Raw genomic sequence first — 144,179 nt, 5'->3', positions numbered from 1 at the left:
ACAGTGTTTACACTGCAGTTTACAGACACTGTCACACCGCGTACTGACAGTGTTTACACTGCAGTTTACAGACACTGTCACACCGCGTACTGACAGTGTTTACACTGCAGTTTACAGACACTGTCACACCGCGTACTGACAGTGTTTACACTGCAGTTTACAGACACTGTCACACCGCGTACTGACAGTGTTTACACTGCAGTTTACAGACACTGTCACACCGCGTACTGACAGTGTTTACACTGCAGTTTACAGACACTGTCACACCGCGTACTGACAGTGTTTACACTGCAGTTTACAGACACTGTCACACCGCGTACTGACAGTGTTTACACTGCAGTTTACAGACACTGTCACACCGCGTACTGACAGTGTTTACACTGCAGTTTACAGACACTGTCACACCGCGTACTGACAGTGTTTACACTGCAGTTTACAGACACTGTCACACCGCGTACTGACAGTGTTTACACTGCAGTTTACAGACACTGTCACACCGCGTACTGACAGTGTTTACACTGCAGTTTACAGACACTGTCACACCGCGTACTGACAGTGTTTACACTGCAGTTTACAGACACTGTCACACCGCGTACTGACAGTGTTTACACTGCAGTTTACAGACACTGTCACACCGCGTACTGACAGTGTTTACACTGCAGTTTACAGACACTGTCACACCGCGTACTGACAGTGTTTACACTGCAGTTTACAGACACTGTCACACCGCGTACTGACAGTGTTTACACTGCAGTTTACAGACACTGTCACACCGCGTACTGACAGTGTTTACACTGCAGTTTACAGACACTGTCACACCGCGTACTGACAGTGTTTACACTGCAGTTTACAGACACTGTCACACCGCGTACTGACAGTGTTTACACTGCAGTTTACAGACACTGTCACACCGCGTACTGACAGTGTTTACACTGCAGTTTACAGACACTGTCACACCGCGTACTGACAGTGTTTACACTGCAGTTTACAGACACTGTCACACCGCGTACTGACAGTGTTTACACTGCAGTTTACAGACACTGTCACACCGCGTACTGACAGTGTTTACACTGCAGTTTACAGACACTGTCACACCGCGTACTGACAGTGTTTACACTGCAGTTTACAGACACTGTCACACCGCGTACTGACAGTGTTTACACTGCAGTTTACAGACACTGTCACACCGCGTACTGACAGTGTTTACACTGCAGTTTACAGACACTGTCACACCGCGTACTGACAGTGTTTACACTGCAGTTTACAGACACTGTCACACCGCGTACTGACAGTGTTTACACTGCAGTTTACAGACACTGTCACACCGCGTACTGACAGTGTTTACACTGCAGTTTACAGACACTGTCACACCGCGTACTGACAGTGTTTACACTGCAGTTTACAGACACTGTCACACCGCGTACTGACAGTGTTTACACTGCAGTTTACAGACACTGTCACACCGCGTACTGACAGTGTTTACACTGCAGTTTACAGACACTGTCACACCGCGTACTGACAGTGTTTACACTGCAGTTTACAGACACTGTCACACCGCGTACTGACAGTGTTTACACTGCAGTTTACAGACACTGTCACACCGCGTACTGACAGTGTTTACACTGCAGTTTACAGACACTGTCACACCGCGTACTGACAGTGTTTACACTGCAGTTTACAGACACTGTCACACCGCGTACTGACAGTGTTTACACTGCAGTTTACAGACACTGTCACACCGCGTACTGACAGTGTTTACACTGCAGTTTACAGACACTGTCACACCGCGTACTGACAGTGTTTACACTGCAGTTTACAGACACTGTCACACCGCGTACTGACAGTGTTTACACTGCAGTTTACAGACACTGTCACACCGCGTACTGACAGTGTTTACACTGCAGTTTACAGACACTGTCACACCGCGTACTGACAGTGTTTACACTGCAGTTTACAGACACTGTCACACCGCGTACTGACAGTGTTTACACTGCAGTTTACAGACACTGTCACACCGCGTACTGACAGTGTTTACACTGCAGTTTACAGACACTGTCACACCGCGTACTGACAGTGTTTACACTGCAGTTTACAGACACTGTCACACCGCGTACTGACAGTGTTTACACTGCAGTTTACAGACACTGTCACACCGCGTACTGACAGTGTTTACACTGCAGTTTACAGACACTGTCACACCGCGTACTGACAGTGTTTACACTGCAGTTTACAGACACTGTCACACCGCGTACTGACAGTGTTTACACTGCAGTTTACAGACACTGTCACACCGCGTACTGACAGTGTTTACACTGCAGTTTACAGACACTGTCACACCGCGTACTGACAGTGTTTACACTGCAGTTTACAGACACTGTCACACCGCGTACTGACAGTGTTTACACTGCAGTTTACAGACACTGTCACACCGCGTACTGACAGTGTTTACACTGCAGTTTACAGACACTGTCACACCGCGTACTGACAGTGTTTACACTGCAGTTTACAGACACTGTCACACCGCGTACTGACAGTGTTTACACTGCAGTTTACAGACACTGTCACACCGCGTACTGACAGTGTTTACACTGCAGTTTACAGACACTGTCACACCGCGTACTGACAGTGTTTACACTGCAGTTTACAGACACTGTCACACCGCGTACTGACAGTGTTTACACTGCAGTTTACAGACACTGTCACACCGCGTACTGACAGTGTTTACACTGCAGTTTACAGACACTGTCACACCGCGTACTGACAGTGTTTACACTGCAGTTTACAGACACTGTCACACCGCGTACTGACAGTGTTTACACTGCAGTTTACAGACACTGTCACACCGCGTACTGACAGTGTTTACACTGCAGTTTACAGACACTGTCACACCGCGTACTGACAGTGTTTACACTGCAGTTTACAGACACTGTCACACCGCGTACTGACAGTGTTTACACTGCAGTTTACAGACACTGTCACACCGCGTACTGACAGTGTTTACACTGCAGTTTACAGACACTGTCACACCGCGTACTGACAGTGTTTACACTGCAGTTTACAGACACTGTCACACCGCGTACTGACAGTGTTTACACTGCAGTTTACAGACACTGTCACACCGCGTACTGACAGTGTTTACACTGCAGTTTACAGACACTGTCACACCGCGTACTGACAGTGTTTACACTGCAGTTTACAGACACTGTCACACCGCGTACTGACAGTGTTTACACTGCAGTTTACAGACACTGTCACACCGCGTACTGACAGTGTTTACACTGCAGTTTACAGACACTGTCACACCGCGTACTGACAGTGTTTACACTGCAGTTTACAGACACTGTCACACCGCGTACTGACAGTGTTTACACTGCAGTTTACAGACACTGTCACACCGCGTACTGACAGTGTTTACACTGCAGTTTACAGACACTGTCACACCGCGTACTGACAGTGTTTACACTGCAGTTTACAGACACTGTCACACCGCGTACTGACAGTGTTTACACTGCAGTTTACAGACACTGTCACACCGCGTACTGACAGTGTTTACACTGCAGTTTACAGACACTGTCACACCGCGTACTGACAGTGTTTACACTGCAGTTTACAGACACTGTCACACCGCGTACTGACAGTGTTTACACTGCAGTTTACAGACACTGTCACACCGCGTACTGACAGTGTTTACACTGCAGTTTACAGACACTGTCACACCGCGTACTGACAGTGTTTACACTGCAGTTTACAGACACTGTCACACCGCGTACTGACAGTGTTTACACTGCAGTTTACAGACACTGTCACACCGCGTACTGACAGTGTTTACACTGCAGTTTACAGACACTGTCACACCGCGTACTGACAGTGTTTACACTGCAGTTTACAGACACTGTCACACCGCGTACTGACAGTGTTTACACTGCAGTTTACAGACACTGTCACACCGCGTACTGACAGTGTTTACACTGCAGTTTACAGACACTGTCACACCGCGTACTGACAGTGTTTACACTGCAGTTTACAGACACTGTCACACCGCGTACTGACAGTGTTTACACTGCAGTTTACAGACACTGTCACACCGCGTACTGACAGTGTTTACACTGCAGTTTACAGACACTGTCACACCGCGTACTGACAGTGTTTACACTGCAGTTTACAGACACTGTCACACCGCGTACTGACAGTGTTTACACTGCAGTTTACAGACACTGTCACACCGCGTACTGACAGTGTTTACACTGCAGTTTACAGACACTGTCACACCGCGTACTGACAGTGTTTACACTGCAGTTTACAGACACTGTCACACCGCGTACTGACAGTGTTTACACTGCAGTTTACAGACACTGTCACACCGCGTACTGACAGTGTTTACACTGCAGTTTACAGACACTGTCACACCGCGTACTGACAGTGTTTACACTGCAGTTTACAGACACTGTCACACCGCGTACTGACAGTGTTTACACTGCAGTTTACAGACACTGTCACACCGCGTACTGACAGTGTTTACACTGCAGTTTACAGACACTGTCACACCGCGTACTGACAGTGTTTACACTGCAGTTTACAGACACTGTCACACCGCGTACTGACAGTGTTTACACTGCAGTTTACAGACACTGTCACACCGCGTACTGACAGTGTTTACACTGCAGTTTACAGACACTGTCACACCGCGTACTGACAGTGTTTACACTGCAGTTTACAGACACTGTCACACCGCGTACTGACAGTGTTTACACTGCAGTTTACAGACACTGTCACACCGCGTACTGACAGTGTTTACACTGCAGTTTACAGACACTGTCACACCGCGTACTGACAGTGTTTACACTGCAGTTTACAGACACTGTCACACCGCGTACTGACAGTGTTTACACTGCAGTTTACAGACACTGTCACACCGCGTACTGACAGTGTTTACACTGCAGTTTACAGACACTGTCACACCGCGTACTGACAGTGTTTACACTGCAGTTTACAGACACTGTCACACCGCGTACTGACAGTGTTTACACTGCAGTTTACAGACACTGTCACACCGCGTACTGACAGTGTTTACACTGCAGTTTACAGACACTGTCACACCGCGTACTGACAGTGTTTACACTGCAGTTTACAGACACTGTCACACCGCGTACTGACAGTGTTTACACTGCAGTTTACAGACACTGTCACACCGCGTACTGACAGTGTTTACACTGCAGTTTACAGACACTGTCACACCGCGTACTGACAGTGTTTACACTGCAGTTTACAGACACTGTCACACCGCGTACTGACAGTGTTTACACTGCAGTTTACAGACACTGTCACACCGCGTACTGACAGTGTTTACACTGCAGTTTACAGACACTGTCACACCGCGTACTGACAGTGTTTACACTGCAGTTTACAGACACTGTCACACCGCGTACTGACAGTGTTTACACTGCAGTTTACAGACACTGTCACACCGCGTACTGACAGTGTTTACACTGCAGTTTACAGACACTGTCACACCGCGTACTGACAGTGTTTACACTGCAGTTTACAGACACTGTCACACCGCGTACTGACAGTGTTTACACTGCAGTTTACAGACACTGTCACACCGCGTACTGACAGTGTTTACACTGCAGTTTACAGACACTGTCACACCGCGTACTGACAGTGTTTACACTGCAGTTTACAGACACTGTCACACCGCGTACTGACAGTGTTTACACTGCAGTTTACAGACACTGTCACACCGCGTACTGACAGTGTTTACACTGCAGTTTACAGACACTGTCACACCGCGTACTGACAGTGTTTACACTGCAGTTTACAGACACTGTCACACCGCGTACTGACAGTGTTTACACTGCAGTTTACAGACACTGTCACACCGCGTACTGACAGTGTTTACACTGCAGTTTACAGACACTGTCACACCGCGTACTGACAGTGTTTACACTGCAGTTTACAGACACTGTCACACCGCGTACTGACAGTGTTTACACTGCAGTTTACAGACACTGTCACACCGCGTACTGACAGTGTTTACACTGCAGTTTACAGACACTGTCACACCGCGTACTGACAGTGTTTACACTGCAGTTTACAGACACTGTCACACCGCGTACTGACAGTGTTTACACTGCAGTTTACAGACACTGTCACACCGCGTACTGACAGTGTTTACACTGCAGTTTACAGACACTGTCACACCGCGTACTGACAGTGTTTACACTGCAGTTTACAGACACTGTCACACCGCGTACTGACAGTGTTTACACTGCAGTTTACAGACACTGTCACACCGCGTACTGACAGTGTTTACACTGCAGTTTACAGACACTGTCACACCGCGTACTGACAGTGTTTACACTGCAGTTTACAGACACTGTCACACCGCGTACTGACAGTGTTTACACTGCAGTTTACAGACACTGTCACACCGCGTACTGACAGTGTTTACACTGCAGTTTACAGACACTGTCACACCGCGTACTGACAGTGTTTACACTGCAGTTTACAGACACTGTCACACCGCGTACTGACAGTGTTTACACTGCAGTTTACAGACACTGTCACACCGCGTACTGACAGTGTTTACACTGCAGTTTACAGACACTGTCACACCGCGTACTGACAGTGTTTACACTGCAGTTTACAGACACTGTCACACCGCGTACTGACAGTGTTTACACTGCAGTTTACAGACACTGTCACACCGCGTACTGACAGTGTTTACACTGCAGTTTACAGACACTGTCACACCGCGTACTGACAGTGTTTACACTGCAGTTTACAGACACTGTCACACCGCGTACTGACAGTGTTTACACTGCAGTTTACAGACACTGTCACACCGCGTACTGACAGTGTTTACACTGCAGTTTACAGACACTGTCACACCGCGTACTGACAGTGTTTACACTGCAGTTTACAGACACTGTCACACCGCGTACTGACAGTGTTTACACTGCAGTTTACAGACACTGTCACACCGCGTACTGACAGTGTTTACACTGCAGTTTACAGACACTGTCACACCGCGTACTGACAGTGTTTACACTGCAGTTTACAGACACTGTCACACCGCGTACTGACAGTGTTTACACTGCAGTTTACAGACACTGTCACACCGCGTACTGACAGTGTTTACACTGCAGTTTACAGACACTGTCACACCGCGTACTGACAGTGTTTACACTGCAGTTTACAGACACTGTCACACCGCGTACTGACAGTGTTTACACTGCAGTTTACAGACACTGTCACACCGCGTACTGACAGTGTTTACACTGCAGTTTACAGACACTGTCACACCGCGTACTGACAGTGTTTACACTGCAGTTTACAGACACTGTCACACCGCGTACTGACAGTGTTTACACTGCAGTTTACAGACACTGTCACACCGCGTACTGACAGTGTTTACACTGCAGTTTACAGACACTGTCACACCGCGTACTGACAGTGTTTACACTGCAGTTTACAGACACTGTCACACCGCGTACTGACAGTGTTTACACTGCAGTTTACAGACACTGTCACACCGCGTACTGACAGTGTTTACACTGCAGTTTACAGACACTGTCACACCGCGTACTGACAGTGTTTACACTGCAGTTTACAGACACTGTCACACCGCGTACTGACAGTGTTTACACTGCAGTTTACAGACACTGTCACACCGCGTACTGACAGTGTTTACACTGCAGTTTACAGACACTGTCACACCGCGTACTGACAGTGTTTACACTGCAGTTTACAGACACTGTCACACCGCGTACTGACAGTGTTTACACTGCAGTTTACAGACACTGTCACACCGCGTACTGACAGTGTTTACACTGCAGTTTACAGACACTGTCACACCGCGTACTGACAGTGTTTACACTGCAGTTTACAGACACTGTCACACCGCGTACTGACAGTGTTTACACTGCAGTTTACAGACACTGTCACACCGCGTACTGACAGTGTTTACACTGCAGTTTACAGACACTGTCACACCGCGTACTGACAGTGTTTACACTGCAGTTTACAGACACTGTCACACCGCGTACTGACAGTGTTTACACTGCAGTTTACAGACACTGTCACACCGCGTACTGACAGTGTTTACACTGCAGTTTACAGACACTGTCACACCGCGTACTGACAGTGTTTACACTGCAGTTTACAGACACTGTCACACCGCGTACTGACAGTGTTTACACTGCAGTTTACAGACACTGTCACACCGCGTACTGACAGTGTTTACACTGCAGTTTACAGACACTGTCACACCGCGTACTGACAGTGTTTACACTGCAGTTTACAGACACTGTCACACCGCGTACTGACAGTGTTTACACTGCAGTTTACAGACACTGTCACACCGCGTACTGACAGTGTTTACACTGCAGTTTACAGACACTGTCACACCGCGTACTGACAGTGTTTACACTGCAGTTTACAGACACTGTCACACCGCGTACTGACAGTGTTTACACTGCAGTTTACAGACACTGTCACACCGCGTACTGACAGTGTTTACACTGCAGTTTACAGACACTGTCACACCGCGTACTGACAGTGTTTACACTGCAGTTTACAGACACTGTCACACCGCGTACTGACAGTGTTTACACTGCAGTTTACAGACACTGTCACACCGCGTACTGACAGTGTTTACACTGCAGTTTACAGACACTGTCACACCGCGTACTGACAGTGTTTACACTGCAGTTTACAGACACTGTCACACCGCGTACTGACAGTGTTTACACTGCAGTTTACAGACACTGTCACACCGCGTACTGACAGTGTTTACACTGCAGTTTACAGACACTGTCACACCGCGTACTGACAGTGTTTACACTGCAGTTTACAGACACTGTCACACCGCGTACTGACAGTGTTTACACTGCAGTTTACAGACACTGTCACACCGCGTACTGACAGTGTTTACACTGCAGTTTACAGACACTGTCACACCGCGTACTGACAGTGTTTACACTGCAGTTTACAGACACTGTCACACCGCGTACTGACAGTGTTTACACTGCAGTTTACAGACACTGTCACACCGCGTACTGACAGTGTTTACACTGCAGTTTACAGACACTGTCACACCGCGTACTGACAGTGTTTACACTGCAGTTTACAGACACTGTCACACCGCGTACTGACAGTGTTTACACTGCAGTTTACAGACACTGTCACACCGCGTACTGACAGTGTTTACACTGCAGTTTACAGACACTGTCACACCGCGTACTGACAGTGTTTACACTGCAGTTTACAGACACTGTCACACCGCGTACTGACAGTGTTTACACTGCAGTTTACAGACACTGTCACACCGCGTACTGACAGTGTTTACACTGCAGTTTACAGACACTGTCACACCGCGTACTGACAGTGTTTACACTGCAGTTTACAGACACTGTCACACCGCGTACTGACAGTGTTTACACTGCAGTTTACAGACACTGTCACACCGCGTACTGACAGTGTTTACACTGCAGTTTACAGACACTGTCACACCGCGTACTGACAGTGTTTACACTGCAGTTTACAGACACTGTCACACCGCGTACTGACAGTGTTTACACTGCAGTTTACAGACACTGTCACACCGCGTACTGACAGTGTTTACACTGCAGTTTACAGACACTGTCACACCGCGTACTGACAGTGTTTACACTGCAGTTTACAGACACTGTCACACCGCGTACTGACAGTGTTTACACTGCAGTTTACAGACACTGTCACACCGCGTACTGACAGTGTTTACACTGCAGTTTACAGACACTGTCACACCGCGTACTGACAGTGTTTACACTGCAGTTTACAGACACTGTCACACCGCGTACTGACAGTGTTTACACTGCAGTTTACAGACACTGTCACACCGCGTACTGACAGTGTTTACACTGCAGTTTACAGACACTGTCACACCGCGTACTGACAGTGTTTACACTGCAGTTTACAGACACTGTCACACCGCGTACTGACAGTGTTTACACTGCAGTTTACAGACACTGTCACACCGCGTACTGACAGTGTTTACACTGCAGTTTACAGACACTGTCACACCGCGTACTGACAGTGTTTACACTGCAGTTTACAGACACTGTCACACCGCGTACTGACAGTGTTTACACTGCAGTTTACAGACACTGTCACACCGCGTACTGACAGTGTTTACACTGCAGTTTACAGACACTGTCACACCGCGTACTGACAGTGTTTACACTGCAGTTTACAGACACTGTCACACCGCGTACTGACAGTGTTTACACTGCAGTTTACAGACACTGTCACACCGCGTACTGACAGTGTTTACACTGCAGTTTACAGACACTGTCACACCGCGTACTGACAGTGTTTACACTGCAGTTTACAGACACTGTCACACCGCGTACTGACAGTGTTTACACTGCAGTTTACAGACACTGTCACACCGCGTACTGACAGTGTTTACACTGCAGTTTACAGACACTGTCACACCGCGTACTGACAGTGTTTACACTGCAGTTTACAGACACTGTCACACCGCGTACTGACAGTGTTTACACTGCAGTTTACAGACACTGTCACACCGCGTACTGACAGTGTTTACACTGCAGTTTACAGACACTGTCACACCGCGTACTGACAGTGTTTACACTGCAGTTTACAGACACTGTCACACCGCGTACTGACAGTGTTTACACTGCAGTTTACAGACACTGTCACACCGCGTACTGACAGTGTTTACACTGCAGTTTACAGACACTGTCACACCGCGTACTGACAGTGTTTACACTGCAGTTTACAGACACTGTCACACCGCGTACTGACAGTGTTTACACTGCAGTTTACAGACACTGTCACACCGCGTACTGACAGTGTTTACACTGCAGTTTACAGACACTGTCACACCGCGTACTGACAGTGTTTACACTGCAGTTTACAGACACTGTCACACCGCGTACTGACAGTGTTTACACTGCAGTTTACAGACACTGTCACACCGCGTACTGACAGTGTTTACACTGCAGTTTACAGACACTGTCACACCGCGTACTGACAGTGTTTACACTGCAGTTTACAGACACTGTCACACCGCGTACTGACAGTGTTTACACTGCAGTTTACAGACACTGTCACACCGCGTACTGACAGTGTTTACACTGCAGTTTACAGACACTGTCACACCGCGTACTGACAGTGTTTACACTGCAGTTTACAGACACTGTCACACCGCGTACTGACAGTGTTTACACTGCAGTTTACAGACACTGTCACACCGCGTACTGACAGTGTTTACACTGCAGTTTACAGACACTGTCACACCGCGTACTGACAGTGTTTACACTGCAGTTTACAGACACTGTCACACCGCGTACTGACAGTGTTTACACTGCAGTTTACAGACACTGTCACACCGCGTACTGACAGTGTTTACACTGCAGTTTACAGACACTGTCACACCGCGTACTGACAGTGTTTACACTGCAGTTTACAGACACTGTCACACCGCGTACTGACAGTGTTTACACTGCAGTTTACAGACACTGTCACACCGCGTACTGACAGTGTTTACACTGCAGTTTACAGACACTGTCACACCGCGTACTGACAGTGTTTACACTGCAGTTTACAGACACTGTCACACCGCGTACTGACAGTGTTTACACTGCAGTTTACAGACACTGTCACACCGCGTACTGACAGTGTTTACACTGCAGTTTACAGACACTGTCACACCGCGTACTGACAGTGTTTACACTGCAGTTTACAGACACTGTCACACCGCGTACTGACAGTGTTTACACTGCAGTTTACAGACACTGTCACACCGCGTACTGACAGTGTTTACACTGCAGTTTACAGACACTGTCACACCGCGTACTGACAGTGTTTACACTGCAGTTTACAGACACTGTCACACCGCGTACTGACAGTGTTTACACTGCAGTTTACAGACACTGTCACACCGCGTACTGACAGTGTTTACACTGCAGTTTACAGACACTGTCACACCGCGTACTGACAGTGTTTACACTGCAGTTTACAGACACTGTCACACCGCGTACTGACAGTGTTTACACTGCAGTTTACAGACACTGTCACACCGCGTACTGACAGTGTTTACACTGCAGTTTACAGACACTGTCACACCGCGTACTGACAGTGTTTACACTGCAGTTTACAGACACTGTCACACCGCGTACTGACAGTGTTTACACTGCAGTTTACAGACACTGTCACACCGCGTACTGACAGTGTTTACACTGCAGTTTACAGACACTGTCACACCGCGTACTGACAGTGTTTACACTGCAGTTTACAGACACTGTCACACCGCGTACTGACAGTGTTTACACTGCAGTTTACAGACACTGTCACACCGCGTACTGACAGTGTTTACACTGCAGTTTACAGACACTGTCACACCGCGTACTGACAGTGTTTACACTGCAGTTTACAGACACTGTCACACCGCGTACTGACAGTGTTTACACTGCAGTTTACAGACACTGTCACACCGCGTACTGACAGTGTTTACACTGCAGTTTACAGACACTGTCACACCGCGTACTGACAGTGTTTACACTGCAGTTTACAGACACTGTCACACCGCGTACTGACAGTGTTTACACTGCAGTTTACAGACACTGTCACACCGCGTACTGACAGTGTTTACACTGCAGTTTACAGACACTGTCACACCGCGTACTGACAGTGTTTACACTGCAGTTTACAGACACTGTCACACCGCGTACTGACAGTGTTTACACTGCAGTTTACAGACACTGTCACACCGCGTACTGACAGTGTTTACACTGCAGTTTACAGACACTGTCACACCGCGTACTGACAGTGTTTACACTGCAGTTTACAGACACTGTCACACCGCGTACTGACAGTGTTTACACTGCAGTTTACAGACACTGTCACACCGCGTACTGACAGTGTTTACACTGCAGTTTACAGACACTGTCACACCGCGTACTGACAGTGTTTACACTGCAGTTTACAGACACTGTCACACCGCGTACTGACAGTGTTTACACTGCAGTTTACAGACACTGTCACACCGCGTACTGACAGTGTTTACACTGCAGTTTACAGACACTGTCACACCGCGTACTGACAGTGTTTACACTGCAGTTTACAGACACTGTCACACCGCGTACTGACAGTGTTTACACTGCAGTTTACAGACACTGTCACACCGCGTACTGACAGTGTTTACACTGCAGTTTACAGACACTGTCACACCGCGTACTGACAGTGTTTACACTGCAGTTTACAGACACTGTCACACCGCGTACTGACAGTGTTTACACTGCAGTTTACAGACACTGTCACACCGCGTACTGACAGTGTTTACACTGCAGTTTACAGACACTGTCACACCGCGTACTGACAGTGTTTACACTGCAGTTTACAGACACTGTCACACCGCGTACTGACAGTGTTTACACTGCAGTTTACAGACACTGTCACACCGCGTACTGACAGTGTTTACACTGCAGTTTACAGACACTGTCACACCGCGTACTGACAGTGTTTACACTGCAGTTTACAGACACTGTCACACCGCGTACTGACAGTGTTTACACTGCAGTTTACAGACACTGTCACACCGCGTACTGACAGTGTTTACACTGCAGTTTACAGACACTGTCACACCGCGTACTGACAGTGTTTACACTGCAGTTTACAGACACTGTCACACCGCGTACTGACAGTGTTTACACTGCAGTTTACAGACACTGTCACACCGCGTACTGACAGTGTTTACACTGCAGTTTACAGACACTGTCACACCGCGTACTGACAGTGTTTACACTGCAGTTTACAGACACTGTCACACCGCGTACTGACAGTGTTTACACTGCAGTTTACAGACACTGTCACACCGCGTACTGACAGTGTTTACACTGCAGTTTACAGACACTGTCACACCGCGTACTGACAGTGTTTACACTGCAGTTTACAGACACTGTCACACCGCGTACTGACAGTGTTTACACTGCAGTTTACAGACACTGTCACACCGCGTACTGACAGTGTTTACACTGCAGTTTACAGACACTGTCACACCGCGTACTGACAGTGTTTACACTGCAGTTTACAGACACTGTCACACCGCGTACTGACAGTGTTTACACTGCAGTTTACAGACACTGTCACACCGCGTACTGACAGTGTTTACACTGCAGTTTACAGACACTGTCACACCGCGTACTGACAGTGTTTACACTGCAGTTTACAGACACTGTCACACCGCGTACTGACAGTGTTTACACTGCAGTTTACAGACACTGTCACACCGCGTACTGACAGTGTTTACACTGCAGTTTACAGACACTGTCACACCGCGTACTGACAGTGTTTACACTGCAGTTTACAGACACTGTCACACCGCGTACTGACAGTGTTTACACTGCAGTTTACAGACACTGTCACACCGCGTACTGACAGTGTTTACACTGCAGTTTACAGACACTGTCACACCGCGTACTGACAGTGTTTACACTGCAGTTTACAGACACTGTCACACCGCGTACTGACAGTGTTTACACTGCAGTTTACAGACACTGTCACACCGCGTACTGACAGTGTTTACACTGCAGTTTACAGACACTGTCACACCGCGTACTGACAGTGTTTACACTGCAGTTTACAGACACTGTCACACCGCGTACTGACAGTGTTTACACTGCAGTTTACAGACACTGTCACACCGCGTACTGACAGTGTTTACACTGCAGTTTACAGACACTGTCACACCGCGTACTGACAGTGTTTACACTGCAGTTTACAGACACTGTCACACCGCGTACTGACAGTGTTTACACTGCAGTTTACAGACACTGTCACACCGCGTACTGACAGTGTTTACACTGCAGTTTACAGACACTGTCACACCGCGTACTGACAGTGTTTACACTGCAGTTTACAGACACTGTCACACCGCGTACTGACAGTGTTTACACTGCAGTTTACAGACACTGTCACACCGCGTACTGACAGTGTTTACACTGCAGTTTACAGACACTGTCACACCGCGTACTGACAGTGTTTACACTGCAGTTTACAGACACTGTCACACCGCGTACTGACAGTGTTTACACTGCAGTTTACAGACACTGTCACACCGCGTACTGACAGTGTTTACACTGCAGTTTACAGACACTGTCACACCGCGTACTGACAGTGTTTACACTGCAGTTTACAGACACTGTCACACCGCGTACTGACAGTGTTTACACTGCAGTTTACAGACACTGTCACACCGCGTACTGACAGTGTTTACACTGCAGTTTACAGACACTGTCACACCGCGTACTGACAGTGTTTACACTGCAGTTTACAGACACTGTCACACCGCGTACTGACAGTGTTTACACTGCAGTTTACAGACACTGTCACACCGCGTACTGACAGTGTTTACACTGCAGTTTACAGACACTGTCACACCGCGTACTGACAGTGTTTACACTGCAGTTTACAGACACTGTCACACCGCGTACTGACAGTGTTTACACTGCAGTTTACAGACACTGTCACACCGCGTACTGACAGTGTTTACACTGCAGTTTACAGACACTGTCACACCGCGTACTGACAGTGTTTACACTGCAGTTTACAGACACTGTCACACCGCGTACTGACAGTGTTTACACTGCAGTTTACAGACACTGTCACACCGCGTACTGACAGTGTTTACACTGCAGTTTACAGACACTGTCACACCGCGTACTGACAGTGTTTACACTGCAGTTTACAGACACTGTCACACCGCGTACTGACAGTGTTTACACTGCAGTTTACAGACACTGTCACACCGCGTACTGACAGTGTTTACACTGCAGTTTACAGACACTGTCACACCGCGTACTGACAGTGTTTACACTGCAGTTTACAGACACTGTCACACCGCGTACTGACAGTGTTTACACTGCAGTTTACAGACACTGTCACACCGCGTACTGACAGTGTTTACACTGCAGTTTACAGACACTGTCACACCGCGTACTGACAGTGTTTACACTGCAGTTTACAGACACTGTCACACCGCGTACTGACAGTGTTTACACTGCAGTTTACAGACACTGTCACACCGCGTACTGACAGTGTTTACACTGCAGTTTACAGACACTGTCACACCGCGTACTGACAGTGTTTACACTGCAGTTTACAGACACTGTCACACCGCGTACTGACAGTGTTTACACTGCAGTTTACAGACACTGTCACACCGCGTACTGACAGTGTTTACACTGCAGTTTACAGACACTGTCACACCGCGTACTGACAGTGTTTACACTGCAGTTTACAGACACTGTCACACCGCGTACTGACAGTGTTTACACTGCAGTTTACAGACACTGTCACACCGCGTACTGACAGTGTTTACACTGCAGTTTACAGACACTGTCACACCGCGTACTGACAGTGTTTACACTGCAGTTTACAGACACTGTCACACCGCGTACTGACAGTGTTTACACTGCAGTTTACAGACACTGTCACACCGCGTACTGACAGTGTTTACACTGCAGTTTACAGACACTGTCACACCGCGTACTGACAGTGTTTACACTGCAGTTTACAGACACTGTCACACCGCGTACTGACAGTGTTTACACTGCAGTTTACAGACACTGTCACACCGCGTACTGACAGTGTTTACACTGCAGTTTACAGACACTGTCACACCGCGTACTGACAGTGTTTACACTGCAGTTTACAGACACTGTCACACCGCGTACTGACAGTGTTTACACTGCAGTTTACAGACACTGTCACACCGCGTACTGACAGTGTTTACACTGCAGTTTACAGACACTGTCACACCGCGTACTGACAGTGTTTACACTGCAGTTTACAGACACTGTCACACCGCGTACTGACAGTGTTTACACTGCAGTTTACAGACACTGTCACACCGCGTACTGACAGTGTTTACACTGCAGTTTACAGACACTGTCACACCGCGTACTGACAGTGTTTACACTGCAGTTTACAGACACTGTCACACCGCGTACTGACAGTGTTTACACTGCAGTTTACAGACACTGTCACACCGCGTACTGACAGTGTTTACACTGCAGTTTACAGACACTGTCACACCGCGTACTGACAGTGTTTACACTGCAGTTTACAGACACTGTCACACCGCGTACTGACAGTGTTTACACTGCAGTTTACAGACACTGTCACACCGCGTACTGACAGTGTTTACACTGCAGTTTACAGACACTGTCACACCGCGTACTGACAGTGTTTACACTGCAGTTTACAGACACTGTCACACCGCGTACTGACAGTGTTTACACTGCAGTTTACAGACACTGTCACACCGCGTACTGACAGTGTTTACACTGCAGTTTACAGACACTGTCACACCGCGTACTGACAGTGTTTACACTGCAGTTTACAGACACTGTCACACCGCGTACTGACAGTGTTTACACTGCAGTTTACAGACACTGTCACACCGCGTACTGACAGTGTTTACACTGCAGTTTACAGACACTGTCACACCGCGTACTGACAGTGTTTACACTGCAGTTTACAGACACTGTCACACCGCGTACTGACAGTGTTTACACTGCAGTTTACAGACACTGTCACACCGCGTACTGACAGTGTTTACACTGCAGTTTACAGACACTGTCACACCGCGTACTGACAGTGTTTACACTGCAGTTTACAGACACTGTCACACCGCGTACTGACAGTGTTTACACTGCAGTTTACAGACACTGTCACACCGCGTACTGACAGTGTTTACACTGCAGTTTACAGACACTGTCACACCGCGTACTGACAGTGTTTACACTGCAGTTTACAGACACTGTCACACCGCGTACTGACAGTGTTTACACTGCAGTTTACAGACACTGTCACACCGCGTACTGACAGTGTTTACACTGCAGTTTACAGACACTGTCACACCGCGTACTGACAGTGTTTACACTGCAGTTTACAGACACTGTCACACCGCGTACTGACAGTGTTTACACTGCAGTTTACAGACACTGTCACACCGCGTACTGACAGTGTTTACACTGCAGTTTACAGACACTGTCACACCGCGTACTGACAGTGTTTACACTGCAGTTTACAGACACTGTCACACCGCGTACTGACAGTGTTTACACTGCAGTTTACAGACACTGTCACACCGCGTACTGACAGTGTTTACACTGCAGTTTACAGACACTGTCACACCGCGTACTGACAGTGTTTACACTGCAGTTTACAGACACTGTCACACCGCGTACTGACAGTGTTTACACTGCAGTTTACAGACACTGTCACACCGCGTACTGACAGTGTTTACACTGCAGTTTACAGACACTGTCACACCGCGTACTGACAGTGTTTACACTGCAGTTTACAGACACTGTCACACCGCGTACTGACAGTGTTTACACTGCAGTTTACAGACACTGTCACACCGCGTACTGACAGTGTTTACACTGCAGTTTACAGACACTGTCACACCGCGTACTGACAGTGTTTACACTGCAGTTTACAGACACTGTCACACCGCGTACTGACAGTGTTTACACTGCAGTTTACAGACACTGTCACACCGCGTACTGACAGTGTTTACACTGCAGTTTACAGACACTGTCACACCGCGTACTGACAGTGTTTACACTGCAGTTTACAGACACTGTCACACCGCGTACTGACAGTGTTTACACTGCAGTTTACAGACACTGTCACACCGCGTACTGACAGTGTTTACACTGCAGTTTACAGACACTGTCACACCGCGTACTGACAGTGTTTACACTGCAGTTTACAGACACTGTCACACCGCGTACTGACAGTGTTTACACTGCAGTTTACAGACACTGTCACACCGCGTACTGACAGTGTTTACACTGCAGTTTACAGACACTGTCACACCGCGTACTGACAGTGTTTACACTGCAGTTTACAGACACTGTCACACCGCGTACTGACAGTGTTTACACTGCAGTTTACAGACACTGTCACACCGCGTACTGACAGTGTTTACACTGCAGTTTACAGACACTGTCACACCGCGTACTGACAGTGTTTACACTGCAGTTTACAGACACTGTCACACCGCGTACTGACAGTGTTTACACTGCAGTTTACAGACACTGTCACACCGCGTACTGACAGTGTTTACACTGCAGTTTACAGACACTGTCACACCGCGTACTGACAGTGTTTACACTGCAGTTTACAGACACTGTCACACCGCGTACTGACAGTGTTTACACTGCAGTTTACAGACACTGTCACACCGCGTACTGACAGTGTTTACACTGCAGTTTACAGACACTGTCACACCGCGTACTGACAGTGTTTACACTGCAGTTTACAGACACTGTCACACCGCGTACTGACAGTGTTTACACTGCAGTTTACAGACACTGTCACACCGCGTACTGACAGTGTTTACACTGCAGTTTACAGACACTGTCACACCGCGTACTGACAGTGTTTACACTGCAGTTTACAGACACTGTCACACCGCGTACTGACAGTGTTTACACTGCAGTTTACAGACACTGTCACACCGCGTACTGACAGTGTTTACACTGCAGTTTACAGACACTGTCACACCGCGTACTGACAGTGTTTACACTGCAGTTTACAGACACTGTCACACCGCGTACTGACAGTGTTTACACTGCAGTTTACAGACACTGTCACACCGCGTACTGACAGTGTTTACACTGCAGTTTACAGACACTGTCACACCGCGTACTGACAGTGTTTACACTGCAGTTTACAGACACTGTCACACCGCGTACTGACAGTGTTTACACTGCAGTTTACAGACACTGTCACACCGCGTACTGACAGTGTTTACACTGCAGTTTACAGACACTGTCACACCGCGTACTGACAGTGTTTACACTGCAGTTTACAGACACTGTCACACCGCGTACTGACAGTGTTTACACTGCAGTTTACAGACACTGTCACACCGCGTACTGACAGTGTTTACACTGCAGTTTACAGACACTGTCACACCGCGTACTGACAGTGTTTACACTGCAGTTTACAGACACTGTCACACCGCGTACTGACAGTGTTTACACTGCAGTTTACAGACACTGTCACACCGCGTACTGACAGTGTTTACACTGCAGTTTACAGACACTGTCACACCGCGTACTGACAGTGTTTACACTGCAGTTTACAGACACTGTCACACCGCGTACTGACAGTGTTTACACTGCAGTTTACAGACACTGTCACACCGCGTACTGACAGTGTTTACACTGCAGTTTACAGACACTGTCACACCGCGTACTGACAGTGTTTACACTGCAGTTTACAGACACTGTCACACCGCGTACTGACAGTGTTTACACTGCAGTTTACAGACACTGTCACACCGCGTACTGACAGTGTTTACACTGCAGTTTACAGACACTGTCACACCGCGTACTGACAGTGTTTACACTGCAGTTTACAGACACTGTCACACCGCGTACTGACAGTGTTTACACTGCAGTTTACAGACACTGTCACACCGCGTACTGACAGTGTTTACACTGCAGTTTACAGACACTGTCACACCGCGTACTGACAGTGTTTACACTGCAGTTTACAGACACTGTCACACCGCGTACTGACAGTGTTTACACTGCAGTTTACAGACACTGTCACACCGCGTACTGACAGTGTTTACACTGCAGTTTACAGACACTGTCACACCGCGTACTGACAGTGTTTACACTGCAGTTTACAGACACTGTCACACCGCGTACTGACAGTGTTTACACTGCAGTTTACAGACACTGTCACACCGCGTACTGACAGTGTTTACACTGCAGTTTACAGACACTGTCACACCGCGTACTGACAGTGTTTACACTGCAGTTTACAGACACTGTCACACCGCGTACTGACAGTGTTTACACTGCAGTTTACAGACACTGTCACACCGCGTACTGACAGTGTTTACACTGCAGTTTACAGACACTGTCACACCGCGTACTGACAGTGTTTACACTGCAGTTTACAGACACTGTCACACCGCGTACTGACAGTGTTTACACTGCAGTTTACAGACACTGTCACACCGCGTACTGACAGTGTTTACACTGCAGTTTACAGACACTGTCACACCGCGTACTGACAGTGTTTACACTGCAGTTTACAGACACTGTCACACCGCGTACTGACAGTGTTTACACTGCAGTTTACAGACACTGTCACACCGCGTACTGACAGTGTTTACACTGCAGTTTACAGACACTGTCACACCGCGTACTGACAGTGTTTACACTGCAGTTTACAGACACTGTCACACCGCGTACTGACAGTGTTTACACTGCAGTTTACAGACACTGTCACACCGCGTACTGACAGTGTTTACACTGCAGTTTACAGACACTGTCACACCGCGTACTGACAGTGTTTACACTGCAGTTTACAGACACTGTCACACCGCGTACTGACAGTGTTTACACTGCAGTTTACAGACACTGTCACACCGCGTACTGACAGTGTTTACACTGCAGTTTACAGACACTGTCACACCGCGTACTGACAGTGTTTACACTGCAGTTTACAGACACTGTCACACCGCGTACTGACAGTGTTTACACTGCAGTTTACAGACACTGTCACACCGCGTACTGACAGTGTTTACACTGCAGTTTACAGACACTGTCACACCGCGTACTGACAGTGTTTACACTGCAGTTTACAGACACTGTCACACCGCGTACTGACAGTGTTTACACTGCAGTTTACAGACACTGTCACACCGCGTACTGACAGTGTTTACACTGCAGTTTACAGACACTGTCACACCGCGTACTGACAGTGTTTACACTGCAGTTTACAGACACTGTCACACCGCGTACTGACAGTGTTTACACTGCAGTTTACAGACACTGTCACACCGCGTACTGACAGTGTTTACACTGCAGTTTACAGACACTGTCACACCGCGTACTGACAGTGTTTACACTGCAGTTTACAGACACTGTCACACCGCGTACTGACAGTGTTTACACTGCAGTTTACAGACACTGTCACACCGCGTACTGACAGTGTTTACACTGCAGTTTACAGACACTGTCACACCGCGTACTGACAGTGTTTACACTGCAGTTTACAGACACTGTCACACCGCGTACTGACAGTGTTTACACTGCAGTTTACAGACACTGTCACACCGCGTACTGACAGTGTTTACACTGCAGTTTACAGACACTGTCACACCGCGTACTGACAGTGTTTACACTGCAGTTTACAGACACTGTCACACCGCGTACTGACAGTGTTTACACTGCAGTTTACAGACACTGTCACACCGCGTACTGACAGTGTTTACACTGCAGTTTACAGACACTGTCACACCGCGTACTGACAGTGTTTACACTGCAGTTTACAGACACTGTCACACCGCGTACTGACAGTGTTTACACTGCAGTTTACAGACACTGTCACACCGCGTACTGACAGTGTTTACACTGCAGTTTACAGACACTGTCACACCGCGTACTGACAGTGTTTACACTGCAGTTTACAGACACTGTCACACCGCGTACTGACAGTGTTTACACTGCAGTTTACAGACACTGTCACACCGCGTACTGACAGTGTTTACACTGCAGTTTACAGACACTGTCACACCGCGTACTGACAGTGTTTACACTGCAGTTTACAGACACTGTCACACCGCGTACTGACAGTGTTTACACTGCAGTTTACAGACACTGTCACACCGCGTACTGACAGTGTTTACACTGCAGTTTACAGACACTGTCACACCGCGTACTGACAGTGTTTACACTGCAGTTTACAGACACTGTCACACCGCGTACTGACAGTGTTTACACTGCAGTTTACAGACACTGTCACACCGCGTACTGACAGTGTTTACACTGCAGTTTACAGACACTGTCACACCGCGTACTGACAGTGTTTACACTGCAGTTTACAGACACTGTCACACCGCGTACTGACAGTGTTTACACTGCAGTTTACAGACACTGTCACACCGCGTACTGACAGTGTTTACACTGCAGTTTACAGACACTGTCACACCGCGTACTGACAGTGTTTACACTGCAGTTTACAGACACTGTCACACCGCGTACTGACAGTGTTTACACTGCAGTTTACAGACACTGTCACACCGCGTACTGACAGTGTTTACACTGCAGTTTACAGACACTGTCACACCGCGTACTGACAGTGTTTACACTGCAGTTTACAGACACTGTCACACCGCGTACTGACAGTGTTTACACTGCAGTTTACAGACACTGTCACACCGCGTACTGACAGTGTTTACACTGCAGTTTACAGACACTGTCACACCGCGTACTGACAGTGTTTACACTGCAGTTTACAGACACTGTCACACCGCGTACTGACAGTGTTTACACTGCAGTTTACAGACACTGTCACACCGCGTACTGACAGTGTTTACACTGCAGTTTACAGACACTGTCACACCGCGTACTGACAGTGTTTACACTGCAGTTTACAGACACTGTCACACCGCGTACTGACAGTGTTTACACTGCAGTTTACAGACACTGTCACACCGCGTACTGACAGTGTTTACACTGCAGTTTACAGACACTGTCACACCGCGTACTGACAGTGTTTACACTGCAGTTTACAGACACTGTCACACCGCGTACTGACAGTGTTTACACTGCAGTTTACAGACACTGTCACACCGCGTACTGACAGTGTTTACACTGCAGTTTACAGACACTGTCACACCGCGTACTGACAGTGTTTACACTGCAGTTTACAGACACTGTCACACCGCGTACTGACAGTGTTTACACTGCAGTTTACAGACACTGTCACACCGCGTACTGACAGTGTTTACACTGCAGTTTACAGACACTGTCACACCGCGTACTGACAGTGTTTACACTGCAGTTTACAGACACTGTCACACCGCGTACTGACAGTGTTTACACTGCAGTTTACAGACACTGTCACACCGCGTACTGACAGTGTTTACACTGCAGTTTACAGACACTGTCACACCGCGTACTGACAGTGTTTACACTGCAGTTTACAGACACTGTCACACCGCGTACTGACAGTGTTTACACTGCAGTTTACAGACACTGTCACACCGCGTACTGACAGTGTTTACACTGCAGTTTACAGACACTGTCACACCGCGTACTGACAGTGTTTACACTGCAGTTTACAGACACTGTCACACCGCGTACTGACAGTGTTTACACTGCAGTTTACAGACACTGTCACACCGCGTACTGACAGTGTTTACACTGCAGTTTACAGACACTGTCACACCGCGTACTGACAGTGTTTACACTGCAGTTTACAGACACTGTCACACCGCGTACTGACAGTGTTTACACTGCAGTTTACAGACACTGTCACACCGCGTACTGACAGTGTTTACACTGCAGTTTACAGACACTGTCACACCGCGTACTGACAGTGTTTACACTGCAGTTTACAGACACTGTCACACCGCGTACTGACAGTGTTTACACTGCAGTTTACAGACACTGTCACACCGCGTACTGACAGTGTTTACACTGCAGTTTACAGACACTGTCACACCGCGTACTGACAGTGTTTACACTGCAGTTTACAGACACTGTCACACCGCGTACTGACAGTGTTTACACTGCAGTTTACAGACACTGTCACACCGCGTACTGACAGTGTTTACACTGCAGTTTACAGACACTGTCACACCGCGTACTGACAGTGTTTACACTGCAGTTTACAGACACTGTCACACCGCGTACTGACAGTGTTTACACTGCAGTTTACAGACACTGTCACACCGCGTACTGACAGTGTTTACACTGCAGTTTACAGACACTGTCACACCGCGTACTGACAGTGTTTACACTGCAGTTTACAGACACTGTCACACCGCGTACTGACAGTGTTTACACTGCAGTTTACAGACACTGTCACACCGCGTACTGACAGTGTTTACACTGCAGTTTACAGACACTGTCACACCGCGTACTGACAGTGTTTACACTGCAGTTTACAGACACTGTCACACCGCGTACTGACAGTGTTTACACTGCAGTTTACAGACACTGTCACACCGCGTACTGACAGTGTTTACACTGCAGTTTACAGACACTGTCACACCGCGTACTGACAGTGTTTACACTGCAGTTTACAGACACTGTCACACCGCGTACTGACAGTGTTTACACTGCAGTTTACAGACACTGTCACACCGCGTACTGACAGTGTTTACACTGCAGTTTACAGACACTGTCACACCGCGTACTGACAGTGTTTACACTGCAGTTTACAGACACTGTCACACCGCGTACTGACAGTGTTTACACTGCAGTTTACAGACACTGTCACACCGCGTACTGACAGTGTTTACACTGCAGTTTACAGACACTGTCACACCGCGTACTGACAGTGTTTACACTGCAGTTTACAGACACTGTCACACCGCGTACTGACAGTGTTTACACTGCAGTTTACAGACACTGTCACACCGCGTACTGACAGTGTTTACACTGCAGTTTACAGACACTGTCACACCGCGTACTGACAGTGTTTACACTGCAGTTTACAGACACTGTCACACCGCGTACTGACAGTGTTTACACTGCAGTTTACAGACACTGTCACACCGCGTACTGACAGTGTTTACACTGCAGTTTACAGACACTGTCACACCGCGTACTGACAGTGTTTACACTGCAGTTTACAGACACTGTCACACCGCGTACTGACAGTGTTTACACTGCAGTTTACAGACACTGTCACACCGCGTACTGACAGTGTTTACACTGCAGTTTACAGACACTGTCACACCGCGTACTGACAGTGTTTACACTGCAGTTTACAGACACTGTCACACCGCGTACTGACAGTGTTTACACTGCAGTTTACAGACACTGTCACACCGCGTACTGACAGTGTTTACACTGCAGTTTACAGACACTGTCACACCGCGTACTGACAGTGTTTACACTGCAGTTTACAGACACTGTCACACCGCGTACTGACAGTGTTTACACTGCAGTTTACAGACACTGTCACACCGCGTACTGACAGTGTTTACACTGCAGTTTACAGACACTGTCACACCGCGTACTGACAGTGTTTACACTGCAGTTTACAGACACTGTCACACCGCGTACTGACAGTGTTTACACTGCAGTTTACAGACACTGTCACACCGCGTACTGACAGTGTTTACACTGCAGTTTACAGACACTGTCACACCGCGTACTGACAGTGTTTACACTGCAGTTTACAGACACTGTCACACCGCGTACTGACAGTGTTTACACTGCAGTTTACAGACACTGTCACACCGCGTACTGACAGTGTTTACACTGCAGTTTACAGACACTGTCACACCGCGTACTGACAGTGTTTACACTGCAGTTTACAGACACTGTCACACCGCGTACTGACAGTGTTTACACTGCAGTTTACAGACACTGTCACACCGCGTACTGACAGTGTTTACACTGCAGTTTACAGACACTGTCACACCGCGTACTGACAGTGTTTACACTGCAGTTTACAGACACTGTCACACCGCGTACTGACAGTGTTTACACTGCAGTTTACAGACACTGTCACACCGCGTACTGACAGTGTTTACACTGCAGTTTACAGACACTGTCACACCGCGTACTGACAGTGTTTACACTGCAGTTTACAGACACTGTCACACCGCGTACTGACAGTGTTTACACTGCAGTTTACAGACACTGTCACACCGCGTACTGACAGTGTTTACACTGCAGTTTACAGACACTGTCACACCGCGTACTGACAGTGTTTACACTGCAGTTTACAGACACTGTCACACCGCGTACTGACAGTGTTTACACTGCAGTTTACAGACACTGTCACACCGCGTACTGACAGTGTTTACACTGCAGTTTACAGACACTGTCACACCGCGTACTGACAGTGTTTACACTGCAGTTTACAGACACTGTCACACCGCGTACTGACAGTGTTTACACTGCAGTTTACAGACACTGTCACACCGCGTACTGACAGTGTTTACACTGCAGTTTACAGACACTGTCACACCGCGTACTGACAGTGTTTACACTGCAGTTTACAGACACTGTCACACCGCGTACTGACAGTGTTTACACTGCAGTTTACAGACACTGTCACACCGCGTACTGACAGTGTTTACACTGCAGTTTACAGACACTGTCACACCGCGTACTGACAGTGTTTACACTGCAGTTTACAGACACTGTCACACCGCGTACTGACAGTGTTTACACTGCAGTTTACAGACACTGTCACACCGCGTACTGACAGTGTTTACACTGCAGTTTACAGACACTGTCACACCGCGTACTGACAGTGTTTACACTGCAGTTTACAGACACTGTCACACCGCGTACTGACAGTGTTTACACTGCAGTTTACAGACACTGTCACACCGCGTACTGACAGTGTTTACACTGCAGTTTACAGACACTGTCACACCGCGTACTGACAGTGTTTACACTGCAGTTTACAGACACTGTCACACCGCGTACTGACAGTGTTTACACTGCAGTTTACAGACACTGTCACACCGCGTACTGACAGTGTTTACACTGCAGTTTACAGACACTGTCACACCGCGTACTGACAGTGTTTACACTGCAGTTTACAGACACTGTCACACCGCGTACTGACAGTGTTTACACTGCAGTTTACAGACACTGTCACACCGCGTACTGACAGTGTTTACACTGCAGTTTACAGACACTGTCACACCGCGTACTGACAGTGTTTACACTGCAGTTTACAGACACTGTCACACCGCGTACTGACAGTGTTTACACTGCAGTTTACAGACACTGTCACACCGCGTACTGACAGTGTTTACACTGCAGTTTACAGACACTGTCACACCGCGTACTGACAGTGTTTACACTGCAGTTTACAGACACTGTCACACCGCGTACTGACAGTGTTTACACTGCAGTTTACAGACACTGTCACACCGCGTACTGACAGTGTTTACACTGCAGTTTACAGACACTGTCACACCGCGTACTGACAGTGTTTACACTGCAGTTTACAGACACTGTCACACCGCGTACTGACAGTGTTTACACTGCAGTTTACAGACACTGTCACACCGCGTACTGACAGTGTTTACACTGCAGTTTACAGACACTGTCACACCGCGTACTGACAGTGTTTACACTGCAGTTTACAGACACTGTCACACCGCGTACTGACAGTGTTTACACTGCAGTTTACAGACACTGTCACACCGCGTACTGACAGTGTTTACACTGCAGTTTACAGACACTGTCACACCGCGTACTGACAGTGTTTACACTGCAGTTTACAGACACTGTCACACCGCGTACTGACAGTGTTTACACTGCAGTTTACAGACACTGTCACACCGCGTACTGACAGTGTTTACACTGCAGTTTACAGACACTGTCACACCGCGTACTGACAGTGTTTACACTGCAGTTTACAGACACTGTCACACCGCGTACTGACAGTGTTTACACTGCAGTTTACAGACACTGTCACACCGCGTACTGACAGTGTTTACACTGCAGTTTACAGACACTGTCACACCGCGTACTGACAGTGTTTACACTGCAGTTTACAGACACTGTCACACCGCGTACTGACAGTGTTTACACTGCAGTTTACAGACACTGTCACACCGCGTACTGACAGTGTTTACACTGCAGTTTACAGACACTGTCACACCGCGTACTGACAGTGTTTACACTGCAGTTTACAGACACTGTCACACCGCGTACTGACAGTGTTTACACTGCAGTTTACAGACACTGTCACACCGCGTACTGACAGTGTTTACACTGCAGTTTACAGACACTGTCACACCGCGTACTGACAGTGTTTACACTGCAGTTTACAGACACTGTCACACCGCGTACTGACAGTGTTTACACTGCAGTTTACAGACACTGTCACACCGCGTACTGACAGTGTTTACACTGCAGTTTACAGACACTGTCACACCGCGTACTGACAGTGTTTACACTGCAGTTTACAGACACTGTCACACCGCGTACTGACAGTGTTTACACTGCAGTTTACAGACACTGTCACACCGCGTACTGACAGTGTTTACACTGCAGTTTACAGACACTGTCACACCGCGTACTGACAGTGTTTACACTGCAGTTTACAGACACTGTCACACCGCGTACTGACAGTGTTTACACTGCAGTTTACAGACACTGTCACACCGCGTACTGACAGTGTTTACACTGCAGTTTACAGACACTGTCACACCGCGTACTGACAGTGTTTACACTGCAGTTTACAGACACTGTCACACCGCGTACTGACAGTGTTTACACTGCAGTTTACAGACACTGTCACACCGCGTACTGACAGTGTTTACACTGCAGTTTACAGACACTGTCACACCGCGTACTGACAGTGTTTACACTGCAGTTTACAGACACTGTCACACCGCGTACTGACAGTGTTTACACTGCAGTTTACAGACACTGTCACACCGCGTACTGACAGTGTTTACACTGCAGTTTACAGACACTGTCACACCGCGTACTGACAGTGTTTACACTGCAGTTTACAGACACTGTCACACCGCGTACTGACAGTGTTTACACTGCAGTTTACAGACACTGTCACACCGCGTACTGACAGTGTTTACACTGCAGTTTACAGACACTGTCACACCGCGTACTGACAGTGTTTACACTGCAGTTTACAGACACTGTCACACCGCGTACTGACAGTGTTTACACTGCAGTTTACAGACACTGTCACACCGCGTACTGACAGTGTTTACACTGCAGTTTACAGACACTGTCACACCGCGTACTGACAGTGTTTACACTGCAGTTTACAGACACTGTCACACCGCGTACTGACAGTGTTTACACTGCAGTTTACAGACACTGTCACACCGCGTACTGACAGTGTTTACACTGCAGTTTACAGACACTGTCACACCGCGTACTGACAGTGTTTACACTGCAGTTTACAGACACTGTCACACCGCGTACTGACAGTGTTTACACTGCAGTTTACAGACACTGTCACACCGCGTACTGACAGTGTTTACACTGCAGTTTACAGACACTGTCACACCGCGTACTGACAGTGTTTACACTGCAGTTTACAGACACTGTCACACCGCGTACTGACAGTGTTTACACTGCAGTTTACAGACACTGTCACACCGCGTACTGACAGTGTTTACACTGCAGTTTACAGACACTGTCACACCGCGTACTGACAGTGTTTACACTGCAGTTTACAGACACTGTCACACCGCGTACTGACAGTGTTTACACTGCAGTTTACAGACACTGTCACACCGCGTACTGACAGTGTTTACACTGCAGTTTACAGACACTGTCACACCGCGTACTGACAGTGTTTACACTGCAGTTTACAGACACTGTCACACCGCGTACTGACAGTGTTTACACTGCAGTTTACAGACACTGTCACACCGCGTACTGACAGTGTTTACACTGCAGTTTACAGACACTGTCACACCGCGTACTGACAGTGTTTACACTGCAGTTTACAGACACTGTCACACCGCGTACTGACAGTGTTTACACTGCAGTTTACAGACACTGTCACACCGCGTACTGACAGTGTTTACACTGCAGTTTACAGACACTGTCACACCGCGTACTGACAGTGTTTACACTGCAGTTTACAGACACTGTCACACCGCGTACTGACAGTGTTTACACTGCAGTTTACAGACACTGTCACACCGCGTACTGACAGTGTTTACACTGCAGTTTACAGACACTGTCACACCGCGTACTGACAGTGTTTACACTGCAGTTTACAGACACTGTCACACCGCGTACTGACAGTGTTTACACTGCAGTTTACAGACACTGTCACACCGCGTACTGACAGTGTTTACACTGCAGTTTACAGACACTGTCACACCGCGTACTGACAGTGTTTACACTGCAGTTTACAGACACTGTCACACCGCGTACTGACAGTGTTTACACTGCAGTTTACAGACACTGTCACACCGCGTACTGACAGTGTTTACACTGCAGTTTACAGACACTGTCACACCGCGTACTGACAGTGTTTACACTGCAGTTTACAGACACTGTCACACCGCGTACTGACAGTGTTTACACTGCAGTTTACAGACACTGTCACACCGCGTACTGACAGTGTTTACACTGCAGTTTACAGACACTGTCACACCGCGTACTGACAGTGTTTACACTGCAGTTTACAGACACTGTCACACCGCGTACTGACAGTGTTTACACTGCAGTTTACAGACACTGTCACACCGCGTACTGACAGTGTTTACACTGCAGTTTACAGACACTGTCACACCGCGTACTGACAGTGTTTACACTGCAGTTTACAGACACTGTCACACCGCGTACTGACAGTGTTTACACTGCAGTTTACAGACACTGTCACACCGCGTACTGACAGTGTTTACACTGCAGTTTACAGACACTGTCACACCGCGTACTGACAGTGTTTACACTGCAGTTTACAGACACTGTCACACCGCGTACTGACAGTGTTTACACTGCAGTTTACAGACACTGTCACACCGCGTACTGACAGTGTTTACACTGCAGTTTACAGACACTGTCACACCGCGTACTGACAGTGTTTACACTGCAGTTTACAGACACTGTCACACCGCGTACTGACAGTGTTTACACTGCAGTTTACAGACACTGTCACACCGCGTACTGACAGTGTTTACACTGCAGTTTACAGACACTGTCACACCGCGTACTGACAGTGTTTACACTGCAGTTTACAGACACTGTCACACCGCGTACTGACAGTGTTTACACTGCAGTTTACAGACACTGTCACACCGCGTACTGACAGTGTTTACACTGCAGTTTACAGACACTGTCACACCGCGTACTGACAGTGTTTACACTGCAGTTTACAGACACTGTCACACCGCGTACTGACAGTGTTTACACTGCAGTTTACAGACACTGTCACACCGCGTACTGACAGTGTTTACACTGCAGTTTACAGACACTGTCACACCGCGTACTGACAGTGTTTACACTGCAGTTTACAGACACTGTCACACCGCGTACTGACAGTGTTTACACTGCAGTTTACAGACACTGTCACACCGCGTACTGACAGTGTTTACACTGCAGTTTACAGACACTGTCACACCGCGTACTGACAGTGTTTACACTGCAGTTTACAGACACTGTCACACCGCGTACTGACAGTGTTTACACTGCAGTTTACAGACACTGTCACACCGCGTACTGACAGTGTTTACACTGCAGTTTACAGACACTGTCACACCGCGTACTGACAGTGTTTACACTGCAGTTTACAGACACTGTCACACCGCGTACTGACAGTGTTTACACTGCAGTTTACAGACACTGTCACACCGCGTACTGACAGTGTTTACACTGCAGTTTACAGACACTGTCACACCGCGTACTGACAGTGTTTACACTGCAGTTTACAGACACTGTCACACCGCGTACTGACAGTGTTTACACTGCAGTTTACAGACACTGTCACACCGCGTACTGACAGTGTTTACACTGCAGTTTACAGACACTGTCACACCGCGTACTGACAGTGTTTACACTGCAGTTTACAGACACTGTCACACCGCGTACTGACAGTGTTTACACTGCAGTTTACAGACACTGTCACACCGCGTACTGACAGTGTTTACACTGCAGTTTACAGACACTGTCACACCGCGTACTGACAGTGTTTACACTGCAGTTTACAGACACTGTCACACCGCGTACTGACAGTGTTTACACTGCAGTTTACAGACACTGTCACACCGCGTACTGACAGTGTTTACACTGCAGTTTACAGACACTGTCACACCGCGTACTGACAGTGTTTACACTGCAGTTTACAGACACTGTCACACCGCGTACTGACAGTGTTTACACTGCAGTTTACAGACACTGTCACACCGCGTACTGACAGTGTTTACACTGCAGTTTACAGACACTGTCACACCGCGTACTGACAGTGTTTACACTGCAGTTTACAGACACTGTCACACCGCGTACTGACAGTGTTTACACTGCAGTTTACAGACACTGTCACACCGCGTACTGACAGTGTTTACACTGCAGTTTACAGACACTGTCACACCGCGTACTGACAGTGTTTACACTGCAGTTTACAGACACTGTCACACCGCGTACTGACAGTGTTTACACTGCAGTTTACAGACACTGTCACACCGCGTACTGACAGTGTTTACACTGCAGTTTACAGACACTGTCACACCGCGTACTGACAGTGTTTACACTGCAGTTTACAGACACTGTCACACCGCGTACTGACAGTGTTTACACTGCAGTTTACAGACACTGTCACACCGCGTACTGACAGTGTTTACACTGCAGTTTACAGACACTGTCACACCGCGTACTGACAGTGTTTACACTGCAGTTTACAGACACTGTCACACCGCGTACTGACAGTGTTTACACTGCAGTTTACAGACACTGTCACACCGCGTACTGACAGTGTTTACACTGCAGTTTACAGACACTGTCACACCGCGTACTGACAGTGTTTACACTGCAGTTTACAGACACTGTCACACCGCGTACTGACAGTGTTTACACTGCAGTTTACAGACACTGTCACACCGCGTACTGACAGTGTTTACACTGCAGTTTACAGACACTGTCACACCGCGTACTGACAGTGTTTACACTGCAGTTTACAGACACTGTCACACCGCGTACTGACAGTGTTTACACTGCAGTTTACAGACACTGTCACACCGCGTACTGACAGTGTTTACACTGCAGTTTACAGACACTGTCACACCGCGTACTGACAGTGTTTACACTGCAGTTTACAGACACTGTCACACCGCGTACTGACAGTGTTTACACTGCAGTTTACAGACACTGTCACACCGCGTACTGACAGTGTTTACACTGCAGTTTACAGACACTGTCACACCGCGTACTGACAGTGTTTACACTGCAGTTTACAGACACTGTCACACCGCGTACTGACAGTGTTTACACTGCAGTTTACAGACACTGTCACACCGCGTACTGACAGTGTTTACACTGCAGTTTACAGACACTGTCACACCGCGTACTGACAGTGTTTACACTGCAGTTTACAGACACTGTCACACCGCGTACTGACAGTGTTTACACTGCAGTTTACAGACACTGTCACACCGCGTACTGACAGTGTTTACACTGCAGTTTACAGACACTGTCACACCGCGTACTGACAGTGTTTACACTGCAGTTTACAGACACTGTCACACCGCGTACTGACAGTGTTTACACTGCAGTTTACAGACACTGTCACACCGCGTACTGACAGTGTTTACACTGCAGTTTACAGACACTGTCACACCGCGTACTGACAGTGTTTACACTGCAGTTTACAGACACTGTCACACCGCGTACTGACAGTGTTTACACTGCAGTTTACAGACACTGTCACACCGCGTACTGACAGTGTTTACACTGCAGTTTACAGACACTGTCACACCGCGTACTGACAGTGTTTACACTGCAGTTTACAGACACTGTCACACCGCGTACTGACAGTGTTTACACTGCAGTTTACAGACACTGTCACACCGCGTACTGACAGTGTTTACACTGCAGTTTACAGACACTGTCACACCGCGTACTGACAGTGTTTACACTGCAGTTTACAGACACTGTCACACCGCGTACTGACAGTGTTTACACTGCAGTTTACAGACACTGTCACACCGCGTACTGACAGTGTTTACACTGCAGTTTACAGACACTGTCACACCGCGTACTGACAGTGTTTACACTGCAGTTTACAGACACTGTCACACCGCGTACTGACAGTGTTTACACTGCAGTTTACAGACACTGTCACACCGCGTACTGACAGTGTTTACACTGCAGTTTACAGACACTGTCACACCGCGTACTGACAGTGTTTACACTGCAGTTTACAGACACTGTCACACCGCGTACTGACAGTGTTTACACTGCAGTTTACAGACACTGTCACACCGCGTACTGACAGTGTTTACACTGCAGTTTACAGACACTGTCACACCGCGTACTGACAGTGTTTACACTGCAGTTTACAGACACTGTCACACCGCGTACTGACAGTGTTTACACTGCAGTTTACAGACACTGTCACACCGCGTACTGACAGTGTTTACACTGCAGTTTACAGACACTGTCACACCGCGTACTGACAGTGTTTACACTGCAGTTTACAGACACTGTCACACCGCGTACTGACAGTGTTTACACTGCAGTTTACAGACACTGTCACACCGCGTACTGACAGTGTTTACACTGCAGTTTACAGACACTGTCACACCGCGTACTGACAGTGTTTACACTGCAGTTTACAGACACTGTCACACCGCGTACTGACAGTGTTTACACTGCAGTTTACAGACACTGTCACACCGCGTACTGACAGTGTTTACACTGCAGTTTACAGACACTGTCACACCGCGTACTGACAGTGTTTACACTGCAGTTTACAGACACTGTCACACCGCGTACTGACAGTGTTTACACTGCAGTTTACAGACACTGTCACACCGCGTACTGACAGTGTTTACACTGCAGTTTACAGACACTGTCACACCGCGTACTGACAGTGTTTACACTGCAGTTTACAGACACTGTCACACCGCGTACTGACAGTGTTTACACTGCAGTTTACAGACACTGTCACACCGCGTACTGACAGTGTTTACACTGCAGTTTACAGACACTGTCACACCGCGTACTGACAGTGTTTACACTGCAGTTTACAGACACTGTCACACCGCGTACTGACAGTGTTTACACTGCAGTTTACAGACACTGTCACACCGCGTACTGACAGTGTTTACACTGCAGTTTACAGACACTGTCACACCGCGTACTGACAGTGTTTACACTGCAGTTTACAGACACTGTCACACCGCGTACTGACAGTGTTTACACTGCAGTTTACAGACACTGTCACACCGCGTACTGACAGTGTTTACACTGCAGTTTACAGACACTGTCACACCGCGTACTGACAGTGTTTACACTGCAGTTTACAGACACTGTCACACCGCGTACTGACAGTGTTTACACTGCAGTTTACAGACACTGTCACACCGCGTACTGACAGTGTTTACACTGCAGTTTACAGACACTGTCACACCGCGTACTGACAGTGTTTACACTGCAGTTTACAGACACTGTCACACCGCGTACTGACAGTGTTTACACTGCAGTTTACAGACACTGTCACACCGCGTACTGACAGTGTTTACACTGCAGTTTACAGACACTGTCACACCGCGTACTGACAGTGTTTACACTGCAGTTTACAGACACTGTCACACCGCGTACTGACAGTGTTTACACTGCAGTTTACAGACACTGTCACACCGCGTACTGACAGTGTTTACACTGCAGTTTACAGACACTGTCACACCGCGTACTGACAGTGTTTACACTGCAGTTTACAGACACTGTCACACCGCGTACTGACAGTGTTTACACTGCAGTTTACAGACACTGTCACACCGCGTACTGACAGTGTTTACACTGCAGTTTACAGACACTGTCACACCGCGTACTGACAGTGTTTACACTGCAGTTTACAGACACTGTCACACCGCGTACTGACAGTGTTTACACTGCAGTTTACAGACACTGTCACACCGCGTACTGACAGTGTTTACACTGCAGTTTACAGACACTGTCACACCGCGTACTGACAGTGTTTACACTGCAGTTTACAGACACTGTCACACCGCGTACTGACAGTGTTTACACTGCAGTTTACAGACACTGTCACACCGCGTACTGACAGTGTTTACACTGCAGTTTACAGACACTGTCACACCGCGTACTGACAGTGTTTACACTGCAGTTTACAGACACTGTCACACCGCGTACTGACAGTGTTTACACTGCAGTTTACAGACACTGTCACACCGCGTACTGACAGTGTTTACACTGCAGTTTACAGACACTGTCACACCGCGTACTGACAGTGTTTACACTGCAGTTTACAGACACTGTCACACCGCGTACTGACAGTGTTTACACTGCAGTTTACAGACACTGTCACACCGCGTACTGACAGTGTTTACACTGCAGTTTACAGACACTGTCACACCGCGTACTGACAGTGTTTACACTGCAGTTTACAGACACTGTCACACCGCGTACTGACAGTGTTTACACTGCAGTTTACAGACACTGTCACACCGCGTACTGACAGTGTTTACACTGCAGTTTACAGACACTGTCACACCGCGTACTGACAGTGTTTACACTGCAGTTTACAGACACTGTCACACCGCGTACTGACAGTGTTTACACTGCAGTTTACAGACACTGTCACACCGCGTACTGACAGTGTTTACACTGCAGTTTACAGACACTGTCACACCGCGTACTGACAGTGTTTACACTGCAGTTTACAGACACTGTCACACCGCGTACTGACAGTGTTTACACTGCAGTTTACAGACACTGTCACACCGCGTACTGACAGTGTTTACACTGCAGTTTACAGACACTGTCACACCGCGTACTGACAGTGTTTACACTGCAGTTTACAGACACTGTCACACCGCGTACTGACAGTGTTTACACTGCAGTTTACAGACACTGTCACACCGCGTACTGACAGTGTTTACACTGCAGTTTACAGACACTGTCACACCGCGTACTGACAGTGTTTACACTGCAGTTTACAGACACTGTCACACCGCGTACTGACAGTGTTTACACTGCAGTTTACAGACACTGTCACACCGCGTACTGACAGTGTTTACACTGCAGTTTACAGACACTGTCACACCGCGTACTGACAGTGTTTACACTGCAGTTTACAGACACTGTCACACCGCGTACTGACAGTGTTTACACTGCAGTTTACAGACACTGTCACACCGCGTACTGACAGTGTTTACACTGCAGTTTACAGACACTGTCACACCGCGTACTGACAGTGTTTACACTGCAGTTTACAGACACTGTCACACCGCGTACTGACAGTGTTTACACTGCAGTTTACAGACACTGTCACACCGCGTACTGACAGTGTTTACACTGCAGTTTACAGACACTGTCACACCGCGTACTGACAGTGTTTACACTGCAGTTTACAGACACTGTCACACCGCGTACTGACAGTGTTTACACTGCAGTTTACAGACACTGTCACACCGCGTACTGACAGTGTTTACACTGCAGTTTACAGACACTGTCACACCGCGTACTGACAGTGTTTACACTGCAGTTTACAGACACTGTCACACCGCGTACTGACAGTGTTTACACTGCAGTTTACAGACACTGTCACACCGCGTACTGACAGTGTTTACACTGCAGTTTACAGACACTGTCACACCGCGTACTGACAGTGTTTACACTGCAGTTTACAGACACTGTCACACCGCGTACTGACAGTGTTTACACTGCAGTTTACAGACACTGTCACACCGCGTACTGACAGTGTTTACACTGCAGTTTACAGACACTGTCACACCGCGTACTGACAGTGTTTACACTGCAGTTTACAGACACTGTCACACCGCGTACTGACAGTGTTTACACTGCAGTTTACAGACACTGTCACACCGCGTACTGACAGTGTTTACACTGCAGTTTACAGACACTGTCACACCGCGTACTGACAGTGTTTACACTGCAGTTTACAGACACTGTCACACCGCGTACTGACAGTGTTTACACTGCAGTTTACAGACACTGTCACACCGCGTACTGACAGTGTTTACACTGCAGTTTACAGACACTGTCACACCGCGTACTGACAGTGTTTACACTGCAGTTTACAGACACTGTCACACCGCGTACTGACAGTGTTTACACTGCAGTTTACAGACACTGTCACACCGCGTACTGACAGTGTTTACACTGCAGTTTACAGACACTGTCACACCGCGTACTGACAGTGTTTACACTGCAGTTTACAGACACTGTCACACCGCGTACTGACAGTGTTTACACTGCAGTTTACAGACACTGTCACACCGCGTACTGACAGTGTTTACACTGCAGTTTACAGACACTGTCACACCGCGTACTGACAGTGTTTACACTGCAGTTTACAGACACTGTCACACCGCGTACTGACAGTGTTTACACTGCAGTTTACAGACACTGTCACACCGCGTACTGACAGTGTTTACACTGCAGTTTACAGACACTGTCACACCGCGTACTGACAGTGTTTACACTGCAGTTTACAGACACTGTCACACCGCGTACTGACAGTGTTTACACTGCAGTTTACAGACACTGTCACACCGCGTACTGACAGTGTTTACACTGCAGTTTACAGACACTGTCACACCGCGTACTGACAGTGTTTACACTGCAGTTTACAGACACTGTCACACCGCGTACTGACAGTGTTTACACTGCAGTTTACAGACACTGTCACACCGCGTACTGACAGTGTTTACACTGCAGTTTACAGACACTGTCACACCGCGTACTGACAGTGTTTACACTGCAGTTTACAGACACTGTCACACCGCGTACTGACAGTGTTTACACTGCAGTTTACAGACACTGTCACACCGCGTACTGACAGTGTTTACACTGCAGTTTACAGACACTGTCACACCGCGTACTGACAGTGTTTACACTGCAGTTTACAGACACTGTCACACCGCGTACTGACAGTGTTTACACTGCAGTTTACAGACACTGTCACACCGCGTACTGACAGTGTTTACACTGCAGTTTACAGACACTGTCACACCGCGTACTGACAGTGTTTACACTGCAGTTTACAGACACTGTCACACCGCGTACTGACAGTGTTTACACTGCAGTTTACAGACACTGTCACACCGCGTACTGACAGTGTTTACACTGCAGTTTACAGACACTGTCACACCGCGTACTGACAGTGTTTACACTGCAGTTTACAGACACTGTCACACCGCGTACTGACAGTGTTTACACTGCAGTTTACAGACACTGTCACACCGCGTACTGACAGTGTTTACACTGCAGTTTACAGACACTGTCACACCGCGTACTGACAGTGTTTACACTGCAGTTTACAGACACTGTCACACCGCGTACTGACAGTGTTTACACTGCAGTTTACAGACACTGTCACACCGCGTACTGACAGTGTTTACACTGCAGTTTACAGACACTGTCACACCGCGTACTGACAGTGTTTACACTGCAGTTTACAGACACTGTCACACCGCGTACTGACAGTGTTTACACTGCAGTTTACAGACACTGTCACACCGCGTACTGACAGTGTTTACACTGCAGTTTACAGACACTGTCACACCGCGTACTGACAGTGTTTACACTGCAGTTTACAGACACTGTCACACCGCGTACTGACAGTGTTTACACTGCAGTTTACAGACACTGTCACACCGCGTACTGACAGTGTTTACACTGCAGTTTACAGACACTGTCACACCGCGTACTGACAGTGTTTACACTGCAGTTTACAGACACTGTCACACCGCGTACTGACAGTGTTTACACTGCAGTTTACAGACACTGTCACACCGCGTACTGACAGTGTTTACACTGCAGTTTACAGACACTGTCACACCGCGTACTGACAGTGTTTACACTGCAGTTTACAGACACTGTCACACCGCGTACTGACAGTGTTTACACTGCAGTTTACAGACACTGTCACACCGCGTACTGACAGTGTTTACACTGCAGTTTACAGACACTGTCACACCGCGTACTGACAGTGTTTACACTGCAGTTTACAGACACTGTCACACCGCGTACTGACAGTGTTTACACTGCAGTTTACAGACACTGTCACACCGCGTACTGACAGTGTTTACACTGCAGTTTACAGACACTGTCACACCGCGTACTGACAGTGTTTACACTGCAGTTTACAGACACTGTCACACCGCGTACTGACAGTGTTTACACTGCAGTTTACAGACACTGTCACACCGCGTACTGACAGTGTTTACACTGCAGTTTACAGACACTGTCACACCGCGTACTGACAGTGTTTACACTGCAGTTTACAGACACTGTCACACCGCGTACTGACAGTGTTTACACTGCAGTTTACAGACACTGTCACACCGCGTACTGACAGTGTTTACACTGCAGTTTACAGACACTGTCACACCGCGTACTGACAGTGTTTACACTGCAGTTTACAGACACTGTCACACCGCGTACTGACAGTGTTTACACTGCAGTTTACAGACACTGTCACACCGCGTACTGACAGTGTTTACACTGCAGTTTACAGACACTGTCACACCGCGTACTGACAGTGTTTACACTGCAGTTTACAGACACTGTCACACCGCGTACTGACAGTGTTTACACTGCAGTTTACAGACACTGTCACACCGCGTACTGACAGTGTTTACACTGCAGTTTACAGACACTGTCACACCGCGTACTGACAGTGTTTACACTGCAGTTTACAGACACTGTCACACCGCGTACTGACAGTGTTTACACTGCAGTTTACAGACACTGTCACACCGCGTACTGACAGTGTTTACACTGCAGTTTACAGACACTGTCACACCGCGTACTGACAGTGTTTACACTGCAGTTTACAGACACTGTCACACCGCGTACTGACAGTGTTTACACTGCAGTTTACAGACACTGTCACACCGCGTACTGACAGTGTTTACACTGCAGTTTACAGACACTGTCACACCGCGTACTGACAGTGTTTACACTGCAGTTTACAGACACTGTCACACCGCGTACTGACAGTGTTTACACTGCAGTTTACAGACACTGTCACACCGCGTACTGACAGTGTTTACACTGCAGTTTACAGACACTGTCACACCGCGTACTGACAGTGTTTACACTGCAGTTTACAGACACTGTCACACCGCGTACTGACAGTGTTTACACTGCAGTTTACAGACACTGTCACACCGCGTACTGACAGTGTTTACACTGCAGTTTACAGACACTGTCACACCGCGTACTGACAGTGTTTACACTGCAGTTTACAGACACTGTCACACCGCGTACTGACAGTGTTTACACTGCAGTTTACAGACACTGTCACACCGCGTACTGACAGTGTTTACACTGCAGTTTACAGACACTGTCACACCGCGTACTGACAGTGTTTACACTGCAGTTTACAGACACTGTCACACCGCGTACTGACAGTGTTTACACTGCAGTTTACAGACACTGTCACACCGCGTACTGACAGTGTTTACACTGCAGTTTACAGACACTGTCACACCGCGTACTGACAGTGTTTACACTGCAGTTTACAGACACTGTCACACCGCGTACTGACAGTGTTTACACTGCAGTTTACAGACACTGTCACACCGCGTACTGACAGTGTTTACACTGCAGTTTACAGACACTGTCACACCGCGTACTGACAGTGTTTACACTGCAGTTTACAGACACTGTCACACCGCGTACTGACAGTGTTTACACTGCAGTTTACAGACACTGTCACACCGCGTACTGACAGTGTTTACACTGCAGTTTACAGACACTGTCACACCGCGTACTGACAGTGTTTACACTGCAGTTTACAGACACTGTCACACCGCGTACTGACAGTGTTTACACTGCAGTTTACAGACACTGTCACACCGCGTACTGACAGTGTTTACACTGCAGTTTACAGACACTGTCACACCGCGTACTGACAGTGTTTACACTGCAGTTTACAGACACTGTCACACCGCGTACTGACAGTGTTTACACTGCAGTTTACAGACACTGTCACACCGCGTACTGACAGTGTTTACACTGCAGTTTACAGACACTGTCACACCGCGTACTGACAGTGTTTACACTGCAGTTTACAGACACTGTCACACCGCGTACTGACAGTGTTTACACTGCAGTTTACAGACACTGTCACACCGCGTACTGACAGTGTTTACACTGCAGTTTACAGACACTGTCACACCGCGTACTGACAGTGTTTACACTGCAGTTTACAGACACTGTCACACCGCGTACTGACAGTGTTTACACTGCAGTTTACAGACACTGTCACACCGCGTACTGACAGTGTTTACACTGCAGTTTACAGACACTGTCACACCGCGTACTGACAGTGTTTACACTGCAGTTTACAGACACTGTCACACCGCGTACTGACAGTGTTTACACTGCAGTTTACAGACACTGTCACACCGCGTACTGACAGTGTTTACACTGCAGTTTACAGACACTGTCACACCGCGTACTGACAGTGTTTACACTGCAGTTTACAGACACTGTCACACCGCGTACTGACAGTGTTTACACTGCAGTTTACAGACACTGTCACACCGCGTACTGACAGTGTTTACACTGCAGTTTACAGACACTGTCACACCGCGTACTGACAGTGTTTACACTGCAGTTTACAGACACTGTCACACCGCGTACTGACAGTGTTTACACTGCAGTTTACAGACACTGTCACACCGCGTACTGACAGTGTTTACACTGCAGTTTACAGACACTGTCACACCGCGTACTGACAGTGTTTACACTGCAGTTTACAGACACTGTCACACCGCGTACTGACAGTGTTTACACTGCAGTTTACAGACACTGTCACACCGCGTACTGACAGTGTTTACACTGCAGTTTACAGACACTGTCACACCGCGTACTGACAGTGTTTACACTGCAGTTTACAGACACTGTCACACCGCGTACTGACAGTGTTTACACTGCAGTTTACAGACACTGTCACACCGCGTACTGACAGTGTTTACACTGCAGTTTACAGACACTGTCACACCGCGTACTGACAGTGTTTACACTGCAGTTTACAGACACTGTCACACCGCGTACTGACAGTGTTTACACTGCAGTTTACAGACACTGTCACACCGCGTACTGACAGTGTTTACACTGCAGTTTACAGACACTGTCACACCGCGTACTGACAGTGTTTACACTGCAGTTTACAGACACTGTCACACCGCGTACTGACAGTGTTTACACTGCAGTTTACAGACACTGTCACACCGCGTACTGACAGTGTTTACACTGCAGTTTACAGACACTGTCACACCGCGTACTGACAGTGTTTACACTGCAGTTTACAGACACTGTCACACCGCGTACTGACAGTGTTTACACTGCAGTTTACAGACACTGTCACACCGCGTACTGACAGTGTTTACACTGCAGTTTACAGACACTGTCACACCGCGTACTGACAGTGTTTACACTGCAGTTTACAGACACTGTCACACCGCGTACTGACAGTGTTTACACTGCAGTTTACAGACACTGTCACACCGCGTACTGACAGTGTTTACACTGCAGTTTACAGACACTGTCACACCGCGTACTGACAGTGTTTACACTGCAGTTTACAGACACTGTCACACCGCGTACTGACAGTGTTTACACTGCAGTTTACAGACACTGTCACACCGCGTACTGACAGTGTTTACACTGCAGTTTACAGACACTGTCACACCGCGTACTGACAGTGTTTACACTGCAGTTTACAGACACTGTCACACCGCGTACTGACAGTGTTTACACTGCAGTTTACAGACACTGTCACACCGCGTACTGACAGTGTTTACACTGCAGTTTACAGACACTGTCACACCGCGTACTGACAGTGTTTACACTGCAGTTTACAGACACTGTCACACCGCGTACTGACGGTGTTTACACTGCAGTTTACAGACACTGTCACACCGCGTACTGACAGTGTTACACTGCAGTTTACAGACACTGTCACACCGCGTACTGACGTGTTTACACTGCAGTTTACAGACACTGTCACACCGCGTACTGACAGTGTTTACACTGCAGTTTACAGACACTGTCCACACCGCGTACTGACAGTGTTTACACTGCAGTTTACAGACACTGTCACACCGCGTACTGACAGTGTTTACACTGCAGTTTACAGACACTGTCACACCGCGTACTGACAGTGTTTACACTGCAGTTTACAGACACTGTCACACCGCGTACTGACAGTGTTTACACTGCAGTTTACAGACACTGTCACACCGCGTACTGACAGTGTTTACACTGCAGTTTACAGACACTGTCACACCGCGTACTGACAGTGTTTACACTGCAGTTTACAGACACTGTCACACCGCGTACTGACAGTGTTTACACTGCAGTTTACAGACACTGTCACACCGCGTACTGACAGTGTTTACACTGCAGTTTACAGACACTGTCACACCGCGTACTGACAGTGTTTACACTGCAGTTTACAGACACTGTCACACCGCGTACTGACAGTGTTTACACTGCAGTTTACAGACACTGTCACACCGCGTACTGACAGTGTTTACACTGCAGTTTACAGACACTGTCACACCGCGTACTGACAGTGTTTACACTGCAGTTTACAGACACTGTCACACCGCGTACTGACAGTGTTTACACTGCAGTTTACAGACACTGTCACACCGCGTACTGACAGTGTTTACACTGCAGTTTACAGACACTGTCACACCGCGTACTGACAGTGTTTACACTGCAGTTTACAGACACTGTCACACCGCGTACTGACAGTGTTTACACTGCAGTTTACAGACACTGTCACACCGCGTACTGACAGTGTTTACACTGCAGTTTACAGACACTGTCACACCGCGTACTGACAGTGTTTACACTGCAGTTTACAGACACTGTCACACCGCGTACTGACAGTGTTTACACTGCAGTTTACAGACACTGTCACACCGCGTACTGACAGTGTTTACACTGCAGTTTACAGACACTGTCACACCGCGTACTGACAGTGTTTACACTGCAGTTTACAGACACTGTCACACCGCGTACTGACAGTGTTTACACTGCAGTTTACAGACACTGTCACACCGCGTACTGACAGTGTTTACACTGCAGTTTACAGACACTGTCACACCGCGTACTGACAGTGTTTACACTGCAGTTTACAGACACTGTCACACCGCGTACTGACAGTGTTTACACTGCAGTTTACAGACACTGTCACACCGCGTACTGACAGTGTTTACACTGCAGTTTACAGACACTGTCACACCGCGTACTGACAGTGTTTACACTGCAGTTTACAGACACTGTCACACCGCGTACTGACAGTGTTTACACTGCAGTTTACAGACACTGTCACACCGCGTACTGACAGTGTTTACACTGCAGTTTACAGACACTGTCACACCGCGTACTGACAGTGTTTACACTGCAGTTTACAGACACTGTCACACCGCGTACTGACAGTGTTTACACTGCAGTTTACAGACACTGTCACACCGCGTACTGACAGTGTTTACACTGCAGTTTACAGACACTGTCACACCGCGTACTGACAGTGTTTACACTGCAGTTTACAGACACTGTCACACCGCGTACTGACAGTGTTTACACTGCAGTTTACAGACACTGTCACACCGCGTACTGACAGTGTTTACACTGCAGTTTACAGACACTGTCACACCGCGTACTGACAGTGTTTACACTGCAGTTTACAGACACTGTCACACCGCGTACTGACAGTGTTTACACTGCAGTTTACAGACACTGTCACACCGCGTACTGACAGTGTTTACACTGCAGTTTACAGACACTGTCACACCGCGTACTGACAGTGTTTACACTGCAGTTTACAGACACTGTCACACCGCGTACTGACAGTGTTTACACTGCAGTTTACAGACACTGTCACACCGCGTACTGACAGTGTTTACACTGCAGTTTACAGACACTGTCACACCGCGTACTGACAGTGTTTACACTGCAGTTTACAGACACTGTCACACCGCGTACTGACAGTGTTTACACTGCAGTTTACAGACACTGTCACACCGCGTACTGACAGTGTTTACACTGCAGTTTACAGACACTGTCACACCGCGTACTGACAGTGTTTACACTGCAGTTTACAGACACTGTCACACCGCGTACTGACAGTGTTTACACTGCAGTTTACAGACACTGTCACACCGCGTACTGACAGTGTTTACACTGCAGTTTACAGACACTGTCACACCGCGTACTGACAGTGTTTACACTGCAGTTTACAGACACTGTCACACCGCGTACTGACAGTGTTTACACTGCAGTTTACAGACACTGTCACACCGCGTACTGACAGTGTTTACACTGCAGTTTACAGACACTGTCACACCGCGTACTGACAGTGTTTACACTGCAGTTTACAGACACTGTCACACCGCGTACTGACAGTGTTTACACTGCACTTTAAAGACACTGTCACACCGCGTACTGACAGTGTTTACACTGCAGTTTACAGACACTGTCACACCGCGTACTGACAGTGTTTACACTGCAGTTTACAAACACTGTCACACCGCGTACTGACAGTGTTTACACTGCAGTTTACAGACACTGTCACACCGCGTACTGACAGTGTTTACACTGCAGTTTACAGACACTGTCACACCGCGTACTGACTGTGTTTACACTGCAGTTTACAGACACTGTCACACCGCGTACTGACAGTGTTTACACTGCAGTTTACAGACACTGTCACACCGCGTACTGACAGTGTTTACACTGCAGTTTACAGACACTGTCACACCGCGTACTGACAGGTGTTTACACTGCAGTTTACAGACACTGTCACACCGCGTACTGACAGTGTTTACACTGCAGTTTACAGACACTGTCACACCGCGTACTGACAGTGTTTACACTGCAGTTTACAGACACTGTCACACCGCGTACTGACAGTGTTTACACTGCAGTTTACAGACACTGTCACACCGCGTACTGACAGTGTTTACACTGCAGTTTACAGACACTGTCACACCGCGTACTGACAGTGTTTACACTGCAGTTTACAGACACTGTCACACCGCGTACTGACAGTGTTTACACTGCAGTTTACAGACACTGTCACACCGCGTACTGACAGTGTTTACACTGCAGTTTACAGACACTGTCACACCGCGTACTGACAGTGTTTACACTGCAGTTTACAGACACTGTCACACCGCGTACTGACAGTGTTTACACTGCAGTTTACAGACACTGTCACACCGCGTACTGACAGTGTTTACACTGCAGTTTACAGACACTGTCACACCGCGTACTGACAGTGTTTACACTGCAGTTTACAGACACTGTCACACCGCGTACTGACAGTGTTTACACTGCAGTTTACAGACACTGTCACACCGCGTACTGACAGTGTTTACACTGCAGTTTACAGACACTGTCACACCGCGTACTGACAGTGTTTACACTGCAGTTTACAGACACTGTCACACCGCGTACTGACAGTGTTTACACTGCAGTTTACAGACACTGTCACACCGCGTACTGACAGTGTTTACACTGCAGTTTACAGACACTGTCACACCGCGTACTGACAGTGTTTACACTGCAGTTTACAGACACTGTCACACCGCGTACTGACAGTGTTTACACTGCAGTTTACAGACACTGTCACACCGCGTACTGACAGTGTTTACACTGCAGTTTACAGACACTGTCACACCGCGTACTGACAGTGTTTACACTGCAGTTTACAGACACTGTCACACCGCGTACTGACAGTGTTTACACTGCAGTTTACAGACACTGTCACACCGCGTACTGACAGTGTTTACACTGCAGTTTACAGACACTGTCACACCGCGTACTGACAGTGTTTACACTGCAGTTTACAGACACTGTCACACCGCGTACTGACAGTGTTTACACTGCAGTTTACAGACACTGTCACACCGCGTACTGACAGTGTTTACACTGCAGTTTACAGACACTGTCACACCGCGTACTGACAGTGTTTACACTGCAGTTTACAGACACTGTCACACCGCGTACTGACAGTGTTTACACTGCAGTTTACAGACACTGTCACACCGCGTACTGACAGTGTTTACACTGCAGTTTACAGACACTGTCACACCGCGTACTGACAGTGTTTACACTGCAGTTTACAGACACTGTCACACCGCGTACTGACAGTGTTTACACTGCAGTTTACAGACACTGTCACACCGCGTACTGACAGTGTTTACACTGCAGTTTACAGACACTGTCACACCGCGTACTGACAGTGTTTACACTGCAGTTTACAGACACTGTCACACCGCGTACTGACAGTGTTTACACTGCAGTTTACAGACACTGTCACACCGCGTACTGACAGTGTTTACACTGCAGTTTACAGACACTGTCACACCGCGTACTGACAGTGTTTACACTGCAGTTTACAGACACTGTCACACCGCGTACTGACAGTGTTTACACTGCAGTTTACAGACACTGTCACACCGCGTACTGACAGTGTTTACACTGCAGTTTACAGACACTGTCACACCGCGTACTGACAGTGTTTACACTGCAGTTTACAGACACTGTCACACCGCGTACTGACAGTGTTTACACTGCAGTTTACAGACACTGTCACACCGCGTACTGACAGTGTTTACACTGCAGTTTACAGACACTGTCACACCGCGTACTGACGGTGTTTACACTGCAGTTTACAGACACTGTCACACCGCGTACTGACAGTGTTTACACTGCAGTTTACAGACACTGTCACACCGCGTACTGACAGTGTTTACACTGCAGTTTACAGACACTGTCACACCGCGTACTGACAGTGTTTACACTGCAGTTTACAGACACTGTCACACCGCGTACTGACAGTGTTTACACTGCAGTTTACAGACACTGTCACACCGCGTACTGACAGTGTTTACACTGCAGTTTACAGACACTGTCACACCGCGTACTGACAGTGTTTACACTGCAGTTTACAGACACTGTCACACCGCGTACTGACGGTGTTTACACTGCAGTTTACAGACACTGTCACACCGCGTACTGACAGTGTTTACACTGCAGTTTACAGACACTGTCACACCGCGTACTGACAGTGTTTACACTGCAGTTTACAGACACTGTCACACCGCGTACTGACAGTGTTTACACTGCAGTTTACAGACACTGTCACACCGCGTACTGACAGTGTTTACACTGCAGTTTACAGACACTGTCACACCGCGTACTGACAGTGTTTACACTGCAGTTTACAGACACTGTCACACCGCGTACTGACAGTGTTTACACTGCAGTTTACAGACACTGTCACACCGCGTACTGACAGTGTTTACACTGCAGTTTACAGACACTGTCACACCGCGTACTGACGGTGTTTACACTGCAGTTTACAGACACTGTCACACCGCGTACTGACAGTGTTTACACTGCAGTTTACAGACACTGTCACACCGCGTACTGACAGTGTTTACACTGCAGTTTACAGACACTGTCACACCGCGTACTGACAGTGTTTACACTGCAGTTTACAGACACTGTCACACCGCGTACTGACAGTGTTTACACTGCAGTTTACAGACACTGTCACACCGCGTACTGACAGTGTTTACACTGCAGTTTACAGACACTGTCACACCGCGTACTGACAGTGTTTACACTGCAGTTTACAGACACTGTCACACCGCGTACTGACAGTGTTTACACTGCAGTTTACAGACACTGTCACACCGCGTACTGACAGTGTTTACACTGCAGTTTACAGACACTGTCACACCGCGTACTGACAGTGTTTACACTGCAGTTTACAGACACTGTCACACCGCGTACTGACAGTGTTTACACTGCAGTTTACAGACACTGTCACACCGCGTACTGACAGTGTTTACACTGCAGTTTACAGACACTGTCACACCGCGTACTGACAGTGTTTACACTGCAGTTTACAGACACTGTCACACCGCGTACTGACAGTGTTTACACTGCAGTTTACAGACACTGTCACACCGCGTACTGACAGTGTTTACACTGCAGTTTACAGACACTGTCACACCGCGTACTGACAGTGTTTACACTGCAGTTTACAGACACTGTCACACCGCGTACTGACAGTGTTTACACTGCAGTTTACAGACACTGTCACACCGCGTACTGACAGTGTTTACACTGCAGTTTACAGACACTGTCACACCGCGTACTGACAGTGTTTACACTGCAGTTTACAGACACTGTCACACCGCGTACTGACAGTGTTTACACTGCAGTTTACAGACACTGTCACACCGCGTACTGACAGTGTTTACACTGCAGTTTACAGACACTGTCACACCGCGTACTGACAGGTGTTTACACTGCAGTTTACAGACACTGTCACACCGCGTACTGACAGTGTTTACACTGCAGTTTACAGACACTGTCACACCGCGTACTGACAGTGTTTACACTGCAGTTTACAGACACTGTCACACCGCGTACTGACAGTGTTTACACTGCAGTTTACAGACACTGTCACACCGCGTACTGACAGTGTTTACACTGCAGTTTACAGACACTGTCACACCGCGTACTGACAGTGTTTACACTGCAGTTTACAGACACTGTCACACCGCGTACTGACAGTGTTTACACTGCAGTTTACAGACACTGTCACACCGCGTACTGACAGTGTTTACACTGCAGTTTACAGACACTGTCACACCGCGTACTGACAGTGTTTACACTGCAGTTTACAGACACTGTCACACCGCGTACTGACAGTGTTTACACTGCAGTTTACAGACACTGTCACACCGCGTACTGACGGTGTTTACACTGCAGTTTACAGACACTGTCACACCGCGTACTGACAGTGTTTACACTGCAGTTTACAGACACTGTCACACCGCGTACTGACAGTGTTTACACTGCAGTTTACAGACACTGTCACACCGCGTACTGACAGTGTTTACACTGCAGTTTACAGACACTGTCACACCGCGTACTGACAGTGTTTACACTGCAGTTTACAGACACTGTCACACCGCGTACTGACAGTGTTTACACTGCAGTTTACAGACACTGTCACACCGCGTACTGACAGTGTTTACACTGCAGTTTACAGACACTGTCACACCGCGTACTGACAGGTGTTTACACTGCAGTTTACAGACACTGTCACACCGCGTACTGACAGTGTTTACACTGCAGTTTACAGACACTGTCACACCGCGTACTGACAGTGTTTACACTGCAGTTTACAGACACTGTCACACCGCGTACTGACAGTGTTTACACTGCAGTTTACAGACACTGTCACACCGCGTACTGACAGTGTTTACACTGCAGTTTACAGACACTGTCACACCGCGTACTGACAGTGTTTACACTGCAGTTTACAGACACTGTCACACCGCGTACTGACAGTGTTTACACTGCAGTTTACAGACACTGTCACACCGCGTACTGACGGTGTTTACACTGCAGTTTACAGACACTGTCACACCGCGTACTGACAGTGTTTACACTGCAGTTTACAGACACTGTCACACCGCGTACTGACAGTGTTTACACTGCAGTTTACAGACACTGTCACACCGCGTACTGACAGTGTTTACACTGCAGTTTACAGACACTGTCACACCGCGTACTGACAGTGTTTACACTGCAGTTTACAGACACTGTCACACCGCGTACTGACAGTGTTTACACTGCAGTTTACAGACACTGTCACACCGCGTACTGACAGTGTTTACACTGCAGTTTACAGACACTGTCACACCGCGTACTGACAGTGTTTACACTGCAGTTTACAGACACTGTCACACCGCGTACTGACAGTGTTTACACTGCAGTTTACAGACACTGTCACACCGCGTACTGACAGTGTTTACACTGCAGTTTACAGACACTGTCACACCGCGTACTGACAGTGTTTACACTGCAGTTTACAGACACTGTCACACCGCGTACTGACAGTGTTTACACTGCAGTTTACAGACACTGTCACACCGCGTACTGACAGTGTTTACACTGCAGTTTACAGACACTGTCACACCGCGTACTGACAGTGTTTACACTGCAGTTTACAGACACTGTCACACCGCGTACTGACAGTGTTTACACTGCAGTTTACAGACACTGTCACACCGCGTACTGACAGTGTTTACACTGCAGTTTACAGACACTGTCACACCGCGTACTGACAGTGTTTACACTGCAGTTTACAGACACTGTCACACCGCGTACTGACAGTGTTTACACTGCAGTTTACAGACACTGTCACACCGCGTACTGACAGTGTTTACACTGCAGTTTACAGACACTGTCACACCGCGTACTGACAGTGTTTACACTGCAGTTTACAGACACTGTCACACCGCGTACTGACAGTGTTTACACTGCAGTTTACAGACACTGTCACACCGCGTACTGACAGTGTTTACACTGCAGTTTACAGACACTGTCACACCGCGTACTGACAGTGTTTACACTGCAGTTTACAGACACTGTCACACCGCGTACTGACAGTGTTTACACTGCAGTTTACAGACACTGTCACACCGCGTACTGACAGTGTTTACACTGCAGTTTACAGACACTGTCACACCGCGTAATGACGGTGTTTACACTGCAGTTTACACACACTGACACACCGCGTACTGACGGTGTTTACTCTGCAGTTTACAGACACTGTCACACCGCGTACTGACAGTGTTTACACTGCAGTTTACAGACACTGTCACACCGCGTACTGACAGTGTTTACACTGCAGTTTACAGACACTGTCACACCGCGTACTGACAGTGTTTACACTGCAGTTTACAGACACTGTCACACCGCGTACTGACAGTGTTTACACTGCAGTTTACAGACACTGTCACACCGCGTACTGACAGTGTTTACACTGCAGTTTACAGACACTGTCACACCGCGTACTGACAGGTGTTTACACTGCAGTTTACAGACACTGTCACACCGCGTACTGACAGTGTTTACACTGCAGTTTACAGACACTGTCACACCGCGTACTGACAGTGTTTACACTGCAGTTTACAGACACTGTCACACCGCGTACTGACAGTGTTTACACTGCAGTTTACAGACACTGTCACACTGCGTACTGACGGCGTTTACACTGCAGTTTACAGAAACTGTCACACCGCGTACTGAGGGTGTTTACACTGTAGTTTACAGACACTATCACACCGCGTACTGACAGTGTTTACACTGCAGTTTACAGACACTGTCACACCGCGTACTGACAGTGTTTACACTGCAGTTTACAGACACTGTCACACCGCGTACTGACAGTGTTTACACTGCAGTTTACAGACACTGTCACACCGCGTACTGACAGTGTTTACACTGCAGTTTACAGACACTGTCACACCGCGTACTGACAGTGTTTACACTGCAGTTTACAGACACTGTCACACCGCGTACTGACAGTGTTTACACTGCAGTTTACAGACACTGTCACACCGCGTACTGACAGTGTTTACACTGCAGTTTACAGACACTGTCACACCGCGTACTGACAGTGTTTACACTGCAGTTTACAGACACTGTCACACCGCGTACTGACAGTGTTTACACTGCAGTTTACAGACACTGTCACACCGCGTACTGACAGTGTTTACACTGCAGTTTACAGACACTGTCACACCGCGTACTGACAGTGTTTACACTGCAGTTTACAGACACTGTCACACCGCGTACTGACGGTGTTTACACTGCAGTAGACACTGTCACCCGCGTACTGACAGTGTTTACACTGCAGTTTACAGACACTGTCACACCGCGTACTGACAGTGTTTACACTGCAGTTTACAGACACTGTCACACCGCGTACTGACAGTGTTTACACTGCAGTTTACAGACACTGTCACACCGCGTACTGACAGTGTTTACACTGCAGTTTACAGACACTGTCACACCGCGTACTGACAGTGTTTACACTGCAGTTTACAGACACTGTCACACCGCGTACTGACAGTGTTTACACTGCAGTTTACAGACACTGTCACACCGCGTACTGACAGTGTTTACACTGCAGTTTACAGACACTGTCACACCGCGTACTGACAGTGTTTACACTGCAGTTTACAGACACTGTCACACCGCGTACTGACAGTGTTTACACTGCAGTTTACAGACACTGTCACACCGCGTACTGACAGTGTTTACACTGCAGTTTACAGACACTGTCACACCGCGTACTGACAGTGTTTACACTGCAGTTTACAGACACTGTCACACCGCGTACTGACAGTGTTTACACTGCAGTTTACAGACACTGTCACACCGCGTACTGACAGTGTTTACACTGCAGTTTACAGACACTGTCACACCGCGTACTGACAGTGTTTACACTGCAGTTTACAGACACTGTCACACCGCGTACTGACAGTGTTTACACTGCAGTTTACAGACACTGTCACACCGCGTACTGACAGTGTTTACACTGCAGTTTACAGACACTGTCACACCGCGTACTGACAGTGTTTACACTGCAGTTTACAGACACTGTCACACCGCGTACTGACAGTGTTTACACTGCAGTTTACAGACACTGTCACACCGCGTACTGACAGTGTTTACACTGCAGTTTACAGACACTGTCACACCGCGTACTGACAGTGTTTACACTGCAGTTTACAGACACTGTCACACCGCGTACTGACAGTGTTTACACTGCAGTTTACAGACACTGTCACACCGCGTACTGACAGTGTTTACACTGCAGTTTACAGACACTGTCACACCGCGTACTGACAGTGTTTACACTGCAGTTTACAGACACTGTCACACCGCGTACTGACAGTGTTTACACTGCAGTTTACAGACACTGTCACACCGCGTACTGACAGTGTTTACACTGCAGTTTACAGACACTGTCACACCGCGTACTGACAGTGTTTACACTGCAGTTTACAGACACTGTCACACCGCGTACTGACAGTGTTTACACTGCAGTTTACAGACACTGTCACACCGCGTACTGACGGTGTTTACACTGCAGTTTACAGACACTGTCACACCGCGTACTGACAGGTGTTTACACTGCAGTTTACAGACACTGTCACACCGCGTACTGACAGTGTTTACACTGCAGTTTACAGACACTGTCACACCGCGTACTGACAGTGTTTACACTGCAGTTTACAGACACTGTCACACCGCGTACTGACAGTGTTTACACTGCAGTTTACAGACACTGTCACACCGCGTACTGACAGTGTTTACACTGCAGTTTACAGACACTGTCACACCGCGTACTGACAGGTGTTTACACTGCAGTTTACAGACACTGTCACACCGCGTACTGACAGTGTTTACACTGCAGTTTACAGACACTGTCACACCGCGTACTGACAGTGTTTACACTGCAGTTTACAGACACTGTCACACCGCGTACTGACGGTGTTTACACTGCAGTTTACAGACACTGTCACACCGCGTACTGACAGTGTTTACACTGCAGTTTACAGACACTGTCACACCGCGTACTGACAGTGTTTACACTGCAGTTTACAGACACTGTCACACCGCGTACTGACAGTGTTTACACTGCAGTTTACAGACACTGTCACACCGCGTACTGACAGTGTTTACACTGCAGTTTACAGACACTGTCACACCGCGTACTGACAGTGTTTACACTGCAGTTTACAGACACTGTCACACCGCGTACTGACAGTGTTTACACTGCAGTTTACAGACACTGTCACACCGCGTACTGACGGTGTTTACACTGCAGTTTACAGACACTGTCACACCGCGTACTGACAGGTGTTTACACTGCAGTTTACAGACACTGTCACACCGCGTACTGACAGTGTTTACACTGCAGTTTACAGACACTGTCACACCGCGTACTGACAGTGTTTACACTGCAGTTTACAGACACTGTCACACCGCGTACTGACAGTGTTTACACTGCAGTTTACAGACACTGTCACACCGCGTACTGACAGTGTTTACACTGCAGTTTACAGACACTGTCACACCGCGTACTGACAGTGTTTACACTGCAGTTTACAGACACTGTCACACCGCGTACTGACAGTGTTTACACTGCAGTTTACAGACACTGTCACACCGCGTACTGACGGTGTTTACACTGCAGTTTACAGACACTGTCACACCGCGTACTGACAGTGTTTACACTGCAGTTTACAGACACTGTCACACCGCGTACTGACGGTGTTTACACTGCAGTTTACAGACACTGTCACACCGCGTACTGACAGTGTTTACACTGCAGTTTACAGACACTGTCACACCGCGTACTGACGGTGTTTACACTGCAGTTTACAGACACTGTCACACCGAGTACTGACAGTGTTTACACTGCAGTTTACAGACACTGTCACACCGCGTACTGACAGTGTTTACACTGCAGTTTACAGACACAGTCACACCGCGTACCGACGGTGTTTACACTGCAGTTTACAGACACTGTCACACCGCGTACTGACAGTGTTTACACTGCAGTTTACAGACACTGTCACACCGCGTACTGACGGTGTTTACACTGCAGTTTACAGACACTGTCACACCGCGTACTGACAGTGTTTACACTGCAGGTTACGGACACTGTCACACCGAGTACTGATGGTATTTACACTGCAGTTTACACTGTCACACCGCGTACTGACAGTGTTTACTCTGCAGTTTACAGACACTGTCACAACGCGTTCTGACAGTGTTTACACTGCAGTTTACAGACACTGTCACCTCGCGTACTGACGGTGTTTAGACTGCAGTTTACAGACACTGTCAAACCGCATACTGACGGTGTTTACACTGCAGTTTACAGACACTGTCACACCGCGTACTGACAGTGTTTACACTGCAGTTTACAGACACTGTCACACCGCGTACTGACGGTGTTTACACTGCAGTTTACAGACACTGTCACACCGCGTACTGACGGTGTTTACACTGCAGTTTACAGACACTGTCACACCGCGTACTGACAGTGTTTACACTGCAGTTTACAGACACTGTCACACCGCGTACTGACGGTGTTTACACTGCAGTTTACAGACACTGTCACACCGCGTACTGACAGTGTTTACACTGCAGTTTACAGACACTGTCACACCGCGTACTGACAGTGTTTACACTGCAGTTTACAGACACTGTCACACCGCGTACTGACAGTGTTTACACTGCAGTTTACAGACACTGTCACACCGCGTACTGACGGTGTTTACACTGCAGTTTACAGACACTGTCACACCGCGTACTGACAGTGTTTACACTGCAGTTTACAGACACTGTCACACCGCGTACTGACAGTGTTTACACTGCAGTTTACAGACACTGTCACACAGCTTACTGACGGTATTTACACTGCAGTTTACAGACACTGTCACACCGCGTACTGACAGTGTTTACTCTGCAGTTTACAGACACTGTCACATCGCGTACTGACAGTGTTTACACTGCAGTTTACAGACACTGTCACACTGCGTACTGACAGTGTTTACACTGCAGTTTACGGACACTGTCACACCGCGTACTGCCAGTGTTTACACTGCAGTTTACAGACACTGTCACACCGCGTACTGACAGTGCTACACTGCAGTTTACAGACACTGTCACACCGCGTACTGACAGTGCTACACTGCAGTTTACAGACACTGTCACACCGCGTACCGACAGTGTTTACACTGCAGTTTACAGACACTGACAGTGTTTACACTGCAGTTTACAGACACTGTCACACCGCGTAATGACGGTGTTTACACTGCAGTTTACAGACACTCTCACACCGCGTACAGAAAGTGTTAACTCTGCAGTTTACAGACACTGTCACACCGCGTACTGACAGTGTTTACACTGCAGTTTACAGACACTGTCACACCGCGTACTGACAGTGTTTACACTGCAGTTTACAGACACTGTCACACCGCGTACTGACAGTGTTTACTCTGCAGTTTACAGACACTGTCACACCGCGTACTGACAGTGTTTACACTGCAGTTTACAGACACTGTCACACCGCGTACTGACAGTGTTTACACTGCAGTTTACAGACACTGTCACACCGCGTACTGACAGTGTTTACACTGCAGTTTACAGACACTGTCACACCGCGTACTGACAGTGTTTACACTGCAGTTTACAGACACTGTCACACCGCGTACTGACAGTGTTTACACTGCAGATTACAGACACTGTCACACCGCGTACTGACGGTGTTTACACTGCAGTTTACAGACACTGTCATACAGCGTACTGACGGTGTTTACACTGCAGTTTACAGACACTGTCACACCGCGTACTGACAGTGTTTACACTGCAGTTTACAGACATTGTCACACCGCGTAATGATGGTGTTTACACTGCAATTTACAGACACTGTCACACGGCGTACTGACGGTGTTTTCTCTGCAGTTTACAGACACTGTCACACGGCCTACTGACTGTGTTTACACTGCAGTTTACAGACACTGTCACACCGCGTACTGACAGTGTTTACACTGCAGTTTACAGACACTGTCACACCGCGTACTGACGGTGTTTACACTGCAGTTTACAGACACTGACAGTGTTTACACTGCAGTTTAGAGACACTGTCACACCGCGTACTGACGGTGTTTACACTGCAGTTTACGGACACTGACAGTGTTTACACTGCAGTTTACAGACACTGTCACACCGCGTACTGACAGTGCTACACTGCAGTTTACAGACACTGTCACACCGCGTACCGACGGTGTTTACACTGCGGTTTACAGACACTGTCACACCGCGTAATGACGGTGTTTACAGTGCAGTTTACAGACGCTGTCACACCGCGTACTGATGGTGTTTACACAGCGGTTTACATACACTGTCACACCGCGTACTGACAGTGTTTACACTGCAGTTTACAGACACTGTCACACCGCATACAGACAGTGTTAACTCTGCAGTTTACAGACACTGTCACATCGCGTTCTGACAGTGTTTACACTGCAGTTTACAGACGCTGTCACACCGCGTACTGACAGTGTTTACACTGCAGTTTACAGACACTGTCACACCGCGTATTGACAGTGTTTACACTGCAGTTTACAGACACTGTCACACCGCGTACCGACGGTGTTTACACTGCAGTTTAAAGACACTGTTACACCGCATAATGACGGTGTTTACACTGCAGTTTACACACACTGACACACCGCGTACTGACGGTGTTTACTTTGCAGTTTACAGACACTGTCACACTGCGTACTAACAGTGTTTACTCCTCAGTTTACAGACACTGTCACACCGTGAATTGACGGTATTTACACTGCAGTTTACACTGTCACACCGCGTACTGACAGTGTTTACTCTGCAGTTTACAGACACTGTCACACCGCGTACTGACAGTGTTTACACTGCAGTTTACAGACACTGTCACACCGCGTACTGACAGTGTTTACACTGCAGTTTACAGACACTGTCACACCGCGTACTGACAGTGTTTACACTGCAGTTTACAGACACTGTCACACCGCGTACTGACGGTGTTTACACTGCAGTTTACAGACACTGTCACACCGCGTACTGACAGTGTTTACACTGCAGTTTACAGACACTGTCACACTGCGTACTGACAGTGTTTACACTGCAGTTTACAGACACTGTCACACCGCGTACTGACGGTGTTTACACTGCAGTTTACAGACACTGTCACACCGCGTACTGACGGTGTTTACACTGCAGTTTACAGACACTGTCACACAGCGTAATGACGGTGTTTACACTGCAGTTTACAGACACTGTCACACCGCGTACTGACGGTGTTTACACTGCAGTTTACAGACACTGTCACACGCGTACTGACGGTGTTTACACTGCAGTTTACAGACACTGTCACACCGCGTACTGACAGTGTTTACACTGCGGTTTACAGACACTGTCACACCGCGTACTGAAGGTGTTTACACTGCAGTTTAGACACTGTCACACCGCGTACTGACAGTGTTTACACTGCAGTTTACAGACACTGTCACACCGCGTACTGACAGTGTTTACACTGCAGTTTACAGACACTGTCACACCGCGTACTGACAGTGCTACACTGCAGTTTACAGACACTGTCACACCGCGTACCGACGGTGTTTACACTGCAGTTTACAGACACTGTCACACCGCGTACTGACAGTGCTACACTGCAGTTTACAGACACTGTCACACCGCGTACTGACGGTGTTTACACTGCAGTTTACAGACACTGTCACACCGCGTACTGACGGTGTTTACACTGCAGTTTACAGACACTGTCACACCGCGTACTGACTGTGTTTACACTGCAGTTTACAGACACTGTCACACCGCGTACTGACAGTGTTTACACTGCAGTTTACAGACACTGTCACACCGCGTACAGACAGTGTTTACACTGCAGTTTACAGACACTGTCACACCGCGTACTGACAGTGTTTACACTGCAGTTTACAGACACTGTCACACCGCGTACTGACAGTGTTTACACTGCAGTTTACAGACACTGTCACACCGCGTACTGACAGTGTTTACACTGCAGTTTACAGACACTGTCACACCGCGTACTGACGGTGTTTACACTGCAGTTTACAGACACTGTCACACCGCGTACTGACGGTGTTTACACTGCAGTTTACAGACACTGTCACACCGCGTACTGACGGTGTTTACACTGCAGTTTACAGACACTGTCACACTGCGTACTAACAGTGTTTACTCCTCAGTTTACAGACACTGTCACACCGTGTACTGACGGTGTTTACACTGCAGTTTACAGACACTGTCACACCGCGTACTGACAGTGTTTACACTGCAGTTTACAGACACTGTCACACCGCGTACTGACAGTGTTTACACTGCAGTTTACAGACACTGTCACACCGCGTACTGACGGTGTTTACACTGCAGTTTACAGACACTGTCACACCGCGTACTGACAGTGTTTACACTGCAGTTTACAGACACTGTCACACCGCGTACTGATGGTATTTACACTGCAGTTTACACTGTCACACCGCGTACTGACAGTGTTTACTCTGCAGTTTACAGACACTGTCACACCGCGTACTGACAGTGTTTACACTGCAGTTTACAGACACTGTCACACCGCGTACTGACGGTGTTTACACTGCAGTTTACAGACACTGTCACACCGCGTACTGACAGTGCTACACTGCAGTTTACAGACACTGTCACACCGCGTACTGACGGTGTTTACACTGCAGTTTACAGACACTGTCACACCGCGTACTGACGGTGTTTACACTGCAGTTTACAGACACTGTCACACCGCGTACTGACGGTGTTTACACAGCGGTTTACATACACTGTCACACCGCGTACTGACAGTGTTTACACTGCAGTTTACAGACACTGTCACACCGCATACAGACAGTGTTAACTCTGCAGTTTACAGACACTGTCACACCGCGTTCTGACAGTGTTTACACTGCAGTTTACAGACGCTGTCACACCGCGTACTGACAGTGTTTACACTGCAGTTTACAGACACTGTCACACCGCGTATTGACAGTGTTTACACTGCAGTTTACAGACACTGTCACACCGCGTACCGACGGTGTTTACACTGCAGTTTACAGACACTGTTACACCGCATAATGACGGTGTTTACACTGCAGTTTACACACACTGACACACCGCGTACTGACGGTGTTTACTTTGCAGTTTACAGACACTGTCACACTGCGTACTAACAGTGTTTACTCCTCAGTTTACAGACACTGTCACACCGTGAATTGACGGTGTTTACACTGCAGTTTACAGACACTGTCACACCGAGTACTGACAGTGTTTACACTGCAGTTTACAGACACTGTCACACCGCGTACTGACAGTGTTTACACTGCAGTTTACAGACACTGTCACACCGCGTACCGACGGTGTTTACACTGCAGTTTACAGACACTGTCACACCGCGTACTGACAGTGTTTACACTGTAGTTTACAGACACTGTCACACCGAGTACTGATGGTATTTACACTGCAGTTTACACTGTCACACCGCGTACTGACAGTGTTTACTCTGCAGTTTACAGACACTGTCACACCGCGTTCTGACAGTGTTTACACTGCAGTTTACAGACACTGTCACCTCGCGTACTGACGGTGTTTAGACTGCAGTTTACACTGTCACACCGCGTACTGACAGTGTTTACGCTGCAGTTTACAGACACTGTCACACTGCGTACTGACAGTGTTTACACTGCAATTTACAGACACTGTCAAACCGCATACTGACGGTGTTTACACTGCAGTTTACAGACACTGTCACACCGCGTACTGACGGTGTTTACACTGCAGTTTACAGACACTGTCACACAGCGTAATGACGGTGTTTACACTGCAATTTACAGACACTGTCACACCGCGTACTGACGGTGTTTTCTCTGCAGTTTACAGACACGGTCACACGGCCTACTGACGGTGTTTACACTGCAGTTTACAGACACTGTCACACCGCGTACGGACAGTGTTTACACTGCAGTTTACAGACACTGTCACACCGTGTACTGATGTTGTTTACACTGCAGTTTGCGGACACTGACAGTGTTTACACCGCAGTTTACAGACACTGTCACACCGCGTACTGACAGTGTTTACACTGCAGTTTACAGACACTGTCACACCGCGTACTGATGGTGTTTACACTGCAGTTTACAGACACTGACACTGTTTACTCTGCAGTTTACAGACACTGTCACACCACGTACTGACAGTGTTTACACTGCAGTTTACAGACACTGTCACACCGCGTACTGACAGTGTTTACACTGCAGATTACAGACACTGTCACACCGCGTACCGACGGTATTTACACTGCAGTTTACAGACACTGTCATACAGCGTACTGACGGTGTTTACACTGCAGTTTACAGACACTTTCACACCGCGTACTGACAGTGTTTACACTGCAGTTTACAGACACTGTCACACCGCGTACCGACGGTGTTTACTCTGCAGTTTACAAACACTGTCACACCGCGTACTGACGGTGTTTACACTGCAGTTTACAGACACTGTCACACCGCGTACTAACAGTGTTTCCTCCTCAGTTTACAGACACTGTCACACCGTGTATCGACTGTGTTTACACTGCAGTTTACAGACACTGTCACACCGCGTACTGACGGTGTTTACTCTGCAGTTTACAGACACTGTCACACTGCGTACTAACAGTGTTTACTCCTCAGTTTACAGACACTGTCACACCGTGAATTGACGGTGTTTACACTGCAGTTTACAGACACTGTCACACCGCGTACTGACAGTGTTTACACTGCAGTTTACAGACACTGTCACACCGCGTACTGACAGTGTTTACACTGCAGTTTACAGACACTGTCACACCGCGTACTGACAGTGTTTACACTGCAGTTTACAGACACTGTCACACCGCGTACTGACAGTGTTTACACTGCAGTTTACAGACACTGTCACACCGCGTACTGACAGTGTTTACACTGCAGTTTACAGACACTGTCACACCGCGTACTGACAGTGTTTACACTGCAGTTTACAGACACTGTCACACCGCGTACTGAAGGTGTTTACACTGCAGTTTACAGACACTGTCACACCGCGTACTGACAGTGTTTACACTGCAGTTTACAGACACTGTCACACCGCGTACTGACAGTGTTTACACTGCAGTTTACAGACACTGTCACACCGCGTACTGACAGTGTTTACACTGCAGTTTACAGACACTGTCACACCGCGTACTGACAGTGTTTACACTGCAGTTTACAGACACTGTCACACCGCGTACTGACAGTGTTTACACTGCAGTTTACAGACACTGTCACACCGCGTACTGACGGTGTTTACACTGCAGTTTACAGACACTGTCACACCGCGTACTGACAGTGTTTACACTGCAGTTTACAGACACTGTCACACCGCGTACTGACGGTGTTTACACTGCAGTTTACAGACACTGTCACACCGCGTACTGACAGTGTTTACACTGCAGTTTACAGACACTGTCACACCGCGTACTGACAGTGTTTACACTGCAGTTTACAGACACTGTCACACCGCGTACTGACAGTGTTTACACTGCAGTTTACAGACACTGTCACACCGCGTACTGACAGTGTTTACACTGCAGTTTACAGACACTGTCACACCGCGTACTGACAGTGTTTACACTGCAGTTTACAGACACTGTCACACCGCGTACTGACAGTGTTTACACTGCAGTTTACAGACACTGTCACACCGCGTACTGACAGTGTTTACACTGCAGTTCACAGACACAGTCACACCGCGTACTGACAGTGTTTACACTGCAGTTTACAGACACTGTCACACCGCGTACTGACGGTGTTTACACTGCAGTTTACAGACACTGTCACACCGCGTACTGACAGTGTTTACACTGCAGTTTACAGACACTGTCACACCGCGTACTGACAGTGTTTACACTGCAGTTTACAGACACTGTCACACCGCGTACTGACAGTGTTTACACTGCAGTTTACAGACACTGTCACACCGCGTACTGACAGTGTTTACACTGCAGTTTACAGACACTGTCACACCGCGTACTGACAGTGTTTACACTGCAGTTTACAGACACTGTCACACCGCGTACTGACGGTGTATACACTGCAGTTCACAGACACTGTCACACCGCGTACTGACAGTGTTTACACTGCGGTTTACAGGCACTGTAACACCGCGTACTGACAGTGTTTACACTGCAGTTTACAGACACTGTCACACCGTGTACTGACGGTGTTTTCTCTGCAGTTTACAGACACTGTCACACCGCGTACTGACAGTGTTTACACTGCAGTTTACAGACACTGTCACACCGCGTACTGACAGTGTTTACACTGCAGTTTACAGACACTGTCACACCGCGTACTGACAGTGTTTACACTGCAGTTTACAGACACTGTCACACCGCGTACTGACGGTGTTTACACTGCAGTTTACAGACACTGTCACACCGCGTACTGACGGTGTTTACACTGCAGTTTACAGACACTGTCACACCGCGTACTGAAGGTGTTTACACTGCAGTTTACAGACACTGTCACACTGCGTACTGACAGTGTTTACACTGCAGTTTACAGACACTGTCACACCGCGTACTGACAGTGTTTACACTGCAGTTTACAGACACTGTCACATCGCATACTGACGGTATTTACACTGCAGTTTACAGACACTGTCACACGGCCTACTGACTGTGTTTACACTGCAGTTTACAGACACTGTCACACCGCGTACTGACAGTGTTTACACTGCAGTTTACAGACACTGTCACACCGCGTACTGACGGTGTTTACACTGCAGTTTACAGACACTGTCACACCGCGTACTGACGGTGTTTACACTGCAGTTTACAGACACTGTCACACCGCGTACTGACAGTGTTTACACTGCAGTTTACAGACACTGTCACACCGCGTACTGATGGTGTTTACACTGCAGTTTACAGACACTGACAGTGTTTACACTGCAGTTTACAGACACTGTCACACCGCGTACTGACGGTGTTTACACTGCAGTTTACGGACACTGACAGTGTTTACACTGCAGTTTACAGACACTGTCACACCGCGTACTGACAGTGTTTACACTGTAGTTTACAGACACTGAAATTGTTTACACTGCTGTTTACAGACACTGTCACACCACGTACTGACAGTGTTTACACTGCAGTTTAAAGGCACTGTCACACCGCGTACTGACGGTGTTTACACTGCAGTTTACAGACACTGTCACACCGCGTACTGACGGTGTTTACACCGCAGTTTACAGACACTGTCAAAACGCGTACTAACACTGTTTACACTGCAGTTTACAGACACTGTCACACCGCGTACAGACAGTGTTTACACTGCAGTTTACAGACACTGTCACACTGCGTACTGACGGTATCTACACCGAAGATTACAGACACTGTCACACCGCGTACTGACGGTATTTACACTGCAGTTTACAGACACTGTCACACCGCGTACTGACAGTGTTTACACTGCAGTTTACAGACACTGTCACACCGCGTACTGACAGTGTTTACACTGCAGTTTACAGACACTGTCACACCGCGTACTGACAGTGTTTACACTGCAGTTTACAGACACTGTCATACCGCGTACTGACGGTGTTTACACTGCAGTTTACAGACACTGTCACACCGCGTACTGACAGTGTTTACACTGCAGTTTACAGACACTGTCACACCGCGTACTGACAGTGTTTACACTGCAGTTTACAGACACTGTCACACCGCGTACTGACGGTGTTTACACTGCAGTTTACAGACACTGTCACACCGAGTACTGACGGTGTTAACACTGCAGTTTACAGACACTGTCACACCGCGTACTGACAGTGTTTACACTGCAGTTTACAGACACTGTCACACCGCGTACGGACAGTGTTTACACTGCAGTTTACAGACACTGTCACACCGCGTACTGACAGTGTTTACTCTGCAGTTTACAGACACTGTCACACCACGTACTGACAGTGTTTACACTGCAGTTTACAGACACTGTCACACCGCGTACTGACGGTGTTTACACTGCAGTTTACAGACACTGTCACACCGCGTACTGAAAGTGTTTACACTGCAGTTTGCAGACACAGTCACACCGCGTACTGACAGTGTTTACACTGCAGTTTACACTGTCACACCGCGAACTGACGGTGTTTACACTGCAGTTTACAGACACTGTCACACAGCTTACTGACAGTGTTTACACTGCAGTTTACAGACACTGTCACACCGCGTACGGACAGTGTTTACACTGCAGTTTACAGACACTGTCACACCGCGTACTGACAGTGTTTACTCCTAAGTTTACAGACACTGTCACACCACGTACTGACAGTGTTTACACTGCAGTTTACAGACACTGTCACACCGCGTACTGACGGTGTTTACACTGCAGTTTACAGACACTGTCACACCGCGTACTGACAGTGTTTACACTGCAGTTTACAGACACTGTCACACCGCGTACTGACAGTGTTTACACTGCAGTTTACAGACACTGTCACACCGCGTACTGACGGTGTTTACACTGCAGTTTACAGACACTGTCACACAGCGTACTGACGGTGTTTACACTGCAGTTTACAGACACTGTCACACCGCGTACTGACAGTGTTTACACTGCAGTTTACAGACACTGTCACATCGCGTACTGACAGTGTTTACACTGCAGTTTACAGACACTGTCACACCGCGTACTGACAGTGTTTACACTGCAGTTTACGGACACTGTCACACCGCGTACTGCCAGTGTTTACATTGCAGTTTACAGACACTGTCACACCGCGTACTGACAGTGTTTACACTGCAGTTCACAGACACTGTCACACCGCGTACTGACAGTGTTTACACTGCAGTTTACAGACACTGCCACGCCGCGTACTGACAGTTTTTACACTGCAGTTTACAGGCACTGTCACACCGCGTACTGACAGTGTTTACACTGCAATTTACAGACACTGTCACAACGCGTACTGACGGTGTTTACTCTTCAGTTTACAGAAACTGTAAAACCACACCGTCACACAGACTGTAAAAACACACACTCACTCACACACACTGTAAAACTGCACATTCGCTCACACACTGTTAAGAAACTCGCTCACAAACACTCACTGTAAAACCACATCTACTTAAACACTGTAAAACCACACCCTCACTCACGCACACTGTAAAACCACATCCTCACTCAAACACACTGTAAAAACACTCCCTCACGCACCCACACACACTGTAAAACCATCCCCTCACACACACACTGTAAAACCAACCCTCACACACACACACTGCAAAACCATACCCTCACTCACACACACTGTAAAACCACACTCTCACTCACACACACTGTAAAACCACACTCTCACTCACAAACACTGTAAAACCACACCCTCACACACACACACTGCAAAACCATACCCTCACACACACACACTGTAAAACCACACCCTCGCACACACACACTGCAAAACCATACCCTCACTCACACACACATTAAAACCACACCCTCACTCACACACACTGTAAAACAACACCCTCACTCACACACACAGTAAAACCACACCCTCACTCACACACACAGTAAAACCACACCCTCACTCACACACACTGTGAAACCACACCCTCACTCACACACACTGTAAAACCACACCCTCACTCACACACACTGCAAAACTACACCCTCATTCACACTCACTCTAAAACCTCACCCTCACTCACACATACTGTAAAACCACACCCTCACTCACACACACTGCAAGACCACACCCTCACTACCACACACTGTAAAACCAAACCCTCACACACACACACTGTAAAACCACCCCCTCACTCACACACACTGTAAAATCACACCCTCACTCACACACACTGTAAAACCACATGCTCACACACTGTAAAACCACACCCTCACACACACACACTGCAAAACCATACCCTCACTCACACACACTGTAAAACCACACCCTCACATACACACTGTAAAACCACACCCTCACTCGCACACACTGTAAAACTACACCATCACTCACACACACTGTAAAACCACACCCTCACTCGCACACACTGTAAAACCACATGCTCACACACACACTGTAAAACCACACCCTCACTCACACACACTGCAAAACCACACCCTCACTCACACACACTGTAAAACCACACCCTCACTCGCACACACTGTAAAACCACATGCTCACACACACACTGTAAAACCACACCCTCACTCACACACACTGCAAAACCACACCATCACTCACACACACTGTAAAACCACACCCTCACTCGCACACACTGTAAAACCACATGCTCACACACACACTGTAAAACCACACCCTCACTCACACACACTGCAAAACCACACCCTCACTCACACACACTGCAAAACCACACCCTCACTCACACACACTGTAAAACCACATGCTCACACACAGTAAAACCATACTCTCACTCGCAAACACTGTAAAACCACACCCTCACACACACACAGTAAAACCACACCCTCATTCACACACACACTATAAAACCACACCCTCACACACACACACGCTATAAAACCACACCCTCACATACAAACACTGTAAAACCACACCCTGACACACACACACACTGTCAAACCTCACCCTCACTCACACACACACTATAAAACCACACCCTCACAAACACACACACTATAAAACCCACTGTAAAACTTCAGCTTCGCTCACTGTAAAACCACACCATCACACAGACTGTAAAAGTACACCCTCACTCACACACTGTAAAGTCACTCCCTCACAAACAATCACTGTAAAACCACATCTACTTACACACAGTAAAACCACACCCCCACTCGCACACTGCAAAACAACATCCTCACTCAAACACATTATAAAACCACACCGTCACACAGACTGTAAGACAACACCCTAACTCACACACACTGTAAAACTGCACCCTCGCTCACAAACTGTAAAGACACTCACTCACACACACTCACTGTAAAACCGCATCTACTTAAACACCGTAAAACCACACCCTCACTCACGCACACTGTAAAACCACACCCTCACTCACACACACTGTAAAACCACACGCTCACACACACACTGTCAAACCACATCTTCACTCAAACACACTGTAAAACCACTCCCTCACTCACACACACACACACTGTAAAACCATGTCCTCACACACACACTGTAAAACCACACCCTCACACACGCACATTGTAAAACCACACTCTCACACAGAAACACTAAAGCTGGACCCTCACAGACACACTGTAAAACCACACCCTCACTCAAACACACTGTAAAGCCACACCCTCACACACGCACATTGTAAAACCACACTCTCACACAGAAACACTAAAACTGGACCCTCACAGACACACTGTAAAACCACACCCTCACACACACGCACTGTAAAACGACACCCTCATAAACACACTGTCAAACCACAACCTCACTCAAACAAACTGTAAAACCACACCCTCACTCACATACACACACTGTAAAACTGCACCCTCGCTCACACACTGTACAACCACACCCTCGCTCACACACGCACTGTAAAACCACACCCTTACACACACGCACTGTAAAACCACACCCTCATAAGCACACTGTAAAACCACAAACTCACACACACAAACTGTAAAACCACACCCTCACTCACACACACTGCAAAACCAAAACCTCACGTACACAAGGTAAACCACACCGTCACTCACACACACTGTAAAACCAAACCCTCACGTACACACTGTAAACCACACCGTCACTCACAAACACTGTAAAACCACACCCTCACTGACACACACGCTATAAAACCACACCCTCACTCACAAACACTGTAAAACCACACCCTCACTCACACACACTGTAAAACCATACCCTCATTCACACGCTGTAAAACCACACCCTCACTCACACACACTGTAAAACCACACCCTCACTCACACACACTGTAAAACCACACCCTCACACACACACACTGTAAAACCACACCCTCACTCACACACACTGCAAAACCACACCCTCACTACCACAAATTGTAAAACCACGCCCTCACTCACACACACTGCAAAACCACACCCTCACTCACACACACTGTAAAACCACACCCTCACTCACACACACTGTAAAACAACAACCTAACTCACACACACACTGTAAAACCGCACCCTCGCTCACACACTGTAAAACCACACCCTCACTCACACACACTGTAGAACCACACCATCATTCACACACACACTATAAAACCACGCTCTCACTCACACACACTGTAAAACCAGACTCTCACTCACAAACACTGTAAAACCATACCCTCACTCACACACACTGTAAAACCACACCATCATTCACACACACACTATAAAACCACGCTCTCACTCACATACACTGTAAAACCACACCCTCACTCACACACACTGTAAAACCACACTCTCACTCACAAACACTGTAAAACCATACCCTCACTCAAACACACTGTAAAACCACATCCTCACTCACACACACTGTAAAACCACACCCTCACTCATACACACTGTAAAACCTCATCCTCACTCGCACACACTGTAAAACCACACCCTCCCTCACACACACGCTGTAAAACCACACCCTCACTCACACACACTGCAAAACCACACCCTCACTACCACACACTGTAAAACCACACCCTCACACACACTCACTGCTAAACCACAGCCTCACTCACACACGCTGTAAAACCACACCCTCAACCACACACATGCTGTAAAACCACACCCTCACACACACACACTGTAAAACCACACCCTCACTCACACACACTGTAAAACAACGCCCTAACTCACACACACACTCTAAAACCGCACCCTCGCTCACACACTGTAAAACCACACCCTCACTCACACACACTGTAGAACCACACCCTCACTCGCACACACTATAGAACCACACCATCATTCACACACACACTATAAAACCACGCCCTCGCTCACACACACAATGTAAAACCAAACCCTAACTCACACACAATGTAAAACTGCACGCTCGCTCACGCACTGTAAAACCACACCATCACTCACACACACTGTAAAACCACACCCTTACTCGCACACACGGTAAATCAACACCCTCACTCAAGAACACTGTAAAACGACATCCTCACTCAAGCACACTGTAAAAACACTCCCTAACTCACACACACACTCTGTAAAACCACACCCTCATTCACACGCTGTAAAACCACACCCTCACTCACACACACTGTAAAACCACACCCTCACTCACACACACTGTAAAACCACACCCTCACACACACACACTGTAAAACCACACCCTCACTCACACACACTGCAAAACCACACCCTCACTACCTCAAACTGTAAAACCACGCCCTCACTCACACACACTGCAAAACCACACCCTCACTACCACACACTGTAAACCCACACCATTACTCACACACACTGCAAAACCACAGCCTCACTCACACACACTGTAAAATCACACCCTCACTCACACACACTGTAAAACCACACCCTCACTCACACACACTGTAAAACCACACCCTCACTCACACACACTGTAAAAACACACCCTCACACATACACTGTAAAACCACAACCTCACTCACACACACAGTAAAACAACACCCTCAAACACACACTGTAAAACCACACCCTCACTCGCACACACTGTTAAACTACACACTCACTCACACACACACTGTAAAACCACACCCTCACTCACACACACTGTAAAACCACACCCTCACTCACACACACTGTAAAACCACAACCTCACTCACACACACAGTAAAACAACACCCTCAAACACACACTGTAAAACCACACCATCACTCGCACACACTGTTAAACTACACCCTCACTCACACACACACTGTAAATCTACACCCTCACTCACACACACTATAAAACCAAAACCTCACTCACACACACTGTAAAACCACACCCTCACACACACACACTATAAAACCACACCCTCACATACAAACACTGTAAAACCACAACCTCACTCACACACACTGTAAAACCAAAACCTCACTCACACACACTGTAAAACCACACCCTCACTCACACACACTGTAAAAACACACCCTCACTACCTCAAACTGTAAAACCACACACTCACTCACACACACTGCTAAACCACACACTCACTACCACACACTGTAAAACCACACCCTCACTCACACACACTGCAAAACCACAGCCTCACTCACACACACTGTAAAACCACACCCTCACTCACACACACTGTAAAACCACACCCTCAAACATACTCACTGCAAAACCACACCCTCACTCACACACACTGTAAAACCACACCACCAGTCACACACACTGTAAAACCACACCCTCACTCACACACACTGTAAAACCACACCCTCACTCGCAAACACTGTAAAACCACAAACTCACACACACACGCGGTAAAAACACAACCTCACTCACACACACTGTAAAACCACACCCTCACTCACACACACTGTATAACCACACCCTCACACACACTGTAAAACCACACCCTCACTCACACACACTTTAAAACAACACCCTCACTCGCTCACACTGTAAAATCACACCCACACTCACACATACTGTAAAACGATACACTCTCGCTCAAACACTGTAAAACCACACCCTCACTCACACACACTGTAAAACCACACCCTCACTCACACACACTGTAAAACCACAGCCTCACTCAAACACACTGTAAAATCACACCCTCACTCAGACACGCTGTAAAACCACACCCTCACTCACACACACTGTAAAACCACAGCCTCACTCAAACACACTGTAAAATCACACCCTCACTCAGACACGCTGTAAAACCACACCCTCACTCACACAAACTGTAAAAACAAACCCTCACACACACACACTGTAAAACCACAACCTTACTCACATAGACTGTAAAACCGCACCCTCACTCACACACACTGTAAAAACAAACCCTCACACACACACACTGTAAAACCACAACCTTACTCACACACACTGCAAAACCACACCCTCACTACCACAAACTGTAAAACCACACCCTCACTCAAACACACTGCAAAACCACACCCTCACTATCACACACTGTAAAACCACACCCTCACTCACACACACGCTGTAAAACCACACTCTCACTCACACACACTGCAAAACCACACCCTCACTCACACACACTGCAAAACCACACTCTCACACACACACACTGTAAAACCACACCCTCACTCACACACACGCTGTAAAACCACACTCTCACTCACACACACTGCAAAACCACACCCTCACTCACACACACTGCAAAATCACAGCCTCACTCACAAAAACTGTAAAACCACACCCTCACTCACACACACTGCAAAACCACACCCTCACTACCACAAACTGTAAAACCACACCCTCACTCAAACACACTGCAAAACCACACCCTCACTCACACACACGCTGTAAAACCACACCCTCACTCACACACACTGCAAAACCACACCCTCACTCACACACACTGCAAAACCACACCCTCACTCACACACACGCTGTAAAACCACACCCTCACTCACACACACTGCAAAACCACACCCTCACTCACACACACTGCAAAACCACACCCTCACTCACACACACTGGAAAATCACAGCCTCACTCACACAAACTGTAAAATCACACCCTCACTCACACACACTGTAAAAGCATACCCACACTCACACACACTGTAAAACCACATCCTCACTCACACACACTGTAAAACCACACCCTCACTCATACACACTGTAAAACCACATCCTCACTCGCACACACTGTAAAATCACACCCTCCCTCACACACACTGTAAAACCACACCCTTACATACACACTGTAAAACCACACCGTCACTCACACACACTGTAAAACCACACCCACACTCACACACACTGTAAAACCACATCCTCACTCACACACACTGTAAAACCACACCCTCACTCATACACACTGTAAAACCACATCCTCACTCGCACACACTGTAAAATCACACCCTCCCTCACACACACTGTAAAACCACACCCTTACATACACACTGTAAAACCACACCGTCACTCACACACACTGTAAAACCATACCCTCACACACACTGTAAAACCACACCCACACTCACACACACTGTAAAACCATACCCTCACATACACTCACTGCAAAACAACAGCCTCACTCACACACGCAGTAAAACCACTCCCTCACTCACACACACTGTAAAACCACACCCTCACTCACACACACTGTAAAACCACACCCTCACTCACACACACTGTAAAACCACACCCTCACTCGCACACACTGTAAAACCACCACCTCACTCACACACACTGTAAAACAACACCCTCACTCACACACACTGTAAACCCACACGCTCACTCACACACTCGCTGTAAAACCACACCCTCACTCACACACACTGTAGAACCACACCCACACTCATTCACACTGTAAAACCATACCCTCACACACACACTGTAAAACCACACCCTCAATCACACACACTGTAAAACCACACCCTTACATACACACTGTAAAACCACACCGTCACTCACACACACTGTAAAACCACACCCTCACTCACACACACTGTAAAATCACACCCTCACTCGCACACACAGTAAAACAACACCCTAACTCACATACACACTGTAAAACCGCACCCTCGCTCACACACTGTAAAACCACACCCTCACTCACACACACTGTAGAACCACACCATCATTCGCACACACACTATAAAACCACGCCCTCCCTCACACACGCACTGTAAAACCACACCCTCACACACACACTGTAAAACAACACCATCACTCACACACACTGTAAAACCACACCCTCGCTCGCACACACTGTAAAACCACACCCTCACTCACACACACTGAAAAACCACACCCTCACTCGCACAAACTGTAAAACAACACCCTCACTCACACACACTGTAAAACCACACCCTCACTCACACACACCGTAGAACCACACCCACACTCATTCACACTGTAAAACCATACCCTCACACACACACTGTAAAACCACACCCTCACTCACACACACTGTAAAACCACACCCTTACATACATGCTGTAAAACCACACCGTCACTCACACACACTGTAAAACCACACCCTCACTCACACACACACTGTAAAACCGCACCCTCGCTCACACACTGTAAAACCACACCCTCACTCACACACACTGTAAAACCACACCCTCACTCGCACACACTGTAAGACCGCACCCTCACTCGCAAACACTGTAAAACCACACCCTCACTCACACACACTGTAAAACCACACCCTCACTGACACACACTGCAAAACGACACCCTCACTCACACACACTGTAAAACCACACCCTCACTCACACACACTGTAAAACCACACCCTCACTCACACACACTGCAAAACCACACCCTCACTAACACACACTGTAAAACCACACCCTCACACACACACACTGCAAAACCACAGCCTCACTCACACACGCTGTAAAACCACACCCTCACTCATACACACTGTAAAACCACACTCACACTCACACACACTGTAAAACCACACCCACACTCACACACACGCTGTAAAACCACACCCTCACTCACACACATTGTAAAAACACACCCTCACTCGCAAACACTGTAAAACCACAAACTCACATACACACACGGCAAAACCACAACCTCACTCACACACACTGTAAAACCACACCCTTACATACACACTGTAAAACCACACCGTCACTCACACACACTGTAAAACCACACCATCACTCACACACACTGTAAAACCACACCATCACTCACACACACTGTAAAACAACACCCTAACTCACACACTGTAAAACCACACCCTCGCTCACACACTGTAAAACCACACCCTCACTCACACACACTGTACAACCACACCATCATTCACACACACATTATAAAACCACGCCCTCACTCACACATACAATGTTAAACCACACCCTAACTCACACACAATGTAAAACTGCATGCTGGCTCACTCACACTGTAAAGCCACACCCTCACTCACACACACTGTAAAACCACACCCTCACTCACACAAACTGTAAAACCACACCCTCACTCACACACACTGTAAAACCACACCCTCACTCACACACACTGTAAAACCACACCCTCACTCGCACACACTGTAAAACCACACCCTCACACACACACACTGTAAAACCACATCCTCACTCCAACACTGTAAAAAAACTCCCTCACTCACACACACACTCACTGTAAAACCACACCCTCACTCACACACACTGTAATACCACACCCTCACTCACACACACTGTAAAACCACACTGACACTCACACTGTGAAACCACACCCTCACTCACACACACTGTAAAACCACACCCACACTCACACACACTGTAAAACCATACCCACACAAATAGACTGTAAAACCACACCCTCACTCACAAACGCTGTAAAACCACACCCTCACACACTGTAAAACCACACCCTCACACACACACACTGTAAAACCACACCCTCACTCATCCACACTGTAAAACCATACCCTCACACAAACTGTAAACCCACACCCTCACTCACACTCACTGTAAAACCACACCCTCACTCGCACACACTGTAAAACCACACCCACACTCACACACACTGTAAAAACACACCCTCACTCACACACATTGTAAAACCACACCCTCACTCGCAAACACTGTAAAACCACAAACTCACACACATGCACGGCAAAACCACAACCTCACTCACACACACTGTAAAACCACACCCTCACATACACACTGTAAAACCACACCGTCACTCACACACACTGTAAAATCACACCCTCACTCCCACACACTGTAAAGCCACACCCTCACTCACATACACTGTAAAACAACACCCTCACTCACTCACACTGTAAAATCAAACCCACACTCACACACACTGTAAAACCACACGCTCACTAACACACACTGTAAAACGACACCCTCTCGCGCACACACTGTAAAACCACACCCACACTCACACACACTGTAAAACCACACCCTCACTCACACACACTGTAAAACGACACCCTCTCGCAGACACACTGTAAAACCACACCCACACTCACACACACTGTAAAACCAAACCCTCGCTCACACACATTGTAAAACCAAACCCTCACTCGCAAACACTGTAAAACCACAAACTCACATACACAATGCAAAACAACACCCTCACTTGCTCACACTGTAAAATCACACCCACACTCACACACACTGTAAAACCACACCCTCACTCACACACACTGTAAACCAACAACCTAACTCACACACACACTGTAAAAACGCACCCTCGCTCACACACTGTAAAACCACACCCTCACTCATACACACTGTAGAACCACACCCTCACTCGCACACACTGTAGAACCACACCATCATTCACACACACACTATAAAACCACACCCTCACTCACACACACAATGTAAAAACGCACCCTCGCTCACACACTGTAAAACCACACCCTCACTCATACACACTGTAGAACCACACCCTCACTCGCACACACTGTAAAACCACACCCTGACTCACACACACAATGTAAAACCACACCCTCACACACACTGTAAAACTGCACGCTCGCTCACAACCTGTAAAACCACACCCTCACTCACACACACTGTAAAACTACACCCTCACTCGCACACACTGTAAAACCACACCCTCACTCACACACACTGTAAAACCACACCCTCACTCGCACACACTGTAAAACCACACCCTCACTCACACACACTGTAAAACCACACCCTCACTCGCACACACTGTAAAACCACACCCTCACTCACACACACTGCAAAACCACACCCTCACTACCACACACTGCAAAACCACACCCTCACTACCACACACTGTAAAACCACACCCTCACACACACTCACTGCAAGACCACACCCTCACTACCACAAACTGTAAAACCACACCCTCACTCAAACACACTGCAAAACCACAGCCTCACTCACACACACGCTGTAAAACCACACCCTCACTCACACACACTGCAAAACCACACCCTCACTCACACACACTGCAAAACCACACCCTCACTCACACACACGCTGTAAAACCACACCCTCACTCACACACACTGCAAAACCACACCCTCACTCACACACACTGCAAAACCACACCCTCACTCACACACACTGGAAAATCACAGCCTCACTCACACAAACTGTAAAATCACACCCTCACTCACACACATGCTGTAAAACCACACCCTCACTCACACACACTGTAAAGCCACACCCTCACTCACACACACTGTAAAACCACACCCTCACTCACACACACTGTAAAACCACACCCTCAAACATACTCACTGCAAAACCACAGCCTCACTCACACACGCTGTAAAACCACACCCTCACTCACACACACTGTAAAACCACACCCTCACTACCACACACTGTAAAACCACACCCTCAAACATACTCACTGCAAAACCACAGCCTCACTCACACACGCTGTAAAACCACACCCTCACGCACACACACTGTAAAACCACACCCTCGCTCACACACTGTAAAACCACACCCTCACTCACACACACTGTAGAACCACAACATCATTCACACACACACTATAAAACCACGCCCTCACTCACACACACTGTAAAACCACACCCTCACTCGCAAATACTGTAAAACCACAAACTCACATACACACACGGCAAAACCACAACCTCAGTCACACACACTGTAAAACCACACCCTTACATACACACTGTAAAACCACACCGTCACTCACACACACTGTAAAACCACACCCTCACTCACACACACTGTAAAACGACACCCTCACACACACACTGTAAAACAACACCCTAACTCACACACACACTGTAAAACCGCACCCTCGCTCACACACTGTAAAACCACACCCTCACTCACACACACTGTAGAACCACACCATCATTCACACACACACTATAAAACCACGCCCTCACTAACACACACAATGTTAAACCACACCCTAACTCACACACAATGTAAAACCACACCCTCACTCACACATACTGTATAACCACACGCTCACTCACACACACTGTAAAACCACACCCTCACTCACACACACTGTAAAACAACACCCTAACTCACATACACACTGTAAAACCGCACCCTCGCTCACACACTGTAAAACCACACCCTCACTCACACACACTGTAGAACCACACCATCATTCACACACACACTATAAAAACACGCCCTCACTCACACACACAATGTTAAACCACACCCTAACTCACACACAATGTAAAACCACACTGACACTCACACTGTAAAACCACACCCTCACTCACACACACGCTGTAAAACCACACCCTCACTCACAAACACTGTAAAACCACACCCTCACTCACATACACTGTAAAACAACACCCTCACTCGCTCACACTGTAAAATCACACCCACACTCACACACACTGTAAAACCACACGCTCACTCACACACACTGCAAAACCACACCCTCACTCACACACACTGTAAAACCACACCCTCACTCACATACACTGTAAAACAACACCCTCACTCGCTCACACTGTAAAATCACACCCACACTCACACACACTGTAAAACCACACGCTCACTCACACACACTGTAAAACCACACGCTCACTCACACACACTGCAAAACCACACCCTCACACACACACTGAAAAACCACACCCTCACTCACAAACACTGCAAAACCACACCCTCACTACCTCAAACTGTAAAACCACACACTCACTCACACACACTGCTAAACCACACACTCACTACCACACACTGTAAAACCACACCCTCACTCACACACACTGCAAAACCACAGCCTCACACACGCACACTGTATAATCACACCGTCACTCACACACACTGTAAAACCACACGCTAACTCACACAAACTGTAAAACGACACCCTCACTCACATACACTGTAAAACCACACCCTCACTCAGACAGACTGTAAAACCACAGTCTCACTCACACACACTGTAAAACCACTGCCTCACTCACACACACTGTAAAATCACACCGTCACTCACACACACTGTAAAACCACACCCTCACTCACACACACTGCAAAATCACACCCTCACTACCACACACTGTAAAACCACACCCTCACACACACTCACTGCAAAACCACAGCCTCACTCACACACACTGTAAAACCACACCCTCATTCACACACACTGTAAAACCACACCCTCACTCACACACACTGTAAAACCACACCCTCACTCACACACGTTGTAAAACCACTCCCTCACTCGCAAACACTGTAAATCCACAAACTCACACACACACACGGTAAAACCACAACCTCACTCACACACACTGTAAAACCACACCCTCACTCACACACACTGTAAAACCACACCCTCACTCACACACTGTAAACACACCCTCACTCACACACACTGTAAAACCCACACCCTCACTCACACACACTGTAAAACACACCCTCACTCACACACACTGTAAAACACACCTCACTCACACACACACTGTAAAACCACACCCTCACTCACACACACTGTAAAACCACACCCCTCACTCACACACACTGTAAGACCACACCCTCACTCGCACACACTGTAAAACCACACCCTCATCTCACACACACTGTAAAACCACACCCTCACTCACACACACTGTAAAACCACACCCTCACACACACACTGTAAAAATACACCCTCACGCACACACACTGTAAATATACACCCTCACACACACACACTGTAAAACCACACCCTCACTCACACACACTGTAAAACCACACCCTCACTCGCACACACTGTAAAATCACACCCTCACTCAAGCACACTGTAAAACGACATCCTCACTCAAACACACTGTAAAAACACTCCCTAACTCACAGACACACACACTGTAAAACCACACCCTCACTCGCACACACTGTAAGACCGCACCCTCACTCGCAAACACTGTAAAACCACACCCTCACTCACACACACTGTAAAACCACAGCCTCACTCACACACACTGTAAAACCACACCCTCACACACACACACTGCAAAACCACAGCCTCACTCACACACGCTGTAAAACCACACCCTCACTCACACACACTGTAAAACCACACCCTCACTCATACACACTGTAAAACCACACCCTCACTCACACACACTGTAAAACCACACCCACACTCACACACACGCTGTAAAACCACAGCCTCACTCACACACATTGTAAAACCACACCCTCACTCGCAAACACTGTAAAACCACAAACTCACACACACACACGGTAAAACCACAACCTCACTCACACACACTGTAAAACCACACCCTTACATACACAGTGTAAAACCACACCGTCACTCACACACACTGTAAAACCACACCCTCACTCACACACACTGTAAAACCACACCCTCACTCACATACACTCTAAAACCACAACCTCACTCACACACACTGTAAAACCACACCCTTACATACACACTGTAAAACCACACCGTCACTCACACACACTGTAAAACCACACCCTCACTCACACACACTGTAAAACAACACCCTAACTCACACACACACTGTAAAACCGCACCCTCGCTCACACACTGTAAAACCACACCCTCACTCACACACACAGTACAACCACACCATCATTCACACACACACATCATAAAACCACGCCCTCACTCACACATACAATGTTAAACCACACCCTAACTCACACACAATGTAAAATTGCACGCTGGCTCACTCACACTGTAAAGCCACACCCTCGCTCACACACACTGTAAAACCACACCCTCACTCACACAAACTGTAAAACCACACCCTCACTCACACACACTGTAAAACCACACCCTCACTCACACACACTGTAAAACCACACCCTCACTCGCACACACTGTAAAACCACACCCTCACACACACACACTGTAAAACCACACCCTCACTCACACACACTGTAATACCACACCCTCACTCGCACACACTGTAAAACCACACTGCCACTCACACAGTGAAACCACACCCTCACTCACAAACGCTGTAAAACCACACCCTCACACGCTGTAAAACCACACCCTCACTCATCCACACTGTAAAACCATACCCTCACACAAACTGTAAACCCACACCCTCACTCACACACACTGTAAAACCACACCCTCACACAAACTGTAAACCCACACCCTCACTCACACACACTGTAAAACCACACCCACACTCACACACACTGTAAAACCACACCCTCACTCATCCACACTGTAAAACCACACCCTCACACAAACTGTAAACCCACACCCTCACTCACACACACTGTAAAACCACACCCTCACTCGCACACACTGTAAAACCACACCCACACTCACACACACCGTAAAAACACACCCTCACTCGCAAACACTGTAAAACCACAAACTCACACACATGCACGGCAAAACCACAACCTCACTCACACACACTGTAAAACCACACCCTCACATACACACTGTAAAACCACACTGTCACTCACACACACTGTAAAACCACACCCTCACTCCCACACACTGTAAAACCACACCCTCACTCACATACACTGTAAAACAACACCCTCACTCGCTCACACTGTAAAATCAAACCCACACTCACACACACTGTAAAACCACACGCTCACTAACACACACTGTAAAACGACACCCTCTCGCGCACACTCTGTAAAACCACACCCTCACTCACACACACTGTAAAACCACAGTCTCACTCACACACACTGTAAAACCACAGCCTCACTCACACACACTGTAAAATCACACCCTCACTCACACACACTGCAAAACCACACCCTCACTCACACACACTGCAAAACCACACCCTCACTACCACACACTGTAAAACCACACCCTCACACACACTCACTGCAAAACCACAGCCTCACTCACACACGCTGTAAAACCACACCCTCACTCACACACACTGTAAAACCACACCCTCTCGCAGACACACTGTAAAACCACACCCACACTCACAAACACTGTAAAACCAAACCCTCGCTCACACACATTGTAAAACCACACCCTCACTCGCAAACACTGTAAAACCACAAACTCACATACACAATGCAAAACAACACCCTCACTTGCTCACACTGTAAAATCACACCCACACTCACACACACTGTAAACCAACAACCTAACTCACACACACACTGTAAAAACGCACCCTCGCTCACACACTGTAAAACCACACCCTCACTCATACACACTGTAGAACCACACCCTCACTCGCACACACTGTAGAACCACACCATCATTCACACACGCACTATAAAACCACACCCTCACTCACACACACAATGTAAAACCACGCCCTCGCTCACACACTGTAAAACCACACCCTCACTCACACACACTGTAGAACCACACCCTCACTCACACACACTGTAAAACCACACCCTCACTCGCACACACTGTAAAATCACACCCTCACACACACACTGTAAAAATACACCCTCACTCACACACACTGTAAAACCACACCCTCACTCACACACACTGTAAAACCACACCCTCACTCGCACACACTGTAAAACCACACCCTCACTCACACACACTGCAAAACCACACCCTCACTCACACACACTGCAAAACCACACCCTCACACAGACACACTGTAAAATCACACCCTCACTCACACACACTGCAAAACCACACCCTCACTACCACAAACTGTAAAACCACACCCTCACTCACACACACTGCAAAATCACACCCTCACTACCACACACTGTAAAACCACACCCTCACTCACACACACTGCAAAACCACACCCTCACTCACACACACGCTGTAAAACCACACCCTCACTCACACACACTGCAAAACCACACCCTCACTCACACACACTGTAGAACCACACCCTCACTCGCACACACTGTAGAACCACACCATCATTCACACACACACTATAAAACCATGCACGCACTCACACACACAATGTAAAACCACACCCTAACTCACACACAATGTAAAACTGCACGCTCGCTCACACACTGTAAAACCACACCCTCACTCACACACACTGTAAAACCACACCCTCACTCACACACACTGTAAAACCACACCCTCACTCGCACACACTGTAAAACAACACCCTCACTCAAGCACACTGTAAAACGACATCCTCACTCAAACACACTGTAAAAACACTCCCTAACTCACAGACACACACACTGTAAAACCACACCCTCACTCGCACACACTGTAAGACCGCACCCTCACTCGCAAACACTGTAAAACCACACCCTCACTCACACACACTGTAAAACCACAGCCTCACTCACACACACTGTAAAACCACACCCTCACACACACACACTGCAAAACCACAGCCTCACTCACACACGCTGTAAAACCACACCCTCACTCACACACACTGTAAAACCACACCCTCACTCACACACACTGTAAAACCACACTCACACTCACACACACTGTAAAACCACACCCACACTCACACACACGCTGTAAAACCACAGCCTCACTCACACACATTGTAAAACCACACCCTCACTCGCAAACACTGTAAAACCACAAACTCACATACACACACGGCAAAACCACAACCTCACTCACACACACTGTAAAACCACACCCTTACATACACACTGTAAAACCACACCGTCACTCACACACACTGTAAAACCACACCCTCACTCACACACACTGTAAAACCACACCCTCACTCACACACACTGTAAAACCACAACCTCACTCACACACACTGTAAAACCACACCCTTACATACACACTGTAAAACCACACCATCACTCACACAAACTGTAAAACCACACCCTCACTCACACACACTGTAAAACAACACCCTAACTCACACACACACTGTAAAACCGCACCTTCGCTCACACACTGTAAAACCACACCCTCACTCACACACACAGTACAACCACACCATCATTCACACACACACATCATAAAACAACGCCCTCACTCACACATACAATGTTAAACCACACCCTAACTCACACACAATGTAAAACTGCACGCTGGCTCACTCACACTGTAAAGCCACACCCTCGCTCACACACACTGTAAAACCACACCCTCACTCACACAAACTGTAAAACCACACCCTCACTCACACACACTGTAAAACCACACCCTCACTCACACACACTGTAAAACCACACCCTCACTCGCACACACTGTAAAACCACACCCTCACACACACACACTGTAAAACCACACCCTCACTCACACACACTGTAATACCACACCCTCACTCGCACACACTGTAAAACCACACTGCCACTCACACAGTGAAACCACACCCTCACTCACAAACGCTGTAAAACCACACCCTCACACGCTGTAAAACCACACCCTCACTCATCCACACTGTAAAACCATACCCTCACACAAACTGTAAACCCACACCCTCACTCACACACACTGTAAAACCACACCCTCACACAAACTGTAAACCCACACCCTCACTCACACACACTGTAAAACCACACCCACACTCACACACACTGTAAAACCACACCCTCACTCATCCACACTGTAAAACCACACCCTCACACAAACTGTAAACCCACACCCTCACTCACACACACTGTAAAACCACACCCTCACTCGCACACACTGTAAAACCACACCCACACTCACACACACCGTAAAAACACACCCTCACTCGCAAACACTGTAAAACCACAAACTCACACACATGCACGGCAAAACCACAACCTCACTCACACACACTGTAAAACCACACCCTCACATACACACTGTAAAACCACACTGTCACTCACACACACTGTAAAACCACACCCTCACTCCCACACACTGTAAAACCACACCCTCACTCACATACACTGTAAAACAACACCCTCACTCGCTCACACTGTAAAATCAAACCCACACTCACACACACTGTAAAACCACACGCTCACTAACACACACTGTAAAACAACACCCTCTCGCGCACACTCTGTAAAACCACACCCTCACTCACACACACTGTAAAACCACAGTCTCACTCACACACACTGTAAAACCACAGCCTCACTCACACACACTGTAAAATCACACCCTCACTCACACACACTGCAAAACCACACCCTCACTCACACACACTGCAAAACCACACCCTCACTACCACACACTGTAAAACCACACCCTCACACACACTCACTGCAAGATCACAGCCTCACTCACACACGCTGTAAAACCACACCCTCACTCACACACACTGTAAAACCACACCCTCATGCACACACACTGTAAAACCACACCCTCACTCACACACACTGTAAAACCACACTCTCACTCACACACATTGTAAAACCACCACCCTCACACACACTGTAAAACGACACCCTCACTCACACACACTGGAAACCACACCCTCACTCACACTCACTGCTAGACCCACAGCCTCCACTTCACACAATGCTGATAAAACCACACCCTCACTCACACACACTGTAAAACCACTCCCTCACTCGCAAACACTGTAAATCCACAAACTCACATCACCACACGGTAAAACCACAACTCCTCACAACACACTGTAAAACCACACCCTCAACACACACTGTAAAACCACACCGTCACTCACACACACTGTGAAACCACACCCTCACTCCACACACTGTAAAACGCACACCCTCACTCACACACACTGTAAAACCACACCCTCACTCGCACACACTGTAAAACCACACCCTGACTCACACACAATGTAAAACCACACCCTCACACACACTGTAAAACTGCACGCTCGCTCACAACCTGTAAAACCACACCCTCACTCACACACACTGTAAAACCACACCCTCACTCGCACACACTGTAAAACCACACCCTCACTCACACACACTGCAAAACCACGCCCTCACTACCACAAACTGCAAAACCACACCCTCACTACCACACACTGTAAAACCACACCCTCACACACACTCACTGCAAGATCACAGCCTCACTCACACACACTGTAAAACCACACCCTCACTCACACACACTGCAAAACCACACCCTCACTACCACAAACTGTAAAACCACACCCTCACTCAAACACACTGCAAAACCACACCCTCACTCACACACACGCTGTAAAACCACACCCTCACTCACACACACTGCAAAACCACACCCTCACTCACACACACTGCAAAACCACACCCTCACTCACACACACGCTGTAAAACCACACCCTCACTCACACACACTGCAAAACCACACCCTCACTCACACACACTGCAAAACCACACCCTCACTCACACACACTGGAAAATCACAGCCTCACTCACACAAACTGTAAAATCACACCCTCACTCACACACATGCTGTAAAACCACACCCTCACTCACACACACTGTAAAACCACACCCTCACTCACACACACTGTAAAACCACACCCTCACTCACACACACTGTAAAACCACACCCTCAAACATACTCACTGCAAAACCACAGCCTCACTCACACACGCTGTAAAACCACACCCTCACTCACACACACTGTAAAACCACAGCCTCACTCAAACACACTGTAAAACCACACCCTCACTCACACACACTGTAGAACCACAACATCATTCACACACACACTATAAAACCACGCCCTCACTCACACACACTGTAAAACCACACCCTCACTCGCAAATACTGTAAAACCACAAACTCACATACACACACGGCAAAACCACAACCTCAGTCACACACACTGTAAAACCACACCCTTACATACACACTGTAAAACCACACCGTCACTCACACACACTGTAAAACCACACCCTCAATCACACTGTAAAACAACACCCTAACTCACACACACACTGTAAAACCGCACCCTCGCTCACACACTGTAAAACCACACCCTCACTCACACACACTGTAGAACCACACCATCATTCACACACACACTATAAAACCACGCCCTCACTAACACACACAATGTTAAACCACACCCTAACTCACACACAATGTAAAACCACACCCTCACTCACACATACTGTATAACCACACGCTCACTCACACACACTGTAAAACCACACCCTCACTCACACACACTGTAAAACAACACCCTAACTCACATACACACTGTAAAACCGCACCCTCGCTCACACACTGTAAAACCACACCCTCACTCACACACACTGTAGAACCACACCATCATTCACACACACACTATAAAACCACACCCTCACTCACACACACAATGTTAAACCACACCCTAACTCACACACAATGTAAAACCACACTGACACTCACACTGTAAAACCACACCCTCACTCACACACACGCTGTAAAACCACACCCTCACTCACACACACTGTAAAACCACACCCTCACTCACATACACTGTAAAACAACACCCTCACTCGCTCACACTGTAAAATCACACCCACACTCACACACACTGTAAAACCACACGCTCACTCACACACACTGCAAAACCACACCCTCACACACACACACTGAAAAACCACACCCTCACTCACAAACACTGCAAAACCACACCCTCACTACCTCAAACTGTAAAACCACACACTCACTCACACACACTGCTAAACCACACACTCACTCACACACACTGTAAAACCACACCCTCACTCACACACACTGCAAAACCACAGCCTCACTCACACACACTGTAAAATCACACCCTCACTCACACACACTGTAAAACCACACCCTCACACACACACTGAAAAACCACACCCTCACTGACAAACACTGCAAAACCACACCCTCACTACCTCAAACTGTAAAACCACACCCTCACTCACACACACTGTAAACCACACACTCACTACACACACTGTAAAACCACACCCTCACTCACACACACTGTAAAACCACACCCTCACTCACACACACTGTAAAATCACACCCTCACTCACACACACTGTAAAACCACACCCTCACTCACACACACTGTAAAACCACACCCTCACTCACACACACTGAAAAACCACACCCTCACTCACACACACTGTAAAATCACACCCTCACTCACACACACTGTAAAACCACACCCTCACTCACACACACTGTAAAACCACACCCTCACTCACACACACTGTAAAACCACACCCTCACTCACACACACTGTAAAATCACACCCTCACTCACACACACTTTAAGACCACACCCTCACTCGCACACACTGTAAAATCACACCCTCACTCACACACACTGTAAAAATACACCCTCACGCACACACACTGTAAATATACACCCTCACAGAAACACACTGTAAAATCACACCCTCAGTCACACACACTGTAAAATCACATCCTAGCTCACACACACTGTAAAACCACACCCTCACTCGCACACACTGTAAAATCACACCCTCACTCACACACACTGTAAAATCACACCCTCACTCACACACACTGTAAAATCAAACCCTCACTCAAGCACACTGTAAAACCACACCCTCACTACCACAAACTGTAAAACCACACCCTCACTCACACGCACTGCAAAATCACACCCTCACTACCACACACTGTAAAACCACACCCTCACACACGCACACTGTATAATCACACCGTCACTCACACACACTGTAAAACCACACCCTCACTCACACACACTGTAAAACCACACGCTAACTCGCACAAACTGTAAAACGACACCCTCTCGCGCACACACTGTAAAACCACACCCTCACTCAGACAGACTGTAAAACCACAGTCTCACTCACACACACTGGAAAACCACTGCCTCACTCACAAACACTGTAAAACCACACCCTCACTCACACACACTGTAAAACCACACACTCACTCACACACACTGCAAAATCACACCCTCACTACCACACACTGTAAAACCACACCCTCACACACACACACACTGTAAACCACACCCTCACACACACACTGTAAAACCACACCCTCACTCACACACACTGTAAAACCACACCCTCACTCACACACACTGTAAAACCACACCCTCACTCACACAAACTGTAAAACCACACCCTCACTCACACACACTGTAAAACCACACCCTCACACACACACACTGTAAAACCACACCCTCACTCACACACACTGTAAAACACACCCACACTCACACACACTGTAAAACCACACCCTCACTCACACACACTGTAAAACCACACCCTCACTCACACACACTGTAAAACCACACCCTCACTCACACACACTGTAAAACCACACCTCACTCACACACACTGTAAAACCACACCCTCACTCAGCACACACTGTAAAACTACAGCTTCACTCACACACCTGTAAAACCACACTCTAACTCACAAGCACTGTAAAACCACACCCTCACTCACGCACACTGTAAAACCACATCCTCACTAAAACACACCGTAAACACACTCCCTCACTCACAAACACACACTGTAAAACCATCCCCTCACACACACACACTGTAAAACCACACCATCACACACACACATTATAAAACCACACCCTCACACACACACTGTAAAACCACACCCTCACTCACACACACTGTAAAATCACACCCTCACTCACACACACTGTAAAACCACACCCTCACACACACACACTGTAAAACCACACCCTCACTCACACACACTGTAAAACCACACCCTCACTCACACACACTGTAAAACCACACCCTCACTCACACACACTGTAAAACCACACCCTCACTCACACACACTGTAAATCACACCTCACTCACACACACTGTAAAACCACACCCACACACACACACACTGTAAAACCACACCTCAACTCACACAACACCTGTAAAACACACCCTCACTCACACCACACTGTAAAACCACACACCTCACCTCAGACACACTGTAAAAACCACCACCTCACTCACACACACTGTAAAACCACAGCCCTCACTCACACACCTGGTAAAACCACACCCTCACTCACACACACTGTCAAACCACAGCCTCACTCACACACACTGTAAAAACCCACCCTCACTACACACACTGTAAAACCACACCCTCACAATCCCACACTCACTTAAAACCTACAGCCCTCACTCACACACGCTGTAAACCACACATCATTCACACACACACTAGTAAAACCATCACTCACGCAGACACCACATGTAAAAACCACACCCTAACTCACACATAATTGTAAAACCACAGCTCACTCACACACACTGTAAAACACACCCTCACTCACCAGCACAATTAAAACCACACCCTCACACACACTACTGTAAAACCACAGCTCACTCCACACACAGCTTGTAAAAACCACCCCTCACTCACACACACTGTCAAACCACACCCTCACGCAGCCACACTGTAAAACAACACCTCTCACGCACACACACTTGTAAAACACATCCCTCAGCTCACACAACTGTAAAACCACACCCTCACTCACACACACTGTAAAACCACACCCTCACACACACACATGTAAAACCACACCCTCACTCCACACACTGTAAAACCACACCCTCACTCGCACACACTGTAAAACCACACCCTCACTCACACACACGTAAAACCACACCCTCACCACACACACTGTAAAACCACACCCTCACTCACACACACTGTAAAACCACACCTCACATCACAGCTGTAAAACCACACCCTCACTCACACACACTGTAAAAACCACACCCTCACTCACACACACTGTAAAACCACACCCTCACTCACTACACTGTAAAAACACACCCTCACTCACACACACACACTGTAAAACCACACCTCACACACACACTGTAAAACCACACCCTCACTCACACACACTGTAAAACCACACCCTCACTCACACACACTGTAAAACCACACCCTCACTCACACACACTGTAAAACCACACCCTCACTCACACACACTGTAAAACCACACCCTCACTCACACACACTGTAAAACCACACCCTCACTCACACACTGTAAAACCACACCCTCACTCGCACACACTGTAAAATCACACCCTCACTCACACACACTGTAAAATCACACCCTCACTCACACACACTGTAAAACCACACCCTCACTCACACACACTGTAAAACCACACCCTCACTCACACACACTGTAAAACCACACCCTCACTCACACACACTGTAAAACCACACCCTCACTCACACACACTGTAAAACCACACCCTCACTCACACACACTGTAAAACCACACCCTCACTCACACACACTGTAAAACCACACCCTCACTCACACACACTGTAAAACCACACCCTCACTCACACACACTGTAAAAACACACCCTCACTCACACACACTGTAAAAACCACACCCTCACTCACACACACTGTAAAACCACTGCCTCACTCACACACACTGTAAAATCACACCGTCACTCACACACACTGAAAAACCACACCCTCACTCACACACACTGTAAAACCACACCCTCACTCACACACACTGTAAAACCACACCCTCACTCACACACACTGTAAAACCACACCCTCACTCACACACACTGTAAAACCACACCCTCACACACACACACTGTAAAACCACACCCTCACTCACACACACTGTAAAACCACACCCACACACACACACTGTAAAACCACACCCTCACTCACACACACTGTAAAACCACACCCTCACTCACACACACTGTAAAACCACACCCTCACTCACACAAACTGTAAAACCACACCCTCACTCACACACACTGTAAAACCACACCCTCACTCACACACACTGTAAAACCACACCCTCACTCACACACACTGTAAAACCACACCCTCACTCACACACACTGTAAAACCACACCCTCACTCACACACACTGTAAAACCACACCCTCACTCACACACACTGTAAAACACACCCTCACTCACACACACTGTAAAACCACACCCTCACTCACCACACACTGAAAACCACACCCTCACTCACACACACTGTAAAACCACACCCTCCTCACACACACTGTAAAACCACACCCTCACTCACACACACTGTAAAACCACACCCTCCACTCACACACACTGTAAAACCACACCCTCACTACACACACTGCAAAACCACAAACCTCACAATACACACACGTAAAACCACACCCTCACTCGCACACACTGTAAAACACAACCTCACTACCACTCAAACTGTAAAACCACACCCTTCACTCAAACACACTGAAAACCACACCATCACTCACACACACTGTAAAACCACACCCTCACTCACACACACTGTAAAACCACACCCCTCAACTCACACACACATGTAAAACCACACCCTCACTCACACACACTGTAAAAACCCAGCCTCACTCACACACACTGTAAAACCACACCCTCACTCCACACACTGTAAAACCACACCCTCACTCACACACACTGTAGAACCACACCCTCACTTCGCACACACTGTAAAACACACGCCTCACTCACACACACACTGTAAAACCACACCTCACTCACACACACTGCAAAACCAGCAACCTCACTCCACACACTGTAAAACCACACCCACACTCATACACCACTGTAAAACCACACCTCACTCACACACCTGTAAACCACACCCTCACTCACACACACTGTAAAACCACACCCCTCTCTCAACAACACTGTAAAACCACACCCACTCTCACACACACTGTAAAACCACACCCTCGCTCACCACATGTAAAACCACACCCTCACTCACAAACACTGTAAAACCACACCATCATCACACACACACTGTAAAACACACCCTCACTCCACACACTGTAAACACTCCCACACCACACACACTGTAAACCACAACCTCACACTCACCACACTGTAAAACCCACACCCTCACTCGCACACACTGTAAATCCACACCCTCACTCACACACACTGAAAACCACACCCTCACTCAGCACACACTGTAAAACCACACCCCTCACTCACACACTGTAAAACCACACCCTCACTCACACACACTGCAAAAACCACACCCTCACTCACAACACTGTAAAAACCACAACCTCACCTACACACACTGTAAAACCACACCATCACACACACACCACTGTAAAACCACACCCTCACATCACACACTGTAAAACCACACCGTCACTCACACACACTGTAAACCACACCCTCACTCCACACACACTGTAAAACCACACCCTCACTCACACACACTGTAAAACCACACCCTCACTCACACACACTGTAAAACCCACACCCTCACTCGCACACACTGTAAAACCACACCCCTCACTCACACACACTGTAAAACACACCCTCACTCACACACACTGTAAAACCACCCCCTCACACACACCACTGTAAAACCACACCTCACTCACCACACACTGTAAAACCACCACCCTCACTCACACACTGTAAAACCACACCCTCACTCACACACACTGTAAAAACCACACCCTCACTCCACACACACTGTAAAACCACACCCTCAGCTCACAACACTGTAAAACCACACCCTCACTCACACACACTGTAAAAACACACCCTCACTCGACACACACTGTAAGACCGCACACCCTCACTCGCACACACTGTAAACCACACCCTCACTCACACACACTGTAAAACCACACCCTCACTCACTACACACTGTAAAACAGACACCCTCACTCACCCACACTGTAAAACCCACACCTCACACACACCCTGTAAAACCACAACCTCTCACTCACACACACTGTAAAACCACACCCTCACTACACCACTGTAAAACCACACCCTCACACACACACACTGACAAAACCACAGCCCTCACTCACACTGCACTGTAAAACCACACCCTCACACAAACACACTTGTCAAACCTCACCCTCACATCACACACTGTAAAACCACACCCTCACTCACACACACTGTAAAACCACACCCTTCACTCACACACACTGTAAAACCACACCCTCACTCACACACACTGTAAAACACACCCTCACACACACACACTGTAAAACCACACCCTCACTGCACACACACTGCAAAACGACACCCTCACTCACACAACACTGTAAAACCACACCCTCACTCACACACACTGCAAAACCACACCCTCACTCACACACACTGCAAAACCACACCCTCACTCACACACACTGTAAAACCACACCCTCACTCACACACACTGCAAAACCACAGCCTCACTCACACACGCTGTAAAACCACACCCTCACTCACACACACTGTAAAACCACACCCTCACTCACACACACTGTAAAACCACACCCTCACTCACACACACTGTAAAACCACACCCTCACAAACACACTGTAAAACCACACCCTCACTCACACACACTGTAAAACCACACCCTCACTCACACACACTGTAAAACCACACCCTCACTCACACACACTGTAAAAACCACACCATCACTCACACACACTGTAAAACCACACCATCACTCACACACACTGTAAAACCACACCCTCACTCACACACACTGTAAAACCACACCCTCACTCACACACACTGTAAAACCACACCCTCACTCACACACACTGTAAAACCACACCCTCACACCACACACTGTAAAACCACACCCTCACTCACACACACTGTAAAACCACACCCTCACTCACACACACTGTAAAACCACACCCTCACTCACACACACTGTAAAACCACACCCTCACTCACACACACTGTAAAACCACACCCTCACACACACACACTGTAAAACCACACCCTCACTCACACACACTGTAAAACCACACCCTCACTCACACACACTGTAAAACCACACCCACTCACACACACTGTAAAACCACACGCTCACCTCACACACACTGTAAAAACACACCCCACTCCACACACTGAAAAACCAACACCCTCACTCACACACACTGTAAAACCAACCACACTCACACACTGTAAAACCCACACACCACTACACACACTGTTAAAACCACACCTCACTCACACACACTGTAAAACCACACCCTCACTCACACACACTGTAAAACCACACCTCACTCGCACTCACACTGTAAACCACACCCACACTCACACACACTGTAAACCACACCCTCACTCACACACACTGTAAAACCACACCCTCACCACACAACACTGTAAAACCACACCCTCACTCACACACACTGTAAAACCACACCCTCACTACACACACTGTAAAACCACACCCTCACTCTCACACACTGTAAAAACCACACCCTCACACACCACCATGTAAAACCACACCCTCACTCACACACACTGTAAACCACACCCTCACTCGCACACACTGTAAAACCACACCCACACTCACACACTGTAAACCACACCCTCACTCACACACACTGTAAAACCACACCACACTCACACACACTGCAAAACCCACACCTCACTCACACACACTGTAAAACCACACCCTCACTCTACACACTGTAAAACCACACGCACTCACACACACTGTAAAACCACACCCTCACTCACACACACTGTAAACCACAGCCCTCACTCACACACACTGTAAAACCACACCCTCACACACACACTGTAAAACCACACCTCACTCACACACACTGTAAAACCACACCCTCACTCACACACACTGTAAAACCACACCCTCACTCACACACACTGTAAACCACAGCCCTCACTCACACACACTGTAAAACCACACCCTCACTCACACACACATGTAAAACCACACCCTCACTCACAACACTGTAAAACCACACCCTCACTCAGCACACACTGTAAAACCACACCCTCACTCACACACACTGTAAAACCACACCCTCACTCGCAACACACTGTAAATCCACACCCTCACTCACACACACTGTAAAACCACACCCTCACTCCACACACTGTAAACCACACCCTCACTCGCAACACTGTAAAACCACACCCTCACTCACACACACTGTAAAACAACACCCTCACTCAGCACACTTGTAAACATCACAAACCTCACTCACACACACTGTAAAACCACACCCTCACTCACACACACTGTAAAACCACACCCTCACTCACACACACTGTAAAACCACACCCTCACTCACACACTGTAAAAACCACACCTCACTCACACACACTGTAAAACCACACCCTCACCTACACACTGTAAAACCACAACCGTCAGCTCACACACACTGTAAAACCACACCCTCACTCACACACACTGTAAAACCACACCTCACTCACACACTGTAAAACCACACCCTCACTCACACACACTGTAAAACCACACCCTCACTCCACACACTGTAAAACCACACCCCTCACACACACACTGTAAAACCACACTCACATCACACACACTGTAAAACCACACCATCACTCACACACACTGTAAAACCACACCCTCACTCACACACAATGTAAAACCACACCCTCACTCCACACACTGTAAAACCACACCCTCACTCACACACACTGCAAAACCACACCCTCACACACACACTGCAAAACCACACCCTCACTCACCACACACTGAAAACCACACCCTCACTCACACACACTGTAAAACCACACCCTCAACACACTCACTTGAAAATCACAGCCCTCACTCACACACAGCTGGTAAAACCACACCCTCACTCACACACACTGTAAAACAACACCTCTCACTAGCACACACTGTAAAACCACACCCTCACTCACACACACTGTAAAACCACAGCCTCACTCACACACACTGTAAAACCACACCCTCACTCGCCACACACTGTAAAACCAACCCTCACTCACACACACTGTAAAACCACACCCTCACTCACACTCACTGTAAAACCACACCCTCACTCACACACACTGTAAAACCACACCCTCACTCACACACACTGTAAAACCACACCCTCACTCACACACACTGCAAAACCACACCCTCACTACACACACTGTAAAACCACACCCTCACTCACTACACACTGCAAAACCCAGCCCTCACTCACACACACTGTAAAACCACACCCTCACTCACACACACTGTAAAACCACACCCTCACTCACACACACTGTAAAACCACACCCTCACTCACACACACTGTAAAACCACACCCTCACTCACACACACTGTAAAACCACACCCTCACTCACACACACTGTAAAACCACACCCTCACTCACACACACTGTAAAACCACACCCTCACTCACACACACTGTAAAACCACACCCTCACTCACACACACTGTAAAACCACACCCTCACACACACACACTGTAAAACCACACCCTTACATACACACTGTAAAACCACACCCTCACTCACACACACTGTAAAACCACACCCTCACTCACACACACTGTAAAACCACACCCTCACTCACACGCACTGTAAAACCACACCCTCACTCACACACACTGTAAAACCACACCCTCACTCACACACACTGTAAAACCACACCCTCACTCACACACACTGTAAAACCACACCCTCACTCACACACACTGTAAAACCACACCCTCACTCACACACACTGTAAAACCACACCCTCACTCACACACACTGTAAAACCACACCCTCACTCACACACACTGTAAAACCACACCCTCACTCACACACACTGTAAAACCACACCCTCACTCACACACACTGTAAAACCACACCCTCACTCACACACACTGTAAAACCACACCCTCACTCACACACACTGTAAAACCACACCCTCACTCACACACACTGTAAAACCACACCCTCACTCACACACACTGTAAAACCACACCCTCACTCACACACACACTGTAAAACCACACCCTCACTCACACACACTGTAAAACCACACCCTCACTCACACACACTGTAAAACCACACCCTCACTCACACACACTGTAAAACCACACCCTCACTCACACACACTGTAAAACCACACCCTCACTCACACACACTGTAAAACCACACCCTCACTCACACACACTGTAAAACCACACCCTCACTCACACACACTGTAAAACCACACCCTCACTCACCACTACTGTAAAACCACACGCTCACTCACACACTACTGTAAAACCACACCCTCACTCACCCACACACTGTAAAACCACACCCTCACTCACAACACACTGTAAAAACCGCACCCTCGCTCACAACACGCTGTTAAAACCACCCCCTCTCACACCCACTACACGTGTAAAACCACCACCCTCACTCACCCACACACTGTAAACCCCGCCCTCACTCACACACACAATGTAAAACCCCACCCTAACACCACACACACAGTAAGACACCACCCACATACACACACACTGTAAAACCACCACCCTCACTCACACACACTGCAATAAACCACACCCTCACTCACACCACACCTGTAAAACCACACCCTCACTCACAACACTGCTAAACGACACGCCTCACTACGACAACACTGTAAAAACACACCTCACACTCACACCACACTGCAAAAACCACACGCATCACACACACACACAGCAAACCACACCCCCACACACACGCACTGCAAAACCACACCCTCACTCACACACACTGTAAAACCACACCCTCACTCACACACACTGTAAAACCACACCCTCACTCACACACACTGCAAAACCACACCCTCACTCACACACACTGTAAAACCACACCCTCACTCACACACACTGTAAAACCACACCCTCACTCACACACACTGTAAAACCACACCCTCACTCACACACACTGTAAAACCACACCCTCACTCGCACACACTGTAAAACCACACCCTCACTCACACACACTGTAAAACCACACCCTCACTCACACACACTGTAAAACCACACCTCACTCACACACACTATAAAACCACACCCTCACACACACACACTATAAAACCACACCCTCACATACAAACACTGTAAAACCACACCCTCACTCACACACACTATAAAACCACACCCTCACATACAAACACTGTAAAACCACACCCTCACTCACACACACTGTAAAACCACATCCTCACTCACACACAGTGTAAAACCAAACCCTCACACACTGTAAACACACACCGTCACACACACACTGTAAAACTACAGCTTCACTCACTGTAAAACCACACTCTAACTCACAAACACTGTAAAACCACACCCTCTCACATCCACACTGTAAAACCACATCCTCACTCACACACACTGTAAAACCACACCCTCACTCACACACACTGTAAAACCACACCCTCACTCACACACACTGTAAAACCACACCCTCACTCACACACACTGTAAAACACACCCTCACTCACACACACACTGTAAAACACACCCTCACTCACACACACTGTAAAACCACACCTCCTCACACAACTGTAAAACCACACCCTCACTCACACACACTGTAAAACCACACCCTCACTCACACACACTGTAAAACCACACCCTCACTCACACACACTGTAAAACCACACCCTCACTCACACACACTGTAAAACCACACCTCACTCACACACACTGTAAAACCACACCTCACTCACACACACTGTAAAACCACACCCTCACTCACACACACTGTAAAACCACACCCTCACTCACACACACTGTAAAACCACACCCTCACTCACACACACTGTAAAACCACACCCTCACTCACACACACTGTAAAACCACACCCTCACTCACACACACTGTAAAACCACACCCTCACTCACACACACTGTAAAACCACACCCTCACTCACACACACTGTAAAACCACACCCTCACTCACACACACTGTAAAACCACACCCTCACTCACACACACTGTAAAACCACACCCTCACTCACACACACTGTAAAACCACACCCTCACTCACACACACTGTAAAACCACACCCTCACACACACACACTGTAAAACCACACCCTCACTCACACACACTGTAAAACCACACCCTCACACACACACACTGTAAAACCACACCCTCACTCACACACTGTAAAACCACACCCTCACTCACACACACTGTAAAACCACACCCTCACTCACACACACTGTAAACCACACCCTCACTCGCACACACTGTAAAACCACACCTCACTCACACACACTGTAAAACCACACCCTCACTCCACACACTGTAAAACCACACCCTCACTCACACACCTGCAAAACACACCCTCACTCACACACACTGTAAAACCACACTCACACACACACTGTAAAACCACACCCTCACTCACACACACTGCAAAACACACCCTCACTACACACACTGTAAAACCACACCTCACTCACACACACTGTAAAACCACCACCCTCACACACACACACTGTAAATCACACCCTCACTCACACACACTGTAAAACCACACCCTCACTCCACACACTGTAAAACCACACGCACTCACACGCACTGTAAACCACACCCTCACGCACACACACCTGTAAAACCACACCCTCACTCACACATACTGTAAAACCACACCTCACTCGCACACACTGTAAAACCACACCCTCACTCACACACACTGTAAAACCACACCCTCACACTCACACACACTGAAAAACCACACCCTCACTCACACACCACTGAAAAACCACACCCTCACTCACACACACTGCAAAACCACACCCTCACTAACACACACTGGTAAAACCACACCCTCACTCACACACACTGCAAAACCACAGCCCTCACTAACACACACTGTAAAACCACACCTCACTCACACACTGTAAAACCACACCCTCACTCACAACACTGTAAAAACCACCACCTCACTCACACACGACTGTAAAACCACTAGCCTCCTCGCACACACTGTAAAACCACAACCTCACTCACACACACTGTAAAACCACACCCTCACTCACACACACTGTAATACCACACCCTCACTCACACACGTAAAACCACACCCTCACTCACACACACTGTAAAACCACGCCCTCACTCACCACACACTGTAAAACCACACCTCACACACACACTGTAAAAACCACACCTCACGCACACACCTGTAGAACCTCACCCTCACTCACACACACTGTAAACTACACCTCACTCACACACACTGTAAAACCACACCCCACTCACACACACTGTAATCCACACCCTCACTCACACACACTGTAAAACCACACCCCACTCACAACACTGTAAAACCACACCCTCACCACACACACTGTAAAACCACACCCTCACTCGCACACACTGTAAAACCACACCCTCACACACACACACACTGTAAAACCACACCTCACTTCACACACACTGTAAAACACACCCTCACCTCACACACACACTGTAAAACCACACCCTCACTCACACACGACTGTAAAACCACACCCTCACTCAGCACACATGTAAAACCACACCCTCACTCACACACACTCTAAAACCAAACCCTCACATACACACTGTAAAAGAACACACTCACTCGCACACACTATAAAACCACACCCTCACTCACGCACACTGTAAAACCACATCCTCACTCACACACACTGTAAAACAACACCCTCACTCCACACACTGTAAAACCACACCCTCACACACACACACTGTAAAACCACACCCTCACTCACACACACTGCAAAACGACACCCTCACTCACACACACTGTAAAACCACACCCTCACTCACACACACTGTAAAACCACACCCGCACACACACACTGTAAAACCACACCCTCACTCACACACACTGCAAAACCACACCCTCACTCACACACACTGTAAAACCACACCCTCACTCACACACACTGTAAAACCACACCCTCACTCACACACACTGTAAAACCACACCCTCACTCGACACACACTGTAAGACCACACCCTCACTCGACACACACTGTAAAACCACACCCTCACTCACACACACTGTAAAACACAACCCTCACACACACACACTGTAAAAACACACCCTCACTCACACACACTGTAAAACCACACCCTCACTCACACACACTGTAAAACCACACCCTCACTCACACACACTGCTAATACCACACCCTCACTCAGCACACACTGTAAAATCACACCCTCACTCAAACACACTGTAAAAACCACCCCTCACTCACCACAACACTGTAAAACCACACCTCACACAACACACTGTAAAACCACACCCTCACATCACCACACACTGTAAAACCACACCCTCACTCACACACACTGCAAAACCACACCCTCACACACACACACTGTAAATCCACACCCTCACTCACACACACTGTAAAATCCACACCCTCACTACACACACACTGTAAAACCACACCCTCACTCACACACACTGTAAAACCACACCCATCACTAGCACACACATTGTAAAACCACTACCTCACTCACAAACACTGTAAAACCACAAACTCACACACACACACTGTAAAACCACAACTCACTCACACACACTGTAAAACCACACCCTCCACTCACACACTGTAAAACCACACCGTCACTCACACACAACTGTAAAACCACACCCTCACTCACACAGCACTGTAAAACAACACCCTCACTCACACACACTGTAAAACACACCCTCACTAACCACACACCTGAAAACCACAGCTCACTCACACACACTGTAAATCCACACCTCACTACATCACACTGTAAAACCCCAACCCTTACACACTCACTGCAAAACCACAGCCCTCCCTCACACACACTGTAAAACCACACCCTCACTTCACACACACTGTAAAACACACCCTACTCACACACACTGTAAAACCCACACCGACACTCCACACACACGTTGTAAAACCACTCCCTCACTCGACACAACACTGTAAATCCACAACCCCTCACACACAAACACACGGTAAAACCGCACCTCGCACACACACTGTAAAACCACCCCCCTCACTCACACACAGCTGTAAATCCACACCGATCACTCCACACACACTAGGTAAAACCACGCCCTCACTCACAACACACATGTAAACCCACACGCCTTAACTCACACACACAATGTAAAACAGCAACCTCGCTCACACACTGTAAAAACACACCTCACTCGCACAACACTGTAGAACCACACCCTCACTCGCACACACTGTAAAACCACACCCTCAGCTCACACACACTGTAAAACCACACCCTCACTCACACACACATGTAAAACCACACCCTCACTCCACACACTGTAAAACCTCACCCTCAGCTCACACAACTGTAAAACCACACCCTCACTCACACACACTGTAAAACCACACCCTCACTCGCACACACTGTAAAACCACACCCTCACTCACACACACTGTAAAACCACACCCTCACTCACACACACTGCAAAACCACACCCTCACTCACACACTGTAAAACCACACACTCACTCACACACACTGTAAAACCACACCCTCACTCACACACACTGTAAAACCACACCCTCACTCACACACACTGTAAAACCACACCCTCACTCACACACACTGTAAAACCACACCCTCACTCACACACACTGTAAAACCACACCTCACTCACACACACTGTAAAACCACACCCTCACTCACACACACGGCAAGAACCACACCCTCACTCACACACACTGTAAAACCACACCCTCACTCACACACACTGTAAAACCACACCCTCACTCACACACACTGTAAAACCACACCCTCACTCACACACACTGTAAAACCACACCCTCACTCACACACACTGTAAAACCACACCCTCACTCACACACACTGTAAAACCACACCCTCACTCACACACACTGTAAAACCACACCCTCACTCACACACACTGTAAAACCACACCCTCACTCACACACACTGTAAAACCACACCCTCACTCACACACACTGTAAAACCACACCCTCACTCACACACACTGTAAAACCACACCCTCACTCACACACACTGTAAAACCACACCCTCACTCACACACACTGTAAAACCACACCCTCACTCACACACACTGTAAAACCACACCCTCACTCACACACACTGTAAAACCACACCCTCACTACCACACACTGTAAAACCACACCCTCACACACACACTGTAAAACAACACCATCACTCACACACACTGTAAAACCACACCCTCGCTCGCACACACTGTAAAACCACACCCTCACTCACACAGACTGCAAAACCACACCCTCATCACCACAAACTGCAAATTCACACCCTCACTACCACACACTGTAAAGCCACACCCTCACACACGCACTGTAAAACCACACCCTCACACACACACTGTAAAACAACACCATCACTCACACACACTGTAAAACCACACCCTCGCTCGCACACACTGTAAAACCACACCCTCACTCACACACACTGAAAAACCACACCCTCACTCGCACAAACTGTAAAACAACACCCTCACTCACACACACTGTAAAACCACAACCTCACTCACACACACTGTAAGAACCACACACCCACACTCAATGCACACTGTAAAACCATACCCTCACACACACACTGTAAAACCACACCCTCACTCACACACACTGTAAAAACCCCACCCTTACATACACACTGTAAAACCAAACCGTCACTCACACACACTGTAAAAACCACACCCCTCACTCACACCACTGTAAAACACACCTCACTCACACCACTGTAAAACCTCACCCTCCTCCACACACTGTAAAACCACACCCTCACTGCACACACTGTAAGACCACACCTCACTCGCCACACAACTGTAAAACACACCTCACTCACACCACTGTAAACAGCTTACACACACACTGAACACCTCACTCACACACACTGTAAAACCACACCCTCACTCACACACACTGCAAAACACACCCTCACTCACACACACTGAAAAACCACACCCCCACTCACACACACTGTAAAACCACACCCTCACTCACACACACTGCAAAACCACACCCTCACTCACACACACTGTAAACACCACACCCTCCACTCACACACACTGTAAACCACACCTCACTCACCACACCTGTAAAACCACACCCTCACTCACACACACTGTAAAACCACACCCTCACTCACACACACTGTAAAACCACACCCTCACTCACACACACTGTAAAACACACCCTCACTCACACACCTGTAAAACCACACCTCACTCACACACACTGTAAAACCATACCCTCATCACACACACTGTAAAACACACCCTCACTTCACACACCTGTAAAACACACCCTCACCTCACCACTGTAAAACCACACCACTCGCTCACACACTGTAAAATCACACCCTCACTCACCACACTGTACAGACCACACCCTCATCACACACCTTATAAACCACACCCTCACTCACACACACTGTAAAAACACACCCTCAATCACACACACTGTAAAACCACACCCTCACTCACACACACTGTAAAACCACACCCTCACTCACACACACTGTAAAACCACACCCTCACTCACACACACTATAAAACCACACCCTCACTCACACACACTGTAAAACCACACCCTCACTCACACACACTGTAAAACCACACCCTCACACACACACTGTAAAACCACACCCTCACTCACACACACTGTAAAACCACACCCTCACACACACACACTGTAAAAGAACACCCTCACTCACACACTGTAAATCCACACCCTCACTCACAAACACTGTAAAACCACACCCTCACTCACACACATTGTAAAACCACACCCTCACTCACACACACTGTAAGAGAACACCCTCACTCGCACATATTATAAAACCACACCCTCACTCGCACACACTTTAAAACCACACCCTCACTCACACACACTGTAAAACCACACCCTCACTCACACACACTGTAAAACCACACCCTCACTCACACACACTGTAAAACCACACCCTCACTCACACACACTGTAAAACCACACCCTCACTCACACACACTGTAAAACCACACCCTCACTCACACACACTGTAAAACCACACCCTCACTCACACACACTGTAAAACCACACCCTCACTCACACACACTGTAAAACCACACCCTCACTCACACACACTGTAAAACCACACCCTCACTCACACACACTGTAAAACCACACCCTCACTCACACACACTGTAAAACCACACCCTCACACACACTGTAAAACCACACCCTCACTCACACACACTGTAAACCACACCCTCACTCACACACACTGTAAAACAGCACCTCACTCACACACACTGTAAAACACACCCTCACTCACACACACTGTAAAACCACACCCTCACACACACACTGTAAAACCACACCCCTCACTCACACACACTGTAAAACCACACCCTCACTCACACACTGCAAAACCACACCCTCACTCACACACACTGTAAAACCACACCTCACTCACAACACACTGTAAAACCACACCCTCACTCACACACACTGCAAAACCACACCCTCACACACACACACTGTAAAACCACATCCTCACTCACACACACTGTAAAATCACACCCTCACTCACACACACTGTAAAATCACACCCTCAATCGCACACACTGTAAAACCACACCCTCACTCACACACACTGTAAAACCAAACCCTCACTCACACACATCGTAAAACCACACCCTCACTCGCACACACTGTAAAACCACACCCTCACTCACACACACTGTAAAACCACACCCTCACTCACACACACTGTAAAACCACACCCTCACTCACACACACTGTAAAACCACACCCTCACTCACACACACTGTAAAACCACACCCTCACTCACACACACTGTAAAACCACACCCTCACTCACACACACTGTAAAACCACACCCTCACTCACACACACTGTAAAACCACACCCTCACTCACACACACTGTAAAACCACACCCTCACTCACACACACTGTAAAACCACATCCTCACTCACACACACTGTAAAACCACACCCTCACACACACACACTATAAAACCACACCCTCACTCACACACACTATAAAACAACACCCTCACTCGCACACACTGTAAAACCACACCCTCACTCACACACACTGTAAAACCACACCCTCACTCACACACACTGTAAAACCACACCCTCACTCACACACACTGTAAAACCACACCCTCACTCACACACACTGTAAAACCACACCCTCACTCACACACACTGTAAAACCACACCCTCACTCACACACACTGTAAAACCACACCCTCACTCACACACACTGTAAAACCACACCCTCACTCACACACACTGTAAAACCACACCCTCACTCACACACACTGTAAAACCACACCCTCACTCACACACACTGTAAAACCACACCCTCACTCACACACACTGTAAAACCACACCCTCACTCACACACACTGTAAAACCACACCCTCACTCACACACACTGTAAAACCACACCCTCACTCACACACACTGTAAAACCACACCCTCACTCACACACACTGTAAAACCACACCCTCACTCACACACACTGTAAAACCACACCCTCACTCACACACACTGTAAAACCACACCCTCACTCACACACACTGTAAAACCACACCCTCACTCACACACACTGTAAAACCACACCCTCACTCACACACACTGTAAAACCACACCCTCACTCACACACACTGTAAAACCACACCCTCACTCACACACACTGTAAAACCACACCCTCACTCACACACACTGTAAAACCACACCCTCACTCACACACACTGTAAAACCACACCCTCACTCACACACACTGTAAAACCACACCCTCACTCACACACACTGTAAAACCACACCCTCACTCACACACACTGTAAAACACACCCTCACTCACACACATACACTGTAAAACCACACCCTCACTCACACACACTGTAAAACCACACCCTCACTCACACACACTGTAAAACCACACCCTCACTCACACACACACTGTAAAACCACACCCTCACTCACACACACTGTAAAACCACACCCTCACTCACACACACTGTAAAACCACACCCTCACTCACACACACTGTAAAACCACATCCTCACTCAAACACACTGTAAAAACACTCCCTCACTCACACACACACACTGTAAAACCACACCCTCACTCACACACACTGTAAAACCACACCCTCACTCACACACACTGTAAAACCACACCCTCACTCACACACTGTAAAACCACACCCTCACTCACACACACTGTAAAACCACACCCTCACTCGCACACACTGTAAAACCACACCCTCACTCACACACACTGTAAAACCACACCCTCACTCACACACACTGTAAAACCACACCCTCACTCACACACACTGTAAAACCACACCCTCACTCACACACACTGTAAAACCACACCCTCACTCACACACACTGTAAAACCACACCCTCACTCACACACACTGTAAAACCACACCCTCACTCACACACACTGTAAAAACACACCCTCACTCACACACACTGTAAAACCACACCCTCACTCACACACACTGTAAAACCACACCCTCACTCACACACACTGTAAAACCACACCCTCACTCACACACACTGTAAAACCACACCCTCACTCACACACACTGTAAAACCACACCCTCACTCACACACACTGTAAAACCACACCCTCACTCACACACACTGTAAAACCACACCCTCACTCACACACACTGTAAAACCACACCCTCACTCACACACACTGTAAAACCACACCCTCACTCACACACACTGTAAAACCACACCCTCACTCACACACACTGTAAAACCACACCCTCACACACACACACTGTAAAACCACACCCTCACTCACACACACTGTAAAACCACACCCTCACTCACACACACTGTAAAACCACACCCTCACTCGCACACACTGTAAAACCACACCCTCACTCACACACACTGTAAAACCACACCCTCACTCACACACACTGTAAAACCACACCCTCACTCACACACACTGTAAAACCACACCCTCACACACACACTGTAAAACCACACCCTCACTCACACACACTGTAAAACCACACCCTCACTCACACACACTGTAAAACCACACCCTCACTCACACACACTGTAAAACCACACCCTCACTCACACACACTGTAAAACCACACCCTCACTCACACACACTGTAAAACCACACCCTCACTCACACACACTGTAAAACCACACCCTCACTCACACACACTGTAAAACCACACCCTCACTCACACACACTGTAAAACCACACCCTCACTCACACACACTGCAAAACCACACCCTCACTAACACACACTGCAAAACCACAGCCTCACTCACACACGCTGTAAAACCACACCCTCACTCAAACACACTGTAAAAACACTCCCTCACTCACACACACACACTGTAAAACCATACCCTCACACACACACACTGTAAAACCACACCCTCACTCACACACACTGTAAAACCACACCCTCACTCACACACACTGTAAAACCACACCCTCACTCACACACACTGTAAAACCACACCCTCACTCACACACACTGTAAAACCACACCCTCACTCACACACACTGTAAAACCACACCCTCACTCACACACACACTGTAAAACCACACCCTCACTCACACACACTGTAAAACCACACCCTCACTCACACACACTGTAAAACCACACCCTCACTCACACACACTGTAAAACCACACCCTCACTCACACACACTGTAAAACCACACCCTCACTCACACACACTGTAAAACCACACCCTCACTCACACACACTGTAAAACCACACCCTCACTCACACACACTGTAAAACCACACCCTCACTCACACACACTGTAAAACCACACCCTCACTCACACACACTGTAAAAACACACCCCACTCACACACACACACTGTAAAACCACACCCTCACTCACACACACTGTAAAACCACACCCTCACTCACACACACTGTAAAACCACACCCTCACTCACACACACTGTAAAACCACACCCTCACTCACACACACTGTAAAACCACACCCTCACTCACACACACTGTAAAACCACACCCTCACTCACACACACTGTAAAACCACACCCTCACTCACACACACTGTAAAACCACACCCTCACTCACACACACTGTAAAACCACACCCTCACTCACACACACTGTAAAACCACACCCTCACTCACACACACTGTAAAACCACACCCTCACTCACACACACACACTGTAAAACCACACCCTCACTCACACACACTGCAAAACCACACCCTCACACACACACACTGTAAAACCACACCCTCACTCACACAGACTGCAAAACCACACGCTCACTCACACACACTGTAAAACCACACCTCACTCACACACACTGTAAAACCACACCCTCACTCACACACACTGTAAAACCACACCCTCACTCACACACACTGTAAAACCACACCCTCACTCACACACACTGTAAAACCACACCCTCACTCACACACACTGTAAAACCACACCCTCACTCACACACACTGTAAAACCACACCCTCACTCACACACACTGTAAAACCACACCCTCACTCACACACACACTGTAAAACCACACCCTCACTCACACACACTGTAAAACCACACCCTCACTCACACACACTGTAAAACCACACCCTCACTCACACACACTGTAAAACCACACCCTCACTCACACACACTGTAAAACCACACCCTCACTCACACACACTGTAAAACCACACCCTCACTCACACACACTGTAAAACCACACCCTCACTCACACACACTGTAAAACCACACCCTCACTCACACACACTGTAAAACCACACCCTCACTCACACACACTGTAAAACCACACCCTCACTCACACACACTGTAAAACAACACCCTCACTCACACACACTGTAAAACCACACCCTCACTCACACACACTGTAAAACCACACCCTCACTCACACACACTGTAAAACCACACCCTCACTCACACACACTGTAAAACCACACCCTCACTCACACACACTGTAAAACCACACCCTCACTCACACACACTGTAAAACCACACCCTCACTCACACACACTGTAAAACCACACCCTCACTCACACACACTGTAAAACCACACCCTCACTCACACACACTGTAAAACCACACCCTCACTCACACACACTGTAAAACCACACCCTCACTCACACACACTGTAAAACCACACCCTCACTCACACACACTGTAAAAACACACCCTCACTCACACACACTGTAAAACCACACCCTCACTCACACACACTGTAAAACCACACCCTCACTCACACACACTGTAAAACCACACCCTCACTCACACACACTGTAAAACCACACCCTCACTCACACACACTGTAAAACCACACCCTCACTCACACACACTGTAAAACCACACCCTCACTCACACACACTGTAAAACCACACCCTCACTCACACACACTGTAAAACCACACCCTCACTCACACACACTGTAAAACACAACCTCACTCACACACACTGTAAAACCCACATCACTTACACACACACTGTAAAACCACACCCTCACTCACACACACACTGTTAAAACCACACCCTCACTCCCACACACTGTAAAACACACCCTCACTCACACAACTGTAAAACCACACCCTCACTCACACACACACGTAAAACCCACCCCTACTCACACAACATGTAAAACCACACCCTAACTCACACACACTGTAAACCAGCACGCTCGCTCACACACTGTAAAACCACCCCTCACTCACACACACATGTAAACCACACCCTCACTCACACACACTGTAAAAACCACACCCTCACTCACCCACACAGGTAAACCACACCCTCACTCACACACACTGTAAAACCACACCCTCACTCACACACTGTAAAACAACACCCCTACTCACACACACACTGTAAAACCACACCCTCACTCACACCACTGTCAAAACCACACCCTCACTCACACACACACTGTAAAACCACACCCTCACACACACAACTGTAAAACCACACCCTCACTCACACACACTGTAAAACCACACCCTCACTCACACACACTGTAAAACCACACCCTCACTCACACACACTGTAAAACCACACCCTCACTCACACACACTGTAAAACCACACCCTCACTCACACACACTGTAAAACCACACCCTCACTCACACACACTGTAAAACCACACCCTCACTCACACACACTGTAAAACCACACCCTCACTCACACACACTGTAAAACCACACCCTCACTCACACACACTGTAAAACCACACCCTCACTCACACACACTGTAAAACCACACCCTCACTCACACACACTGTAAAACCACACCCTCACACACACACTGTAAAACCACACCCTCACTCACACACACTGTAAAACCACACCCTCACTCACACACACTGTAAAACCACACCCTCACTCACACACACTGTAAAACCACACCCTCACTCACACACACTGTAAAACCACACCCTCACACACACACTGTAAAACCACACCCTCACTCACACACACTGTAAAACCACACCCTCACTCACACACACTGTAAAACCAAACACTCACTCACAGACACTGTAAAACCACACCCTCACTCTCTCACACTGTAAAATCACACCCACACTCACACACACTGTAAAACCACACGCTCACTCACACACACTGTAAAACCACACCCTCACGCAAACACACTGTAAAACCACACCCTCACTCACACACACTGTAAAACTGCACCCTCGCGCTCACACTGTAAAACCACACCCTCACACACACACTGTAAAACCACACCCTCACTCACACACTGTAAAACCACACCCTCATTCATACACACTGTAAAACTGCACCCTCGCTCACGCACTGTAAAACTACATCTACTTACGCACTGTAAAACCACACCCTCACTCACGCACACTGTAAAACCACATCCTCACTCACACACACCGTAAACACACTCCCTCACTCACACACACTGTAAAACCACACCCTCACTCACACACACTGTAAAACCACACCCTCACTCACACACACTGTAAAACCACACCCTCACTCACACACACTGTAAAACCACACCCTCACTCACACACACTGTAAAACCACACCCTCACTCACACACACTGTAAAACCACACCCTCACTCACACACACTGTAAAACCACACCCTCACTCACACACACTGTAAAACCACACCCTCACTCACACACACTGTAAAACCACACCCTCACTCACACACACTGTAAAACCACACCCCACACACACACACTGTAAAACCACACCCTCACTCACACACACTGTAAAACCACACCCTCACTCACACACACTGTAAAACCACACCCTCACTCACACACACTGTAAAACCACACCATCACTCACACAAACTGTAAAACCACACCCTCACTCACACACACTGTAAAACAACACCCTAACTCACACACACACTGTAAAACCGCACCCTCACTCACACACTGTAAAACCACACCCTCACTCACACACACTGTAAAACCACACCCTCACTCACACACACTGTAAAACCACACCCTCACTCACACACACTGTAAAACCACACCCTCACTCACACACACTGCAAAACCACACCCTCACTCACACACACTGTAAAACCACACCCTCACTCACACACACTGTAAAACCACACCCTCACTCACACACACTGTAAAACCACACCCTCACTCACACACACTGTAAAACCACACCCTCACTCACACACACTGTAAAACCACACCCTCACTCACACACACTGTAAAACCACACCCTCACTCACACACACTGTAAAACACTCCCTCACTCACACACACACACTGTAAAACCACACCCTCACTCACACACACTGTAAAACCACACCCTCACTCACACACACTGTAAAACCACACCCTCACTCACACACACTGTAAAACCACACCCTCACTCACACACACTGTAAAACCACACCCTCACTCACACACACTGTAAAACCACACCCTCACTCACACACACTGTAAAACCACACCCTCACTCACACACACTGTAAAACCACACCCTCACTCACACACACTGTAAAACCACACCCTCACTCACACACACTGTAAAACCACACCCTCACTCACACACACTGTAAAACCACACCCTCACTCACACACACTGTAAAACCACACCCTCACTCACACACACTGTAAAACCACACCCTCACTCACACACACTGTAAAACCACACCCTCACTCACACACACTGTAAAACCACACCCTCACTCACACACACTGTAAAACCACACCCTCACTCACACACACTGTAAAACCACACCCTCACTCACACACACTGTAAAACCACACCCTCACTCACACACACTGTAAAACCACACCCTCACTCACACACACTGTAAAACCACACCCTCACTCACACACACTGTAAAACCACACCCTCACTCACACACACTGTAAAACCACACCCTCACTCACACACACTGTAAAACCACACCCTCACTCACACACACTGTAAAACCACACCCTCACTCACACACACTGTAAAACCACACCCTCACTCACACACACTGTAAAACCACACCCTCACACACACACTGTAAAACCACACCCTCACTCACACACACTGTAAAACCACACCCTCACTCACACACACTGTAAAACCACACCCTCACTCACAAACACTGTAAAACCACACCCTCACACACCCACACTGTAAAACCACATCCTCACTCACACACACTGTAATACCACATCCTTACTCACACACACTGTAAAACCAAACCCTCACACACTGTAAAACCATACCGTCACACAGACACTGTAAAACCACACTCTAACTCACAAACACTGTAAAACCACACCCTCTCTCACACACACTGTAAAACCACACCCTCACTCACACACACTGTAAAACCACATCCTTACTCACACACACTGTAAAACCAAACCCTCACACACTGTAAAACCACACCCTCACTCACACACACTGTAAAACCACACCCTCACTCACACACACTGTAAAACCACACCCTCACTCACACACACTGTAAAACCACACCCTCACTCACACACACTGTAAAACCACACCCTCACTCACACACACTGTAAAACCACACCCTCACTCACACACACTGTAAAACCACACCCTCACTCACACACACTGTAAAAACACTCCCTCACTCACACACACACACAGTAAAACCACACCCACACACACACACTGTAAAACCACACCCTCACTCACACACACTGTAAAACCACACCCTCACTCACACACACTGTAAAACCACACCCTCACTCACACACACTGTAAAACCACACCCTCACTCACACACACTGTAAAACCACACCCTCACTCACACACACTGTAAAACCACACCCTCACTCACACACACTGTAAAACCACACCCTCACTCACACACACTGTAAAACCACACCCTCACTCACACACACTGTAAAACCACACCCTCACTCACACACACTGTAAAACCACACCCTCACTCACACACACTGTAAAACCACACCCTCACTCACACACACTGTAAAACCACACCCCTCACTCACACACACTGTAAAACCACACCCTCACTCGCACACACTGTAAAACCACACCCTCACTCACACACACTGTAAAACCACACCCTCACTCACACACACTGTAAAACCACACACTCACACACACACACTGTAAAACCACACCCTCACACACACACTGTAAAATCACACCCTCACTCACACACACTGTAAAACCACACCACACCCTCACTCACACACACTGTAAAACCACACTCACACACACTGTAAAACCACACCCTCACTCACACACACTGTAAAACCACACCCTCACTCACACACACTGTAAAACCACACCCTCACTCACACACACTGTAAAACCACACCCTCACTCACACACACTGTAAAACCACACCCTCACTCACACACACTGTAAAACCACACCCTCACTCACACACACTGTAAAACCACACCCTCACTCACACACACTGTAAAAACACACCCTCACTCACACACACTGTAAAACCACACCCTCACTCACACACACTGTAAAACCACACCCTCACTCACACACACTGTAAAACCACACCCTCACACACACACTGTAAAACCACACCCTCACTCACACACACTGTAAAACCACACCCTCACTCACACACACTGTAAAACCACACCCTCACTCACACACACTGTAAAACCACACCCTCACTCACACACACTGTAAAACCACACCCTCACTCACACACACTGTAAAACCACACCCTCACTCACACACACTGTAAAACCACACCCTCACTCACACACACTGTAAAACCACACCCTCACTCACACACACTGTAAAACCACCCACCCTCACACACACACACTGTAAAACCACACCCTCACTCACACACACTGTAAAACCACACCCTCACTCACACACACTGTAAAAACACACCCTCACTCACACACACACACTGTAAAACCACACCCTTACATACACAGTGTAAAACCACACCGTCACTCACACACACTGTAAAACCACACCCTCACTCACACACACTGTAAAACCACACCCTCACTCACACGCACTGTAAAACCACACCCTCACTCACACACACTGTAAAACAACGCCCTAACTCACACACACACTGTAAAACCACACCCTCACTCACACACACTGTAAAACCACACCCTCACTCACACACACTGTAAAACCACACCCTCACTCACACACACTGTAAAACCACACCCTCACTCACACACACTGTAAAACCACACCCTCACACACACACACTGTAAAACCACACCCTCACTCACACACACTGTAAAACCACACCCTCACACACACACTGTAAAACCACACCCTCACTCACACACACTGTAAAACCACACCCTCACTCACACACACTGTAAAACCACACCCTCACTCACACACACTGTAAAACCACACCCTCACACACACACTGTAAAACCACACCCTCACACACACACTGTAAAACCACACCCTCACTCACACACACTGTAAAACCACACCCTCACTCACACACACTGTAAAACCACACCCTCACTCGCACACACTGTAAAACCACACCCTCACTCACACACACTGTAAAACCACACCCTCACTCACACACACTGTAAAACCACACCCTCACTCACACACACTGTAAAACCACACCCTCACTCACACACACTGTAAAACCACACCCTCACTCACACACACTGTAAAACCACACCCTCACTCACACACACTGTAAAACCACACCCTCACACACACACTGTAAAACCACACTCACTCACACACACTGTAAAACCACACCCTCACTCACACACACTGTAAAACCACACCCTCACTCACACACACTGTAAAACCACACCCTCACACACACACTGTAAAACCACACCCTCACTCACACACACTGTAAAATCACACCCTCACTCACACACACTGTACAACCACACCCTCACACACACACTGTAAAATCACACCCTCAGTCACACACACTGTAAAACCACACCCTCACTCACACACAATGAAAAACCACACTCTCACACACACACTGTAAAATCACACCCTCACTCACACACACTGTAAAACCACACCCTCACTCACACACACTGTAAAACCACACCCTCACTCACACACACACTGTAAAACCACACCCTCACTCACACACACACTGTAAAACCACACCCTCACTCACACAAACTGAAGAACCACACCCTCATTCACACACACACTATAAAACCACACCCTCACACACACACTGTAAAACCACACCCTCACACACACACACTGTAAAACCACAACCTCACTCACACAAACTGCAAAACCAAACCCTCACTACCTCACACTGTAAAACCACACCCTCACAAGCAAACACTGTAAAACCACAAACTCACACACACACACGGCAAAACCACAACCTCACTCACACACACTGTAAAACCACACCCTCACAAACACACTGTAAAACCACACCCTCACTCACACACACTGTAAAACCACACCCTCACTCACACACACTGTAAAACCACACCCTCACTCACACACGCTGTAAAACCACACCCTCACTCACACACACTGTAAAACCACACCCTCACTCACACACACTGTAAAACCACACCCTCACTCACACACACTGTAAAACCACACCCTCACTCACACACACTGTAAAACCACACCCTCACTCACACACACTGTAAAACCACACCCTCACTCACACACACTGTAAAACCACACCTCACTCACACACACTGTAAAACCACACACACTCACACACACACACTGTAAAACCACACCCTCACACACACACTGTAAAACCACACCCTCACTCACACACACTGTAAAACCACACCTCACTCACACACACTGTAAAACCACACCCTCACTCACACACACTGTAAAACCACACCCTCACTCACACACACTGTAAAACCACACCCTCACTCACACACACTGTAAAACCACACCCTCACACACACACACTGTAAAACCACACCCTCACTCACACACACTGTAAAACCACACCCTCACTCACACACACTGTAAAAACACACCCTCACTCACACACACTGTAAAACAACACCCTCACTCACACACACTGTAAAACCACACCCTCACTCACACACACTGTAAAACCACACCCTCACTCACACACACTGTAAAACCACACCCTCACTCACACACACTGTAAAACCACACCCTCACTCACACACACTGTAAAACCACACCCTCACTCACACACACTGTAAAACCACACCCTCACTCACACACACTGTAAAACCACACCCTCACTCACACACACTGTAAAACCACACCCTCACTCACACACACTGTAAAACAACGCCCTAACTCACACACACACTGTAAAACCGCACCCTCACTCACACACACTGTAAAACCACACCCTCACTCACACACACTGTAAAACCACACCCTCACTCACACACACTGTAAAACCACACCCTCACTCACACACACTGTAAAACCACACCCTCACTCACACACACTGTAAAACCACACCCTCACACACACACACTGTAAAACCACACCCTCACTCACACACACTGTAAAATCACACCCTCACTCACACACACTGTAAAACCACACCCTCACTCACACACACTGTAAAACCACACCCTCACACACACACTGTAAAACCACACCCTCACTCACACACACTGTAAAACCACACCCTCACTCACACACACTGTAAAACCACACCCTCACACACACACTGTAAAACCACACCCTCACTCACACACACTGTAAAACCACACCCTCACTCACACACACTGTAAAACCACACCCTCACTCACACACACTGTAAAACCACACCCTCACACACACACACTGTAAAACCACACCCTCACTCACACACACTGTAAAACCACACCCTCACTCACACACACTGTAAAACCACACCCTCACTCACACACACTGTAAAACCACACCCTCAACACACACACTGTAAAACCACACCCTCACTCACACACACTGTAAAACCACACCCTCACTCACACACACTGTAAAACCACACCCTCACTCACACACACTGTAAAACCACACCCTCACTCACACACACTGTAAAACCACACCCTCACTCACACACACTGTAAAACCACACCCTCACTCACACACACTGTAAAACCACACCCTCACTCACACACACTGTAAAACCACACCCTCACTCACACACACTGTAAAACCACACCCTCACTCACACACACTGTAAAACCACACCCTCACACACACACACTGTAAAAGAACACCCTCACACACACACACTGTAAAACCACACCCTCACTCACACACTGTAAAACCACACCCTCACTGAGAAACACTGTAAAACCAAACCCTCACTCGCACACACTGTAAAACAACTCCCTCACATACACACTGTAAAAGAACACCCTCACTCACACACTGTAAATCCACACCCTCACTCACAAACACTGTAAAACCACACCCTCACTCACACACATTGTAAAACCACACCCTCACTCACACACACTGTAAAACCACACCCTCACTCACACACACTGTAAAACCACACCCTCACTCACACACACTGTAAAACCACACCCTCACTCACACACACTGTAAAACCACACCCTCACTCACACACACTGTAAAACCACACCCTCACTCACACACACTGTAAAACCACACCCTCACTCACACACACTGTAAAACCACACCCTCACTCACACACACTGTAAAACCACACCCTCACTCACACACACTGTAAAAACACACCTCACTCACACACACTGTAAAACCACACCCTCACTCACACACACACTGTAAAACCACACCCTCACTCACACACACTGTAAAACCACACCCTCACTCACACACACTGTAAAACCACACCCTCACTCGCACACACTGTAAAACCACACCCTCACTCGCACACACTATAAAACCACACTCACACTCGCACACACTGTAAAACCACACCCTCACTCACACACACTGTAAAACCACACCCTCACTCACACACACTGTAAAACCACACCCTCACACACACACACTGTAAAACCACACCCTCACTCACACACACTGTAAAACCACACCCTCACTCACACACACTGTAAAACACACCCTCACTCACACACACTGTAAAACCACACCCTCACTCACACACACACTGTAAAACTACAGCTTCACTCACTGTAAAACCACACTCTAACTCACAAACACTGTAAAACCACACCCTCTCACACCCACACTGTAAAACCACATCCTTACTCACACACACTGTAAAACCACACCCTCACACACTGTAAAACCACACCCTCACACACACACACTGTAAAACCACACCCTCACACACACACACTGTAAAACCACACCCTCACTCACACACACTGTAAAACCACACCCTCACTCACACACACTGTAAAATCACACCCTCACACACACACTGTAAAACCATACTCTCACTCGCAAACACTGTAAAACCTCATCCTCACTCACACACACTATAAAACCACACCCTCACACACACACACACTATAAAACCACACCCTCACATACAAACACTGTAAAACCACACCCTCACTCACACACACTGTAAAACCACACCCTCACTCACACACACTGTAAAACCACACCCTCACTCACACACACTGTAAAACCACACCCTCACTCACACACACTGTAAAACCACACCCTCACTCACACACACTGTAAAACCACACCCTCACACACACACTGTAAAACCACACCCTCACTCACACACACTGTAAAACCACACCCTCACTCACACACACTGTAAAACCACACCCTCACTCACACACACTGTAAAACCACACCCTCACTCACACACACTGTAAAACCACACCCTCACTCACACACACTGTAAAACCACACCCTCACTCACACACACTGTAAAACCACACCCTCACTCACACACACTGTAAAACCACACCCTCACTCACACACACTGTAAAACCACACCCTCACACACACACACTGTAAAACCACACCCTCACTCACACACACTGTAAAACCACCCTCACTCACACACACTGTAAAACCACACCCTCACTCACACACACTGTAAAACCACACCCTCACTCACACACACTGTAAAACCACACCCTCACACACACACACTGTAAAACCACACCTCACTCACACACACTGTAAAACCACACCCTCACTCACACACACTGTAAAACCACACCCTCACTCACACACACTGTAAAACCACACCCTCACACACACACACTGTAAAACCACACCCTCACTCACACACACTGCAAAACCACACCCTCACACACACACACTGTAAAACCACACCCTCACTCACACACACTGTAAAATCACACCCTCACACACACACACTGTAAAACCACACCCTCACTCACACACACTGTAAAACCACACCCTCACTCACACACACTGTAAAACCACACCCTCACTCACACACACTGTAAAACCACACCCTCACTCACACACACTGTAAAACCACACCCTCACTCACACACACTGTAAAACCACACCCTCACTCACACACACTGTAAAACCACACCCTCACACACACACACTGTAAAACCACACCCTCACTCACACACACTGTAAAACCACACCCTCACTCACACACACACTGTAAAACCACACACCTCACTCACACACACTGTAAAACCACACCTCACTCACACACACTGTAAAACCACACCCTCACTCACACACACTGTAAAACCACACCCTCACTCACACACACTGTAAAACCACACCCTCACTCACACACTGTAAAACCACACCCTCACTCACACACACTGTAAAACCACACCCTCACTCACACACACTGTAAAACCACACCCTCACTCGCACACACTGTAAAACCACACCCTCACTCACACACACTGTAAAACCACACCCTCACTCACACACACTGTAAAACCACACCCTCACTCACACACACTGTAAAACCACACCCTCACTCACACACACTGTAAAACCACACACTCACACACACACTGTAAAACCACACCCTCACTCACACACACTGTAAAACCACACCCTCACTCACACACACTGTAAAACCACACCATCAGATACACACTGTAAAATAACACCCTCACTCACACACACTGTAAAACCACACCCTCACTCACACACACTGTAAAACCACACACTCACTCACACACACTGTAAAACCACACCCTCACTCACACACACTGTAAAACCACACCCTCACTCACACACACTGTAAAACCACACCCTCACTCACACACACTGTAAAACCACACCCTCACTCACACACACTGTAAAACCACACCCTCACTCACACACACTGTAAAACCACACCCTCACTCACACACACTGTAAAACCACACCCTCACTCACACACACTGTAAAACCACACCCTCACTCACACACACTGTAAAACCACACCCTCACTCACACACACTGTAAAACCACACCCTCACACACACACACTGTAAAACCACACCCTCACTCACACACACTGTAAAACCACACCCTCACTCACACACACTGTAAAACCACACCCTCACTCACACACACTGTAAAACCACACCCTCACTCACACACACTGTAAAACCACACCCTCACTCACACACACTGTAAAACCACACCCTCACTCACACACACTGTAAAACCACACCCTCACTCACACACACTGTAAAACCACACCCTCACTCACACACACTGTAAAACCACACCCTCACTCCACACACTGTAAAACCACACCCTCACTCACACACACTGTAAAACCACACCCTCACTCACACACACTGTAAAACCACACCCTCACTCACACACACTGTAAAACCACACCCTCACTCACACACACTGTAAAACCACACCCTCACTCACACACACTGTAAAACCACACCCTCACTCACACACACTGTAAAACCACACCCTCACTCACACACACTGTAAAACCACACCCTCACTCACACACACTGTAAAAACACACCCTCACACACACACTGTAAAACCACACCCTCACTCACACACACTGTAAAACCACACCCTCACTCACAAACACTGTAAAACCACACCCTCACTCACACACACTGTAAAACCACACCCTCACACACACACACTGTAAAATTACACCCTCACTCACACACACTGTAAAACCACACCCTCACTCACACACACTGTAAAACCACACCCTCACTCACACACACTGTAAAACCACACCCTCACTCACACACACTGTAAAACCACACCCTCACTCACACACACGCTGTAAAACCACACCCTCACTCACACACACGCTGTAAAACCACACCCTCACTCACACACACTGTAAAACCACACCCTCACTCACACACACTGTAAAACCACACCCTCACACACACACACTGTAAAACCACACCCACACTCACACACACTGTAAAACCACACCCTCACTCACACACACTGTAAAACCACACCCTCACTCACACACACTGTAAAACCAAACCCTCACTACCACACACTGTAAAACCACACCCTAATACACACTCACTGCAAAACCACAGCCTCACTCACACACTGTAAAACCACACCCACACTCACACACACTGTAAAACCACACCCTCACTCGCACATATTATAAAACCACACCCTCACTCACACACACTGTAAAACCACACCCTCACTCACACACACTGTAAAACCACACCCTCACATACACACTGTAAAAGAACACCCTCACTCGCACACACTATAAAACCACACCCTCACATAAACACTGTAAAAGAACACCCTCACTCGCACACACTATAAAACCACACCCTCACATACACACTGTAAAACCACACCCTCACTCACACACTGTAAAACCACACCCTCACTCACACACACTGTAAAACCACACCCTCACTCACACACACTGTAAAACCACACCCTCACTCACACACACTGTAAAACCACACCCTCACTCACACACACTGTAAAACCACACCCTCACTCGCACACACTGTAAAACCACACCCTCACACACACACACACTGTAAAACCGGACCCTCGCTCACTCACTGTAAAACCACACCCTCACTCACACACACTGTAAAACCACACCCTCACTCACACACACTGTAAAACCACACCCTCACTCACACACACTGTAAAACCACACCCTCACTCACACACACTGTAAAACCACACCCTCACACACACACACTGTAAAACCACACCCTCACTCACACACACTGTAAAACCATACCGTCACACACACACTGTAAAACTACAGCTTCACTCACTGTAAAACCACACTCTAACTCACAAACACTGTAAAACCACACCCTCTCACACCCACACTGTAAAACCACATCCTCACTCACACACACTGTAATACCACATCCTTACTCACACACACTGTAAAACCAAACCCTCACACACACACACTCTGTAAAACACACCCTCACTCACACACACTGTAAAACCACACCCTCACTCACACACTGTAAAACCACACCCTCACTCACACACACTGTAAAACCACACCCTCACTCACCACACTGTAAAACCACACCCTCACTCACACACTGTAAAACCACACCCTCACACACACTGTAAAACCACACCCTCACACACACACACACTGTAAAACCACACCCTCACTCACCACACTGTAAAACCACACCCTCACTCACACACACTGTAAAACCACACCCTCACTCACACACACTGTAAAACCACACCCTCACTCACACACACTGTAAAACCATACCCTCACACACACTGTAAAACCACACCCACACTCACACACACTGTAAAACCACACCCTCACTCACACACACTGTAAAACCACACCCTCACTCACACACACTGTAAAACCACACCCTCACTCACACACACTGTAAAACCACACCCACACTCACACACACTGTAAAACCACACCCTCACTCACACACACTGTAAAACCACACCCTCACTCACACACACACTGTAAAACCACACACTCACTCACACACACTGTAAAACCACACCCTCACTCACACACACTGTAAAACCACACCCTCACTCACACACACTGTAAAACCACACCCTCACTCACACACTGTAAAACCACCCCTCACACACACTGCAAAACCACACCCTCAAACACACACTGTAAAACCACACCCTCAAACACACACAGTAAAACCACACCCTCACACACACACTGTAAAACCACACACCCTCACACACACAGTAAAACCACACCCTCACTCACACACACTGTAAAACCACACCCTCACTCACACACACTGTAAAACCACACCTCACTCACACACACTGTAAAACACACCCTCACGACACTGTAAAACACACCCTCACTCACACACACTGTAAAACCACACCCTCACACACACACACTGTAAAACCACACCCACTCACACACACTGTAAAACCACACTGACACTCACACTGTAAAACCACACCCTCACTCACACACACACTGTAAAACCACACCCTCACTGATAAACACTGTAAAACCAAACCCTCACTCACACACACTGTAAAACCACACCCTCACACACACACACTGTAAAACCACACCCTCACTCGCACACACTGTAAAACCACACCCTCACTCACACACACTGTAAAACCACACCCTCACTCACACACACTGTAAAACCACACCCACACACACACACTGTAAAACCACACCCACACTCACACACACTGTAAAACCATACCCTCACACACACTGTAAAACCACACCCTCACTCACACACACTGTAAAACCACACCCTCACTCGCACACACTGTAAAACCACACCCTCACTCACACACACTGTAAACCACACCCTCACACAAACCGTAAAATCACACTCATCACACACTGTAAAACCACACCCTCTCACACACACTGTAAACCACACCCTCACTCACACACACTGTAAAACCACACCCTCACTCACACACACTGTAAAACCACACCCTCACTCACACACACTGTAAAACCACACCCTCACTCACACACACTGTAAAACCACACCCTCACTCACACACACTGTAAAACCACACCCTCACTCACACACACTGTAAAACCACACCCTCACTCACACACACTGTAAAACCACACCCTCACTCACACACACTGTAAAACCACACCCTCACTCACACACACTGTAAAACCACACCCTCACTCACACACACTGTAAAACCACACCCTCACTCACACACACTGTAAAACCACACCCTCACTCACACACACTGTAAAACCACACCCTCACTCACACACACTGTAAAACCACACCCTCACTCACACACACTGTAAAACCACACCCTCACTCACACACACTGTAAAATCACACCCTCACTCACACACACTGTAAAACCACACCCTCACTCACACACACTGTAAAACCACACCCTCACTCACACACACTGTAAAACCACACCCTCACTCACACACACTGTAAAACCACACCCTCACACACACTGTAAAACCACACCCTCACTCACACACACTGTAAAACCACACCCTCACTCACACACACTGTAAAACCACACCCTCACTCACACACACTGTAAAACCACACCCTCACTCACACACACTGTAAAACCACACCCTCACTCACACACACTGTAAAACCACACCCTCACTCACACACACTGTAAAACCACACCCTCACTCACACACACTGTAAAACCACACCCTCACTCACACACACTGTAAAACCACACCCTCACTCACACACACTGTAAAACCACACCCTCACTCACACACACTGTAAAACCACACCCTCACTCACACACACTGTAAAACCACACCCTCACTCACACACACTGTAAAACCACACCCTCACTCACACACACTGTAAAACCACACCCTCACTCACACACACTGCAAAACCACACCCTCACTCACACATACTGTAAAACCACACCCTCACTCACACACACTGTAAAACGACACCCTCACACACACACTGTAAAACCACACCCTCACTCACACACACTGTAAAACCACACCCACACACACACACTGTAAAACCACACCCTCACACACACTGTAAAACCACACCCTCACTCACACACACACTGTAAAACCACACCCTCACTCACACACACTGTAAAACCACACCCTCACTCACACACACTGTAAAACCACACCTCACTCACACACACTGTAAAACCACACCCTCACTCACACACACTGTAAAACCACACCCTCACTCACACACACTGTAAAACCACACCCTCACTCACACACACTGTAAAACCACACCCTCACTCACACACACTGTAAAACCACACCCTCACACACACACACTGTAAAACCACACCCTCACTCACACACACTGTAAAACCACACCCTCACTTGCACACACTGTAAAACCACACCCTCACACACACACTGTAAAACCATACTCTCACTCGCAAACACTGTAAAACCACACCCTCACTCACACACACTGTAAAACCACACCCTCACTCACACACACTGTAAAACCACACCCTCACTCACACACACTGTAAAACCACACCCTCACTCACACACACTGTAAAACCACACCCTCACTCACACACACTGTAAAACCACACCCTCACTCACACACACACAAAAACCACACCCTCACACACACACTGTAAAACCACACCCTCACACACACACACTGTAAAACCACACCCTCACACACACTGTAAAACCACACTCACTCACACACACTGTAAAACCACACACTCACACACACTGTAAAACCACACCCTCACTCACACACACTGTAAAACCACACCCTCATTCGCACACACTGTAAAACCACACCCTCACTCACACACACTGTAAAACCACACCCTCACTCACACACACTGTAAAACCACACCCTCACTCACACACACTGTAAAACCACACCCTCACTCGCACACACTTTAAAACCACACCCTCACTCACACACACTGTAAAACCACACCCTCACTCACACACACTGTAAAACCACACCCTCACTCACACACACTGTAAAACCACACCCTCACTCACACACTGTAAAACCACACCCTCACTGATAAACACTGTAAAACCAAACCCTCACTCACACACACTGTAAAACCACACCATCAGATACACACTGTAAAATAACACCCTCACTAGCACACACTGTAAAACCACACCCTCACTCGCACACACTGTAAAACCAACACCCACACACACACACACACACACTGTAAAACCACACCCACACACACACACTGTAAAACCACACCCTCACTCACACACACTGTAAAACCACACCCTCACTCACACACACTGTAAAACCACACCCTCACTCACACACACTGTAAACCACACCCTCACTCACACACACTGTAAAACCACACCCTCACTCACACACACTGTAAAACCACACCCTCACTCACACACACTGTAAAACACACCCTCACTCACACACACACTGTAAAACCACACCCTCACACACACACTGTAAAACCACACCCTCACTCACACACACTGTAAAACCACACCCTCACTCACACACACTGTAAAAACACACCCTCACTCACACACACTGTAAAACCACACCCTCACTCACACACACTGTAAAACCACACCCTCACTCACACACACTGTAAAACCACACCCTCACTCACACACACTGTAAAACCACACCCTCACTCACACACACTGTAAAACCACACCCTCACTCACACACACTGTAAAACCACACCCTCACTCACACACACTGTAAAACCACACCCTCACTCACACACACTGTAAAACCACACCCTCACTCACACACACTGTAAAACCACACCCTCACTCACACACACTGTAAAACCACACCCTCACTCACACACACTGTAAAACCACACCCTCACTCACACACACTGTAAAACCACACCCTCACTCACACACACTGTAAAACCGCACCCTCGCTCACACACTGTAAAATCACACCCTCACTCACACACACTGTAGAACCACACCCTCACTCTCACCACACACTGTAAAACCACACCCTCACACACACACACTGTAAAACCACACCCTCACTCACACACACTGTAAAATCACACCCTCAGTCACACACACTGTAAAATCACATCCTCACACACACACACTGTAAAACCACACCCTCACTCAAACACACTGTAAAACCACACCCTCACTCGCACACACTGTAAAATCACACCCTCACACACACACACTGTAAAACCACACCCTCACTCACACACACTGTAAAACCACACCCTCACTCGCACACACTGTAAAACCACACCCTCACTCACACACACTGTAAAACCACACCCTCACTCACACACACTGTAAAACCACACCCTCACACACACACACTATAAAACCACACCCTCACTCACACACACTGTAAAACCACACCCTCACTCACACACACTGTAAAACCACACCCTCACTCACACACACTGTAAAACCACACCCTCACTCACACACACTGTAAAACCACACCCTCACTCACACACACTGTAAAACCACACCTCACTCACACACACTGTAAAAACACACCCTCACTCACACACACACACTGTAAAACACACCCACTCACACACACAACTGTAAAACCACACCCTCACTCACACACACTGTAAAACCACACCCTCACTCACACACACTGTAAAACCACACCCTCACTCACACACACTGTAAAACCACACCCTCACTCACACACACTGTAAAACCACACCCTCACTCACACACACTGTAAAACCACACCCTCACTCGCACACACTGTAAAACCACACCCTCACTCGCACACACTGTAAAACTACACCCTCACTCACACAAACTGTAAAACCACAAACTCACACACACACACTGTAAAACCACACCCTCACACACACTGTAAAATCACACCCTCACTCACACACACTGTAAAACCACACCCTCACACACACACTGTAAAACCACACCCTCACACACAAACACTGTAAAACCACACCCTCACTCACACACACTGTAAAACCACACCCTCACATACACACTTTAAAAGAACACCCTCACTAGCACACACTATAAAACCACACCCTCACTCACACACACTGTAAAACCACACCCTCACTCACACACACTGTAAAACCACACCCTCACATACACACACTGTAAAACCACACCCTCACACTCACACACACTGTAAAACCACACCCTCACTCACACACACTGTAAAACCACACCCTCACTCACACACACTGTAAAACCACACCCTCACTCACACACACTGTAAAACCACACCCTCACTACCACACACTGTAAAACCACACCCTCACTCACACACACTGTAAAACCACACCCTCACTCACACACACTGTAAAACCACACCCTCACTCACACACACTGTAAAACCACACCCTCACTCACACACACTGTAAAACCACACCCTCACTCACACACACTGTAAAACAACACCCTCACCCGCTCACACTGTTAAGTCACACCCACACTCACACACACTGTAAAACCACACCCTCACTCACACACACTGTAAAACCACACCCTCACTCACACACACTGTAAAACCACACCCTCACACGCACACACTGTAAAAACACACCCTCACTCACACACACACTGTAAAACCACACCCTCACTCACACACACTGTAAAACCACACCCTCACTCACACACATTGTAAAACCACATCCTCACTCACACACACTGTAAAACCACACCCTCACATACACACTGTAAAAGAACACCCTCACTCGCACACACTATAAAACCACACCCTCACTCACACACACTGTAAAACCACACCCTCACTCACACACACTGTAAAACCACACCCTCACTCACACACACTGTAAAACCACACCCTCACTCACACACACTGTAAAACCACACCCTCACTCACACACACTGTAAAACCACACCCTCACACACACACTGTAAAACCACACCCTCACTCACACACACTGTAAAACCACACCCTCACTCACACACACTGTAAAACCACACCCTCACTCACACACACTGTAAAACCACACCCTCACTTGCACACACTGTAAAACCACACCCTCACTCACACACACTGTAAAACCACACCCTCACTACACACACTGTAAAACCACACCCTCACTACACACACTGTAAAACCACACCTCACTCACACACAATCTGTAAAACCACACTCTCACTCACACACCCTGTAAAACCACACCCTCACTCGCACACACTGTAAAACCACACCCTCACTCACACACACTGTAAAACCACACTCTCACACACACTGTAAAACCACACCCTCACTCGCACACACTGTAAAACCACACCCTCACTCACACACTGTAAAACCACACCCTCACTCACACACACTGTAAAACCACACCCTCACTCACACACACTGTAAAACCACACCCTCACACACACACACTGTAAAACCACACCCTCACACACACTGTAAAACCACACCCTCACTCACACACACTGTAAAACCACACCCACACTCACAAACAGTGTAAAACCACAACCTCACTCACACACACTGTAAAACCACAACCTCACAAACACACTGTAAAACCACACCGTCACTCACACACACTTTAAAACCACACCCTCACTCACACACACTATAAAACCACACCCTCACTCACACACACTGTAAAACCACACCCTCACTCGCACACACTGTAAAACCAGACCCTCACTCACACACACTGTAAAACCACACCCTCACTCGCACACACTATAAAAGAAAACCCTCACTCGCACACACTGAAAAATCACACCCTCACACACACACACTGTAAAAATACACCCTCACACACACACACTGTAAAATCACACACTCACTCACACACACTGTAAAACCACACCCTCACTCACACACACTGTAAAAATACACCCTCACTCACACACACTGTAAAATCACACACTCACTCACACACACTGTAAAACCACATGCTCAGACACTATAAAACCATACTCACACTCACAAACACTGCAAAACAACACCCTCAATCACACACACTGTAAAACCACACCCTCACTCACACACTGCAAAACCACACCCTCACTGAGAAACACTGTAAAACCAAACCCTCACTCGCACACACTATAAAACCACACCTCACCCTCAAACACACACTGTAAAACCACACCCTCAACACACACACTGCAAAACCACACCCTCACACACACAGTAAAACCACACCCTCACTCACACACACTGTAAAACCACACCCTCACTCACACACACTGTAAAACCACACCCTCACTCACACACACTGTAAAAACACCTGCTCACACACTGTAAAAACACACCCTCACTCGCACACACTGTAAAACCACACCCTCACACACACACACGCTGTAAAACCACACCCTCACACACACCCTGTAAAACCACACTCACACTTACACTGTAAAACCACACCCTCACTCACACACACGCTGTAAAACCACACCCTCACTCACACACACTGTAAAACCACACCCTCACTCACACACACTGTAAAACCACACCCTCACACACACACACTGTAAAACCAAGACTCACTCGCACACACTGTAAAACCACACCCTCACTCACACACACTGTAAAACCACACCCTCACTCACACACACACTAAAACCACACCCCAACACACACACGCTGTAAAACCACACCCTCACTCACACACACTGTAAAACCACACCCTCACTCACACACACGCTGTAAAACCACACCCTCACTCACACACACTGTAAAACCACACCCTCACTCGCACACACTGTAAAACACACTCACTCACACACTGTAAAACCACACCTCACACAACCGTAAAACCACACCCTCACACACTGTAAAACCACACCCTCACTCACACACTGCAAAACCACACCCTCACTCACACACACTGTAAAACCACACCCTCACTCACACACACTGTAAAACCACACCCTCACTCACACACACTGTAAAACCACACCCTCACTCACACACACTGTAAAACCACACCCTCACTCACACACACTGTAAAACCACACCCTCATGCACACACACTGTAAAACCACACCCTCACTCACACACACTGTAAAACCACACTCTCACTCACACACACTGTAAAACCACACCCTCACTCACACACACTGTAAAACCACACCCTCACTCACACACACTGTAAAACCACACCCTCACATACACACTGTAAAAGAACACCCTCACTCACACACACTGTAAAACCACACCCTCACTCGCAAACACTGTAAAACCACACCCTCACTCACACACACTGTAAAACCACACCCTCACATACACACTGTAAAAGAACACCCTCACTCACACACACTGTAAAACCACACCCTCACTCACACACACTATAAAACCACACCCTCACTCACACACACTGTAAAACCACACACCCTCACACACACACTGTAAACCACACCCTCACTCACACACACTGTAAAACCACACCCTCACACACACACTGTAAAACCACACCCTCACTCACACACACTGTAAAAACCACACCCTCACACACACACTGTAAAACCACACCCTCACTCACACACACTGTAAAACCACACCCTCACTCACACACACTGTAAAACCACACCCTCACTCACACACACTGTAAAACCACACCCTCACTCACACACACTGTAAAACCACACCCTCACTCACACACACTGTAAAACCACACCCTCACTCACACACAATGTAAAACCACACCCTCACTCACACACACTGTAAAACGACACCCTCACTCGCACACACTGTAAAACAACACCCTCACTCACACACACTGCAAAACCACACCCTCACTCACACACACTGTAAAACCACACCCTCACTCACACACACTGTAAAACCACACCCTCACTCACACACACTGTAAAACCACACCCTCACTCACACACACTGTAAAACCACACCCTCACACACACACTGTAAAACCACACCCTCACTCACACACACTGTAAAACCACACCCTCACTCACACACACTGTAAAACCACACCCTCACTCACACACACTGTAAAACCACACCCTCACAAGCAAACACTGTAAAACCACACCCTCACTCACACACATTAAAACCACACCCTCCACACACACCTAAAATCCACACCTCACTCACACTGTAAAACCACACCCTCACTCACACACTGTAAAACCACACCCTCACTCACACACACTGTAAAACCACACCCTCACTCACACACACTGTTTAAAACCACACCACACTCACACACACTGTAAAACCACACTCCACTCCACACTGTAAAACCACACCCTCACTCTCACACACTGTAAAACCACACCCTCACTCACACCACACTGTAAAACCACACACTCACTCACACACACTGTTAAACCACACCCTCACACACACTGTATAAGAACACCCTCACACACACACACACTGTAAAACCACACCCTCACTCAACACACTGTAAAACCACACCCTCACTCACACACACTGTAAAACCACACCCTCACACACACACACTGTAAAACCACACCCTCACTCACACACACTGTAAAACCACACCCTCACTCACACACACTGTAAAACCACACCCCACTCACACACACTGTAAAACCACATCCTCACTCACACACACTGTAAAACCACACCATCACTCACACACACTGTAAAACCACACCCTAACTCACACACACACTGTAAAACCACGCCCTCATTCACACACACTGTAAAACCACACCCTCAAACACACACTGTAAAACCACACTCTCACTCACACACACTGTAAAACCACACCCTCACTCGCACACACTGTAAAACCACGCCCTCATTCACACACACTGTAAAACCACACCCTCAAACACACACTGTAAAACCACACTCTCAAACACACACTGTAAACCACACCCTCACACACACACTGTAAAACCACACCCTCAAACACACACTGTAAACCACACCCTCAACACACACAGTAAAAACCACACCCTCACTAGCACACACTATAAAACCACACCATCACTCGCACACACTGTAAAACCACACACTCACTCACACACACTGTTAAACCACACCCTCACGTACACACTGTATAAGAACACCCTCACTCGCACACACTATAAAACCACACCCTCACACACACACACTGTAAAACCACACCCTCACACACACTGTAAAAAAACACACTCACTCACACACACTGTAAAACCACACCTCACTCACACACACGCTGTAAAACCACACCCTCACTCACACACACTGTAAAACCACACCCTCACTCCCACACACTGTAAAACCACACCCTCACTCACACACACTGTAAAACCACAGACTCACTCACACACACTGTAAAACCACACCCTCACTCACACACACTGTAAAACCACACCCTCACTCACACACACTGTAAAACCACACCCACACACACACACACTGTAAAACCACACCCTCACTCACACACACTGTAAAACCACACCCTCACTCACACACACACTGTAAAACCACACCCTCACTCACACAAACTGTAAAACCACACCCTCACACACACTGTAAAACCACACCCTCACTCACACTGTAAACCACACCCTCACACAAACCGTAAAACAACACCATCACACACTGTAAAACCACACTCTCACTCACACACTGTAAAACCACACCCTCACTCACACACACTGTAAAACCACACCCTCACTCACACACACTGTAAAACCACACCCTCACTCACACACACTGTAAAACCACACCCTCACACTCATACACACTGCAAAACCACACCCTCACTCACACACACTGTAAAACCACACCCTCACTCACACACACTGTAAACCACACCCTCACTCACACACACTGTAAAACCACACTCACACTCACCACACTGTAAAACCACACCCTCACTCACACACACTGTAAAACCACACCCTCACTCACACACACTGTAAAACCACACCCTCACTCACACACACTGTAAAAACCACACCCTCACTCACACACACTGTAAAACCACAAACTCACACACACACACGGCAAAACCACAACCTCACTCACACACACTGTAAAACCACAACCTCACAAACACACTGTAAAACCACACCCTCACTCACACACACTATAAAACCACACCCTCACTCACACACACTATAAAACCACACCCTCACTCACACACACTGTAAAACCACACCCTCACTCGCTCACACTGTTAAGTCACACCCACACTCACACACACTGTAAAACCATACCCTCACACACACACACTGTAAACCACACCCTCACACACACTGTAAAACCACACCCTCACTCACACACACTGTAAAACCACACCCCTCACACACACACACTGTAAAACCACACCCTCACTCACACACACTGTAAAACCACACCTCACTCACACACACACTGTAAAACCACACCCTCTCATACACACACTGTAAAACCACACCCTCACTCACACACACTGTAAAACCACACCCTCACACACACACACTGTAAAACCACACCCTCACTCACACACACTGTAAAACCACACCCTCACTCACACACACTGTAAAACCACACCCTCACTCACACACACTGTAAAACCACACACCTCACACAAACCACTGTAAAACCACACCCTCCCCCTCACACACGACTGCAAAACCCACACCCTCACTACCGACACACTGTAAGAGGCCCTCCCTCACTCACACACACTTGCAAAACCACAGGCCTCACTCACACACACTGTAAAATCACACCCTCACTTCGCACACACAGTAAAACCACACTCCTCACTTCACACACGCTGTAAAATCACACACGTCCACTCGCAAACAATGTAAAATCACACACCCGTCACTTCTGCACTCACTGTAAAAAATACAACCCTCACCACCGCACCACACTGTAAAATGTACACCCTCACTCACACACACCTGTAAAACCACACCCTCACTCACAGCACACTGTAAAACCACACCCTCAGCTCACACACACTGTAAAACCACATCTCAATCAAACACACTGTAAAAACACTCCCTCACTCTCACACACACACCAGGTGTAAAACCACACCCTCGACATCACACACGCTGTATAAATCACACCCTCACTCGCAAACAATGTAAAATCACACCCTCACTCGCACACACTGTAAAAATACACCCTCACAAGCGCACACACTGTCAAATACACCCTCACTCACACACAATCTGTAAAACACACCCTCACTCACACACACTGTAAAACCACACCCTCACTCGCACAGAATGTAAAACCACACCCTCACTCACACACACTGTAAAACCACACCCTAACTCACACACACGCTGTAAAACCACACCCTCACTCACACATACGCTGTAAAACCACACCCTCACTCACCACACTGTAAAACCACACACCCTCACTCACACACACTGTAAAACCAAAACCCTCACACAAACACACTGTAAGACCACAACCCACACTCACACACACTGTAAAACCACAAGCTCACTCACACACACTGTAAAACCACACACTCACTCACACACATTGCAAAACCACACCCTCACTACCACACACTGTAAAACCACACCCTAATACAACACTCACTGCAAAACCACAGCCTCACTCACACACGGTGTAAAACCACACCCACACTCACACACACTGTAAAACCACACCCTCACTCGCATACACTGTAAAACCACAACCCTCACTCACACACACTGTAAAACCACACCCTCACTCACACACAGTGTAAAACCACACCCTCACATACACACTGTAAAACCAAACCCTCACTCACACACGCTATAAAACCACACCCTCACATACACACTGTTAAAGAACACCCTCACTCGCACACATTATAAAACAACACACTCACATACACACTGCAAAAGAACACCCTCACTCACACACTGTAAAACACAACCCTCACTCACACACACTGTAAAACCACACCCTCACTCACACACACTGTAAAACCACACACTCACTCACACACACTGCAAAAACCACACCCTCACTCCACACACACTGTAAAACCACACCAACACTCGCACACACTGTAAAACCACACCCTCAGTCACACACACTATAAAACCACAACCCTCACTCCCACACACTGTAAAACCACAACCCTCACTCACACACACTGCAAAACCACACCCTCACTCAGACACACTGTAAAAACACACCCTCACACACACACTGCAAAACCACACCCTCACTCACACACACTGTAAAACCACACCCTCACACACACACACTGTAAAACCACACCCTCACACACACTGTAAAACCACACCCTCACACACACACACTGTAAAACCACACCCTCACTCACACACAATGTAAAACCACACCCTCAAACACACACTGTAAAACCACACCCTCACTCACACTTTAAAACCACACTCTCACACAAACCGTAAAGTCACACCATCACTCACAACTGTAAAACCACACCCTCACTCACTACACTGTAAAACACACCCTCACTCACACACACTGTAAAACCACACACTCATTCACACACACTCTTTAAAACCACACCCTCACTCACACACACCGTAAAACCACACTGCCACTCACCCACTGTAAAACCACACCCTCACTCACACACACTGTAATACCACACCCTCACTCATCCACACTGTAAAACCACACACTCACTCGCACACACTGTAAAACCACACCCTCACACACACTGTAAAACCACACCCTCACACACACACACACTGTAAAACCACACCCTCACTCATCCACACTGTAAAACCACACCCTCACTCGCACACACTGTAAAACCACACCCTCACACACACACACTGTAAAACCACACCATCACTCACACACACTGTAAAACCACACGCTCACTCACACACACTGTAAAACCACACCATCACTCACACACACTGTAAAACCACATCCTCACTCGCACACACTGTAAAACCACACCATCACTCACACACACTGTAAAAACCACACCCTCACTCACACACACTGTAAAAACACACCATCACTCGCACACACTGTAAAACCACACCCTCAAACACACACTGCAAAACCACACCCTCACTCACACACACTGTAAAAGCACACTCTCACTCGCACACACTGTAAAACCACACCCTCACTCACACACACTGCAAAACCACACCCTCACTCACACACACTGTAAAACCACACCCTCACTCACACACTGCAAAACCACACCCTCACATACACTGTAAAACCACACCCTCAAACACACACTGCAAAACCACACCCTCAAACACACACTGTAAAACCACACCCTCAAACACACACGCAAAAACCACACCCTCACACACACAGTAAAACCACACCCTCACTCATACACACGCTGTAAAACCACACCCTCACTCACACACACTGTAAAACCACACGCTCACTCACACACACTGTTAAAACACATGCTCACGAACTGTAAAAACAGACCCTCACTTCGCACACACTGTAAAACCACACCGTCACACACACATACGCTGTAAAACCACACCCTCACACACACCGTAAAACCACACTGACACTTACACTGTAATACCACACCCTCACGCACACACACGCTGTAAAACCACACACCTCACTCACACACACGCTGTAAAACCAAACCCTCACTCACACACACGCTGTAAAACCACACCCTCACACACACACACTGTAAAACCAGAGACTCACTCGCACACACTGTAAAACCACACCCTCACTCACACACACTGTAAAACCACACCCTCACTCACCACACACCCTAAAACCACACCCACACACACACACGCTGTAAATCCACACCCTCAATCACACACACTGTAAAACTGCACCCTCACTCACACACACGCTGTAAAACCACACCCTCACTCACAGACACTGTAAAACCACACCCTCACTCGCACACACTGTGAAACAACACCCTCACTCACACTGTAACGCCACACCCTCACACAAACCGTAAAGTCACACCATCACACACTGTAAAACCACACTCTCATTCACACACTGCAAAACCACACCCTCACTCACACACACTTGTAAAACCACACCCTCACTCACACACACTGCAAAACCACACCATCACTCGCACACACTGTAAAACCACACCCTCACACACACTGTAAAATCACACCCTCACTCATACACACTGCAAAACCACACCCTCACTCACACACACTGTAAAACCACAACCCTCACTCACACACACTGCAAAACCACAGCCTCACTCACACACACTGTAAAACCACACTCACACTCACACACACTGTAAAACCACACCCTCACTCACACACACTGCAAAAACCACACCCTCAGTCACACACACTATAAAACCACACCCTCACTCACACACACTGTAAAACCACACCCCTCACTCACACACACTGCAAAACCACACCCTCACTCAGACACACTGTAAAACCACACCCTCACACACACACTGCAAAACCACACCCTCACTCACACACACTGTAAAACCACACCCTCACTCACACACACTGTAAAACCACACCCTCACACACACACTGCAAAACCACACTCACACTCACACACACTGTAAAACCACACCCTCACACACACACACTGTAAACCACACCCTCACACACACTGTAAAACCACACCCTCACTCACACACACTGTAAAACCACACCCTCACACACACACACTGTAAAACCACACCCTCACTCACACACACTGTAAAACCACACCCTCACACACACACACTGTAAAACCACACCCTCACTCACACACACTGCAAAACCACACCCTCACTCAGACACACTGCAAAACCACACACTCACACACACACTGCAAAACCACACCCTCACTCACACTCACTGCAAAACCACAGCCTCACTCACACACACTGTAAAACCACACTCACACTCACACACACTGTAAAACCACACCCTCACTCACACACACTGCAAAACCACACCCTCAGTCACACACACTATAAAACCACACCCTCACTCACACACACTGTAAAACCACACCCTCACTCACACACACTGCAAAACCACACCCTCACTCAGACACACTGTAAAACCACACCCTCACACACACACTGCAAAACCACACCCTCACTCACACACACTGTAAAACCACACCCTCACACACACACACTGTAAACCACACCCTCACACACACTGTAAAACCACACCCTCACTCACACACACTCTAAAACCACACCCTCACACACACACACTGTAAAACCACACCCTCACTCACACACACTGTAAAACCACACCCTCACTCACACACACTGTAAAACCAGACCCTCACGTACACACCATAAAACCACACCCTCACTCACTCACACTGTAAAAACACACTCTCACTCACACACACTGTAAAAACACACCCTCACTCACACACACTGTAAAACCACACCCTCAAACACACACTGCAAATCCACACCCTCACTCGCACACACTGTAAAACCACACCCTCACTCGCACACACTGTAAAACCACACCCTCACTCGCACACACTGTAAAACCACACCCTCACTCGCACACACTGTAAATCCACACCCTGAATCACACTGTAAAATCACACCCTCACTCACACACACTGCAAAACCACACCCTCACTCACACACACTGTAAAACAACACCCTCAAACACACACTGCAAAACCACACCCTAAAACACACACTGTAAAACCACACCCTCAAACACACACTGCAAAACCACACCCTCACACACACAGTAAAACCACACGCTCACTCACACACACGCTGTAAAACCACACCCTCACTCACACACACTGTAAAACCACACGCTCACTCACACACAATGTTAAAACACATGCTCACAAACTGTAAAAACAGACCCTCACTCGCACACACTGTAAAACCACACCCTCACACACACATACGCTGTAAAACCACACCCTCACACACACACTGTAAAACCACACCCTCACTCACAGACACGCTGTAAAACCACACCCTCACTCGCACACACTGTAAAACCACACCCTCACTCACACACACTGTAAAACCACACCCTCACTCACACACACCCTAAAACCACACCC

Source organism: Carcharodon carcharias, chromosome 1 (genome assembly GCF_017639515.1).
Source record: "Carcharodon carcharias isolate sCarCar2 chromosome 1, sCarCar2.pri, whole genome shotgun sequence".
Lineage (NCBI taxonomy): Eukaryota > Metazoa > Chordata > Chondrichthyes > Lamniformes > Lamnidae > Carcharodon > Carcharodon carcharias.
Note: the sequence above shows the minus strand (reverse complement) of the source record.